The sequence below is a fragment of the Ranitomeya variabilis genome, chromosome 4, assembly GCF_051348905.1.
Source record: "Ranitomeya variabilis isolate aRanVar5 chromosome 4, aRanVar5.hap1, whole genome shotgun sequence".
Classification (NCBI taxonomy): Eukaryota; Metazoa; Chordata; class Amphibia; order Anura; family Dendrobatidae; genus Ranitomeya; species Ranitomeya variabilis.
In genome coordinates this window covers 317,483,327-317,627,505 of record NC_135235.1, presented here as the reverse complement: position 1 = coordinate 317,627,505, position 144,179 = coordinate 317,483,327, and the positions used below count along the sequence as shown (strand labels likewise).

Here is a 144,179-nt window from a genome sequence, read left to right as displayed (position 1 = left end):
GCAGTCCAGGCTGCAGCCGATTCCAGTGTCCTTGTCAACGGAACAGATCGACATCGGTGGAACCACATCAGACGCAGGTATGGAAAGCGTCTCTGCTTCCCCGACCGATCCTGCTCCCGTGACCGCTCCCCAGCCCGACAATAACCGAATTTTCAACGCTGAGCTGGTAGCGCTAACCCCAGGCACCATGGAGAAGCTAGTGCCTCCGTTACCAACAACGATGGGGAAACCGCTAGATGTGAGCTCAGAGGGGGTGATCTTCCAGTGGGACACCCCACGGATCGTGGCCGGATGGGGCCAGGCAGGAGGGCCTCAGCATTGCTGCGCTCACCTGGGAACAGTATAAGCAATGCTTAATTCTACAATGGCAAAACCAAAAAGAGACAAAACCAAATGACCCACCAATAGTACAAAGACCAATGACTGAACACAACAGGAGGAACTCGGTAAGGCAGGGGACTGTACTAGCCTTTCACCCGAAGCTGGGTTGGGGCTCTATACAAGAACCAGGACTGCCGACTGAAATCTTCTTTACCAGCTACAATGTGAAAACCCCGTTCCACAATAGATGTGACAATCAGCTACCATGTAAAGGGGACCAGGTGACCTACACTCGCCACCGGAGTGCGCAGGGGTGGTGCGCTCAAGACGTCCAACGATGCGAGCCGGCAGTAGCGCCACCTGTTGTCCCGACCACGACTAACCCGGATTTGACCAACGCCACTACTGTCGCCAAGGTGTGTATTATCGCCGCTACTGAACTTGCAACCACAGCTGACATTCGAATCCAGACACCGGGTGATCTGACTGGGCCTGGGAGACCAACCAATGATACCGATCCTGCATCCGCCGAAGACAGAGGACCGCAGCCTTACCGGCCGGAGAGTGTCCGTCACCAGCTGATGCAGTGTGACCTCCTGTAAAGATAAACCTCGGAACCACGAGTATGCAAATAGTTAACTGTTAGTTTTCCTGCTTTTCGCTGCTAATACCCGACCTGGGTTATTCTTAAAGGGATCCCTTCGTTTACCCGGGATCCCCATTGCTTTTTATTTTTGCTTTTGTTTTCATTTTTGCTTTTGTTCAACAATGTTACAAAGACTACCGAATCATGGACGGTGAATGGTTCACAAACTGTATTGTAAATAGTTCGCACCTTCTTAAAGGTGCCCCTTACTGGTTTTACAAGAAGGAGAGCTTTGTGAAGAGACTGTTCCTGAGTACAGCATGGAAGCTCTTGCCTTAACTGGACTTGCAGTTAGAGAGAGTCTGCATTACCTCAAAGAGACTTGGTTCCCTCTTAAAGGGAACGTTCACTAGTTGCACTTAAAGTATAATGTTGCCTTAAAAGAAAGTAGATGGTAATAATGTTTTACATAGGAGTAATATGTAGTTAGCTAGATAGTTATAGAGAATGGTTTAATAATGTTACTAGAGAATGAGGACAGGAAAGTAGACCCGTAGGGGTTAGTTAGTGAAGTCCTCCTGAGAGCCATAGAGAGATGGTTAATTGATCCTGTACTAAGAAAAGAGGCAGTAGGCCTGGGCAGATAGACAGGCGGTCCTGCATATGAAAAATCAGAGAGTAAAAAGAAAATGTTGCACTTAGAAGAGAAAAATAAAGAAAAAGTTAATTTATATTTTAGAAGTTTTATAGTAAGCCTTTAGTGGGTTCAGCTTATACGCCCTTAAAGGAAAAGTTAAATTATTGTTCAGAGTTTGCACTTAGTAGCATACCCGGCTGGGTAATAGAAGTTATTTATAGTATGTTATTTAAAATATTTAACCATGTTTTGTTTGTAACGTTCAAGAGTCCTCACCTCCCATAAAGGGAAGCACTGTTAATATTACTTGTTCTTTGCATTTCAAAATTTGTATGTCTTTTGCTGACATGTATTGTTGTTTTCTTTCCAGTCCGGGAGTACTGGATTTAACCGGGGGGGAGTGCAGCGCCCCAGAGTCCTGGTCGTTGCAGTACTGCCGCTCTGCCGCTAAGGGGAGTGATGGTACATCTGATGGCACTTAAGGAGTTCACCTGACCAGGTATCACAGTCACACTTTACACTTCACATTCTGGCCACCAGGGGGAGCAAAGGGTTCTATGTATTAGGCCACTCCTCACAATCTGGTAAAACTGGGGGCTGGATAGGAAGTTAGTCAGAAGCTGACTGGGTTGGATCCAGGCAACATCCTCTGGCAGAGGGTGTTGCAGGGGAAGATTCAGGGGGGTCTCTGTCAGGGGTGGGATCCTGACAGTGGCCTAGCGAACAGAACAGAACGTTACGGAGCCACGCCTGCACCCATTGCGGCGGCATCCAAAGAAAGGAAAAGAAGCGAGGTTTATTGTGGAGAAGTGAGAAACGAGATCGCAGCAAAAAGGGGATAAAGCCAGTAGGAGTCGTGCCGTAAGATCGAGGCAACATCCTACTGAGGCGCGTAGCCGGTGGCCGGAACGCCGAGGAAGTATTAGGCTCCAAGCAATACTTCAAACAGCGGCAGGACAGTTAATTTTAGGTTGGCTGTCTCACCTAAATCACCTAAGCAGACATAGGGGGCAATTGTGGGAGAGGGGCGACGCTAGGGTCCCGGAAGAACTCCAGGCCTACCCGTCATACGGGTGCATCCTATGCATATCATCTGGGGGACGGAGAAGAACATCAGAATAGATACGACTTGTGAGAGAGAAGAACATCAGAAACAGACACAACAGTTGTGAGGACTATCCCGTGGTGCTCAGCAGGGAGGTACTACAACACACAGGCGCTAGAAGGTAGGCACTGATTTCCACCTGCAAAGGGAACTCTGGATGTGCCTTCGGACCGGCCGGTCTCAGCCAGCCCTGTTAGCAGTACTCTGGATTGAGGATCCCAAAGCCTTCAGTAAAGAGGTAAAGAGACTGCAACCCTGTGTCCTCGTTATTCATCGCGACCTGCACCACGCACCATCATCACATCTTTCATTGGACGCCCCTTAGCAGGGTCACGGAATGGGTCTAGCCACCGTGACAACCCCAGAACTGAGACAGAGAGGCCCGGTACCGAGTACCCCGCGGCCCTGAGTCTGGGGGCGCTCCATAAGTGTCACCTGTCTTTCTTGTACTTGGAGAAAAAAAAGGTTCTTCATCTTCTCTATGTGACAGTCTGTGAAAATCGGGCCCATAGACTTAAATTGCAAATTTACATCTAACCCTGGGATCAAAATCAAACATGTTTCTGAGATTTTCAGGATGTTTGAAAAATTACGAATGTGTGAATGGCCCCATAGATTATCACAGGTACAAGTTCTATCCATGGTAACCACAGAAGCAAATATCGGATGTCATCATGCTGACGGAGGTTCTCAAGTGAACCAGTGTTGTAAAGGGTGCAAATCTATAGGAGCTACAGAATTTCCATGGAATTGGAGGACTTGAGGCAATATGAGGCTTGAGGCTTCATGACCATTTTGGGGGACAAAAGGAGAAAAAAATTTGTAGGTTATAGGACACAAATCTGTTTATTGATTTTTTCTTTTCTTTTCTGTTTATTCAGATATGAAAATACATGCACATAAAAGGCGCCCAGTAAATAATGAAACATGTTTACTCGGATTAAACAAAGCAGAAAGATAGACAATGTGAACTAACGAGCAAACCAACATGGTATGCTGAGAAGCATTTTTTGGGAAGGCTTCTAAAACCTTACTTAAAAATATTTGTCGAGCGATTCTAATATACCGTAATTCATAAAGAAAGTGAAAGAATATTCAACACAAGTGTAAGTAGCTGATATAGTCTAAATAGACCTCAGATTTCCATCAGGTTGTGATTTGCATAAGATGTCGAAAGTCCAGCCATACCTGCAATAGGAGGTGGAAATTTTAGGGGAAGCGCAGTTCAAAATGTGAGAATTTATTCTGGCATGCAAATATGTAATACTTTATCTAACACTTGAGATCAAGGGGGTTTATTTACCCAATAAAGTGATATCAAGGTTTTTGATGCCTTTATCATATAAACGAAAAGTTGAAACATGGGAAATGTTCAATGTTTAGGCGAAATATTGAGAAAAATAGATTGAATCATAATGTCTATGCATTATAGACAGATTTGTCTCGTGATCACCAGCAACCTTTCCTATTAAGGAAAAATAATTTGGACAGAGCCACCATATGTCTAGGTCGAAAATTGATTGGAACTTCCAGGTGTCGTTACTCGTTAGTTTATTTTGATGTAGCCACTTTTAGGTTTTATACCATCTGAGGCTACATTCAAACGACCGTATTTTCGCCCTGCGTTCTGTCCATTAAAAAATCGAACAGCACTTGGATCAATGTTATTCAATCTTTTACACAGATCAAATGTACAGATGAAATGTACTAGTCTCTTCCGCATTTCAAATGAGATTCACCTATTCAAGTCTATAGGTGCACAAAAAAAAGGACACCATATAGATCAACCATATGGCATCCAACTGTTATGGATACATTGCTCTTATTAACATATGAAGCTGTATTTGGTAGTGTAAATTGTATTCATTGTCGATGTATAAAAAGGGATGCCAAAGGAGTGACAATACAGAAGAAAAATTGTCATTTTTTTAGATGGAAATTGAATGATTTGTTACAACGCTCATTTGAACGAAGCCTAATGGTGTGTTTGAAGCTCATTTTCAGAAGTTTCATGGGTCTTAAGGTGCTGGGTAAATAGCTGAGAACTGGTGAATGTTAAGATGCCAAGGTCAAGATCCCAAGCTCATAAAAATGTGGGATCTAGCCATAAATTGTTTGAAGGTGTGAGTTTTATATAGTTTCTTTACCCACTATTTTAGGAGTAATGAAAGCTGGCTTGTTTGGCGTCTTCAAACCATGGAGCTTCTTTAAGAGAGTTGCCTTTTTTTTACAGTTAAAGGTTTAAGATGAGAGAATGATGTAAAGTTTATGAATGGAGATATCCCCTAAATATGCAAAGTGTTGGAAGAAGGCTTTTGGATGTAAATCAATGTGTATTGTATGAATCAATACCTAGTAGGGATGAAGAGTGATGAGAGATGGAGAAGAGACTAGGAAAATGAGGGGCAAACTGTTTAGACTGCTAAAGAAGGTGTCCTAGGGGAAGTCCGGCTATGGCTTCCTCGGCAGAGACATATAGCTGATGATTAGCCTGCTTGTAGAAGTCAAGTATTCTAGGAAGGTGAATGGCCTAGTAATACACTGTGTGCACAATTATTAGGCAATTTGTATTTTTGATAATTAATGTTATTAATGAACCACTCCAATGTGGTCAATCAAACCAAAAAGTTAATAACCGTGAAACCTGAATATATAAGAAATACCCAATACACAATACCTGTGCAGCAAAATGCAGGCAATTTGGCTCTCAAAAACAACATAGACCATATATGCAAAAAAAGTGTACTCAATATACTCAAAGTATAATGAAAAGGACACAAGTCCGAATAATTTTAAAAGTTACTGTGGCGACACAGCATTTAATCTGAATTGTCCAGGCGTATTATTTCAGTAGACCCAGGGGCATGATCTAGAGTTCATGTGTGAATGAATGTTGACTCTTAGGGTACTGTCACACAGTGGCACTTTAATCGCTCCGACGGCACGATCCGTGACGTTGCAGCGTCGCTTGATTATCGCTCCAGCGTCGTAGACTGCGGTCACACTTTGCAATGCACGGCGCTGGAGCGATAATTTCATGACGTAGTTGCGATGTAGAAGTCATACGGGACATTGGGAATCATGCGATCATGCCGCCACAGCGGGACACTTGACGACGAAATAAAGTTTCAAACGATCTGCTACGACGTACGATTCTCAGCGGGGTCCCTGATCGCAGTAGCGTGTCAGACACAGCGATATCGTAACTATATCGCTGGAACGTCACGGATCGTGCCGTTGTAGCGACCAAAGTGCCACTGTGTGACAGTACCCTTAGGGTACCATAAAAAGCAAAACAGGCTGACAGCACTCACTGTTTACTGGGGCGCTCGTTCCACATCCAGGGAACCGTCTTGGATATCATCAGACCAAAAAGTATATAGTGAACAGCGCTCCATCCAGGTGTAAAAGTCTTCAAAACAAACTTTATTTAAGCCATGGTAAAATAGCGACGTTTCGACCACAACATGGTCTTTATCAAGCATGGTCTTGATAAAGACCATGTTGTGGTCGAAACATCGCTATTTTACCATGGCTTAATTAAAGTTTGGTTTGAAAACTTTTACACCTGGATGGAGCGCTGTTCACTATATACTTTTTAGTACCCTTAGGGTACCGTCTCACAGTGGCACTTTGGTCGCTACGACGGCACGATCCATGACGCTCCAGCGTCGCTCCATTATCGCTCCAGCGTCGTAGACTGCGGTCACACTTTGCAATGCACGGCGCTGGAGCGATAATTTCATGACGTATTTGCAATGTAGAAGTCGTACGGGACAGTACGATATACAATATATACAGTATACAATATCGTGCACACCTTTGTTACACGATGCGATCATGCCGCCACAGCGGGACACTTGACGACGAAAGAAAGTTTCAAACGATCTGCTACGACGTACGATTCTCAGCGGGGTCCCTGATCGCAGTAGCGTGTCAGACACAGCGAGATCGTAAGTATATCGCTGGAACGTCACGGATCGTGCCGTCTAAGCTAAGCGCAGGGCCGCGCTTAGTAACCCGATGTTTACCGTGGTTACCAGCGTAAACGTAAAAAAACCAAACAGTACATACTCACATTCCGGTGTCTGTCCTCCGGCGTCTCAGCTTCTCTGCAGTGTGAGCGCCGGCCGGAAAGCGAGCACAGCGGTGACGTCTGACGTCACCGCTCTGCTTTCCGGCTATGGCGCTTACACAGTGGAGAGAAGCAGAACGCCGGGGACAGACACCGGAATGTAAGTATGTACTGTTTGTTTTTTTTACGTTTACGCTGGTAACCAGGGTAAACATCGGGTTACTAAGCGCGGCCCTGCGCTTAGTAACCCGATGTTTACCCTGGTTACCCGGGGACTTCGGCATCGCTCCAGCGCCGTGATTGCAAAGTGTGACCGCAGTCTACGACGCTGGAGCGATAATCATACGATCGCTGCGACGTCACGGATCGTGCCGTCGTAGCGATTAAAATGGTACTGTGTGACGGTACCCTTACTGTCATTGAATTAATTTTCAATGGCTGCCATTTGTTGACTGGATGCTGATTAGCTATTGCATCTGTCCTAGTACTGTAGTCCTAGTATTGTTCTACTATCTTTGGAAAACAAAGGCACATTGTTTGAATGTTTGCTAATATGTTGATGACCCATTAGTGCTCTGAAAATATGATGGACAATCGATGCATGTTGTTTCAACACACCAGCAGTGAGGGTTGTCCTCTTTCCGCCTCCCCCCAAGCCAGTGGAGGAATGATTGAATGAGAAGTTGTGACCTATTAAAAGGAGGATCTGCCTGTGTTTAAATAGACTATATTACAGTAGCCATGACATCATGGCTTCAACTGAAGAAATACAGAGCTGCTTCATTGACCATCACTGAATCCTTAAAGATGTTTAGAGAATCCAGGTTGTTACAATCTAGTCACCTGGCCTCATACCTCAATGAATTATCAGCTTCCTAAGCTTGTTGTTACCTCCTCTTTGTGGGGGCCTGCCAAAAGCACTTCAGCAGTGAGGGGTGGCCTCCTTCCACCTTCCCCCAAGCCAGTGGAGGAATGATTGAATGAGAAGTTATGACCTATAAAAAGGAGGATCTGCCTGTGTTTAAATAGACTATATTACAGTAGCCATGGCATCATGGCTCCAACTGAAGAAATACAGAGCTGCTTAATTGACCATCACTAAATCCTTTAAGACGTTTAGAGAATCCAGGTTGGGACAATCTAGTCACCTGGCCTCATACCTCAATGAACTATCAGCTTCCAAGGCTTGTTGTTACCTCCTCTTTGTGGGGGCCTGCCAAAAGCGGGGAGCCACTGGTGGGGGTAGTTGGCTCTGGAAGCAGCTCTAATCCCGGTGAGTCAGTCGAAGGGTGAGACTCTTTAATTTGCACCATTTGGATATTTCCTGGGACTGTTCTATATGCTATTGTGTGTTGGTGGTTCAATACATTATTGCCACACTGTTTTACCCTCAATCTGTGTTATCTGAATAGTGTTCTGCCCACGAGGAGAGAGAGTAGGCGTTCAGTGGTAGGATCCCTGGTCCATGCAATTTTTCTAAAGACAGCTGAGCCAGGAGATGAAAGCACCCACTAACCCTGTGTCTCTACAGTTACTATTATTTACTTGTAGTAAGTATGCCAACAAGATAGTATAAGTACAAGAAAAAATACTTCACAGCTAATTGTATGGATACTTGCCAAATACTTGCAGCATAGAATAATTTTCAGAGCTGGTATCAATGGTGAGTTCTGTGAGACGATTCAATGCAAAATTGTGGAGTGAGCTGCAACAGCTGTAAATACAACCAGCCTTTCATAGAGACATCATGGATAGGGAATGGGTGTGCAATCGCCCATCAATTGCGACATTTAGGGAGTGGGACCCTTTTCTCAAGTAGTAAGTGAAATCTCTTTTTTTGCCCATTTTGCCTTAGGGAAACAAGCTGCCTAATTCTGCACACCTAGATAAAAGGTGTTGTATCCATAGGCCTCTCCCCCTCATTACACATATAAACATCACCTGATCTCTGCTTCATCCAATAAGAATTCAAGTCTGTACAGCGCGGAATAGAGAAATCTGCATAAAAATGATGATGTAGTCAAAACACTCACTGGCCTAATAATTTTGCACACAGTATATCTGGGTAAGTTGGGTAAGTTTGTTCCGTTCACTAGATTTCGTTTATCCAATAATTTGAACTGTATAATATATCTTTATAATAATTACCAGTTTTTATGATCCAGCACAGTAAGTTCCTGGCATAAAACTATAGTTACACGATAGCTTAGCCGCTCACGTTGTTCAGCTGTGTTGAAGGCACAACTCATGAATGAATGCAGAAGCCCCAGTCTCTTGTTCTGTATTTTCAACCCAGCACAAAAGTGAATTGGACATAGATGGATAACATGCATCACTAACTATCATCTGTGAATTTGAAGTAAGATTAAAATTCTAGTGATATAATGGCGATAATAGTTTCTTAAAACCTCAAAAGTGTTAAACATTATGGACCTTAACTGTTTCTTCGGCCAATATGTCTGACGCAGGGGTTGAATCCCCTAATCTGTAACATTTTGAAGACATAAATGATTTAATTAATTTAGTGACACATTTTATCCATTTTTGGTTCAATCATGATGGACAAAAGTATTTTAAAACATATTTGCATAGACAATATATTTTTTTTTTCTCATAGAAGTCATGAAAAGAGATATAACCAAGGTGACAACTCTACTTCCTATCATCATAAGTTTATATAAAGTTGCTGCAGTAAGAGAGAGACTTCACATCTCTTCAAGAGAGAACTCATGGTAATTATAAAATGGAGAATGGAAGGTGGTGGGTCTGCGTATGTGTGAGAGAGGGCTGTAGTCATGGCCGAGGACACTAGTGCTTTAGTGGCCTGGCCTCCCATCACATGAAAATAGTGTCCATTACTATGCATACCTGTGGCTTCACTTTCTGCGCCGTCAGGGTCCTCTCCGCCCTCCTGTAGGCTCCCTATAGACGGTTCCTCATAAATAGAGACACAGTCCATTTCAACTTTCAAATGAACAACTTTACTGTTTTCGTTACGCAGCACATCCATATTCTTCACAGCATTTACAACAGGTTTCACATTGCACATTTCTTTCTCTTTCCCTGCACTTCTCTTTCTGTCACATAGCACGTACTCGGGTTGGACCATCTCACATGGTTCCTCAGCGTCCTCCCTGTTCAGCTCTGCTGCGGTTAGACATTCCCTAGTCTGTTTCACCCCAGACATGAGAGTTTCAGCCTCCGAAGTCAGTTGCCACAATCTCCCCATTTGTACTGTCCATTGCAGTGACACAGCGTCCTCCTGGTCCAATCTCATTGCATCTGAGAGCTCCCTCAGCCATTTCTCCCTGGATCTAAGGGCATCAGCCCTTGCGATAAGTTGCCACATTGTGGAGCCACCTATGTCCCCATCCTGTCACTGCTTCTGTCTTAAGCTTCTTTTCCTGCTGCTGTTGTTGCCTACTACTGTTCAGGCCTGGTGCTGTGGATGGCTGGGCTTCTTCCTTAAACAATGTTGCATGGTCACTGCTTTCATTCCAGGCACTTAAGCGCATGCAGGCGGTTTGGGCACCCTGGCTCCACTAACTACTTTGAGGAAATTCTCCCTCTCTTAGCTGTAGCTGATGCCTCCTATATTTAACTGTTTTCTAACTATATTACATATACTATGACACCCCCAGCTAGTGGCTAATATTATATTTACTAAATATACACAATAGAAAATATGTACATTGCAGCATTAATAGTTAAATACAACGTCACATCCAAGATACCGTAAGACATCTAGGTAAAAAACACGTACATACAATATTCACAATAAGACATGCCGGGACGAGTGTGGAGAATATAGTACTGCCTTTGCATCCCCTTACATCCCCCTTCCTTTTAAGATGGTCGTCCCCAACCATTCACAATTAGATTTATTAATTTTACTGGGTTTTACTCCACACAGGGAGAGATAAAATCTGCTCGACGCGAGCAAAGTTCCTTTCCACGGATCATGGTCTATTGCCTCCTAAGAGGGAACAAAGACTCAGGTCCAGAAACCATAATCATAAATTAGTCCTGTCAAAATTGACAGAACTATTTGGAATTGTACCCTGAGATACTTCCTATTACATAGCCAACTGTTATGACCCCAATGGCGAGGGTCTCAGAGATATCAGCAAGTCTGCGAAGTACAAAAATCCAGCTCATAGGGCAGTGGTAACTGGGTTGACCATATATCTACTCCTAACGCCAACACTAGAAGTAGCCGGGGAACATGCCTACGTTGGTCGCTAGATGTCTCGCGCCAGCCGGAGGACTAACTACCCCTAGAAGAGGAAAACAAAGACCTCTCTTGCCTCCAGAGAATAGACCCCAAAAGTTGGATACAAGCCCCCCACAAATCATAACGGTGAGGTAAGAGGAAATGACAAACACAGAGATGAACTAGGTTTAGCAAAGAGAGGCCCACTCACTAATAGCAGAATGTAGTAAGATAACTTATATGGTCAACAAAAACCCTCACAAAAATCCACACTGGAGATTCAAGAACCCCCGAACCGTCTAACGGCCCGGGGGGAGAACTCCAGCCTCCCTAGAGCTTCCAGCAAGGATAGAATACAGATTATGTACAAGCTGGACAAAAATGCAAAACAAAAACAATAGCAAAAAGCAAGAAAGCAGACTTAGCTTAATCAAGCCGGAACCAGGATCAGTAGACAAGAGCACTACAGATTAGCTCTGATATCAACGTTGCCAGGCATTGAACTGAAGGTCCAGGGAGCTAATATAGCAACACCCCTGACCTAACGACCCAGGTGAGCATACAAGGGATGATAGACATACCCAGAGTAAAAACACTAGTAGCCACTAGAGGGAGCCAAAAGGTAAATTCACAACAGTACCCCCCCCTTAGTGAGGGGTCACCGAACCCTCACCAAGACCACCAGGGCGATCAGGATGAGCGGCGTGAAAGGCGCGAACTAAATCGGCCGCATGCACATCAGAGGCGACCACCCAGGAATTATCCTCCTGACCATAGCCCTTCCACTTGACCAGGTACTGAAGCCTCTGCCTGGAGAGACGAGAATCTAAGATCTTCTCCACCACGTACTCCAACTCGCCCTCAACCAACACCGGAGCAGGAGGCTCAGCAGAAGGAACCACAGGCACAACGTACCGCCGCAACAAGGACCTATGAAATACGTTGTGAATGGCAAACGACACCGGAAGATCCAGGCGAAAGGATACAGGATTAAGGATCTCCAATATCTTGTAAGGACCAATGAATCGAGGCTTAAATTTGGGAGAGGAGACCTTCATAGGAACAAATCGAGAAGACAGCCATACCAAATCCCCAACACGAAGTCGGGGACCCACACCGCGGCGGCGATTGGCAAAACGCTGAGCCTTCTCCTGTGACAACTTCAAGTTGTCCACCACATGATTCCAGATCCGCTGCAAACTATCCACCACAGAATCCACTCCAGGACAGTCAGAAGGCTCCACATGTCCCGAGGAAAAACGAGGATGGAAACCGGAGTTGCAGAAAAATGGCGAAACCAAGGTGGCAGAACTAGCCCGATTATTAAGGGCAAATTCAGCCAACGGCAAGAAGGTCACCCAATCATCCTGATCAGAAGAGACAAAACACCTCAAATACGCCTCCAGAGTCTGATTAGTTCGTTCCGTTTGTCCGTTAGTCTGTGGATGAAAAGCGGACGAAAACGACAAATCAATGCCCATCCTACCACAAAAGGATCGCCAGAACCTGGAAACAAACTGGGATCCTCTGTCCGACACAATATTCTCAGGAATGCCGTGCAAACGAACCACGTTCTGGAAGAACACAGGAACCAGATCAGCAGAGGAAGGCAGCTTAGGCAAAGGAACCAGATGGACCATCTTGGAGAAACGATCACATATCACCCAGATGACAGACATGCCTTTAGACACCGGGAGATCCGAAATGAAATCCATAGAGATGTGCGTCCAAGGTCTCTTCGGGACAGGCAAGGGCAAGAGCAACCCGCTGGCACGAGAACAGCAAGGCTTAGCTCGAGCACAAGTACCGCAGGACTGCACAAATGACCGCACATCTCTTGACAAGGAAGGCCACCAAAAGGACCTGGCCACCAGATCTCTGGTGCCAAAAATTCCCGGGTGCCCTGCCAACACTAAGGAATGAACCTCGGAAATGACTCTGCTGGTCCATTTAGCAGGCACAAACAATCTGTCAGGTGGACAAGAGTCAGGCCTACCAGCCTGAAATCTCTGCAACACACGTCGCAGATCTGGAGAAATCGCTGACAAGATAACTCCTTCCTTAAGAATACCCTCAGGTTCAGCGACTCCAGGAGCATCAGGCACAAAGCTCCTAGACAGAGCATCGGCCTTCACATTCTTAGAACCTGGTAAATACGAGACCACAAAGTCAAAACGGGAGAAAAACAATGACCAGCGGGCCTGTCTAGGATTCAGGCGTTTAGCAGACTCGAGATACATCAAATTTTTGTGATCAGTCAAGACCACCACCCGATGCTTAGCACCCTCGAGCCAATGACGCCACTCCTCAAATGCCCACTTCATGGCCAATAACTCCCGATTGCCCACATCATAATTTCGCTCTGCCGGCGAAAACTTCCTAGAGAAAAAGGCACAAGGTCTCATAGTAGAGCAACCAGGGCCTCTCTGCGACAATATGGCCCCTGCCCCAATCTCCGAAGCATCCACCTCAACCTGAAAGGGAAGTGAGACGTCAGGCTGGCACAAAACAGGTGCCGAAGTAAACCGGCGTTTCAACTCCTGGAAAGCCTCCACGGCAGCAGGAGCCCAGTTAGCTACATCAGAGCCTTTCTTGGTCATATCCGTCAGCGGTTTAACAACGCTAGAGAAATTTGCGATAAAACGACGGTAGAAGTTAGCAAAACCCAGGAACTTCTGAAGACTCTTAACTGACGAGGGTTGAGTCCAATCATGAATAGCTCGGACCTTGACTGGATCCATCTCCACAGCAGAAGGGGAAAAAATGAACCCCAAAAAGGGAACCTTCTGTACACCAAAGAGACACTTTGAGCCTTTTACAAACAAAGAATTTTCACGCAAAATCTCAAAAACCATCCTGACCTGCTCCACATGCGAGTCCCAATCATCAGAAAAAACCAGAATATCATCCAGATAAACAATCAAAAATTTATCCAGATACTTCCGGAAAATGTCATGCATGAAGGACTGAAAAACTGAAGGTGCATTAGAGAGCCCAAATGGCATCACCAAGTACTCAAAATGACCTTCGGGTGTATTGAATGCGGTTTTCCATTCATCGCCCTGCCTAATGCGCACAAGGTTGTACGCACCACGAAGGTCTATCTTGGTGAACCACTTGGCACCTTTAATCCGGGCAAACAAATCTGACAACAACGGCAAAGGATACTGAAATTTGACAGTGATCTTATTTAAAAGCCGATAGTCAATACAAGGCCTCAAAGATCCGTCCTTTTTGGCCACAAAAAAAATCCCGCACCAAGAGGGGAAGAAGAAGGATGGATATGCCCCTTCTCAAGAGACTCCTTGATATATGATCGCATCGCGGTATGTTCAGGTACCGACAGATTAAACAGTCTCCCCTTAGGAAACTTACTGCCAGGGATCAAATCTATTGCACAGTCACATTCCCTATGAGGAGGCAGTGCACTGGACTTAGACTCGCTGAAGACATCCTGATAATCAGACAAATACGCCGGAACTTCCGAAGGCGTAGAAGAAGCAATAGACAAGGGCAGGGAATTTCCATGAATTCCATGGCAGCCCCAACTTGACACTGACATAGCCTTCCAGTCCAAGACTGGATTATGGGTCTGTAACCATGGCAAACCCAAAACAACCAAATCATGCATTTTATGCAGAACAAGAAAACGTATTACCTCCCGATGTTCGGGAGTCATGCACATGGTAACCTGTGTCCAAAACTGCGGTTTATTTTTTGCCAATGGCGTAGAATCAATACCCCTAAGAGGGATAGGATTTTCCAATGGCTCAAGAACAAATCCGCAGCGCTTGGCAAATGACAGATCCATAAGGCTCAGGGCAGCACCTGAGTCCACAAACGCCATGACAGGATACGATGACAGTGAGCAAATCAAAGTTACAGATAGAATAAATTTAGGTTGCAAATTACCAATGACGACCGGACTAACAACCTTAGTAAGACGTTTAGAGCATGCTGAGATAACATGTGTAGAATCACCACAGTAGTAACACAAGCCATTCTGGCGTCTATGAATTTTCCGCTCATTTCTAGTCAGGATTCTATCACATTGCATTAATTCAGGTGCCTGTTCAGACAACACCATGAGGGAATTTGCGGTTTTGCGCTCCCGCAACCGCCGGTCGATTTGAATAGCCAGGGCCATAGAATCATTCAGACCTGTGGGAATGGGAAAACCCACCATCACATTCTTAATGGCTTCAGAAAGACCATTTCTAAAATTTGCAGCCAATGCACACTCGTTCCACTGGGTCAGCACGGACCATTTCTGAAATTTTTGGCAATACACTTCAGCCTCGTCCTGGCCCTGAGACATAGCCAGCAAGGCTTTTTCTGCCTGAATCTCAAGATTGGGTTCCTCATAAAGCAAACCGAGCGCCAGAAAAAACGCATCAATATCAGCCAATGCCGGATCTCCTGGCGCCAGCGAGAAAGCCCAATCCTGAGGGTCGCCCCGTAAAAAAGAAATAACAATTTTCACTTGCTGAGCGGAGTCTCCAGAGGAACAGGGTCTCAGGGACAAAAACAATTTACAATTATTCCTGAAATTTCTAAACTTAAATCAGTCTCCGGAAAACAGTTCAGGAATCGGTATCTTAGGTTCTGAGAAAGGATTTCTGGTAACATAATCTTGTATGCCCTGCACACGAGCAGCAAGCTGGTCCACACTTGTAATCAAGGTCTGGACATTCATGTCTGCAGCAATCACAAGCCACTCAGAGGTAAAGGGGAAAAGAAAAAAAAAATGAGAGAGAGAAAAAAAAACTCAGAACTTTCTTTCTTATAATCCCGCTTCTGCAATGCATTTAACATTTAATACTGGCCTGGCAAACTGTTATGACCCCAATGGCGAGGGTCTCAGAGATATCAGCAAGTCTGCGAAGTACAAAAATCCAGCTCATAGGGCAGTGGTAACTGGGTTGACCATATATCTACTCCTAACGCCAACACTAGAAGTAGCCGGGGAACATGCCTACGTTGGTCGCTAGATGTCTCGCGCCAGCCGGAGGACTAACTACCCCTAGAAGAGGAAAACAAAGACCTCTCTTGCCTCCAGAGAATAGACCCCAAAAGTTGGATACAAGCCCCCCACAAATCATAACGGTGAGGTAAGAGGAAATGACAAACACAGAGATGAACTAGGTTTAGCAAAGAGAGGCCCACTCACTAATAGCAGAATGTAGTAAGATAACTTATATGGTCAACAAAAACCCTCACAAAAATCCACACTGGAGATTCAAGAACCCCCGAACCGTCTAACGGCCCGGGGGGAGAACTCCAGCCTCCCTAGAGCTTCCAGCAAGGATAGAATACAGATTATGTACAAGCTGGACAAAAATGCAAAACAAAAACAATAGCAAAAAGCAAGAAAGCAGACTTAGCTTAATCAAGCCGGAACCAGGATCAGTAGACAAGAGCACTACAGATTAGCTCTGATATCAACGTTGCCAGGCATTGAACTGAAGGTCCAGGGAGCTAATATAGCAACACCCCTGACCTAACGACCCAGGTGAGCATACAAGGGATGATAGACATACCCAGAGTAAAAACACTAGTAGCCACTAGAGGGAGCCAAAAGGTAAATTCACAACAGCCAACCACAAGAGAAATGAAGTATAGCAACTCACAACATCAATAAAAATTATATGTTTATTCAAACACTAAAAAGAACAAAGTATGATCCAACAATATAGTAATATAATTATGCAGAGTTATTCGAATATTAGGACAATGTGCACCAAAAAGTACTCAGTATCGCATCATGGAGGGGAGGAGGAAATGAGTTCTGACAAAAATAATGAGTCCCTGTAGTCACTCATTATAATAACATAAAGTGCCAGTGCTTAATACTAACTAGGGCACTACAAGGACCCAATCCTGCAGAGATATGTCAGGGAGATATCCCACAGTCCAGTGACCCACAATCTCATCCTTACAGCAAGGAATATTACTCTCATAGTAAGGTCTTACCCTTCTCCTTCTCCATTAATGCTGACACATGCCTTATGCGCGTTTCGCCCACGGCTTCCTTGGGGGGCCTAGTTAGTATTAAGCACTGGCACTTTATGTTATTATAATGTTGTGAATTCCGCTCTTGGGCTCCCTCCGGTGGTTGTAAGTAGCACTTTTGTGAATTCTGCTCGTGGGCTCCCTCCTGTGGTTTTGAGTGGTATAGCTGCTTCTTGGATTTAGCATCAGCAGCTGCTTCCACTGATCATCTTTCTGGCTCGGCTATTTTAGTCTGGCCTTATCCCTCAATCAATGCCAGTTGTTGTGTATCCGCTTTTTGGGCTCCCCTGGTGGTTGCTGGTGGTACTGGTGACTTGTTTGCACTTTGCTGCTTCTGTTCACCTGCTTCCATCAGTGTTTGGGAGTTTCCTATTTAGCCTTGCTCTCCAGTCTTTTCCTTGCCGGTCATCATTGTAACCAGAGCCTTCGGTTGCATGTTCCTGCTACTAGTCTGCTCATCAGCTAAGTGGACTTTGTCCTTTTGTTTTGTACCTTTTGTCCAGTTTGCAGTTTTTGTAATTCTCTGTAGCTGGAAGCTCTTGCGGGCTGAAATTGCCACTCCTGTGTCATGAGTTGACACAGGAGTCTTAAAGTAATTTCAGGATGGTTTTTGAAAGGGTTTTCAGTTGACCGTGAAGTCCTCTTTTGTATCCTTCTGCTATCTAGTAAGTGGACCTCTCTTTGCTAAATCTACTTTCATACTGTGTATGTCTTTTCCTCTTAATTCACCGTTATTACATGTGGGGGGCTGCTATCATCTTTTGGGGTATTTCCCTAGAGGTAAGCCAGGTCTGTTTCTTCCTCTACCAGGCGTAGTTAGTCCTCCGGCTGGCGCGTGGCATATAGGAAGCCGTAGGTATGCTCCCTGGCTACTGTTAGTTGTGTGGTAGATTTAGCTCACGGTCAACTCGAGTTTCCATCACCCGAGAGCTCGTTCGTTACTTATATGTTTCTTACGTTCCCTTGCCATTGGGAACCATGACAGTATGACCGGCCTGTGTTAAACTTATTGGCAGAAGAAAGGTGAGAAAAAAGAAGTCTGTAAATTTTTTTTTTTTTTTTCTCCCTTTTTCCTCTATGCTTGCTCCATAGTTGGATCAGTTGTATTTCAGCTTTAATTACAGCCTTTGCCTTTCTCTCCTTATAATCCTTGAATGGCTCTGAGCTCACCTGTTTAAAGATGGATCCTCAGAGTTTGGCTGCAGGTTTAAATAATCTTACTACGAAGGTTCAAAATTTACAAGATTTTGTTATGCATACTCCTATTTCTGAACCTAAAATTCCTACCCCAGAGGTGTTTTCCGGAGATAGATCTCGGTTTTTGAATTTCAAATATAATTGTAAATTATTCCTTTCTCTCAGACCTCACTCCTCAGGAGATCCTGTCCAGCAGGTTAAGATTGTAATCTCTTTGCTGCGAGGTGACCCTCAAAATTGGGCATTTTCATTGGCACCAGGGGATCCTGCGTTGCTCAATGTGGATGCCTTTTTCCTGGCTTTAGGGTTGCTTTATGAGGAACCTAATTTGGAGATTCAAGCTGAAAAAGCTTTGATAGCCCTATCTCAAGGGCAAGATGAAGCGGAGATATACTGCCAAAAATTTCGTAGGTGGTCTGTGCTTACTCAGTGGAATGAGTGCGCCTTAGCGGCAAATTTCAGAGAGGGCCTTTCTGATGCCGTTAAAGATGTTATGGTCGGGTTCCCTGCGCCTACAGGTCTGAATGAGTCCATGACAATGGCAATTCAGATTGATCAGCGTTTGCGGGAGCGCAAACCCGTGCACCATTTGGCGGTATCTTCTGAAGAGACGCCAGAGAAAATGCAATGTGACAGAGTTATGTCCAGAAGCGAGCGGCAGAATTATAGGCGTAAAAATGGGTTATGCTTCTATTGTGGTGATTCTGCTCATGTTATACCGGCATGCTCTAAGCGTACTAGGAAGGTTGACAAGTCCATTTCAATTGGCACTTTACAGTCCAAATTTATTTTGTCTGTAACCTTGATTTGTTCATTATCAGTTATTACCGTGGATGCCTATGTGGACTCTGGCGCCGCTCTGAGTCTTATGGACTGGTCCTTTGCCAGGCGCTGTGGGTTTGATTTAGAGCCTCTGGAAGTCCCTATACCTCTGAAGGGTATTGATTCTACACCTTTGGCTTGTAATAAACCACAGTTCTGGACGCAAGTGACTATGCGTATGACTCCAGACCATCAGGAGGTGATTCGCTTCCTTGTGTTGTACAATTTACATGATGTTTTGGTGCTTGGATTACCATGGTTACAGTCTCATAACCCAGTCCTTGACTGGAAGGCTATGTCTGTGTTAAGCTGGGGATGTCGGGGGGCTCATGGGGACACTCCTATGGTGTCCATTTCGTCATCTATTCCATCTGAGATTCTGGCATTTTTGTCTGATTATCGTGATATTTTTGAAGAGCCTAAGATTGGTTCACTCCCTCCTCACAGGGATTGTGATTGCGCCATAGATCTGATTCCTGGCAGTAAATTTCCAAAGGGTCGTTTTTTTAACCTATCTGTACCTGAACATGCTGCTATGCGCGAGTATATTAAGGAGTCCCTGGAAAAGGGACACATTCGTCCTTCTTCATCTCCTTTAGGAGCTGGTTTTTTCTTTGTCTCTAAAAAGGATGGCTCTCTGAGGCCTTGTATTGATTATCGTCTCCTGAATAAAATTACAGTCAAATATCAGTATCCGTTGCCTTTGCTGACTGATTTGTTTGCTCGCATAAGGGGGGCTAAGTGGTTCTCTAGGATTGATCTTCATGGGGCGTATAATTTGGTGCGAATTAAGAAGGGGGATGAGTGGAAGACCGCATTTGATACGCCTGAGGGCCATTTTGAGTATTTGGTGATGCCTTTCGGCCTTTCTAATGCACCTTCTGTCTTTCAGTCCTTAATGCATGATATTTTCCGTGAATATTTGGATAAATTTGTGATTGTGTACTTGGATGATATTTTGATTTTTTCTGATGACTGGGAGTCTCATGTTCAGCAGGTCAGGAGGGTTCTTCAGGTTTTGCGGGAGAATTCTTTGTGTGTAAAGGGTTCAAAGTGTGTTTTTGGGGTTAAAAAAATTTCATTTTTGGGGTATATTTTTTCCCCTTCTTCTATTGAGATGGACCCTGTCAAGGTTCGGGCTATTTACGACTGGACGCAGCCTACTTCTCTGAAGAGTCTCCAGAAATTCTTGGGCTTTGCTAATTTTTATCGTCGATTTATAGCTGGTTTTTCTGGCGTTGCTAAACCTCTGACGGATTTGACTAAAAAGGGTGCTGATGTTGCCAATTGGTCCCCTGCTGCCGTGGAGGCCTTTCGGGAGCTTAAGCGCCGCTCTTTGTCTGCCCCTGTGTTGCGCCAGCCTGATGTTTCTCTTCCCTTTCAGGTTGAGGTCGATGCTTCCGAGATCGGAGCGGGGGCGGTTTTGTCGCAGAAAAGTTCCGACTGCTCAGTGATGAGACCTTGTGCGTTCTTTTCGCGAAAATTTTCGGCCGCCGAGCAAAACTATGATGTTGGTAATCGGGAGCTTTTGGCCATGAAGTGGGCATTTGAGGAGTGGCGTCATTGGCTTGAGGGTGCCAGACATCAGGTGGTAGTTTTGACTGATCACAAGAATTTAATTTATTTGGAGTCTGCCAGGCGCCTGAATCCTAGACAGGCACGTTGGTCGTTGTTCTTTTCCCGGTTTAATTTTGTGGTCTCGTACTTACCGGGTTCTAGGAATGTGAAAGCAGATGCTCTTTCTAGGAGTTTTGAGCCTGACTCTCCTGGGAATTCTGAACCTGCTGGTGTCCTTAAGGATGGAGTGGTTTTGTCTGCTGTCTCTCCAGATTTGCGATGTGCTTTGCAAGAATTTCAGGCGGATAGACCTGATCGTTGTCCGTCTGGTAGACTGTTTGTTCCTGACGAGTGGACCACTAGAGTCATCTCGGAAGTTCATTCTTCTACTCTGGCAGGTCATCCGGGAATTTTTGGCACCAGAGATTTGGTGGCTAGATCCTTCTGGTGGCCTTCCCTGTCTCGAGATGTGCGTGTTTTTGTGCAGTCTTGCGATGTGTGTGCTCGGGCCAAGCCTTGTTGTTCTAGGGCTAGTGGGTTGTTGTTGCCCTTGCCTATTCCGAAGAGGCCTTGGACGCACATCTCTATGGACTTTATCTCGGATCTCCCTGTTTCTCAGAAGATGTCTGTCATCTGGGTGGTGTGTGACCGTTTTTCTAAAATGGTTCATTTGGTGCCATTGCCTAAGTTGCCTTCCTCATCTGAGTTGGTCCCTCTGTTTTTTCAAAATGTGGTTCGCTTGCATGGTATTCCGGAAAACATCGTTTCTGACAGGGGTACCCAGTTCGTGTCTAGATTTTGGCGGGCAGTCTGTGCCAGGTTGGGCATTGATTTGTCCTTTTCGTCTGCATTCTATCCTCAGACCAATGGCCAGACGGAGCGAACTAATCAAACTTTGGAGACTTATTTGAGGTGTTTTGTGTCTGCGGATCAGGATGATTGGGTTGCCTTTCTGCCGTTGGCGGAGTTTGCTCTTAATAATCGGGCTAGTTCTGCCACTTTGGTTTCTCCTTTCTTTTGCAGTTCAGGGTTTCATCCGCGTTTTTCATCTGGTCAGGTTGAATCTTCGGATTGTCCTGGAGTGGATGCGGTGGTGGATCGGTTGCATCGGATTTGGGGACAAGTGGTGGATAATTTGGAATTGTCCCAGGAGAGGACTCAGCAGTTTGCTAACCGTCGTCGTCGTGTTGGTCCCCACCTTCGCGTTGGGGACTTGGTGTGGTTGTCTTCCCGTTTTGTCCCTATGAGGGTTTCTTCTCCCAAATTTAAGCCTCGGTTCATCGGTCCTTATAGGATTTTGGAGATTCTTAACCCTGTTTCCTTTCGTTTGGACCTCCCGGCATCTTTCGCTATCCATAATGTGTTCCATCGGTCGTTGTTGCGGAGATATGAGGTACCGGTGGTTCCTTCTACTGAACCTCCTGCTCCTGTGCTGGTGGAGGGTGAATTGGAGTACGTCGTAGAGAAGATCTTGGACTCCCGTATTTCCAGACGGAGACTTCAATATCTGGTTAAATGGAAAGGCTATGGTCAGGAAGATAATTCTTGGGTAACTGCCTCTGATGTTCATGCCTCGGATTTGGTTCGTGCCTTTCATAGGGCTCATCCAGATCGCCCTGGTGGTTCTTGTGAGGGTTCGGTGCCCCCTCCTTAAGGGGAGGGTACTGTTGTGTATCCGCTTTTTGGGCTCCCCTGGTGGTTGCTGGTGGTACTGGTGACTTGTTTGCACTTTGCTTCTTCTGTTCACCTGCTTCCATCAGTGTTTGGGAGTTTCCTATTTAGCCTTGCTCTCCAGTCTTTTCCTTGCCGGTCATCATTGTAACCAGAGCCTTCGGTTGCATGTTCCTGCTACTAGTCTGCTGATCAGCTAAGTGGACTTTGTCCTTTTGTTTTGTACCTTTTGTCCAGTTTGCAGTTTTTGTAATTCTCTGTAGCTGGAAGCTCTTGCGGGCTGAAATTGCCACTCCTGTGTCATGAGTTGACACAGGAGTCTTAAAGTAATTTCAGGATGGTTTTTGAAAGGGTTTTCAGTTGACCGTGAAGTCCTCTTTTGTATCCTTCTGCTATCTAGTAAGTGGACCTCTCTTTGCTAAATCTACTTTCATACTGTGTATGTCTTTTCCTCTTAATTCACCGTTATTACATGTGGGGGGCTGCTATCATCTTTTGGGGTATTTCCCTAGAGGTAAGCCAGGTCTGTTTCTTCCTCTACCAGGCGTAGTTAGTCCTCCGGCTGGCGCGTGGCATATAGGAAGCCGTAGGTATGCTCCCTGGCTACTGTTAGTTGTGTGGTAGATTTAGCTCACGGTCAACTCGAGTTTCCATCACCCGAGAGCTCGTTCGTTACTTATATGTTTCTTACGTTCCCTTGCCATTGGGAACCATGACAGCCAGTTGCCAATTGTTCCTGTTTGGAGTCACTGCTCTTTTGGATTTCCCTGACACTCTGTCCAGTTCAGCAAAGATAAGTCCTTGCTTGTCCTTTTGCAGTCCACTTGTTGTGGACTTGATTGTTCAGCACATTCTATGTTTTGCTCATTTGTCCAGCTTATCAGAATGGATCTATTCAGCTAAGCTGAAAGCTCTGGGCAGCAGATTTTGCCCTCCACACCTTTAGTCAGGTGTGGAGATTTTTGCATTTCTCTGCGGTGGACTTTTTCTAGTTTTTATTACAGACCGCACAGTGTTCTTTCCTTTACTATCTATCTAGCTAGAAGTGGCCTCCTTTGCTAAATCTTGTTTCATACTACGTATGTCATTTCCTTCTCCTCTCACAGTCATTATTTGTGGGGGGCTGTCCTATCCTTTGGGGATTTTCGCTGAGGCAAGATAGCTTTCCTATTTCTACCTTTAGGGGTAGCTAGTTCTCCGGCTGTGACGAGGTGTCCAGGGAGTGACAGGAACATCCCACGGCTACTGCTAGTGTTGTGTTAAGATCAGGAACTGCGGTCTGTATAGTTACCACCTGCTCAGAGCTAGTTGCATGTCGCTCCTAAATTACCAGTCCATAACAGTGCACCTGGCCAAAAATGAGTTGAATGCATCTCAAAAGAAGGAAAAGAAAAAGAGTTCGGAGCCATTTTTTTTTTCTTTAGTCTGTTTTGTCTTTTTCCTTCCTCTTAATCTCTGGGTGGATTTGGGCGCGGACATGGATGTTCAGGGTTTGTTTTCTCGTGTGGATCAGCTTGCTGCAAGAGTTCAGAGTATCCAAGATTATGTTGTTCAGACTCCAGCCTTAGAGCCTAGAATTCCTATTCCAGATTTGTTTTACGGGGATAGATCTAAGTTTTTGAACTTTAAAAATAACTGCAAATTGTTTTTTGCTCGGAAACCCCGTTCCTCTGGTGACCCCACTCAGCAAGTTAAAATAGTTATTTCTCTGCTGCGTGGTGACCCTCGGGACTGGGCATTCTCCCTTGAGTCAGGGGATCCGGCATTGCTTAATGTAGATGCATTTTTTCAATCGCTCGGATTATTGTATGATGAACCTAACTCCGTGGATCATGCGGAAAAAACCTTGTTGGCCCTGTGCCAGGGTCAGGAAGCGGCAGAATTTTACTGCCAGAAATTTAGAAAATGGTCTGTGCTCACTAAATGGAATGAGGATGCTCTGGCAGCAATTTTCAGAAAGGGTCTTTCTGAAGCCCTTAAAGATGTTATGGTGGGTTGCCCCACGCCTGTTGGTCTGAGCGAATCTATGTCTCTAGCCATTCAGATTGATCGGCGCCTGCGCGAGCGCAAAGTGGTGCACCATATGGCAGCATCCTCTGAACAGAGTCCTGAGCCTATGCAATGTGATAGGATTCTGACTAGAGCAGAACAGAGGGGATACAGACGTCAGAATGGGCTGTGTTTTTACTGTGGTGATTCAGCTCATACTATCTCTGATTGCCCTAAGCGTATTAAGAGGGTAGCTAGATCTGTTACCATTAGTACTGTACAGCCTAAGTTTCTCCTGTCTGTGACCCTGATTTGCTCATTGTCATCTTTCTCTGTCATGGCATTTGTGGATTCAGGCGCTGCCCTGAACTTAATGGACTTAGAATTCGCCAGGCGCTGTGGTTTTTCTTTGCAGCCTTTGCAGAGCCCTATTCCATTGAGGGGTATTGATGCTACACCGTTGGCCAAGAATAAACCTCAGTATTGGACTCAGCTGACTATGTACATGGCTCCAGCACATCAGGAAGATTGTCGTTTTCTGGTGTTGCATAATTTACATGATGTTGTTGTACTGGGTTTTCCATGGTTACAAGTACACAATCCAGTGTTGGATTGGAAATCGATGTCTGTGACTAGTTGGGGTTGTCAAGGGGTACATAGTGACGTTCCTTTAATGTCAATTTCCTCTTCCCCCTCTTCTGATGTTCCTGAATTTTTGTCAGATTTCCAGGATGTATTCGATGAGCCCAAGTCCAGTTCCCTTCCTCCACATAGGGACTGTGATTGTGCTATTGACTTGATTCCAGGCTCTAAGTTCCCTAAGGGCTGACTTTTCAACCTGTCTGTGCCAGAACATACCGCTATGCGGAGCTATGTTAAGGAGACCTTGGAGAAGGGGCATATTCGTCCGTCTTCATCACCATTGGGAGCGGGATTCTTTTTTGTTGCCAAGAAGGATGGCTCCTTGAGACCCTGTATTGATTATCGCCTTCTTAATAAGATCACGGTCAAATTCCAATACCCTTTACCTTTGCTCTCTGACTTGTTTGCTCGGATTAAGGGGGCTAGTTGGTTTACCAAGATTGACCTTCGAGGGGCATATAATCTTGTTCGTGTTAAACAGGGTGATGAATGGAAAACTGCATTTAATACGCCCGAAGGCCATTTTGAATACCTGGTGATGCCTTTCGGGCTTTCTAATGCTCCTTCTGCATTTCAGTCCTTCATGCATGACATTTTCCGCAATTATCTTGATAAATTCTTGATTGTGTATTTGGATGATATTTTGATTTTTTCCAATGATTGGGAGTCTCATGTGAAGCAGGTCAGGATGGTATTCCAGATCCTTCGTGATAATGCTCTATTTGTGAAGGGGTCTAAGTGCCTATTTGGAGTTCAGAAGGTCTCTTTTTTGGGGTTTATTTTTTCTCCTTCGTCTATAGAAATGGATCCTGTTAAGGTCCAAGCCATTCATGACTGGATTCAACCCACATCTGTGAAGAGCCTTCAGAAATTTTTGGGCTTTGCTAATTTTTATCACCGTTTCATTGCCAACTTCTCTAGTGTGGTTAAGCCCCTGACCGATTTGAAGAAGAAAGGCGCTGATGTGACAAATTGGTCCTCTGAGGCTGTTGAGGCCTTTCAGGAGCTTAAGCGCCGATTTACTTCTGCCCCTGTCTTGCGTCAGCCGGATGTGTCTCTTCCTTTTCAGGTTGAGGTTGACGCTTCTGAGATTGGGGCAGGGGCCGTTTTGCACAGAGGAATTCTGATGGTTCCTTGATGAAACCATGTGCCTTCTTTTCCCGAAAGTTTTCGCCTGCGGAACGCAATTATGATGTCGGCAATCGGGAGTTGTTGGCTATGAAGTGGGCATTTGAGGAGTGGCGACATTGGCTTGAGGGAGCCAAGCACCGCGTTGTGGTCTTGACCGATCATAAGAATTTGATTTACCTCGAGTCGGCCAAGCGGCTGAACCCTAGACAGGCTCGATGGTCCCTGTTTTTCTCCCATTTCGATTTTGTGGTTTCATATCTTCCGGGATCTAAGAATGTTAAAGCGGATGCCCTCTCTAGGAGTTTTTTGCCTGATTCTCCTGGAGTTCTTGAGCCGGTTGGCATTCTTAGGGAAGGGGTGATTCTTTCTGCCATCTCCCCTGATTTACGGCAGGTGCTTCAGGAATTTCAGGCTGATAAACCTGACCGCTGTCCTGTGGGGAAGCTGTTTGTTCCTGATAGATGGACAAGTAAGGTAATTTCTGAGGCCCATTGTTCGGTGTTGGCAGGTCATCCTGGGATTTTTGGTACCAGAGATTTGGTGGCTAGGTCCTTTTGGTGGACTTCCTTGTTGCGGGATGTGCGTTCTTTTGTGCAGTCCTGTGGGACTTGTGCCCGGGCTAAGCCTTGCTGTTCCCGCGCTAGTGGGTTGCTTTTGCCTTTGCCTGTCCCTGAGAGGCCCTGGACGCATATTTCCATGGATTTTATTTCGGATCTTCCTGTGTCCCAGAGGATGTCTGTTATTTGGGTGGTTTGTGACCGGTTCTCTAAAATGGTCCATTTGGTACCTTTGCCTAAATTGCCTTCCTCTTCTGATTTGGTTCCATTGTTTTTTCAGCATGTGGTTCGTTTGCATGGCATTCCGGAAAATATTGTGTCTGACAGAGGTTACCAGTTTGTTTCCAGGTTTTGGCTGGCCTTTTGTGCTAGGTTGGGCATTAATTTGTCTTTTTCTTCGGCGTTCCATCCTCAGACAAATGGCCAAACTGAGCGAACTAATCAAACCTTGGAAACCTATTTGAGATGCTTTGTGTCTGCTGATCAGGATGATTGGGTGGCTTTCTTGCCGTTGGCCGAGTTTGCCCTTAATAATCGGGCCAGTTCGGCTACTTTGGTTTCTCCTTTTTTTGTAATTTTGGTTTCCATCCTCGTTTTTCTTCAGGGCAGGTTGAGCCTTCTGATTGTCCTGGTGTAGATTCTGTGATGGACAGGTTGCAGCAGATTTGGACTCATGTGGTGGACAATTTGACGTTATCTCAGGAAAAGGCTCAGCGTTTTGCTAACCGCCGTCGGTGTGTTGGTCCTCGGCTTCGTGTGGGGGATTTAGTCTGGTTATCTTCTCGTCATGTTCCTATGAAGGTTTCTTCCCCTAAGTTCAAGCCTCGGTTTATTGGTCCTTATAAGATTTCTGAGATTATCAATCCAGTGTCTTTTCGTTTGGCCCTTCCAGCCTCTTTTGCCATCCACAATGTTTTCCATAGATCTTTGTTGCGGAGATATGTGGTACCCGTTGTTCCCTCTGTTGATCCTCCTGCCCCGGTGTTGGTTGAGGGGGAGTTGGAATATGTGGTTGAGAAAATTTTGGATTCTCGTTTTTCGAGGCGGAGGCTTCAGTATCTTGTCAAGTGGAAGGGTTATGGCCAGGAGGATAATTCTTGGGTGGTTGCCTCCGATGTCCATGCTGACGATTTGGTTCGTGCTTTTCACTTGGCTCGTCCTGATCGGCCTGGGGGCTCTGGTGAGGGTTCGGTGACCCCTCCTCAAGGGGGGGTACTGTTGTGAATTCCGCTCTTGGGCTCCCTCCGGTGGTTGTAAGTAGCACTTTTGTGAATTCTGCTCGTGGGCTCCCTCCTGTGGTTTTGAGTGGTATAGCTGCTTCTTGGATTTAGCATCAGCAGCTGCTTCCACTGATCGTCTTTCTGGCTCGGCTATTTTAGTCTGGCCTTATCCCTCAATCAATGCCAGTTGCCAATTGTTTCTGCTTGGAGTCACTGCTCTTTTGGATTTCCCTGACACTCTGTCCAGTTCAGCAAAGATAAGTCCTTGCTTGTCCTTTTGCAGTCCACTTGTTGTGGACTTTATTGTTCAGCACATTCTATGTTTTGCTCATTTGTCCAGCTTATCAGTATGGATCTATTCAGCTAAGCTGGAAGCTCTGGGCTGCAGATTTTGCCCTCCACACCTTTAGTCAGGTGTGGAGATTTTTGCATATCTCTGCGGTGGACTTTTTCTAGTTTTTATTACTGACCGCACAGTGTTCTTTCCTTTACTATCTATCTAGCTAGAAGTGGCCTCCTTTGCTAAATCTTGTTTCATACTACATATGTCATTTCCTTCTCCTCTCACAGTCATTATTTGTGGGGGGCTGTCCTATCCTTTGGGGATTTTCGCTGAGGCAAGATAGCTTTCCTATTTCTACCTTTAGGGGTAGCTAGTTCTCCGGCTGTGACGAGGTGTCCAGGGAGTGACAGGAACATCCCACGGCTACTGCTAGTGTTGTGTTAAGATCAGGAACTGCGGTCTGTATAGTTACCACCTGCTCAGAGCTAGTCGCATGTCGCTCCTAAATTACCAGTCCATAACATATAATGAATGACTACAGGGACTCATTATTTTTGTCAGAACTCATATCCTCCTCCCCTCCATGATGCGATACTGAGTACTTTTTGGTGCACCTTGTCCTAATTTTCGAATAACTCTGCATGATTGTATTACTATATTGTTGGATCATACTTTGTTCTTTTTAGTGTTTGAATAAACATATAATTTTTATTGATGTTGTGAGTTGCTATACTTCATTTCTCTTGTGGTTGCCTCCTAAGAGGGGCCTGGCTCACAGTACTCCAGGTGCCGCCTCGAGTAACACAGATTCCGGTCCAGTATACAAGGACCAAACATATATACAAATATGTGACCTATCCATTAGGTCAACAGTCGTTTGGTTAAGGCATCCAAATTATAAACAGTCCGGACCCGCTTTTTAGGTCCCCAGTCCTTGGGAAGGGGATTCCCCCCTTCCTTTATGTGGGGTACGTCCCTTAAAAACATATGTGGGCTGCACGCTCAACAGCCACACACAGTCCATTTTTGTTTCCCATCCACAGACACGTACTCCATTTCCATCACACAGAGCTCTTTAACCATTTGTGTGCCTCCTGTTCCTCATGCACAGTCTGTTGCCGCGGTTGCACATGGTTTGCTCCACAGTCCACGGGCCCGTTACTCAGCAGAGACAAAGTCCTGCCATATGGCAGAAGGGGAAATAAACAGTACAATGGGGGGAAAATATTGCTCAACCGTGGCCCGTATCGGCCACACTGCACCCGACTTTGGTGCTTCAGGGCTCCTTTGCTCGCAGGGACGCAGAACAGTCCCGTAATTTTTACTTCAACACTTTATAGTGCAATAAGTACAACATCACTTTGTCCAATGTACACTTCAGCTCAGTGACACATCTCCCATGTCACTTTTTCCCACGTTGGACTCCATGCTCGTGCTCCAGTAGACGGCCCTGCAGCCGCAGGTGTTGTGTCCTCCTGTTGCTACAATGACAGGAGAGAGGCAAAACCCAGACGTTTATTAACTGGGAAACAGGGGGCCGATTGCGCCTGCTCCAGGCCCGCATATAACTCCAGATGATGATGTGACAGGCCGAGAGGCAAAGGGCTGCTATGCAGGGGCTCACTACCTGGGATGGGAGGCCAGGTGACAGGCTGGGCATCTGGGGTGAGTGATCGGGGCATGGACCAGCCTACTGGGGTCAAGGACCGAGGTACACTTACGGCTTCCAGCCCCTACAGCTTGGCCGCGCCCATCCCGCGAACATTGGATCCTTCCGCGGACACATCTGCACACTCCTGCTCCTGAGACTGAAGTTCTGGCTCGGCCTTCACTTCTGGCATTGGCTACTCCGAGGTGGTTGCTGTTTCCGGTCCTCCGGCCTCCAGCTCTCGATGACTTGGTTTCGGTTCCTGGCGACAAGGTTCCTGCTCCAGAAGACGTTGAAGCTCTGCAAGAAGAGGTTCCGGCCCCGCTGATGTTCTGTTTCGGGCAGCCGCCGGCAGCGCTCCTCCACAGGTACAGAAAACTGGTCGGTCCGGGCTTCGTCTGTGACTCCTCTCAATCGCCCAGGACGGGTCTTTTCCTTCTCCGTCTGTCACCATCTCCATTCAATGCGGCCTAGGCCGCCGCAGCTACACACAAAATTATCTTCTGGGCCCCACTTGTTGTAGGGTGAGGTCACTTCTGGCAACTCCACCCATTTACTAGCAATCTGTGGCAGAAGGCGAGGTCTTCTTTTCCTCCGGTGCACCCTTCATGGATGGGGCAAAGGGGCATTGCTGGACAGATTTTCGTGCCATCTCTGCGCTGTCATGCCCATGAAGGGTGTCATCATGGTTGTTATTTTCCATATTGGCGCCTTCTGCTGCCATCTTCCTGGCCGCCATCTTAGCCACAATAACACTGTCAGTCAAATATGGGGTTCTAGACAAGTCCAATACATCAGTCACATTTGATTTTTCAGCAAGATCCACGACATCTTCATCCTTACTCTTCCTGGTCACACTTAAGAGATCAGCATCTCCTTTCTGCATGGTGTCTCCGCATTGCAAGGTAGTGGCATCCTGCCAACTACGCCAAGTGTGAGAGAGGGCCAGGGCCATAGTCATGGCTGAGGACACCGGTGCTTTAGTGCCCTGGCCTCCCATCACATGAAAATAGTGTCCATTACTCTGCATACATGTGGCTTCACTTTCTGCCTGTCAGAGTCCTCTCTGCTCTGCTGTAGGCTCCCTATAGACGGTTCTGCATAAATAGAGACACAGTCCATTTCAACTTTCAAATGAACAACTTTACTATTTCCTTTTCACATCCATATTCTTCACAGCATTTACAACAGGTTTCACATTGTACATTTTTTTCTCTTTCCCTGCGCTTCTCTTTCTGTCACACAGCACGTACCCAGGTTGGACCATCTCACATGGTTCCTCAGCGTCCTCCCTGTTCAGTTCTATTATGGTTAGACATTCATTCCCTAGTCTGTTTCACCCCAGACATGAGAGTTTCAGCCTCTGAAGTCAGTTGCCATATGGCGAGCGACCTGCCCACCTGTACTGTCCCTTGCTGGGACACAGCGTCCTCCTGGTCCAAACTCATTGCATCTGAGCGCTCCCTCAGCTATTTCTCCCTGAATCTGAGGGCATCAGCCCTTTCAATAAGTTGCCACATTATGGTGCCACCTATGTCTCCGTCCTGTCACTGCTTCTGTTTTAAGCTTCTTTTCCTGCTGCTGTTCTTGCCTATTACTGTTCAGGCCTGGTGCTGCGGATAGCTGGGCTTCTCCCTTAATCAATGTTGCAAGGTCACTGCTGTCATTCCGGGCACTTAAGCCCATGCAGGTGGTTTGGGCACCCTGGCCTGACTAACTACTTTGAGGAAGTTCTCCTTCTCTTAGCTGCAGCTGACCCCTCCTATATTTAACTGTTTTCTAACTATATTACATATACTATGACACCCCCAGCTAGTGGCTAATATTATATTTACTAAATATACACAATAGAAAATATGTACATTGCAGCATTAATAGTTAAATACAACATCACGTCCAAGATACAGTAAGACATCTAGGTAAATAACACGTACATACAATATTCACAATAAGACATACCGGGACGAGTGTGGGGAATATAGTACCACGTTTGTATCCCCTTTCATATGTCTGCATAAAATATTACTTTAGTTTAAGCCTAAAATCTTGTCTTAATTGGTCATCTGGACAAACCCTTCCACTAAATGCTGTGGCTCTGGCTTTTCTAACGAGTTCTTGACCAGCACCATAGTGCATAACGAAGGTTCCTCTAACTCTGTGAGGAAGTTATTGTTAGGCAGGAGCATCTGCAACTTTTCCTTTGTTTCTTCATTGGCTTGTGGCAGAGCTGGGTAGTATGTGAGGGGAGGTTATAAGCTCATGGCTTCCCTGCCCAACCCATCTAGTATCTTGTCCATTGAACATTGTAAGTGTCCCACCCAGCCCTTAAATATTGTGCTCTTGCTACTTGTTTTTTATAGACATGGGGGCTGATGAATCAAATCTTTTACAACAGAAGACTGAAGTAAAAGTGTTGAAAAGTCACAATGTTTTCATTAAAGGAAGTTGAGCAAAAAAGTGGCCACTATAAGTGTTTTTTTGCCAGTTTGACTCCACTCTGCCGAAATGGGCTAAGCTGGGGTGGGACAGGGGCTTATCCAATCCTGCTCATCAAACTAATAAGAAATGCCGGCACTTTGTACGCTAGAAATGCTGCTCCAGTCTTTAACTGGAGTAGCATTTTTGGTGAGGAATATGTCACATACTAGATGTGCTGAATTCATTAAGTGGTGAGTATCTCATAATGAATTTGATGCCTTTTGTTTTAGTATGATTGGCGTAGCTCAATTGTGCCCTATGCCAGTCTTGATGAATTGACCCCTCTATATTTGTACTCATATGCTTATGTTTTTTTTTTTAAGAGCTTTAAGGAAGCCTTGCCCGGTAGTTAAGGTCGATCTGATTGAACATAAGCGGTTGACTGACACATGCAAAGGGATTGTACAAACATTCTAATTAATGGGTTAAACATACCATTGTATTGCAAGGCTCCTAATTTTTTCAATTTTCTAAATAAAGCTGTGGCTGACCCCCGCTTTCCATAAAGAAATGTGTATCATACTATTAAAGAAGACCTTTCACCAAATTTTTCATCTTGAACGGGACATATGTTGTTTATTTCACCTCTCTGTTGCAGAGATTTTAGTGATCAAAGTATTTGGCCCAAAAATTTATATTTTTTCTTACCAAGGAAATTTCACCGGGAGTGTGTACTTTCCTCTTTCTGACACTAACAATTTGTAATCAGGCAGCAACTACAAACAGCAAACATGAAATATGAGACTAAATGCCACATACCCCTAATAGCATAAACTATATGGACAAAAGTAAAGGGACATACGACTGTCCGACTAGTTAACCACTTTAGTGAACACCATAAAAAAAAGTAAAAAAACAATGCTGTATCATCATACTGCCGAACAAAAAGTGGAATAAAACGCAATAAAAAAGACGGATATAAATAATCATGGTACCGTGGAAAACATCATCTTGTCCCGCAAAAAACAAGCCACCATATAGCTCCATCAGCAGAAAGATAGAAAAGTTATAGCTCTCAGAATAAAGCGATGCTAAAATAATTTTTTCTATAAAATAGTTTTTATTGTGTAAACGCACCAAAACATAACAAAATATATAAATGAGGTATCGTTGTAATCGTACTGACCTGAAGAATAAAACTGCCTTATCAATTTTTCCACACACGGTATGCCGTAACCCACCCCCCAAAAAAATCCTGAATTGCTGTTTTTTGTTCATTCTGCCTTCACAAAAATCAGAATAGAAAGCGATCAAAAAATGTCATGTCCCCGAAAATGATACCAATAAAAAAGTCAACTTGTCCAAGAAAAAGACAAGCCCTCATAGGACTCTGTGAGCCAATATATGGAAAAATTATAGCTTTCAAAATATGGTGATGCAAAAACTATTTTTTGCAATAAAAATTGTCTTTTAGTGTGTGACAGCAGCTAGACATAAGAACCCGAAATAAATCTGGCATCACTGTAATCACACCGACCCGAAGAATAAAGTCGCCTAGTCACTTATACTGCATGAGGAATGGCGTAAAAATAAATCAAAACAATTCTTACCTGCTGTTGATTTTTTCTTTCTTTTCATCCCTAAGACCACAGTAAGGCTTGGTGCACATTTATCCTGCGCTCTGCATTGAGCGTTTACACAGTGGTTTCTGTGTAAATCTCTGAAATATGTAATTCAGACAGAACCCTCAATGGAAGATTTCCTATAATGAGGCAGATGGGATGCCGTCTGACCTGTGATCCGGTGGTGTCTGTCTTTTTAGGATTGCATAAAAGTGCCGTTGTCCACAGTTTTGTTCACTTCTGAAAAGAAGGACACCACTAAACAGAGGCCAGACAGAGTCGAGAGTAACTCTGCTGCCTCATTATAGTGAATTGATACCTACGGGGTTTCTTTTGAATCACGTCACTCAGAGATTTAGATGGAAACCCCAAAGTAAGTGGTCAGTGTAGAGAGTCGGATAAATGTGATCACAAACGTTATTGTAAAATGTTCCCAATAAAAGCTTCAACTCAACCCACAAAAAAGCAAGACCTCACTTAGGTCTGTCATCTATTAATGGAAATATAGGGGGCGTCCACGTTACTGGTAGTACAAAGGCTCTGGAAAAGCAAAATGGCTCTTGCCAAAAGAAATTCAGCAAATTCTCTGCTCCCAAACCCAAAGGCCGCCCTCTGTTCTAAGCCCCGCAGTGTATCTAAAGCACATATAGCGCCCACATGTTTGGCATTTCTAAAGCGATGACAGCCCGCCTAATTTACAGGTGCATGTCTCCAGAAGCACAGGCTGGGCATAATGCACTGGTGACTGCAATGTACTGGTCACTACAGTGTACTAGTCACTACAACGGCAGGTTGCAATTTTCACTGGGCAATATTCATTGCTGCTTGTTTCTGGAAAATACTCATGGAGTCAAAATCTTTACCACACCTGTAGATAAATTCCCAAAGGGGTATAATTTCCAAAATGGGGTCACTTGAGGGCGGATTCTTCTCTTCTAGCAGGGGGCTCTGTTTATGGAGTCCGCAAACTGTTCTAGGAAAATCTGCAATCCAGGAGGCAAATAGCGCTCCATTCCTCCCAAGTTTGTCCTCATGGTTAAGTAGTACTGTACAGACACATATGGGATATTTTTACATTCATTAGGAATTGTGGGACTAATTATGGTGCCATTTTTACCCACTTCTTGTGTGAAAATGTAAAATCTGGGGCTAAAACTAAATTTTGGTGGTAAAAATATAGTTGATTTTCTTCACTGCTCAATGGTATAAAAACAAACCCATGATGTCAATATGATCACTGCACCCCTAGATGAATTCATTGAGAGATGTAGTTTGTAAAATGGAGTCACTTATGGGGGTTTCTGCTGTTTTGACACCTCATGGGCTCTCCCAGTGGGTCATAGAACCTGCAAACCATAAAAGTAAAATTTGGCGCCCCTTGTCTTCTGAGCTTTGCACTGTGCCTGAAAAATATTTCCTGATAACATGTAGGGTATTGGCGCACTCAGTAAAAATGGACATCAGTTTGTTGTAAAAATAAAATTACTATTAGCCCTTAAAAGATTAAAAACTTGGTGCTAAAGCAACATTTTTGTGAGGAAAATGCGATTTTATTTTCAGGACTCAACGTTATAAACTTTGGTGAAGCACCTAGGGGTTTAAGGAGCTCACCACACATCTAAATACATTCATTGAGGGGTCTCTAAATGGGATATGACGTCCGCTAATGATTTTACATTCAAAAAGTCAAATGATGCTGCTTCCTGTTGTGAACTCCGTTTTCAGGCTCCCTCTTGTGGTCACAGATGGTATTGTGTGACTTTGGTTTTTTGGCTCCCCCTGGTGGTTTGGTTTATTATCCTGTGGGTCTGCTGGATCAGCTGCCTCGTTATTCACCAGGGAGGCTCCTATTTAGCTCTGCTTCACTTCCACATGTTGCCGGCTGTCAATGTATTCAGTGCTATTCTGATTACTCCTGATTATCTCGTTTTCTGCCTCTTCAGGATAAGCTAAGTTCTGTTTGAATATTTTTTGCTCATCTGCCTGCAATATGATTTCTGTGTATGATGAGTCTAGTCCAGCTTGCTAATATGTGATTTCTTTTTGCTGGTAAGCTCTGGGGTACGGAGTTGCTTCCCCCGCACCGTTAGTTGGTGCGGGGGCTCGAGCAATCTCTGCGTGGATATTTTGAATAGGGTTTTTTTATTGACCGCACAGTTCCCTTCCTATTTTCTGCTATCTAGTAATAGCGGGCCTCATTTGCTAAATCTGATTTCATCTCTGCGTTTGTGCTTTCCCTTTAACTCACCGTTAATATTTGTGGGGGGCTATTCTATATCTTTGGGGTCATTCCACTGAGGCAAGAGAGGACTTTCTTTCCCTCCAGGAATAGTCAGTTTCTCAGGCCGTGAAGAGACGTCTAGGATTTTTAGGTAACGTTCCACGCCTGCATATAGTTGTTTGCGGATAGGATCAGGTTGCGGTCAATCTAGTTACCACTTCCCCAGAGCTAGTAGTCTGTTCAGTTACTTAGCTAGTCCGACCTGCGATCCTTGCCACTAGGATCATAACAGTACAGCCGGCCCGGTAAAGTGTTAATTGCATGGCAGAAGCAGGAGAAAAGAAGCTTGGAGATATTTTTTTTTTTTTGCTGCCGTGTGTCTAGCTGCTGTGTGTCTGGCTTCTCTCCTCCTCTTAATCTTGGTGTGGCTCTGAGTTCAGCTGCTGATATGGATATCCAGAGTTTAGCCTCCAGTGTAGATCATCTTCCTGCAAGGGTACAAAGTATTCAGGATTTTGTTGTGCACAGTCCTATGTCAGAGCCTAGAATACCTATTCCGGAGTTGTTTTCTGGAGATAGATCTAGGTTCCTGAATTTTAAGAACAATTGCAAGTTGTTTCTTTCTTTGAAACCTCGTTCCTCTGGGGATTCTGTTCAGCAAGTTAAGATTATTATTTCTTTCTTGCGTGACGATCCTCAAGATTGGGCTTTCGCATTGGCTCCAGGGGATCCTACATTGCTCAGTGTGGATGCGTTTTTTCTGGCCCTTGGATTGCTCTATGAGGAACCTAATCTTGAGAACCAGGCTGAAAAAGCGTTGTTGGCCCTCTCTCAGGGGCAAGATGATGCAGAGGTGTACTGCCAGAAATTTCGGAAATGGTCGGTGCTTACTCAATGGAATGAGTGTGCCCTGGCTGCAAATTTCAGAAAAGGTCTTTCTGAAGCCATTAAGAATGTCATGGTGGGGTTCCCTATGCCTGCAGGTCTGAATGAGTCAATGACTCTGGCCATTCAGATTGATCGGCGTTTGCGGGAGCGCAAACCTGCGCACCATTTGGCGGTGTCTTCTGAACAGACACCTGAGTCTATGCAATGTGATAGAATTCTGACCAGAAGTGAACGGCAAAATTATAGACGGCAAAATGGGTTGTGCTTTTACTGTGGTGACTCAGCTCATGTTATCTCAGCATGCTCTAAGCGCACAAAAAAGATTGATAAATCTGTCACCATCGGTACTTTACAGCCTAAGTTTATTTTGTCTGTTACCCTGATTTGTTCCCTGTCATCTTACCCGGTTATGGCTTTTGTGGATTCAGGTGCTGCCCTGAGTCTGATGGATTTGTCATTTGCCAGGCGCTGTGGTTTTGTTTTGGAGCCTTTAAAATTCCCTATTCCACTAAGGGGAATTGATGCTACACCATTGGCTACGAATAAACCTCAGTACTGGACACAAGTGACCATGTGCATGACTCCTGTTCATCAGGAGGTGATTCGCTTTCTTGTATTGCATAATTTGCATGATGTTGTCGTGTTGGGCCTGCCATGGTTGCAGACTCATAATCCAGTCCTGGATTGGAAAGCAATGTCTGTGTCAAGTTGGGGTTGTCAGGGAATTCATGGCGACGCTCCTGTGGTGTCAATTGCTTCATCCACTCCTTCTGAGGTCCCTGCGTTTTTGTCAGATTACCAGGATGTATTTGATGAGCCCAAACTCAGTTCTCTACCTCCTCATAGGGATTGTGATTGTGCTATAAATTTGATTCCTGGTAGTAAGTTTCCTAAGGGACGACTTTTCAACTTGTCAGTGCCGGAGCATGCTGCTATGCGGAGTTATATAAAGGAGTCTTTGGAGAAAGGACTTATTCGCCCCTCCTCCTCCCCTCTTGGTGCGGGGTTCTTTTTTGTGGCTAAGAAGGATGGTTCCTTGAGACCCTGTATTGATTATCGCCTTCTAAACAAAATCACGGTCAAATTTCAGTCTCCTTTGCCATTGTTATCTGAGCTGTTTGCTCGCATTAGGGGGTCTAGTTGGTTCACCAAGATAGATCTTCGTGGTGCGTATAACCTTGTGCGTATTAAGCAGGGTGATGAATGGAAAACTGCATTTAATACGCCCGAAGGCCATTTTGAGTACTTGGTGATGCCTTTTGGACTTTCTAACGCTCCTTCTGTCTTTCAGTCCTTTATGCACGACATCTTCCGCGAATATCTGGATAAATTTATGATTGTGTATCTGGATGATATTCTGGTTTTTTCGGATGATTGGGAGTCCCATGTTAAGCAGGTCAGGATGGTGTTTCAGGTCCTGCGTGCCAATGCTTTATTTGTGAAGGGCTCAAAATGTCTTTTTGGAGTCCAGAAGGTCTCTTTTTTTGGGTTTCATTTTTTCTCCTTCTGCTATTGAGATGGACCCAGTCAAGGTTCAGGCTATTCATGACTGGACTCAGCCTACATCTGTTAAGAGTCTTCAGAAGTTCTTGGGTTTTGCTAATTTTTACCGTCGCTTCATCGCTAATTTTTCTGGTGTTGTTAAGCCATTGACGGATTTGACCAAGAAGGGTTCTGATGTTACTAATTGGTCTCCTGCGGCTGTGGAGGCCTTTCGGGAGCTGAAGCGCCGGTTTTCTTCGGCTCCGGTCTTATGTCAGCCAGACGTCTCCCTTCCTTTCCAGGTCGAGGTTGATGCTTCTGAGATTGGAGCGGGGGCTGTTTTGTCGCAGAGAAGCTCTGATGACTCTGTGATGAAGCCATGTGCTTTCTTTTCAAGAAAGTTTTCGCCTGCCGAGCGGAATTATGATGTTGGTAATCGGGAGTTGTTGGCTATGAAGTGGTTATTTGAGGAGTGGCGACATTGGCTCGAGGGAGCTAAGCATCGTGTGGTGGTCTTGACTGATCACAAGAATTTGATTTATCTCGAGTCGGCCAAGCAGCTGAATCCTAGACAGGCTCGTTGGTCGTTGTTTTTCTCTCGTTTTGATTTCGTGGTCTCATACCTGCCTGGTTCGAAGAATGTGAAGGCTGATGCTCTTTCTAGGAGTTTTGTGCCTGACTCTCCTGGTGATTCAGAGCCAGCTGGTATCCTCAGAGAAGGGGTGATTTTGTCTGCCATCTCCCCAGATTTGCGACGAGTGCTGCAGGAGTTTCAGGCGGATAGACCTGACCGTTGTCCACCGGAGAGACTGTTTGTCCCGGATAGATGGACCAGCAGAGTTATTTCCGAGGTTCATTCTTCGGTGTTGGCAGGCCATCCTGGGATTTTTGGTACCAGAGATTTGGTGGCTAGGTCCTTCTGGTGGCCTTCCTTGTCGCGGGATGTGCGTTCCTTTGTGCAGTCTTGTGGAATTTGTGTTCGGGCTAAGCCTTGCTGTTCTCATGCCAGTGGCTTGTTGTTGCCTTTGCCTGTCCCGAAGAGGCCTTGGACGCACATTTCCATGGATTTTATTTCAGATCTCCCTGTCTCTCAGAGAATGTCGGTCATTTGGGTGGTGTGTGATCGTTTTTCTAAAATGGTCCATTTGGTGCCCTTGCCTAAGTTGCCTTCCTCCTCCGAGTTGGTTCCTCTGTTTTTTCAAAATGTGGTTCATTTGCACGGGATCCCTGAAAATATTGTTTCCGACAGAGGATCCCAGTTTGTGTCTAGATTTTGGCGGACCTTTTGTGCTAAGATGGGCATTAATTTGTCTTTTTCGTCGGCCTTCCATCCTCAGACGAATGGCCAAACCGAGCGCACTAATCAGACTTTGGAAACCTATTTAAGATGTTTTGTTTCTGCTGATCAGGACGACTGGGTGACTTTTTTGCCATTGGCCGAGTTTGCCCTTAATAATCGGGCTAGTTCTGCTACTTTGGTTTCGCCTTTTTTTTGTAATTCAGGGTTTCATCCTCGTTTTTCCTCGGGTCAGGTGGAGCCTTCTGACTGTCCTGGAGTGGATGTTGTGGTGGATAGGTTGCATAAGATTTGGAATCATGTGGTGGACAATTTGAAGCTGTCACAAGAGAAGGCTCAGCACTTTGCCAACCGCCGTCGCTGTGTGGGTCCCCGACTTCGCGTTGGGGATTTGGTGTGGTTGTCTTATCGCTTTGTTCCTATGAAGGTCTCCTCTCCTAAGTTTAAGCCTCGGTTTATCGGTCCTTATAAGATTTTGGAAGTCCTTAACCCTGTGTCATTTCGTTTGGACCTCCCGGCATCGTTTGCTATTCATAATGTGTTCCATCGGTCGTTGTTGCGGAGGTATGTGGTGCCTGTGGTTCCTTCGGTTGAGCCTCCTGCCCCTGTGCTGGTTGAGGGAGAATTGGAATACGTGGTGGAGAAGATCTTGGATTCTCGTATTTCTAGACGGAGGCTTCAGTATTTGGTTAAGTGGAAGGGCTATGGTCAGGAGGATAATTCCTGGGTTGTCGCCTCTGATGTTCATGCGGCCGATTTGGTTCGTGCCTTCCATGTGGCTCACCCTGATCACCCTGGGGGTTTTGATGAGGGTTCGGTGACCCCTCCTCAAGGGGGGGGTACTGTTGTGAACTCCGTTTTCAGGCTCCCTCTTGTGGTCACAGATGGTATTGTGTGACTTTGGTTTTTTGGCTCCCCCTGGTGGTTTGGTTTATTATCCTGCGGGTCTGGCTGGATCAGCTGCCTCGTTATTCACCAGGGAGGCTCCTATTTAGCTCTGCTTCACTTCCACTTGTTGCCGGCTGTCAATGTATTCAGTGCTATTCTGATTACTCCTGATTATCTCGTTTTCTGCCTCTTCAGGATAAGCTAAGTTCTGTTTGAATATTTTTTGCTCATCTGCCTGCAATATGATTTCTGTGTATGATGAGTCTAGTCCAGCTTGCTAATATGTGATTTCTTTTTGCTGGTAAGCTCTGGGGTACGGAGTTGCTTCCCCCGCACCGTTAGTTGGTGCGGGGGCTCGAGCAATCTCTGCGTGGATATTTTGAATAGGGTTTTTTTATTGACCGCACAGTTCCCTTCCTATTTTCTGCTATCTAGTATTAGCGGGCCTCATTAGCTAAATCTGATTTCATCTCTGCGTTTGTGCTTTCCCCTTAACTCACCGTTAATATTTGTGGGGGGCTATTCTATATCTTTGGGGTCATTCCACTGAGGCAAGAGAGGACTTTCTTTCCCTCCAGGAATAGTCAGTTTCTCAGGCCGTGAAGAGACGTCTAGGATTTTTAGGTAACGTTCCACGGCTGCCTATAGTTGTTTGCGGATAGGATCAGGTTGCGGTCAATCTAGTTACCACTTCCCCAGAGCTAGTAGTCTGTTCAGTTACTTAGCTAGTCCGACCTGCGATCCTTGCCACTAGGATCATAACAGCTTCCCTTCTGAACCATGCTGTGCGCCCAAACGGTAGTTCTCTCCCTCATATTGGTTATCAGCATACTCAGAAGAAATTGCACTTCAAATTGTATGGTGCAATTTTTCCTGTTACCCTTATGAAAATACAAACTTTGGGGCTAAAATAACATTTTTGTGGGGAAAATGTGTTCTTATTATTTTCATGGCGCAACGTTATAATCTTCTGTGGAGTACCTGGGGGTTCAAGGTGCTAACCACACATCTAAATATTCTTTAAAGGGTCTAGTTTTCAAAATTGAGTCATTCGTGGGGTTTCCACTGTTTAGGCACATCAGTGGTTCTCCAAATGGGACATGATGTCCCCTAATAATTCCAGGAAATTTTACATTCAATAAGTAAAATGATGCTCCTTCCCTTCCGAGCCCTGCTGTGCATCCAAACAGTAGTTTTCTCTCTGATATTGGGTATCAGTGTACTAAGGAGAATTAGCAAAACATATTGTATGGTGTAATTTCTCCTGTTACCCTTATGAAAATGCAATATTTTGGGCTAAAAACAACATATTTGTGGGAAAAATTTGATTTTTTTTTTAAAACAGCTCAACATTTTAAACTTTTGTGAAGCATGTCAGGGTTCAATATGCTCAATACATATCTAGATCAGTTCCCTGAGGGGGTCTAATTTCCAGAATGGTGTCATTTGTGGGGAGTTTCCACTGTTTAGGCACATCAGTGGCTCTCCAAACGCGACATGGTGTCTGCCAATTATTCCAGCAAATTTTGCATTCAAAAAGTCAAATGGCGCTCCTTCTGTTACGAGTTCTGCCGTGCGCCCAAACAGTGGTTTTCTCCTTCATATGGGGTATAGGCATGCTCAGTAGAAATTACACAACAAATTTTGGGGTCCATTTTTTCCTGTTTCCTGTTGTCAAAATAAACAAATTTGGATCTGAAGTACATTTTTTGTGAAAAAAAGTTAGATGTTCATTTTTTTCCACGTTCCAAAAATTCTTTTGAAGCACCTGAAGGATTAATACATTTCATGAATGTGGTTTTGAGCACCTTGTGGGGTGCAGTTTTTAGAATGGTGTCACTTTTGGGTATCTTCTATCATATAAACCCCTCAAAGTTACTTCAAATGTGATGCGGTCCCTAAAAAAAATGGTTTTGTAAATTTTGTTGGAAAAATGAAAATCGCTAGTCAACTTTTAACCCTAACTTCCTAGCAAAAAAAAATTTGGCTCCAAAATTGTGCTGATGTAAAGTAGACATGTGGGAAATGTTACTTATTAACTATTTTGTGTGACATATCTCTGTGATTTAAGGGCATTAAAATTCAAACTTGGAAAATTGCAACATTTTCAATATTTTCGACAAATTTCCATTTTTTTTTTTACAAATAAACGTAAGCCATACGAAGAAATTTTACCACTATCATGAAGTACAATATGTCACCAGGATCCGTTGAAGAGTTCCAGAGTTATCACCTCTTAAAGGGACAGTGGTCAGAATTGTAAATATTGACCCGTCATTAATGTGCAAAACACCTTCGGGGATAAAGGGGTTAATATCAAATCAGTTCCTCAAATTTCTTCCCTTTTTAATATTTCACTTTGAGTTGTATTATTAAAAAAGTGGATGCAACTTTGCCATGAATTGGAAGACAATGCAAAATTACACAGTGGGGTCTTTACATTCAGCGCTATGAGTTTTAAGTTCTGACTCTAATATTATGATTTTTTATGCTGTTTCCATAGGTTTCAATTACGTCTGTAAACAAGACTTACATGGATGACTTCATCCTGCTAGGATTTTCCATGGGCAAAGCTTCCTGTTCACTTTTACTTGGCCTGACCTACATCTTGGTTCTTCTAGGGAATCTCTCTGTGTTTAGTATTATCCAAGTATCCAGCCAACTCCAAACTCCCATGTACTTTTTCTTGAGATGTCTATCCATCTTAGATGTTTGTTACTCTACGGTAACTCTCCCCGCTATGCTGGTGAATGCTATGACAGGGAACAGAGGAATATCATTTCATAAATGTTTTTTACAGCTCTATTTCTTTGTTTATGCTGGAGGGACGGAGAGTCTTCTTCTCACTGTCATGGCCTATGACCGATATGTGGCCATATGCAACCCTTTACGTTACTCCATTATTATGAATCGGCTGTTCTGCTTTTATGTTGTGGCTGGGTGTTGCCTCATTGGGTGCTTGAACGCTATGTCTCACACCTTGATGACTTTGAAACTAAGGTTTTGTGATAAACGCCACATTAACAATTTCTTCTGTGATGTCCTTCCAATGTTGGAAGCTGCCTGTAGTGATACCAAGACCATTCAAATGTTACTGCATATAGACACTGCCTTGCTAGGTGCCTCAACATTTCTAGTTGTGATGAACTCCTACATCCACATAATTTCCACCATACTGAAAATTCACTCTTCCAAGGGGAGGCAGAAGGTATTTTCTACATGTTCCTCCCACCTCATTGTTGTCACAGTTTTCTACATAACGGGTGTTTTTAGCTACAATGGTCCTAAGTCTGCAGATTCATTTTATGTTGTTCAAGCCTCATCTATTGTGTATAGTGTCCTTCCTCCATTGGTGAATCCCATCATATATTGCTTGAGAAATAATGACGTGAAGAGAGCAATGAAACAAAAAATAACAAAAATATTAGAAAAATCAATTTTTTCTTGAAACAATAAATGGAACACAGCTATTATTGGACAACCTAGGGCGAAACACATTTCTCTTAAGCTACCACCTGGCTAGTATTTTTTATTACTATTTGTTACTATTTTTTCTAATATAATGAATTGTATTTATTTTTGTTGCTATACAAATAAAACAAATGTTTAAATAATGCTGTTTTCGCGATGGCCACTAGAACACACAATAGGCTGTTGGGTGCAGTTGGAGCTTACTTGTCAGCTTTGCTGTGCAGACTGGGACAGATTAAGCAGGTCATCTCATTATCTTTCGCAGATGATTTCATGATAGCTCTATTTTACTGCTGGAGGTCAAGATAGGACAGGATAATAAAGGTCTTTTGGGAAGCTGTAGTCTGTTACTTTCCTTGACTTCCCTGTCCTTTAGCAGTGACTGGCTGACAAGCTGCTGGGTTTGTCCTGTATAGAAAGCCGTGAAAGTGGTTCAGGGACACGAGAACATCTCATCTGTACTTTCTGCCAATGATAACACTTCAAATCTTTTTCACATTTTTTCAGATGGATTTGTCAAATTAAATATTATTTAAAGCATAAATTTATGAAATTTTGTCAGATAAAACAAACACAATTACGGTAATTTAAGTATAAGTCTTGAATATCCCTGCAGATCTCTTTAATCTTATGTCCCCAGACTGCTCCTTGATATTAATATACGGCTCACTAAGTGCTTTGAGTCTTATGAAACACAATTCCCATTAGAGCCTCATCAAGATGCTTCCTAAGGATTCAGATATTATACCATAACCTATTTCTCATATTACAAATTATAAATTGTACTTGATCTGATCACATTTCATATAATTTACAGAATTGTGTCATTGAAAACGAGTAATGATCCGTAAATATCCAGCTACAGCTCTACTTGGGTCATTTCCATCCTCACCAGTCTAATGATTGGAAGTAGGACAGATAACCATCTTTAATACAGGGCCGAGATAAAGGCTCGGGCAACTAGAGCACTATTGTTTTCATTCTTTTCTACCACCAACACTCTGTACCTGAGTTGCTAAATGCTGTTGGTGGCGGTCATTAGTGCTGTGGTCTAGGAATGTTATTTATCACACGGTTTTTACCATATGACAAATGTCTCCTGTAGCAAGAAGCTGCTGATTGAAGAATGTTGGGTGGCAAGGTTATAAGGCAATGAACCTTACGACAGACACTATGTGAGGGTAGAATTTATTAGCATATTCAACAGCGCTTTACAGACATCATCATTGTTCCCATTGGTATTCCCAATCTAAATTCCCTATCAGTATGTCTTTGGAGTGTGGGAGAAAACCCACACAAGCATGAACTTCTTGCAGATGTTGTCCTTGGTGGTGTTTGTGCTCAGGACCCTAGCACTTTAAAGTGAAAGTGCTGCCTAAGATAACTAGTCAGTCTTGCACATGGGAGATTAATGGGGCATATATGGCATATATTATACAGTATACTGTAAAATGACAGGAGGTGGTAAAGAAAAGAGCAGAAGCAGGCAATTAAAGGAATGATTGCTAATTACACAGAAATTATGCTGATCTTCGAGTACCACGGATGTATTTTGGAAAGCTATGTAGTCATTATTATTGGGTATCTTTATCACACTCTTACTAATACATTATAGAGACCAGCAACTTGTGCATTGTCATTGGTGTGCTCTCACTAATGGCCATTTAACTGCACCTTATTTATGTTATTTTCTCAAAATATATATATATGCCTGACAGAGACAGAAGAGGTGAGTAGTGTTTATTTTTTTATATTATAACATTTGCTGTTTTTTTTTTTAGCTGCTTTAAATGTGAATTCAATCGTAACTTACAATACGTGGGAAGAACCATGCAATCCATAAGGTGACAAATTAATATGCATAAATACAATATAAAAAAAAAGGAATTCTGACCCACAGTTTATCCAAACATTTTTATTAGAACATAAAAAAAAGACGTTACAAATCTATGGCTTACAATATTAGAACAGGTATCAGATTATATTTGAAATCGGTTCCAAAGATTAATTAATCGAGAATCCTATTGGATTTTTAAATTGGTGACACTGGTTCCAGAGGGGTTAAATGAAATAATTGAAAACACATGTTAGAATAACAGAGTCAGGTATTCTATTATTCTTATCTTAATTAATTCAAGTTCTTTTATCCAATACCCATTTTTTTATTATTACTTTTTATTTATGGGTTTTATGCAGTCATTGTGTTGAGGTACATTGTATATGTCACCTCCACTTCCTTATTTAAGGATGAAGGGTGTGTCTTCTGTTATAATGAATCTGAAGAAGGAGTCAACCAGATTCTGAAACGTGTTCTTCTAATAAAGACTCGTTTAGTGCACATCCAAGCAGTGACTTCTTGGCAACACCTGGGACTTACTGCTCCTGTTTCTCCTTCAGTCTCTACATATAAATATGAGATTGAAAGAGGTGACTTTGGGTGGGATTTATCTTTAACATATTTGATCGTTGTTCATTTATAAAGACTGTTGGTGGGAACTAATGTATTTTTAAGCATGATGCCCTCACGACTGAGTCCTTCCTGATTTTTCTTCATTTTTAAAGATTTTTGCTGGGAAGTAGTGTTTTTTAAGCATGGTGCATTCACTTAGTAGTGAGTCCCTCTTCCTTGCCAGTGACATAAGTTATTATAGTTGACATCCCTGCACCGTAATATTGTGATATCTAGAAACAATCACCAAGATGTAGACTGTTCACCTTAATGGTCTATCACAGTGTTTCTCAACTCCAGTCCTCAAGACCCAACAACAGGTCACGTTTTCAGGATTTTCTTAGTATTGCACATGTGATAATTTAATCACTTGCTCAAGCATTAATTCCATCGCCTATGCAATACTAAGGAAATCCTGAAAACATGACCTGTTGTGGGGTCTTGAGGACTGGAGTTGAGAAACACTGGTCTATCAGATTAACACTGTGATCTTGTTTCCATAGACTTTTTAATGGCATCTGAAAACAATACATCTATGGATGACTTTATTTTACTGGGGTTCTCCAAGGGACCAATGACCTGTTCATTTTTAATTTCAATGGCTTACATCATGGTTCTTATAGTTAACTTGTCTGTGTTTAGTGTTATCCAGGTAGACAGCCAACTCCAAACTCCAATGTATTTTTTCTTATGTTGCTTGTCCATCGTAGATGTGTGTTACTCTACGGTCACCCTCCCAGCTATGCTCATAAATGCTGTAACCGGAAATAGGAGAATATCCTTTAGTGGATGCTTTATCCAGCTTTATTTCTTTATCTGTGTTGGAGGAACTGAATGTCTTCTTCTGGCCGCAATGGCTTATGACCGATATGTAGCCATATGTAACCCCCTCCACTATATCCTAATTATGAACCAAAGGTCCTGTTCTTACATCGTGGCAGGATGTGGCCTTCTTGGTTTGATAAACTCCATGCTTCACACCTTTAAGACTTTGAACCTAACATTTTGTGGACCTCGTCATATCAACAATTTTCTCTGTGATGTTCTTCCAATGTTGGAAGCTGCTTGTAGTGACATATACAGTAGTCAGATATTCATACGAGTAGACACAGTGGTGATTGGAGTAACCACATTTTTAGTTGTAATGAACTCCTATGTCCACATAATTTCCACCATATTGAAAATCCACTCATCAGAGGGAAGACAGAAGGTCTTCTCCACATGTTCCTCCCACCTCATGGTCATCACAGTTTTTTACATAACAGGTATTTTCAGTTACAATGGCCCAAAGTCTGGAGAATCTTTTACAGCCGTCCGAGTGTCATCTATTGTCAACAGCGTGCTGCCTCCATTGCTGAATCCAGTTATATATTGTTTGAGAAATAAAGAAGTGAAGAGAGCTTTAAAAAAAGCAATTACTAGTATTTAAAAATGGAAAGGAAGAAAGACATAAGTCAAGGCTTAAGACATAAGAAGTTCATATGTTGCATGTGATCCTTATACCCCCCAACCATGAGTAAAGAGACCTCCTTGAGTCATCGTTTTCTGTTTACATTTTTAAACATTTTATTCAGCCATAGGAAGTGGTCAACTTCTAGGTAATTCCTATAGGGGAATCCCCCAGCTGCCACGTGCCATTTATAGTGCCGGTGTCTTCTTTTACTGCAAAAAAAGGCCTTTTCCCCCATCTCCACCAGGTGATGTGACATGGTATGAAAATTTGTATTATATCAATATAACAGAAGCTAATGTTAGAGAAGACATGACATCAGCAGATGGCCACATGATTAGAAGAGATAAAAAGTTTAAAGCTTGCCTCTCTTAGGCTGTCACCCTCACTGGCACAAGCTGCTTTACTCGTTTTGACGCAACGCTAACATGACTTATAGGACACAGCGGAGTTTGTATGGTGGCAGACTCACCCTACTGCAGGGCGAAGACCCTAGCTCAATCTCACTACAGTGCCGGACCCTGATGAGTGTTTTGGTGTACATCTATTCTACCCCCTGATATAGGCTTGTGATGAACCATGCATCTGGGTCCGGCAATAATCCAGGAGGAGAACACAGATGCTGTTTGATATGTAAATGTGTGTTCCTTGCTATTTTTACCACTTTCTTAAGTTATAGATCTTTCTCATGCCCACATAATAGATTTCTTGTTTCACCATGGCCATTGTCTGTTTGTTACTATTTGAAATACATTGTACATCATTTATGGCCAACAAACATTTAGATAACTATTTTTTATTCTACTTTTTGTAAGATTTTTTTTTCATTTTGGTAGTTTAACTACTTTCTGAGTAATTTTCCATTTTTGAACTTTTGCTGTTTCTTTTCCTTTTTTCCAGAGCCGTAACTTTGGTTTGTTTCTGCAGGACAAGTTGTAGTCTTGAATGACAGCATTAATTTTGCCACTCAGTATACTGAAAAACAGTGAAGAATATTCTAATAGCGGGGAAAAGTAGCAAAAAAAGAAATTCTGCAGTTGTTTTTTTGGGCTTTGTTTTTACAACGCTTACTGTGCGGAAAAAACGACCTTACAGTTTGATTCGCTAGGTCAATACAATTACAGTGATATCAAACTTGTATAGTTTTTTTTTGTTTAGGTGGTGAAAAAAAACTCAGAAATTTGTAAAAAAAAAGAGTTTTGCTTGTGTTGACATTTTCTATAATTTGCAATGTTTACATTTTTGAGTCAATAGGGGTGTGTGAGGGTGTATTTCACATTTTGTTTGGTTCTTATTACTGTTTTGCATTGCTGAATTCAATTTTTTTCTTTGTAATTTTATTTATTTTTTTCTTAGCACTTACGTTCTACTATCTCCTCCTGTTGGCTTGGCACTTCTTCTGCTGGGTAATTCCTATTTTTTTTTAATCTTTTTGACTATTCGCATGAATATATAACGATAAATTAAAGCATTTCAATTTTTCATATGTTTTGGCTGTCTATGCCATATTTATTTTTGTAGTAGATGCTAACAGGCAAACTACTCTATTTCATGCAATTACCATGTTTCCAGAAGCAATATGTTTGTGCTTTATTTCTGTTTGAACTCTTTTAGAATAATGACTCTTTTTGCCATAATGACTTCAGTCTCACTTTGTGTGAGCAGGTTGGAAGATGAAGTAACGGGTCGGAGGCAGAGCAAGCGTTAACGTGGGGTTTAATTTAATAGGTATACACCTTGCAGGGAGAAAACAGATAAAACACTATAAAGGATTACAGAGGACGTAACTCAGGGGTAGGGGGTGTGAAGCATAAGGTAGGAAGTTCAAGGATAGCAAAGTTATCAGTCTGACGACTTCAGAATGCGGTTAGTTCAGGATGTGGATGTTGGCACCAAAGCAGTGGCGCATAAGGGGTCCAGTATGGCCCCGAAAAAGATGGCGCCCTCGATCCTGGCGGCGGCGGTGATTCCTCGTGGTTCAGTGTAGCCCTGGAAAAGATGACGTCTTAGCTCTTGGCGACGACGGTGATTCTTTGTGATCCAGTCGGTGATGTGTGTGAGGAAACGATGAGCCGGACAGAGCACAGTCTTTCCCCCTGTCAGCGTACAGGGACAACGAGCAACTCGATTCAGATACAAAGGGAAACTTCTCACAGCAGGTGTCCCAATTCTCCCATCGGTGTGTGCGCAGGCTTATGTCCTGACTGGGCGTCCTGTCACTCATGGTCAGCGATGTCAGCGGGGACCAGGTGCGGTGTTGTTGGCAATCTCTGTTAACAGCTTTTGGCCTCTGCTGGTTTTTACCCGCTCTGGCAGTTGGCCCCCCCGCAGAAGCCCTGACACTGCTCTCCTGTGTGATGTACGTTCCCACGGTAACTAGCTGACTTGCCGTGCGCTGTGGCCCTTTTATCTTAGCCACACCCTCTACTTCTAGGTGCAGAGGTTGGTCCAGGGCTTTAAGTTTTCCCCCGTGAAACCTGGGTGACAGCCCTGACAGTTTCGGATCCGTCACGGAGTAGGTAGGCCTGGTCCGGCAGTTCTGACTCATAAAGTGGCATGTAAAAGTTTGGGCACCCTTGGTCAAAATTACTGTTATTGTGAACAGTTAAACAAGTTAGACATGAAATAATCTCTAAAAGGGCTAAAGTTGAAGATGGCACATTTCCCTTTGTATTTTAGGCAAAAAAAAAATATTGTCATTTTTTATACTTTAAAAATTACAAAAAGGAAAATGGGCCAATGCAAAAGTTTGGGTACTGCACCCTCTTTTGCAAGTATCACAGCTTGTAAACACTTTTTGTAGCTAGACAAGTCTTTTAGTTCTTGTTTGAGGGATTTTCATTCATTTTTCTTGGAAAATTCTTCAACTTCTGTGGTATTCCTGGGCCATATTGCATGCACTGCTATTTTGATGTCTATCCACAGATTTTCCATGATGTGCAGATCAGGGGACTGTGAGGGGCATTGTAAAACCTTCAGCTTGCGCCTTTTGAGGTAATCTATTGTGGATTTTGATATGTGTTTATGAGCATAAACCAATTGTAGAAACCATCCTCTTTTGAACTTCAGCCATTTTGCAGATTGTGCTTTGTTTGCGTCAAGAATTTGTTGAAACTTCAATCATTGAATTCATTCTTTGCTCTACCTGTGAAATATTCCCCGTACCATTGGCTGCAACACAAAACAAATGCATGATTGATCGATCCACCTCAATGCTTAGTCTAGGTTCACATTGCACTAGGGAGATCCGTATAACGGATCCGTTACTTAGCGGCACTAAACAATGCAACGGATCAGTTAATACGCCCATAGACTTACATTATCGTAACGCATCCTAACACATGTCAACATTGGCATGCATTAGCGATGATGCGTTACTTTGTGACACACCCTCGAACACGGTGTACCGCATTTTCGGGTACGTTAGGTCTAACGCACAGCAAACGGATGCGTTAACTGTGCATAGACCTCTATTGCTAACGCATGCCAAAGCAATGGTATCATGCGTTAGTGCATGCATTAGCGTAATTGTAGTAAAAAAGTGATTTTGGGCATCAGCGCTAGTGCATCCGTTTAATGGATCTGTTAAACGGATGACACTAACGCAATGTGAACCTAGCCTAAATGGTTGGCGAGATGTTCTTTTCCTGAAATTCTGTGCCCTTTTTTTCTCCACACAAACTTGATCATTGTGGCCAAAGAGTTCTATTTTAACCTCCTCGGTCCACAGGACTTGTTTCCAAAATGCATCAGGCTTGTTTAGTTTTCCTTTTGGGTAAAAAGACAGAAAAAAGAGAGAAGCCAGCTCACCAGACAGCCATAGACAGGTGCACGGAACCTCCACGCCGATCCACGTGGTAATTTGCAATAGTAGAAAACGAAAGTTGATTCCAGCTCCAAGATGTTTATATAAAATTCAATCCTTTATTGGAAAATTATTAAAACACAGGCTGCAATGCTCTCCATAACAACGGGAAACGAGCTACGCGTTTCGATCTATTACAGATCTTTGTCAGAGCTACACAGAAACAAACATGCTGACAATATAAAACTACCACCAACCAATAGGCATAGGATACAAAATCATGTGACTTAAGGTCCTCCTGATGCAAAATTAAATCATTAAAAACAACATTAATGTGAATAATATATCAATTATAAATATATATGTACATACAAAAAAAGGGGAAAAACATGAAAAATATATAAAGCTCATGAAAATGATGTTAATAATGATACATTAACTCATTGCGTTTATTAAGACCGGCCGGAAACCGGGTATTCAAGTAATAAATCCAGAAGGCTTCACGTGTGAGAAGACAGCGTTTAAGATTCCCACCTCGCTGAGGTTTGTTAACACGTTCAATGCCGTATGCCAAGAAGGATTTGGTGCTGCATGCATGTTGAGAAATAAAATGTTTAGATGCAGCTGAAACAGATCGGGACGAATTGCCCGCATTTTCAATGTCATATAAATGTTCATTAATCCGTATCTTAAGCTTACGTACAGTACATCCAACATAAGACAATTGGCAAATAGTGCAATCAATTTTATATACCACAAAGGCAGTGTTGCAGTTAATATATTGCTTAATTATGAAATTTTTCGTTTTATCTGAATTCATAAATGTCTTATTGGTTCCCGTATGAGCACACATTTTACATCTATTGCTACCGCATTTATAAGACCCATTATAATTCAACCATGTTTTATTTGTGCCTTTTTCTGGACAAAACATACTGGGAGAAATTCTATTGCCTATAGTAACAGCCCGTCTAGATACTATATTGATCCCTGTGTCCAGAATTTTGGCCAGACTTGGGTCCTCATAAAGAATAGGCAGAAATTTATTAATAAGATTTTTTATATAGCTAAATTGAGGACTATGTTGAAAACAAATAAAGGGTTTTTTATTGCTAGTTTTTTTTATCAATTTTGAAACAGGCTCATTTGTAGCAGTAAATGGAATTAATTCGTCACGATCCTTATGTTCAACAATTTTACGTGCCCTATTTAACATCCAATGTGGATAACTACGGCATTTCAATTTATTAGATACTAAATCAATCTCATTCTTTAATACTATATTATTGCTACAGTTTCTTTTAACCCTGATGAATTCACCGACTGGTATGGACTGAATGGTATGCATAGGGTGTTCACTGTGCGCATGTAAAATGGAGTTACCACTAAATGACTTGTGATAGGTTTTCGTTTCAATCAGTTGATTGGCAAATCCAACCAAATTGAGATCCAAAAAATTAATTTCTTTTTGATTAAATTTATGAGTAAACCGTAAATTACAATCATTTGAGTTCAGATAATTAATGAAATCTGGTATGGCAGATACATCGGCAGACCAAATAATGAGTAGATCGTCGATGTATCTGCCATACCAATGTATGCAGGACAAAAATGGATTGGAAACAGAAAAAATAAAATTATACTCCCAATATGCCATGACAATGTTGGCTAAAGAAGGTGAAAATTTCGCACCCATGGCCACACCTGTTTTCTGTAAATAATAACGAGAATCAAATGTGAAAAAATTGTGAGTCATAAGAAAAAAAGTGACCTGTAAAATATATTGTTTAAGGTCCAACGAATAATTACTAAATTTATCCAAATGAAACTGAAGTGCCTGCATAGCTAAGTGGTGTGGAATGCATGAATAGAGTGAAACTACATCGCAGCAGAGCCACGTGAATGTTGCTGACCATTTTTTATTGGAAAAAATTCCGAGAATTTCCCTTGAGTCCTTAATGTAACCAGGAATTAAACTCACAAGAGGCTGCAACAGGGAATCCACCCATTCACAAAGATGCTCATTGGCTGAGCCAATACCAGAAACTATTGGTCTTAATGGAGGGACAACATCATTTTTGTGTACTTTTGGTAAGCCATGGATGATAGGACATACAGGATCTTGTACAATTAAATAATCTGATTGCTTTTTGGTTAAAACTCCTAAGCTAACACCCTCTTCAATTATTTTAATTGCCTCTTTTTTGAAATCCATGGATGGATTTCCTTTTAATTCAATATAAGTAGATGAATCAGACAATAATTCCATGATTTTGAGATGGTAATCAGCTACATTAAGGACCACCACCAAACCCCCCTTATCTGACATTTTGACTATTATGTCCTTCATGTCCTGTAACTGATGTAAAGCCTGCCATTGCTTACGTGAGAAGTTGTTACTTAGTTCAAACCTATTGCGGGTTAAATCTATATCTAAATTCCGTAATTCTCGCTCCATCACTTCCTGAAATCTATCCATACATTCAGATCTAGATTGGATGGGATAGAAATCAGGATTTTTTGTTGTAAAATTATGTGATTGATCAATTGTCATTATGTCAGCTTGATTCTCATTATGTAAAGATTGTAGAACAACTAAAGAAACCTGGTCCGAAAAATCCATTCCATGAAATTCATTCGTATGAATAGAAATGTCCTGCTGTGGTTCACTATCAGCTGGATTATCCACATTATTCAAAAAGTGTTTTTTAACTGTTAAGTTTCGAATAAATTTATTGATGTCCAAAAGAGTGGAAAATAAATCAAATTTTTGACTAGGGGCAAAATTTAAGCCCAAAGATAAAATTGCCAGTTGATCTTCAGTTAGAACTTTAGATGATAGATTTAAGACGTTGTCGTTTCTATTCACTTGTAGAGGCGCCTCCTGTTGCGTGTTATAACACCCTGATTTTCTGCGATGTTTTCTGCCCCCCCGCCTTTGGCGTTTTTTGAATGTCGAAAAAACTTTTTTCTTCCAGCGGCTTCTACATCATTGACAGACACATCCGATATGCTGCGGTTACCATCCGAAGAATCAGGATCAGAGGAGGTAAAATTAACGTGCGTTTTTACTGCCATCTGTTTTTGGTGAGACTGATTACGCTTCAAAATAGATTTAGGCGTTCTATTTATGTTCTCCCATTGCCCCCATTCGTAAACTTTATTAGTAGCATAGTCATTCATATCTCTGGTAAATTTTCTCTTTTTTCTTTCCATGATGTTATCCTCTAATGCAGAGATGTTTTCATGCATTTTCTTTATCAATGAATCAAACTGAGACAGACTCTTATATTGTACCAGTGATGAATTTACATCCTCCATTTGTTTCTGTATTTCATTCAATTTAATTTCTTCATATTTGACAATAAGTCTCATTAAATTCAAGGAGCAATTACTTAAAATGTTATTCCACTCCTCCTGAAACTCAGGCGAAAACATAGTCGTGGGTATCTTTTTAATGCGTAATCCACGAGGAACCATGTCCTTAGCTAAATAATTATTCATTGTGGTCTGATCCCACCAGACTTTAGTTTCCTGTGATAAAAGTTTCTCCAGACTGATCACATTGTCCTGCAAATCAGGTGCTGTTATGGGATCTACCCCATCTTGGGAAAACACATGTGCCGCCTTCTGGGATCTATCACGAGATAGGATGGTAGCCATAATAAAATAATTGATTCAAATGTTTGTATAAACAATCCCGTTAGTATCCTCAAATGAGAAAATAACTTTGTATTGGAGTATGGGAGCAATATTCGGAGCACGGCAATCGGTATTTTGGGTAAAAAGACAGAAAAAAGAGAGAAGCCAGCTCACCAGACAGCCATAGACAGGTGCACGGAACCTCCACGCCGATCCACGTGGTAATTTGCAATAGTAGAAAACGAAAGTTGATTCCAGCTCCAAGATGTTTATATAAAATTCAATCCTTTATTGGAAAATTATTAAAACACAGGCTGCAATGCTCTCCATAACAACGGGAAACGAGCTACGCGTTTCGATCTATTACAGATCTTTGTCAGAGCTACACAGAAACAAACATGCTGACAATATAAAACTACCACCAACCAATAGGCATAGGATACAAAATCATGTGACTTAAGGTCCTCCTGATGCAAAATTAAATCATTAAAAACAACATTAATGTGAATAATATATCAATTATAAATATATATGTACATACAAAAAAAGGGGAAAAACATGAAAAATATATAAAGCTCATGAAAATGATGTTAATAATGATACATTAACTCATTGCGTTTATTAAGACCGGCCGGAAACCGGGTATTCAAGTAATAAATCCAGAAGGCTTCACGTGTGAGAAGACAGCGTTTAAGATTCCCACCTCGCTGAGGTTTGTTAACACGTTCAATGCCGTATGCCAAGAAGGATTTGGTGCTGCATGCATGTTGAGAAATAAAATGTTTAGATGCAGCTGAAACAGATCGGGACGAATTGCCCGCATTTTCAATGTCATATAAATGTTCATTAATCCGTATCTTAAGCTTACGTACAGTACATCCAACATAAGACAATTGGCAAATAGTGCAATCAATTTTATATACCACAAAGGCAGTGTTGCAGTTAATATATTGCTTAATTATGAAATTTTTCGTTTTATCTGAATTCATAAATGTCTTATTGGTTCCCGTATGAGCACACATTTTACATCTATTGCTACCGCATTTATAAGACCCATTATAATTCAACCATGTTTTATTTGTGCCTTTTTCTGGACAAAACATACTGGGAGAAATTCTATTGCCTATAGTAACAGCCCGTCTAGATACTATATTGATCCCTGTGTCCAGAATTTTGGCCAGACTTGGGTCCTCATAAAGAATAGGCAGAAATTTATTAATAAGATTTTTTATATAGCTAAATTGAGGACTATGTTGAAAACAAATAAAGGGTTTTTTATTGCTAGTTTTTTTTATCAATTTTGAAACAGGCTCATTTGTAGCAGTAAATGGAATTAATTCGTCACGATCCTTATGTTCAACAATTTTACGTGCCCTATTTAACATCCAATGTGGATAACTACGGCATTTCAATTTATTAGATACTAAATCAATCTCATTCTTTAATACTATATTATTGCTACAGTTTCTTTTAACCCTGATGAATTCACCGACTGGTATGGACTGAATGGTATGCATAGGGTGTTCACTGTGCGCATGTAAAATGGAGTTACCACTAAATGACTTGTGATAGGTTTTCGTTTCAATCAGTTGATTGGCAAATCCAACCAAATTGAGATCCAAAAAATTAATTTCTTTTTGATTAAATTTATGAGTAAACCGTAAATTACAATCATTTGAGTTCAGATAATTAATGAAATCTGGTATGGCAGATACATCGGCAGACCAAATAATGAGTAGATCGTCGATGTATCTGCCATACCAATGTATGCAGGACAAAAATGGATTGGAAACAGAAAAAATAAAATTATACTCCCAATATGCCATGACAATGTTGGCTAAACATGCATTGTCATGGCATATTGGGAGTATAATTTTATTTTTTCTGTTTCCAATCCATTTTTGTCCTGCATACATTGGTATGGCAGATACATCGACGATCTACTCATTATTTGGTCTGCCGATGTATCTGCCATACCAGATTTCATTAATTATCTGAACTCAAATGATTGTAATTTACGGTTTACTCATAAATTTAATCAAAAAGAAATTAATTTTTTGGATCTCAATTTGGTTGGATTTGCCAATCAACTGATTGAAACGAAAACCTATCACAAGTCATTTAGTGGTAACTCCATTTTACATGCGCACAGTGAACACCCTATGCATACCATTCAGTCCATACCAGTCGGTGAATTCATCAGGGTTAAAAGAAACTGTAGCAATAATATAGTATTAAAGAATGAGATTGATTTAGTATCTAATAAATTGAAATGCCGTAGTTATCCACATTGGATGTTAAATAGGGCACGTAAAATTGTTGAACATAAGGATCGTGACGAATTAATTCCATTTACTGCTACAAATGAGCCTGTTTCAAAATTGATAAAAAAAACTAGCAATAAAAAACCCTTTATTTGTTTTCAACATAGTCCTCAATTTAGCTATATAAAAAATCTTATTAATAAATTTCTGCCTATTCTTTATGAGGACCCAAGTCTGGCCAAAATTCTGGACACAGGGATCAATATAGTATCTAGACGGGCTGTTACTATAGGCAATAGAATTTCTCCCAGTATGTTTTGTCCAGAAAAAGGCACAAATAAAACATGGTTGAATTATAATGGGTCTTATAAATGCGGTAGCAATAGATGTAAAATGTGTGCTCATACGGGAACCAATAAGACATTTATGAATTCAGATAAAACGAAAAATTTCATAATTAAGCAATATATTAACTGCAACACTGCCTTTGTGGTATATAAAATTGATTGCACTATTTGCCAATTGTCTTATGTTGGATGTACTGTACGTAAGCTTAAGATACGGATTAATGAACATTTATATGACATTGAAAATGCGGGCAATTCGTCCCGATCTGTTTCAGCTGCATCTAAACATTTTATTTCTCAACATGCATGCAGCACCAAATCCTTCTTGGCATACGGCATTGAACGTGTTAACAAACCTCAGCGAGGTGGGAATCTTAAACGCTGTCTTCTCACACGTGAAGCCTTCTGGATTTATTACTTGAATACCCGGTTTCCGGCCGGTCTTAATAAACGCAATGAGTTAATGTATCATTATTAACATCATTTTCATGAGCTTTATATATTTTTCATGTTTTTCCCCTTTTTTTGTATGTACATATATATTTATAATTGATATATTATTCACATTAATGTTGTTTTTAATGATTTAATTTTGCATCAGGAGGACCTTAAGTCACATGATTTTGTATCCTATGCCTATTGGTTGGTGGTAGTTTTATATTGTCAGCATGTTTGTTTCTGTGTAGCTCTGACAAAGATCTGTAATAGATCGAAACGCGTAGCTCGTTTCCCGTTGTTATGGAGAGCATTGCAGCCTGTGTTTTAATAATTTTCCAATAAAGGATTGAATTTTATATAAACATCTTGGAGCTGGAATCAACTTTCGTTTTCTACTATTGCAAATTACCACGTGGATCGGCGTGGAGGTTCCGTGCACCTGTCTATGGCTGTCTGGTGAGCTGGCTTCTCTCTTTTTTCTGTCTTTTTACCCAAAATACCGATTGCCGTGCTCCGAATATTGCTCCCATACTCCAATACAAAGTTATTTTCTCATTTGAGGATACTAACGGGATTGTTTATACAAACATTTGAATCAATTATTTTATTATGGCTACCATCCTATCTCGTGATAGATCCCAGAAGGCGGCACATGTGTTTTCCCAAGATGGGGTAGATCCCATAACAGCACCTGATTTGCAGGACAATGTGATCAGTCTGGAGAAACTTTTATCACAGGAAACTAAAGTCTGGTGGGATCAGACCACAATGAATAATTATTTAGCTAAGGACATGGTTCCTCGTGGATTACGCATTAAAAAGATACCCACGACTATGTTTTCGCCTGAGTTTCAGGAGGAGTGGAATAACATTTTAAGTAATTGCTCCTTGAATTTAATGAGACTTATTGTCAAATATGAAGAAATTAAATTGAATGAAATACAGAAACAAATGGAGGATGTAAATTCATCACTGGTACAATATAAGAGTCTGTCTCAGTTTGATTCATTGATAAAGAAAATGCATGAAAACATCTCTGCATTAGAGGATAACATCATGGAAAGAAAAAAGAGAAAATTTACCAGAGATATGAATGACTATGCTACTAATAAAGTTTACGAATGGGGGCAATGGGAGAACATAAATAGAACGCCTAAATCTATTTTGAAGCGTAATCAGTCTCACCAAAAACAGATGGCAGTAAAAACGCACGTTAATTTTACCTCCTCTGATCCTGATTCTTCGGATGGTAACCGCAGCATATCGGATGTGTCTGTCAATGATGTAGAAGCCGCTGGAAGAAAAAAGTTTTTTCGACATTCAAAAAACGCCAAAGGCGGGGGGGCAGAAAACATCGCAGAAAATCAGGGTGTTATAACACGCAACAGGAGGCGCCTCTACAAGTGAATAGACACGACAACGTCTTAAATCTATCATCTAAAGTTCTAACTGAAGATCAACTGGCAATTTTATCTTTGGGCTTAAATTTTGCCCCTAGTCAAAAATTTGATTTATTTTCCACTCTTTTGGACATCAATAAATTTATTCGAAACTTAACAGTTAAAAAACACTTTTTGAATAATGTGGATAATCCAGCTGATAGTGAACCACAGCAGGACATTTCTATTCATACGAATGAATTTCATGGAATGGATTTTTCGGACCAGGTTTCTTTAGTTGTTCTACAATCTTTACATAATGAGAATCAAGCTGACATAATGACAATTGATCAATCACATAATTTTACAACAAAAAATCCTGATTTCTATCCCATCCAATCTAGATCTGAATGTATGGATAGATTTCAGGAAGTGATGGAGCGAGAATTACGGAATTTAGATATAGATTTAACCCGCAATAGGTTTGAACTAAGTAACAACTTCTCACGTAAGCAATGGCAGGCTTTACATCAGTTACAGGACATGAAGGACATAATAGTCAAAATGTCAGATAAGGGGGGTTTGGTGGTGGTCCTTAATGTAGCTGATTACCATCTCAAAATCATGGAATTATTGTCTGATTCATCTACTTATATTGAATTAAAAGGAAATCCATCCATGGATTTCAAAAAAGAGGCAATTAAAATAATTGAAGAGGGTGTTAGCTTAGGAGTTTTAACCAAAAAGCAATCAGATTATTTAATTGTACAAGATCCTGTATGTCCTATCATCCATGGCTTACCAAAAGTACACAAAAATGATGTTGTCCCTCCATTAAGACCAATAGTTTCTGGTATTGGCTCAGCCAATGAGCATCTTTGTGAATGGGTGGATTCCCTGTTGCAGCCTCTTGTGAGTTTAATTCCTGGTTACATTAAGGACTCAAGGGAAATTCTCGGAATTTTTTCCAATAAAAAATGGTCAGCAACATTCACGTGGCTCTGCTGCGATGTAGTTTCACTCTATTCATGCATTCCACACCACTTAGCTATGCAGGCACTTCAGTTTCATTTGGATAAATTTAGTAATTATTCGTTGGACCTTAAACAATATATTTTACAGGTCACTTTTTTTCTTATGACTCACAATTTTTTCACATTTGATTCTCGTTATTATTTACAGAAAACAGGTGTGGCCATGGGTGCGAAATTTTCACCTTCTTTAGCCAACATTGTCATGGCATATTGGGAGTATAATTTTATTTTTTCTGTTTCCAATCCATTTTTGTCCTGCATACATTGGTATGGCAGATACATCGACGATCTACTCATTATTTGGTCTGCCGATGTATCTGCCATACCAGATTTCATTAATTATCTGAACTCAAATGATTGTAATTTACGGTTTACTCATAAATTTAATCAAAAAGAAATTAATTTTTTGGATCTCAATTTGGTTGGATTTGCCAATCAACTGATTGAAACGAAAACCTATCACAAGTCATTTAGTGGTAACTCCATTTTACATGCGCACAGTGAACACCCTATGCATACCATTCAGTCCATACCAGTCGGTGAATTCATCAGGGTTAAAAGAAACTGTAGCAATAATATAGTATTAAAGAATGAGATTGATTTAGTATCTAATAAATTGAAATGCCGTAGTTATCCACATTGGATGTTAAATAGGGCACGTAAAATTGTTGAACATAAGGATCGTGACGAATTAATTCCATTTACTGCTACAAATGAGCCTGTTTCAAAATTGATAAAAAAAACTAGCAATAAAAAACCCTTTATTTGTTTTCAACATAGTCCTCAATTTAGCTATATAAAAAATCTTATTAATAAATTTCTGCCTATTCTTTATGAGGACCCAAGTCTGGCCAAAATTCTGGACACAGGGATCAATATAGTATCTAGACGGGCTGTTACTATAGGCAATAGAATTTCTCCCAGTATGTTTTGTCCAGAAAAAGGCACAAATAAAACATGGTTGAATTATAATGGGTCTTATAAATGCGGTAGCAATAGATGTAAAATGTGTGCTCATACGGGAACCAATAAGACATTTATGAATTCAGATAAAACGAAAAATTTCATAATTAAGCAATATATTAACTGCAACACTGCCTTTGTGGTATATAAAATTGATTGCACTATTTGCCAATTGTCTTATGTTGGATGTACTGTACGTAAGCTTAAGATACGGATTAATGAACATTTATATGACATTGAAAATGCGGGCAATTCGTCCCGATCTGTTTCAGCTGCATCTAAACATTTTATTTCTCAACATGCATGCAGCACCAAATCCTTCTTGGCATACGGCATTGAACGTGTTAACAAACCTCAGCGAGGTGGGAATCTTAAACGCTGTCTTCTCACACGTGAAGCCTTCTGGATTTATTACTTGAATACCCGGTTTCCGGCCGGTCTTAATAAACGCAATGAGTTAATGTATCATTATTAACATCATTTTCATGAGCTTTATATATTTTTCATGTTTTTCCCCTTTTTTTGTATGTACATATATATTTATAATTGATATATTATTCACATTAATGTTGTTTTTAATGATTTAATTTTGCATCAGGAGGACCTTAAGTCACATGATTTTGTATCCTATGCCTATTGGTTGGTGGTAGTTTTATATTGTCAGCATGTTTGTTTCTGTGTAGCTCTGACAAAGATCTGTAATAGATCGAAACGCGTAGCTCGTTTCCCGTTGTTATGGAGAGCATTGCAGCCTGTGTTTTAATAATTTTCCAATAAAGGATTGAATTTTATATAAACATCTTGGAGCTGGAATCAACTTTCGTTTTCTAGTTTTCCTTTTGCATACTTATGATGCTGAATTTTATGGTGAGGATGTAGGAGTGGTTTTCTTTTGATGACTCTTCCATGAATGCCATATTTGTGCAGGTGTCTCTGAATGATAGAACAATATACCACAACTCCAGAGTCTTCGAAATCTTTCTGAAGGTCTTTTGCAGTCAAGCGAGGGTTCTGATTTGCCTCTCTAGCAATCCTATCAGCAGCTCTCACTAGAATTTTGCATGGTCTTCCAGACCTTATCTTGACCTCTACTATTAACTACTGGTTAACTGACATTACTTAATTACTTTCGAACTAAGGAAGGGGCAACTTGAAAACGGTTTGCTATCTTCCTGTAGCCTTCTCCTGCTTTGTGGACCTCCACTATTTTCATCTTCAGAGTGCTAGGCAGCTGTTTAGAAGAACCCATGTCTGCTAAACTGTTCACAATAACAGTACATTTGGCCAGGGGTGCTCAAAGTTTTACATGCCACTGTATACTTAGATATGAACACTTTTTTCTCGTAACTAAAATTTCTGGATTTTTAGCTAAAAAGTATTGTTGTAAAAAGGTTTCATGAAAATGTTTCCACTGTTTTTTATTAAGCTTCTCTCTGTTGATTAATGATCATGCGAAAGGTCAGCTCTCCTTTGGTGTGCCCTTACATTGCATTTAGCTACAAGCTGGGTGGCCCCATCAGGGCATACATCCAAATCCCCCACAAAACGAGGGGTTATAATGGTGCTGGAAGAGCGAATGTGTGCTCTACCATGCATTGTTTTTGAGCTTGTACACCTACTGGTGACAGACACCCAGACATAGTCTATTAGAGGTGAATGTCCACCTCCAGCAGGCATACACACCTGAAATTGATGCACAGCAGAATGCCCGTTTGCTCTGACAGCAACATTATAGTCCATGGCTCTGTCAGCGCATATTCCTGAATACCGTTTTGTGGGAGGTTTGAATGTATGCCCCGATGGGGCCCCTGAGCATGCAACTAAGCGCAAGGTGAAAGCATCCTTAGATGTATTATGTGGTCATAAATCAGTTGAGAGAAACTCAGTAAAATACAAGATAAATGATTTACAAACTGACCATAAGTATGAGATTACTGGAGCATTTTTATTAATCGCATTCTGCTGTCAGCAACGAGCAGGAAAATAAACAGCCTTAAAAGCTAAATGGTGGAAAACTTCTTTATGACACCCATTTGAAATCTTATTTTAGCCAAAAATACCGTATTTTTCGTACTATAAGACACACTTTTTCCCCTAAAAAAATTGAGGGGAAAATGGGGGTGCGTCTTATAGTCGGAATGTACTTACAGTTGTCATGGTGGCAGCAGGAGTCGGGCGATTCTTTCGGTGGTCCGATGCTGCAGGGCAATGATCTCGCTCCCATCTCAGCCTGGGGCGGCTGGTGCGACAGGTTCGGTGGTGCTCAGTAGTGCACGGTGGTGCGGGGGCTCTGACGACTTTTTGTGAAAGCCCGGAGGCCCTGCACTTCTATGGCCTTGATGCTGTGGCCTCCGGGAAAATGGCTGCCCGAGGCAGCGTATGTGCAGATTGACATCTTGACTCTAAGATCTCATCTCCTGAGATCTTGTCTCCTGAGATTTCATTGCCAAGATCTCATTCTGCGCCTGGGGTATCAATCTAGCTTCTGGGAAAATGGCCATCGGAGGCGGCGCATGAGCAGATTGAGATCTCGGCTCCGAGATCTCATTGCCGAGATGTCAATCTGTGTATGCACCACCTCTGGCTGCCAATTTCCTGGAGGCCACAGCATCGAGGTAATAGAAGTGCGGGGACTTCGGGTTTTCACAAAATGTCACCATAGCCCCCGCACCACCACACACCAGTGAGCACCGCCGAACCTGCAGCACTGGGATGGGATTTCCCGGAGACCACCGCGTCGCAGCAATGGATGTGCGGGGCTCTGGGTTTTCCCAAAATGTTGCCGTAGCCTCCCGCACTGACGGGCACCGCCAAACCTGCGCACCAGTCTGGGTCCTATTACCGGACCACCAAACCCCCCCTGTAACCCTGCTCCATCAGTGCTGCCGATCCCCCAGGTAAGCTGAATTCAGGACTGTAATACAGACCCCCATTTGATGCATTATTTTTTTCCCCATTTTCCTTCTGAAAATCTTGGGTGCATCTTATGGTCCAGTGCGTCTTATGCTCCGAAACATATGGCACATGAAATTAAGTCAGAAAAAAAATTGCACCAAAGGTGTTTAATAGTGATGAGCGAGCGTGCTCTGATAAGTTGTTATCCGATCACGCTCGAATTCTAATAGAGTATCTTTGGCTGGCTCAAAAACTAGGTTGGTTGTTGCCGTGGATAAATATCTCATGGCTGTTCGTTAGGCAATCTTTGCATGTGTTGTGGCTGTTCAACAGCTGCGAGACGTGCAGCCACGGCGACTCCAACCTAGTTTTCAAGAGCGCCGAAGATACTCTATTAGCATTCGAATGAACATGCTCAAATAACACCATATCCCAGCACACTCGTTCATCACTAGTGTTTAACTGTTCATCATAACTTTTAACTTTGGGTGAATTTCATTACCAGGCATGGGTGCACATCTGAACAGCTTTGCCCACAAACTTTGAAGGGTAAAAGACAATTGTAGGAATACTGCAATCTCTTGCTGATCAGTAGAGGTAGGATGAGCTCCAATCACATCCCTTCTGCCAGTCTGTTTGACAATCTGCCCAAAAGTGCATTACGCAGCAGGGTGCAGCACTGAGCACACGAAAAATTTACTTTGTTACATTGGTTACCATTTTGAATATACTTACATTCCTTTTTGTATGCTTTGAACTAATTACGCACATAGAAAAAATTGTTGGTACCCTCCTGTTAAAGTAAGAAAAGCCACAAAGGTCATTGAAATATTTATTGCTTTTGAATTGTGGTTCAAAGGAAAATACCGAAAATGGCCTAGACAAAAATGATGGTGCCCCTAGAAAAGATTGAAAATAATAATAGTTTGACCATAAAGACATTGTAAACTAATGTGTGTTATGTACTAGGCATCACAGGGGTCTACAAATTTGTAATAATAAGTCAGTCTACCTATTTAGGGTATGTGCACACGTCAGGATTTCTTGCAGAAATTTTCCTGACAAAAACCGGACATTTCTGCCACAAATCCGCATGTGTTTTTTTTTTGCGTTTTGACGCGTTTTTGACGCATTTTTTTGGCGGTTTTTCCCAATGCATAGAATAGCGGGAAAAACGCAGAAAATCCGCAAAATTAATGAACATGCTGCTTTTTTTACCGCGTTGCGTTTTTTTCATGGAAAAAAAACGCATCATGTGCACAAAACATGCAGAATGCATTCTAAATGATAGGATGCATAATGTATGCATTTTTAATGAGTTTTTATAGCATTTTTATCGTGAAAAACCGTGAAAAAAGCGTGAAAACACCTGAACGTGTGCACATAGCCTTAAGGTACCTTCACACGAAACGATATCGCTAGTGATCCGTGACGTTGCAGCGTCCTGGCTAGCGATATCGTTTCGTTTGACAGGCAGCAGCGATCAGGATCCTGCTGTGATGTCGCTGATCGCTGAATAAAGTCCAGAACTTTATTTGGTCGTCCGATCGCCGTGTATCGTTGTGTTTGAAAGCAAAAGCAACGATACCAGCGATATTTTACACTGGTAACCAGGGTAAACATCGGGTTGCTAAGCGCAGGGCCGCGCTTAGTAACCCGATGTTTACCCTGGTTACCAGCGTAAAAGTAAAAAAACAAACAGTACATGCTCACCTGCACGTCCCCCAGCGTCTGCTTCCTGACACTTACTGAGCACCGGCCCTAAAGTGAAAGTGAAAGCACAGCGGTGACGTCACCGCTCTGCTGTTAGGGCCGGAGCTCAGTCAGTGTCAGGAAGCAGACGCTGGGGGATGTGCAGGTGAGCATGTACTGTTTGTTTTTTTACTTTTACGCTGGTAACCAGGGTAAACATCGGGTTACTAAGCGCGGCCCTGCGCTTAGTAACCCGATGTTTACCCTGGTTACCCGGGGACCTCGGCATGGTTGGTCGCTGGAGAGCGGTCTGTGTGACAGCTCCCCAGCGATCAAACAGCGACGCTGCAGCGATCAGCATCGTTGTCGCTATCGCTGCAGCGTCGCTTCGTGTGAAGGTACCTTTAGAGGATGAAAAATAGTCACTGTGCTGTTTGGTATCACAGTGTGTACCTAAATGAACAAGGACAAAAGACGCTAAGGACTAGGAGTGTGTTGTCTCAGGAGATTAGAAAGAAAACAATAGACAAACATGTTAAAAGGGGCAATCTATTAACAGCTGGATGTTCCTGTTAGTGCAGTTGCACATATAGTTCAGAAGTTTAAGGTCTATTTGACTGCAGCAAGCCTCACTGGATGTGGCTGCAAGAGAAAAATTGATGACAAATTTAAGAGATGGATTATTCAAAGGCTAACTAAAGAGCTCAGATCAATTTCCAAAGAGATTAGAGGTGAACATTAGTGTTGAGCATTCCGATACCGCAAGTATCGGGTATCGGCCGATATTTGCGGTATCAGAATTCCGATACCGAGTTCCGATACTTACCGCATATCGGATACCAGAATCGGAAGTTCCCAGAATTCAAACTGCACGAATTCAGCCAATCAGGAATGATTACAAGTGTGGGCACATCCTGTTCAGCATGGTGGGCATGTAACTACTGGCAAGGCTGTGATTGGCTGCTGAAATGATGTCATGATGCACTATAAAAAATGCTGCCGCCCTTTCTGGCTCACTCTGCTGTGAATTCAGTTAGGCATAGGACGCTGTGTTCTGAGTGAGGGCCATTTGAGATAGCGAGTTGCTTCATTGTGCTTTTCCCAGGATAATTTAGCAACCGCTGTGTGTTCACCTTGCTTTTGCCTTGCAGCGCTGTTTTCACAGCGATCTGCAAGGTCTCTGCGTGTGTGTGTGAGTGCAGCCCACTCTGTAGTCTGTGTGCAGCCACAGCCGGTTGTATTCAGCTCAGGGTGGTTCACTGACTCATACTGTTCTATCCATTGTCCTTTTTTGCAAATAGTGCAGGCTGCTGCACATTTTTTCAAATAATTCCTATTAGTGGGTTTCCACCCGTATCCAGCTAAATTGTGGAAAAACACTACATAGGATAACCTAGAGGAGTTTTATTGGGCCTTGCAGCGCCGTTTACGGCTGTCTGCACGGTCTCCATGTGAGTGCAGCTCGCCCTGTAGTCTGTGTGCAGCCACAGCCGGTTGTATCCAGCTCAGGGTGCGTCACTGCCTCATACCGTAAAATACATTGTCCTTTTTTGCAAATAGTGCAGGCTGCTGCACATTTTTTCAAATAATTCCTATTAGTGGGTTTCCACCTGAATCCAGCTAAATTGTGGAAAAACACTACATAGGATAACCTAGAGGAGTTTTTTTGGTCCCTGCAGCGCTGTTTACGGCTGTCTGCACGGTCTCCGTGTGAGTGCAGATCGCACTGTAGTCAGTTCTGCCAAAAAAAAAATAATACCGTACACCAAACACACCACTTTACAGTTGTATAGGCCACATTAGCTCATATTAAAGTCTAGTCCACACTTTAGAAAATTAGTGTTTCTTATACCTGTTAGGAGCTGTTCAGGAATAAGCACACTAAGCCCTTAGTACTTTTCTGCTTATCTTTATCAGTCAACCAAGATGAAGAAGGCAGGGAGTAAGGCACGTGGGCGTGGGCGCGGAGCAGGGAGAGGACGTGGGGATTCTGTGCCTGCTGCGGGCACCAGTGACTCATCATCACCCAGTTTCAGGAGGGAACAGTCCTTCATGCGCAGCTTTGTCGGAGAGCGCCGTACACCGCTGCTGCGTGAAGACCAAATTGGAGCCGTTGTCGGATGGATGGCAGCTAATGCATCGACTTCAATTAGTGCCACATTCTCTCAGGCACAGAGCACTGGAGAGCACCCATCTGTCTCTTCACCACCTGCCAAATTGCCCAGGCAGTCAGAGAGCCCAGGACAGGAGCCGTCTCTACTTCTGTTCTCTGAATCTCTTGGCTTGGAAACAGGGGGCCAGCCAAGCAGCATTGGAGAAATGGAAGAAGAGGCAGTGTGCAGTGATGCGCAACAGCTTCGTCTCTCTGACTCTGAAGAGGCGGGTGGGCCAGTGCCTCCGGTCACCACACCGCAGTACGCATCTGATGACGACACTCAGGTGCCACTTTCTGGTGCGTGCTGTGCTGAGACTACCCAGGAGGAGCAGTTGGTGGCAGAGGGTAGTGTAGATGATGAGGTCCTTGACCCATCGTGGTGTGAGAGACAGGAAGGTGGTGGGAGCAGCTCTGAGGAAGAGATTCCCCGAACGGGCCAAAGAGGGAGAGGGAGGGGGAAGACTGGGGAGCCTGTAGCCTCCACTTCGGCACCCGTTAGGAGCATGTCTCTTCCAAAAGCCAAAAAGGGCGCTCCAAAGACTTGCAGTGCCTGGTCCTTTTTTGACACAGTTGCAGATGACATTTGCTTTGTCAAATGCAAGGTGTGTCATCATAAAATCAAAAGAGGGAGAAATGTCGGCAACCTCAATACCTCAAACATGTGGAAACATGTGCGGACCAGGCACGCGGTGGAGTTACAAAAACACACTGAAGACCTAGGCCAACCATCAGCGGCAGCTACCACCTCTTGAGCTCGTGTTGCCTCTTCCTCCAGCTCACACACAGCTGGTTCGGCTTCCTCCCAGGATCGCCATGGAAGAACCTCTGGCACTGTTGTCCAGAGACCCACTGTAATTCCACCCGCAGCACCACGTTCCCAGTCATCCTCACACTCCCAGCCCAGTCTACAGCCATCGGTAGTACAGGCATGGGAGAAAAGGTGGCCTTTCTCGGCAAACCACCCACGAGCACAGGCTCTGACTGCAGGCATTGCCAAACTTCTGTCACTGGAAATGCTGTCATTCAGGCTGGTGGAGACTGACAGCTTCCGTGACTTGATGTCATTGGCAGTCCCACAGTACAATGTGCCCAGCCGCTTTTATTTCAGCAGGCAAGCCGTCCCTGCCCTGCACAAGCATGTGGAGGGACACATAAAATACGCGCTACTGAATGCCGTCAGTAGCAAGGTCCACCTCACCACCGATGCGTGGACCAGTCACCATGGACAGGGGCGATACCTTTCCCTCACAACCCATTGGGTTAATGTTGTTGAGCCGGGTACAGATCGTGCGAGTGGCGCAGGACGTGTCCTGCCCACTCCAAGGATTGCAGGAATCCAGTCTGTACGCATTGACTCCTCCTCATACACAAGTTCCTCTGAATCATCGCTGCAGGAGCCGTCACAGTCCACCTCCACATGGACCCGTGAACGTTTACCTGTTACGACCGACATGAGCACAGCCGTGGCCAAACATCAATAGGCTGTCTTGAAATTAATTTCTTTGGGGAATCGAAGCCACACAGCGCAGGAGCTCTGGAATGCCATCAAGCAGGAGAGCGATGTGTGGTTTGTGGCAGCGAATCTCCAGCCAGGCATGATAGTGTGTGACAATGGCCAAAATCTGGTGGCAGCTCTGGGCCTCGGCAACCTCATTCACATCCCATGTCTGGCACATGTGCTCAACTTGGTCGTGCAGAGTTTTTTGAGGGACTATCCGGATCTTGATGCACTGCTACACAAGGTCCGCCTAGAGTGTGCTCACTTGCGGTGTTCCAGCACGGCAAGATCGCGCATTGCAGCTCTGCAGCGCCGATTACGCCTTCCGGAACATCACATCATATGTGACCTACCTACCAGGTAGAATTCCACGTTACATATGTTGGAGCGATGGTGTGAGCAGCAGCAAGCAGTAATGGAGTACCAGCTGCATCAGGCGCAAAGAAGTCGCACTCCGCGCCGTTCAGACTTCACAACCACAGAGTGGGCCACTATGAAGGACGTCTGCCAGGTTTTGCGTCCCTTCGATTATTCCACGTGGATGGCGAGTGCAGATGATGCACTAGTCAGCATGACTGTCCCCCTTATCTGCCTGCTTCAACAAACACTGCAAGCGCTAAGGGATGATGTTGTGGAAGAGGTGGAGGATGAGGAGTCACCATTTCCATCAGCATCTGGACAGTCAGCGCCACGTGGTTCCTCACAAACGCGTAGGCAGGGGACACTTTGTGAGGAGGATGAGGAGGAGTCAATGGAGGAGGAAGACATCCGTCCAGAGGAGGGAGTTACACAATTGTCCAGTAGTCAGTGTGTACAGCGAGGGTGGGGTGATGAAGAGCGGGCAGAGATCACACCTCAAGCAGGGGACAGCGTTTCTTGGACAGTTGGCAGTCTGCAGCACATGGTTGATTACATGCTGCAGTGCCTGAGAAACGACCGCCGCATCGCCCACATTCTCAACATGGCTGATTATTGGGTGTACACCCTCCTCGATCCTCGCTACTGGACAACGTACAAAGCCTCATCACACCGTTAAACCGGGAGCGTAAAATGCGGGAGTACCAAGACACACTGGTGAATTCCATCATCTTCTCCAGTCCAACTGATAGAAGTGCTGCTAGTGCTTTACAAAGCAGCTCAGTGCATCCAGGCAGTGGAGGAGGCTCTGCACAAAGAGGGAGCAGAAGCAGTGCCTCTGCCCAAGGCAAGACCAGTATGGCCCAACTGTGGCACAGTTTTGTGTGCCCGCCACAAATGTCTACACCATCACAGGCGGCTCCAGTCAGCAGGAGGCAACGGTTCCGTCAGATGGTGACAGACTACATGTCTTGCCCTCTTACTGTACTCCCAGACGGCTCTTCCCCTTTCAAGTTTTGGGTCTCTAAGCTGGATACATGGCCAGAGCTAAGCCAGTATGCATTGGAGGTGCTGACTTGCCCTAGTGTATTATCGGAACGCGTCTTTAGTGCTGCAGGTGGTGTACTAACAGACCGTCGCATGCGACTATCCTCCGATAACATTGACCGGCTTACTTTTCTGAAAATGAACGAGGCCTGGATCTCGCAGGAATTTGCCACTCCTCTTCCTGATTAAATAATTGGGTGACTGTCTACAGTATCCAGGTCTCCTGTTGTGTTCATTTTTCTACCACCTGAACTGTAATTCCTGGGCTCCAACACCGCCAGTTGAGGCTCAGAAGTGCAGGCTGCACAGTGAAAACATACGACCCAGTGTTATTGGGTTTCAGTAACGTCAGCTGATCCCCAGCTGTGTAGCCGGCAATGTGTCCTGCGACCGCCACGCTGACACAACAACTGAAATTGAAGGGAACCTGTCCCCTCCCCCCAGGCGTTTGTTACTGAAAGAGCCACCTTGTGCAGCAGTAATGCTGCACAAGGAAAAGGTAGCTATTTTAGTTTAGCTCCTTGCACACGCAGAACTTAACACTTATAAAATGTGTCCACTGATACCGTAAAACCGTCCCGGAGGCGGGACTTTCCTTCGTAATGTGACGTAGCACAGCCGTCATTCCTACCCCCTTGGTGCCGTGCGCCGCCTCCTCAGCGTTGTTTGATTCTGTCCCGGAGCCTGCGCTGTTATGTTATCCCTTGGCCGGGCACACTTAGCGCTACCCGTCTTCTGACATCATTTGTTGTCAGGCTGACTGCGCCTGTGCGGCCGCGCTGGCCAAGATCACGCCTCGCAGTGTCTTCTGATTTAATCACACTGCGGGCCTTGGATCCATGGCCATGCGCAGTGCATATCTTCACCTCAGGCTCTCACTCATCTCCCTCTGCCTTCTTCAGACTTTGCGCCGTCAGCTGATCCCTAGTAGCATGCCACGGCCGGGACGCCGCACAGTCTGAAGAAGCCGGAGGGAGGGGAGTGAGAGGCTAGGATATGCACTGCGCATGCCCATGGATCCCAGGCCCGCGGTGGGATTACATTAGACGACTCTGCGAGGCGGGATCTCGGGCAGCGCGGCCGCACAGGCGCAGCCAGCCTGACACCAAATGATGTCAGAAGACGGGCAGCGCTAAGTGCGCCTGGCCAAGGGATAACATAACTGCGCAGACTCTGGGACAGAATCAAACAACGCTGAGGAGGCGGCGCATGGCACCAAGGGGGGAAGGAATGACGGCTGTGCTGCGTCCCATTACAAAGGAAAGTCCCACCTCCGGGACGGTCTCACGGTATCAGGGGAGACATTTTATAAGTGTTTAGTTCTGTGTTTGCAAGGAGCATAATTAAAAGAACCACCTTTTCCTTTTGCATCCTTAGTGCTGCACAAGATGGCTCTTTCAGCTACAAACGCCTTGGGGGGAAGGTTAAAGGTTCCCTTTCGACTTGCTCCAATCAGGCTTCGGCCTACACTGTGTTCCTCTGCTCCTCCTGCTGTCCCTGGGCTCTAACACCGCCAGTTGGTGCCTGGAAGTGCTGTCCGCACAGTCAACAGTCGCTCCTCTGTTATTGGGGTTCAGTAACGTCAGCTGCTCCCCAGCTGTGTGTGCGACAATACCTCAAATCTGCTCCTCCTGCTGTCCCTGGGCTCTAACACGCCAGTTGGTGCCTGGAAGTGCTGTCCGCACAGTCTACAGTCGCTCCTCTGTTATTGGGGTTCAGTAACGTCAGCTGTTCCCCAGCTGTGTGTGCGGCAATACCTCCAATCTGCTCCTCCTGCTGTCCCTGGGCTCTAACACCGCCAGTTGGTGCCTGGAAGTGCTGTCCGCACAGTTAACACTTGCTGCCGTGTTATTGGGGTTCAGTAACGTCAGCTGTTCCCCAGCTGTGTGTGTGGCAATACCTCCAATCTGCTCCTCCTGCTGACCCTGGGCTCTAACACCGCCAGTTGGTGCCTGGAAGTGCTGTCCGCACAGTCAACAGTCGCTCCTCTGTTATTGGGGTTTAGTAACGTCAGCTGCTCCCCAGCTGTGTGGGCGGCAATACCTCAAATCTGCTCCTCCTGCTGACCCTGGGCTCTAACACCGCCAGTTGGTGCCTGGAAGTGCTGTCCGCACAGTCAACAGTCGCTCCTCTGTTATTGGGGTTCAGTAACGTCAGCTGCTCCCCAGCTGTGTGTGCGGCAATACCTCCAATCTGCTCCTCCTGCTGTCCCTGGGCTCTAACACGCCAGTTGGTGCCTGGAAGTGCTGTCCGCACAGTCAACAGTCGCTCCTCTGTTATTGGGGTTCAGTAACGTCAACTGCTCCCCTGCTGTGTGTGCGGCAATACCTCTAATCTGCTCCTCCTGCTGACCCTGGGCTCTAACACTGCCAGTTGGTGCCTGGAAGTGCTGTCCGCACAGTCAACAGTCGCTCCTCTGTTATTGGGGTTCAGTAACGTCAGCTGTTCCCCAGCTGTGTGTGCGGCAATACCTCCAATCTGCTCCTCCTGCTGTTCCTGGGCTCTAACACCGCCAGTTGGTGCCTGGAAGTGCTGTCCGCACAGTCTACAGTCGCTCCTCTGTTATTGGGGTTCAGTAACATCAGCTGCTCCCCAGCTGTGTGTGCAGCAATACCTCAAATCTGCTCCTCCTGCTGTCCCTGAGCTCTAACACTGCCAGTTGGTGCCTGGAAGTGCTGTCTGCACAGTCAACAGTCGCTCCTCTGTTATTGGGGTTCAGTAACGTCAGCTGCTCCCCTGCTGTGTGTGCGGCAATACCTCCAATCTGCTCCTCCTGCTGTCCCTGGGCTCTAACACCGCCAGTTGGTGCCTGGAAGTGCTGTCCACACAGTTAACACTTGCTGCCGTGTTATTGGGGTTCAGTAACATCAGCTGTTCCCCAGCTGTGTGTGCGGCAATACCTCCAATCTGCTCCTCCTGCTGACCCTGGGCTCTAACACCACCAGTTGGTGCCTGGAAGTGCTGTCTGCACAGTCAACAGTCGCTCCTCTGTTATTGGGGTTCAGTAACGTCAGCTGCTCCCCTGCTGTGTATCCGGCAATGTGTCATGCGACCGCCATGCTGGCACACTAGCAGACATTTACATGCCTCCAGTGCAGGCTTCGGCCTACACTCTGCTCCTCCTGCTATCCCTGGGCTCCAACACTGCTGGTTGCTGCCGGGAAGTGCTGTTTGCACAGAGCCAAACACCTCGCCATGTGTTAGTGGGGTTCAGTAACGCCCGCTGCTCCTCTGCTGTGAATCCGGCAACGTGTCATGCGCCCGCCACGCTGGCACAACTATAATTTAAGGGAACCTGCCCCCCCCCCAGGCGTTTGTTACTGAAAGAGCCACCTGCTGCACAAGGAAAAGGTGCCTATTTTCGTAGTGCTCCTTGCACACGCTGAACCTAACACTTATGAAATGTGTCTCCTCACACCGTTAAACCTTCCCGGAGGTGGGACTTTCCTTTGTAATGTGACGCAGCACAGCCGTCATTCCTACCCCCTTGGCACCGTGTGCCGCCTCCTCAGCGTTGTTTGATTCTGTCCCGGAGCCTGCACTGTTATGTTATCCCTTGGCCAGGCACACTTAGAGCTGCCCGTCTTCTGACGGCATTTGGTGTCAGGCTGGCTGCGCTCCGTCTCGCAGTGTCTTCTGATTTAATCACACTGCGGGCCTGTGATCCATGGCCATGCGCAGTGCATATCTTCACCTCAGGCTCTCACTCATCTCCCTCCGCCTTCTTCAGACTGTGCACCGTCAGCTGATCCCTAATAGCATGCCACGGCCGGGACGCCGCACAGTCTGAAGAAGCCGGAGGGAGGTGAGTGAGAGGCGAGGATATGCACTGCGCATGCCCATGGATCCCAGGCTCGCAGTGGGATTACATTAGACGACACTGCGAGGCGGGATCTCGGGCAGCGCGGCTGCACAGGCGCAGCCAGCCTGACACCAAATGATGTCAGAAGATGGGCAGCGCTAAGTGCGCCTGGCCAAGGGATAACATAACAGCGCAGGCTCCGGGACAGAATCAAACAACGCTGAGGAGGCGGCACACGGCACCAAGGGGGTAGGAATGACGGCTGTGCTGCATCACATTACGAAGGAAAGTCCCACCTTCGGGACGGTTTTACGGTGTGAGGGAACACATTTCATAAGTGTCTAGTTCAGCGTTTGCAAGGAGCATAATTAAAAGAGCCACCTTTTCCTTTTCAGCATTAGTGCTGTACAAGATGGCTCTTTCAGCAACAAACGCCTGGGGGGGGTAAAGGTTCCCTTTCAACTTGCTCCAGTGCAGGCTTCGGCCTACACTCTGCTCCTCCTGCTGACCCTGGGCTCTAACACCGCCAGTTGGTGCCCGGAAGTGCTGGCTGCACAGAGAAAAACACCCGCCAATGTGTCAGTGGGGTTCAGCAACACCAGCTGTTCCCCCGCTGTGTAGCCGGCAACGTGTCCTGCAAACGCCATGCAGACACAAAGGTGCCGCCAGTGCAGGCTTCGGCCTACACTCTGCTTCTCTGCTCCTCCTGCTGACCATGGGCTCTAACACCGCCAGTTGGTGCCTGGAAGTGCTGGCTGCACAGAGAAAAACACCAGCCAATGTGTCAGTGGGGTTCAGCAATGCCAGCTGTTCCCCTGCTGTGTAGCCGGCATCGTGTCCTGCAAATGCCACGCAGACACAACAACTGAAATTGAAGGAAACCTGTCCCCCCCCAGGCGTTTGTATGTATAACAGCCACCTTGTACAGCAGTAATGCTGCATTTGTACAAGGTGGCTCATTCAGTTATTGTCCTTGCACACGTCGAACTCAAAACGTGTAAAATGTGTCCCCTGAGACCATTAAACTGTCCCTGAGGTGTGACTTTCCTTTGTAATGACACGCAGCAACCCCCTTGGTAGCGCTGCCCGTCTTCTGACATCATTGGTTGGCTGGCTGCGCCTCTGCGGCCGCCCTGCCTGACACAACGCCCCTCGGTGTCTTATTTATTTTGACTGTGAGGGTGTGATTGATGGGCATGAGCAGTGCATATCTTCGCCTATCAGTGTCACTCATCTCCTTCTGCCTTCTTCAGACTGTGCGGCTTCATGGCCGTGGCATGCGATAAGGGATCAGCTGACGCCGCACAGTCTGAAGCATGTGTAAGGACACGAGTGAGAGGCGAACATATTTACTGCGCAAGGCCATGAATCCCAGCCCCGCAGTGTGATTTAATGAAAAGACACTGCGGGGCTGGGATTCATGGGCATCGTGAACCGCACCTGCCAACATGAAATGATGTCTGAAGACGGGCAGCGCTAACAGCGCAGGGCCAAGGGATAACACAACAGCGCAGACTCCTGTACAGCAAATTGCGACGCTCAGGAGGCTGCGCCAAGCACAAAGGTGGTTTTTTTGACAGCTGTGCTGCGTCTCATTAAGAAGGGAATTCACGCCTCCAAGACAGTTTTGACTGTATAAGGGGCTAAATTTTATACGTGTTTCATTCAGCGTGTGCAAGGAACAAAATTAACCCCTTCACCCCGAAGCCTGTTTTCACCTAAGTGACAGGGCCAATTTTTAGAATTCTGACCACTGTCACTTTATGAGGTCATAACTCTAAAACGCTTCAACGGATCCTGGTGATTCTGCCACTGTTTTCTCGTGACATATTGTACTTCATGATAGTGGTAAAACTTCTTCGATATGACTTGCATTTATTTGTGAAAAAAACAAAAATTTGTCGAAAATTATGAAAATTTTGCAATTTTCAAACTTTTAGTTTTTATGCCCTTAAATTAGAGAGTTATATCTCATAATATAGTTAATAACCAACATGTCCCACATGTCTGCTTTACATCAGCACAATTTTGGAAACATAATTTTTTTTTGTTAGGGAGTTATAAGGGTTAAAAGTTGACCAGCGATTTCTCATTTTTACAACAAAAGTTGCAAAACCATTTTTTTTACGGACCACCTCACACTTGAAGTGACTTTGAAGGGTCTATATGACAGAAAATGCCCAAAATTGACACCTTTCTAAAAACTGCACCCCTCAAGGTACTCAAAACCACATTCAAAAAGTTTATTAACCCTTCAGGTGCTTCACAGGAATTTTTGGAATGTTTAAAAAAAATTGAACATTTAACTTTTTTTTCACAAAATTTTTACTTCAGATCCAATTTGTTTTATTTTAACAAGGGTAACAGGAGAAATTGGACCAAAAAAGTCGTTGTACAATTTGTCCTGAGTACGCCGATACCCCACATGTTGGGGTAAACCATTGATTGGGCACATGGCAGAGCTCGGAAGGGAAGGAGCGCCATTTGACTTTTCAATGCAAAATTGGCTGGAATTGAGATCGGAACCCATGTCGTGTTTGGAGAGCCCCTGACGTGCCTAAACAGTGGAAACCCCCACAAGTGACACCATTTTGGAAAGAAGACCCCCTAAGGAACTTATCTAGATGTGTGGTGAGCACTTTTAACCCCCAATTGTTTCACTAAAGTTTAGAATGTAGCGCTGTGAAAATTAAAAAATCATTTTTTCTAAACACAAAATGATGTTTTAGCCCGCAATTTTTTTTCCCAAGGGTAACAGGAGAAATTGGACCACAAAAGTTATTGTCCAATTTGTCCTGAGTACGCTGATACCCCATATGTTGGGGGGAACCACTGTTTGGGCGCACGGCAGAGCTCGGAAGGGAAGGAGCACCGTTTGAAATGCAGACTTAGATGGATTGGTCTGCAGGTGTCATGTTGCATTTGCAGAGCCCCTGATGTACCTAAACAGTAGAAACCCCCCACAAGTGACCCCATATTGGAAACTAGACCCCCCACGGAACTTATCTAGATGTGTTGTGAGAACTTTGAACCAACAAGTGTTTCACTACAGTTTATCACGCAGAGCCGTGAAAATAAAAAATATTTTTTTTTCCACGAAACTGATATTTTAGCCCCCACGTTTTTATTTTCCCAAGGGTAACAGGACAAATTGGACCACAAAAGTTGTTGTCCAACTTGTCCTGAGAACGCTGATACCCCATATGTTGGGGGGAACCACTGTTTGGGCGCACAGGAGAACTCGGAAGGGAAGGAGCACTGTTTTAGTTTTTCAAAGCAGAATTGGCTGGAATTGAGATCGGACGCCATGTCGCGTTTGGAGAGCCCCTGATGTGCCTAAACAGTGAAAACTCCCCAATTCTAACTGAAACCTTAACCCCAACCCTAACCCCAGCCCTAACCCTAGCCCTAACCCCAACCCTAACCCTAGCCCTAACCCTAGTCCTAACCCTAGCGCTACTTTCACATTAGCGTTTTTTTGCATACGTCGCAATGCGTCGTTTTGGCGAAAAAACGCATCCTGCAAAGTCATCTGCAGGATGCGTTTTTTCCCCATAGACTAACATTAGCGACGCATTGCGACGTATTGACACACGTCGCAACCGTCGTGCGACGGTTGCGTCGTGTTGTGGCGGACCGCCGGCAGCAAAAAACGTTACATGTAACTTTTTTTGTGCTGACGGTCCACCATTTCCGACCACGCATGCACGGCTGGAACTCCGCCCCCACCTCCCCGCACCTCACAATGGGGCAGCGGATGCGTGGAAAAACAGCATCCGCTGCCCCCGTTGTGCGGCGCTTGCACAGTATGCGTCGGTACGTCGGGCCGACGCTAGTGTGAAAGTAGCCTAACGGGAAAATGGAAATAAATATATATTTTTTTAAATTTTATTATTTTTCCCTAACTAAGGGGGTGATGAAGGGGGATTTGATTTATTTTTATAGCGGGTTTGTTTGGCGGATTTTTATGATTGGCAGCCATCACACACTAAAAGATGCTTTTTATTGCAAAAAATAGTTTTTGCATCACCACATTTTGAGAGCTATAATTTATCCATATTTTGGCCCACAGAGTCATGTGAGATCTTGTTTTTTGCAAGACGAGTTGACATTTTTATTGGTACCATTTTCGGGCACATGACATTTTTTGATCGCTTTTTATTCTGATTTTTGGGAGGCGGAATGAACAAAAACCAGCAATTCCTGAAATTCTTTTAGGGGGGGGCGTTTATACCATTCCACGTGTGGTAAAATTGATAAAGCAGTTTTATTCTTCAGGTCAGTACGATTACAGCGATACCTCATTTATGTAATTTTTTTATGTTTTGGCGCTTTTACACAATAAAAACTATTTTATATAAAAAAATAATTGTTTTTGCATCGCTTTATTCTGAGAGCTATAACTTTTTTATTTTTCTGCTGATGATGCTGTATGGCGGCTTTTTTTTTGCGGGACAAGATGACATTTTCAGCGGTACCATGGTTATTTATATCCGTCTTTTTGATCGCGTGTTATTCCACTTTTTGTTTGGCAGTATGAGAATAAAGCGTTGTTTTTTGCCTCGTTTTTTTTTTTTTTTTACGGTCTTCACTGAAGGGGTTAACTAGTGATATAGTTTTATAGGTGGGGTCATTACGGACGTGGCGATACTAAATATGTGTACTTTTATTGTGTAATTTTTTTTTATTTAGATAAAGAAATGTATTTATGGGAATATTTATTTTTTTTTTTCTTTATTTAGGATTTTTTTTTTATTTTTTTTTTACACATGTGGACATTTTTTTTAAAACTTTTTTACTTTGTCCCAGGGGGAAACATCACAGATCGGTGATCTGACAGTGTGCACAGCACTCTGTCAGATCACCGATCTGACAGGCAAGGGCAGAGGCTTGCCGGCGCCTGCTATTAGGAACTCTCAGCAGGCGCCGGCAAGCTAGGTCATCTCATGACCCGGAAGGAGTCCCGCGGCCATCTTGGATCCGGGGACTCCTTCCAGGTCACCGGAGCAGCGCGATCTCATCGCGTTGCTCCGGTGGGAGAGCGCAGGGAGCCCCCATCCCTGCGCGATCCCCCTCTATGCCGCTGTCACTATTGACAGCGGCATCAGAGGGGTTAAATGCCCGCGATCGGCGATAGCGCCGATCGTGGGCATTGTTGCGGGGTGTCAGCTGTCATATACAGATGACACCCGCACCCGATCACCGCGGCGCTCAGCGCGAGACCGCGGTGATCGATGCGCCGTACTAGTACTGCTGCTGGCACAAATGCAGTGCCGGCAGCGCAGTACTAGTACGGCGCATGTCACGAAGGGGTTGAAAGAGCAACCTTTGACTTGTGCAGCATAAGGGTATGTGTCCACGTTCAGGCTTGCTTCAGGCTTTGGTCAGGATTTTATGCAAGTAAAATCCTGACCAAAACTGCACCTGAGGTCACTGGCAGGTCACCTGCGGTGTGCCTGCGTGTTTTGCTCATTGTAGCAACATGCTGCGTTTTGAAAAAACGCACCGCATGTGCGTTTTCGCGGCAAAACCGCATGCGTTTTTTAACGCATAGTGGAGTCGGAATTTCATGAAATCCCCTCCACAATGCTGTAACATCTGGACGCTGCGTTTTTGACGCTGCGGAAAAACGCAGCGTCAAAAACGCAGCGTTTCCTGAACGTGGACACATACCCTTACTGCTGCACAAGGTGGCTCTTCTAGTGTGTAACACCTGAGGGTGGGTTAAAGGTTACCTTTAAAATTGGTTCAATTAGGCTTCGGCCTACACTCTGCTCCTCCTGCTGACCCTGGGCTCTAACACCGCCAGTTGGTGCCCGGAAGTGCTGGCTGCACAGAGAAAAACACCCGCCAATGTGTCAGTGGGGTTCAGCAACGCCAGCTGTTCCCCCGCTGTGTAGCCGGCAACATGTCCTGCAAACGCCACGCAGACACAAAGCTGCCGCCAGTGCAGGCTTCGGCTTACACTCTGCTCCTCTGCTCTTCCTGCTGACCCTGGGCTCTAACACCACCAGTTGGTGCCCGGAAGTGCTGGCTGCACAGAGAAAAACACCCGCCAATGTGTCAGTGGGGTTCAGCAACGCCAGCTGTTCCCCCGCTGTGTAGCCGGCAACATGTCCTGCAAACGCCACGCAGACACAAAGCTGCCGCCAGTGCAGGCTTCGGCCTACACTCTGCTCCTCTGCTCCTCCTGCTGACCCTGGGCTCTAACACCACCAGTTGGTGCCCGGAAGTGCTGGCTGCACAGAGAAAAACACCCGCCAATGTGTCAGTGGGGTTCAGCAACACCAGCTGTTCCCCCGCTGTGTAGCCGGCAACGTGTCCTGCAAACGCCACGCAGACACAACAGACCTAAAACTGCCTCCAGTGCAGGCTTCGGCCTACACTCTGCTCCCTCTCCTCCTGCTGTCCCAGGGTTCTAACTCCGCCAGTTGGTGCCCGGCAGTGCTGGCTGCACAGAGAAAAACACCCGCCAATGTGTCAGTGGGGTTCAGCAACGCCAGCTGTTCCCCTGCTGTGTAGCCGGCAACGTGTCCTGCAAACGCCACGCAGACACAACAACTGAAATTGAAGGGAACCTGTCCCCCCCAGGCGTTTGTATGTATAGCAGCCACCTTGTACAGCAGTAATGCTGCATTTGTACAAGGTGGCTCATTCAGTTATTCTCCTTGCACACGTCGAACTCAACACGTCTAAAATGTGTCCCCTGAGACCATTAAACCGTCCCTGAGGTGTGACTTTCCTTTGTAATGACACGCAGCAACCCCCTTGGTAGCGCTGCCCGTCTTCTGACATCATTGGTTGGCTGGCTGCGCCTCTGCGGCCGCCCTGCCCGACACAACGCCCCGCCCGACACAACGCCCCTCGGTGTCTTATTTATTTTGACTGCGAGGGTGTGATTGATGGGCATGAGCAGTGCATATGTTCGCCTGTCACTCATCTCCTTCCGCCTTCTTCAGACTGTGCGGCTTCATGGCCGTGGCATGAGATAAGGGATCAGCTGACGCCGCAGAGTCTGAAGCAGGTGTAAGGACATGAGTGAGAGGCGAACATATTTACTGCGCAAGGCCATGAATCCCAGCCCCGCAGTGTGAATTAATGAAAAGACACTGCGGGGCTGGGATTCCTGGGCATCGCGAAACGCACATGAAATGATGTCAGAAGACGGGCAGCGCTAACAGCGCAGGGCCAAGGGATAACACAACAGCGCAGACTCCTGTACAGCAAAATGCGACGCTCAGGAGGCCGTGCCCAGCACCAAGGTGTTTTTTTTGACAGCTGTGCTGCGTCTCATTAAGAAGGGAACTCACGCCTCCAAGACAGTTTTGACTGTATAAGGGGCTAAATTTTATACGTGTTTCATTCAGTGTGTGCAAGGAACAAACTTAAAAGAGCAACCTTTGACTTGTGCAGCATTACTGCTGCACAAGGTGGCTCTTCTAGTTTGTAACACCTGAGGGGGGGTTAAAGGTTACCTTTAAAATTGGTTCAATTAGGCTTCAGCCTACACTCTGCTCCTCCTGCAGACCCTGGGCTCTAACACCGCCAGTTGGTGCCCGGAAGTGCTGGCGGCACAGAGAAAAACACTCGCCAATGTGTCAGTGGGGTTCAGCAACGCCAGCTGTTCCCCCGCTGTGTAGCCGGCAACGTGTCCTGCAAATGCCACGCAGACACAAAGCTGCCGCCAGTGCAGGCTTCGGCCTACACTCTGCTCCCTCTGCTCCTCCTGCTGACCCTGGGCTCTAACACCGCCAGTTGGTGCCTGGAAGTGCTAGCTGCACAGAGAAAAACACCCGCCAATGTGTCAGTGGGGTTCAGTAACGCCAGCTGTTCCCCGCTGTGTAGCCGGCAACGTGTCCTGCAAGCGCCATGCAGACACAAAGCTGCCGCCAGTGCAGGCTTCGGCCTACACTCTGCTCCTCTGCTCCTCCTGCTGACCCTGGGCTCTAACACCACCAGTTGGTGCCCGGAAGTGCTGGCTGCACAGAGAAAAACACCTGCCAATGTGTCAGAGGGGTTCAGCAACGCCAGCTGTTCCCCTGCTGTGTAGCCGGCAACGTGTCCTGCAAATGCCACGCAGACACAAAGCTGCCGCCAGTGCAGGCTTTGGCCTACACTCTGCTCCCCCTGCTGACCCTTTGCTCCAACACCGCTAGTTGGGGCTCTAGGAAAACAATCTTGAATAGGTCCCCATCCTGGTTCCAATACCTTCAGCTGGCTCCGGGTAGAGCCTTTGGCTTAGGTGCCTCCTTCTGGGTATCCGAGTTCCACCAACGTCAGGTGGTCCTTGGTAGTGCTTTCAGGCACTGGTACCTCCTGCTTGGTAACCAGGTTCCAGTAACGTCAGCTGGTCCTCGGTAGTTCCATTGGCTCTTGGACATTCGGCTACCCATCCGGGTTCCAGTACCGTCAGCTGGTTCTCAGCAGTGTCTTTTGCTCTTGTACCTTCTGCTCCCCATCCTGGTTCCAGTACTGTCAGCTGGTTCCGGGCAGAGCCTTTGGCTTAGGTGCCTCCTTCTAGGTATCCGAGTTCCACCAACGTCAGGTGGTCCTTGGTAGTGCTTTCAGGCACGGGTACCTCCTGCTTAGTAACCGGGTTCCAGTAACGTCAGCTGGTCCTCGGTAGTTCCATTGGCTCTTGGACCTTTGGCTACCCATCCGGGTTCCAGTACCGTCAGCTGGTTCTTGGCAGTGTCTTTTGCTCTTGTACCTTCTGCTCCCCATCCTGGTTCCAGTACCGCCAGCTGGTTCCTGGCAGAGCCTATGGCTTAGGTGCCTCCTTCTGGGTATCTGAGTTCCACCAACGTCAGGTGGTCCTTGGTTGTGCTTTCTGGCACGGGTACCTCCTGCTTAGTAACCAGGTTCCAGTAACGTCTGCTGGTCCTCGGTAGTTCCATTGGCTCTTGGACCTTCGGGTAGCCATCCGAGTTCCAGTTCCATCAGCTGGTTCTCGCCATTTTCTCAGCCTTCTTGTACCTTCTGCTACATTTCCAAGTTCAAGACCCTAAAGACGACGACCAGGAAGACCACCCCTAAGATGACGAAGACACCAGAGACGACAACCACTGAGATGACGACGACCCTGGAGACGATGACCCTGAAGACTACCCCGATGATGACGACGATGACGACCCTGGAGACGACGACCCTGGAGATGACGACATGGATGACCGAGAAACAGATGAACAAGAGGCTGCAGAACAAAGAGCAGAAGAACATTAAGCATAACACTAAATATCAGAGCAAAAGATATTATCTAAATTATAAGCAGAAGAAGACTAAGCAGTGTATGGGGGTGAGTCCGTTCCTCCTCGTGGTGCCCCTGGATAAAGCCTGATGCTGCAGGCCAAACTGAACGCGGACAAATGTAACTCTTTTGTGACAGGCAGAACGGAAGGTGTAATCTTCAAACTTTTATAGATAACAACTACAGGAATGCCTGTCACAAATAAGAATATGATGAAGAAGTAGAATATGAAGAAGAATAATAGTTGAATAAAAAGAATATGAAGAATGTAACAAAAAAAAATAATAGGTAGAAGATGAAGAAGATGAATAAGGTGAAGAAGAAGTTGATGTCAAAGATGCTGATGATGATGAAGAAGAAAGTGTGGGAGAAGTAAAAAAAAAGGTGAAGGGCGTGGAAGTAGTGAAAGATCAACATCTGACAAAATAAAAAAATTCTTAACATAGTCAATATCTTTGTAACTCCGAACATCTTAAAAAATAAAATAAAATTCCTGCTATTCTATTTGATTGGGGTAAACCTCTATGCCTTTAATGTCTCCGCCACCTCCCCCAATACATCCTACATTATTCTTAGTTGTTTTCCTTCATGTAGAATGAACCTACAAGGAAAGAAAGGGTTTATTTTAATTCCGATATTTTCGTCCCATTGACTTGCATTGGTATCGGGTATCGGTATCGGCGAGATCCGATATTTTGCCGGTATCGGCCGATACTTTCCGATACCGTTACTTTCCGATATCGGAAGGTATCACTCAACACTAGTGAACATCAAAGGACAAGTTAAGGTACCGTCACACTCAGCAACTTTGCAAAGAGAACGACAACAATCCGTGACGTTGCAGCGTCCTGGATAGCGATCTCGTTGTGTTTGACACGCAGGAGCGATCTGGATCCCGCTGTGCCATTGCTGGTCGGAGCTAGAAGTCCAGAACTTTATTTCGTCGCCAGGTCGGCATGTATCGTCATGTTTGACATCAAAAGCAACAACGCTAACAATGGATGTAAATAGAGCTAACAACCAGCGAGAACGAGAAGTGAGTCGCCGTTACGTCACTGGATCGCTTCTGCATCGTTCTGGAGTTGCTGTGTTTGACGTCTCTACAGCGACCTAAACAGCGACGCTCCAGCGATCTAGTTCAGGTCGGCTCATTGTCTATATCGCCGCAGCGTCGCTGTGTGTGACGGTACCTTTACGTCAGTGTCAGTCATATTGCACCGTCCGTCACTGTTTGTTCAAAGTAGACTTCATGGAAGTTGACCAAGGAAGAATTCACTATTAGAAGCAAATCATAAAAACAAGAGTGGAATTTGCTAAAAATGCATATTAACAAGCCACAAAGCTTCAGGGAAAATGTCCTGCCAAATCCTCCGACTCATGACAGATGCATACATTGAAGTCCCTTACCAATCAGTGCATATATTAACAATGGAGCTCCATAAATCAGTTTTATTAACTAATCGCAAGTACTCACACTACCGAAATGAACCCGAAACACGCCACCATTAGCTGTTTCCCCACCAGCTGACAATCACCAGCCTGCTTCTGCTCACCAGACCAGTGACCTGGGAGTATGATCACGTGACCAAGTCACATGACCATACCCACAGGTCCTCGCACAGCGTGCACGCTCACCAGGCTGACAGCTGAATGCAAAGAAGTGATGGCGTGTGGCCATATCCATGGCAAAAGGAATACACTCGAAGTGGAGAAAAATGAACTGTTTAGTATCTGAACTAGTCGAATGATTAGCATTGTTATTCATATGAACAAATCTTAAAATCATAATCCCTCACTATAGAAATCAATCAAATCATTAAACTCTTAGCATCTAATTAGACCAGGGACAAGACTACAAATACAAAATATATATCACATGGCACCAAGGGAGGGAACAGAGGGTATGGGAAATAATCCAACTACCATACAAAAAACATGTATATAATATCAATGATCTTGCAGATTCTAGATCCCCATATATTCAGGTCGCTCCCCGCTGCCAATTCCTATACCTGAAAAGAAGAGAAAAGAAAAAACAAAATTAAAAATAAAACATTAAAAAACAATCCACCAATCAGATGCCACTGTCTAACAGCAGGGGGGTCAAGTCACACAAATTTGTAAATTATAATCAATATTAAATCCCCTGGGTTGCAACGTGCCCAGCGTAGAAATCCATCTCATCTCCTTCCTCGTCAAAATCTTCAATCTGTCCCCTCCCTTCCTCTGTAAAGGAACACTATCTATGACCTTAAACCTAAGTTGGTTAACCAAATGTCTATACTCACAAAAGTGTTTAGGTACCGGTAAATCAAGTAATTTACTCCTAATGGTGCTTTTATGTTTGCTGATGCGTGCTTTGACCTCTATGGAGGTCTCACATACATACATCAACACACAAGGGCACACTGTTAGGGCTAGCGGAATGCACAAAGTAATAGGGTGATAGATACGAGGTGCGTTCGCAGTCTGGGGTCCACGTGCAGCGATACCTGCTGCAAGTAATGGTGGAAGGACACTGAGCTCACACGTGGGTTAAACTTCACCCTGTGTGAAATGAAAGCAAGCTCTGTTGCCTCACAGGGTCGCGCTGTACACAGGGACTAAAACCCTAACTAAAAGTTGTGCTTGCTCTGGAACTCTTCTGTGCTAACCGCACACATGAAGGAACCAGATGCTAAGCCAAGGCTAAATACCCCCACTGACGCTAGCTGCCTGCCTGAGTGTGCAGCCCCAAGGCTAAACAGACTCACACCACTTATATACAGTGTGGCAGAGTATCCACTGGCAACTGCCAAACACAAATTATACTAGCGCACGGCCGTGCGGCCATGCAAACCTTTTATAGCTGTAGCAGTTAAGGACCTTCCTAGTGGACCAATAGGAGCTGCTACAGGACATGAGCATGTGACCCCCGACCTCTAATGAGAGGTCTACACCTGGGTATGCTTAGGAGGGGAAAAGCAGGACTTAGTCCCAGGAGCGCCTGCTTGCCGCAGAACAGCACTAGTTATAATGGCTGAACCTGGAAGGGCAGCAGTAATCTAACGTGCAGTATCTGTCCTGGCCAGGCGCTGGGACCGATGTCTCCGCTGAGCAGGCTCCACTGCAGCTGGAGAATTAGAGACCGCAGCGGATATGGCTTGAGATTCCCCCTTTGCAGCGGCAGGAACTCGACGCCTAATATTACCCCCCTCCTATGGCCCCCCTCTCCTTGGGTCTCGCTACGATCAAAGGCTGCAATGAGCAGCGGAGCCCGAATGTGCTCCACAGGCTCCCAGGTTCTATCCTCTGGGCCGTGGTCCTTCCAGTCCACCAGATAGTATTTTTTGCAACGTACCACCTTGCACCCCAAGATATAATTCACCTCGTACTCATCCGTGGACAAACCCGATGTCCCGGCAGATGACTCAGAAAACCGGGACATGTAGACGGGCTTTAAGAGAGATACATGAAAAGTGTCAGTGATACCTAGGCGCGGAGGAATAGCCAAACTGTAGACCACAGGGTTGACCTGTTCCAGAACCTTGAAAGGGCCTATGTAGTGAGGCGCAAACTTAGTGGACTCAACTCGCAGCCTGATGTTACGGGCAGAGACCCACACTAAGTTGCCAGGAGCAAAGGTCGGAGCGGGGCGCAAGTGTGCATCAGCAGAAACCCTCATTCTCTCCTTGGAGGCCCGGATGGCATCCTGTGTGAGGTCCCAAATGTCATGTGCCTCCACCACCCAGTCTGCCACCCTAGAATCGGTGAATGACATGTGCATGGGCACAGGGACAGATGAATGCTAGCCGTAATTAAGGAGAAATGGAGTCTGCCCGGTAGAGTCGGCTATGGCGTTGTTCAAAGCAAATTCTGCCCAAGGTAACAAAGATTCCCAGTCATCCTGCCTGGCAGAGACAAAATGTTGCAAGGATATGATCAGAGTCTGGTTGTCCCTCTCTACCAACCCATTCGTCTCAGGATGGTATGCAGAAGAGAGATTCAGCTCAATGCTGAGTAAACGACAGAGCTCTCTCCAGAACCGAGACGCAAACTGAGGACCCCGGTGTTATGATCCTAGTGGTAGAGGATCTCAGGAGTTGTAGCTAAGTCCGCAACCACAAAAACCAGCTCATAGGGAGGTGGTAACTTGGCTGACCGCATACCTGATCCTAGCACAAACAACTAGAAGCAGCCGGGGAACGTGCCTACGTTGGTTCTAGATGTCTTGCACCAGCCGGAGAACTAACTAACCCTTTCAGAGAAAATAAGACCTCACTTGCCTCAAGAGAAAGGACCCCAAAGTTAATATACAAGCCCCCAACAAATAATAACGGTGAGGTAAGAAGAAAAGACAAACGTAAGTATGAACTAGATTTAGCAAAGAGAGGCCCACTAATTAATAGCAGAAAATAGGAAGCGGACTTATGCGGTCAGCAAAAACCCTACAAAAATATCCACGCTGAATATCCAAGAACCCCCGCACCGACTAACGGTGTGGGGGGGAGAATATCAGCCCCCTTAGAGCTTCCAGCAAAAACAGGACTCACATTTTGTACAAGCTGGAAAAAAATAAGAACAAATGCAATAAACCAAAATAAGAAAGCGGACTTAGCTTTTCTTGCAAAAATCAGAGGACCAGGAGTCAGGAGAAAACAGACATAGACTGATTACATCGATTCCAGGCACTAGACTGAGCTTCCAGGAAGTCTAAATAGGAACACCCAAGGCCTAACGAACCAGGTGGGTACCAACCTGGAGAAAGACAATCAAAGTGTCATACCGCTAGTGATCACGAGAGGGAGCCAAGAAATACAGTTCACAACAGTACCCCCCCTTTAAGGAGGGGTCACCGAACCCTCACCACGACCACCAGGGCGATCAGGATGAGCAGCGTGAAAGGCACGAACCAAATCGGCCGCATGAACATCAGAGGCGACCACCCAGGAATTATCCTCCTGACCATAGCCCTTCCATTTGACCAGATACTGAAGCCTCCGTCTAGAGAGATGAGAATCCAAGATCTTCTCCACCACGTACTCCAACTCGCCCTCAACCAAGACCGGAGCAGGAGGGACAACAGCAGGAACCAGAGGCACAACGTACCGCCACAACAAAGACCTATGGAACACATTGTGAATGGCAAACGACACCGGAAGATCCAAACGAAAAGACACCAGATTAAGGACTTCCAAAATTTTATAAGGACCAATAAAGCGAGGCTTAAACTTAGGAGAGGAAACCTTCAGAGGGACATACCGAGAAGACAACCAAACCAAATCCCCAACACGAAGTCGGAGACCCACACCGCGGCGGCGGTTGGCAAAACGCTGAGCCTTCTCCTGTGACAACTTCAAGTTGTCCACCACATGATTCCAAATCCGCTGCAACCTATCCACCACGGAATCCACCCCAGGACAGTCAGAAGACTCAACATGCCCCGAGGAAAAACGAGGATGAAAACCAGAGTTGCAGAAAAATGGCGAAACCAAAGTAGCGGAACTAGCCCGATTATTGAGGGCAAACTCAGCCAATGGCAAGAAGGTCACCCAATCATCCTGATCTGCAGAAACAAAACATCTCAAATAAGACTCCAGTGTCTGATTAGTTCGCTCCGTTTGGCCATTAGTCTGAGGATGAAAGGCAGATGAAAACGACAAATCAATGCCCATCTTAGCACAAAAAGATCGCCAGAATCTGGACACAAACTGGGATCCTCTGTCAGACACGATATTCTCAGGAATGCCATGCAAACGAACCACGTTCTGAAAGAACAAAGGAACCAGATCGGAAGAGGAAGGCAACTTAGACAAGGGCATCAAATGGACCATCTTGGAAAAGCGATCACATACCACCCAGATGACAGACATTCCTTGAGACACCGGAAGATCTGAAATGAAATCCAAGGAAATGTGTGTCCAGGGCCTCTTTGGGACGGGCAAGGGCATAAGCAACCCGCTGGCATGAGAACAGCAAGGCTTAGCCTGAGCACAAATCCCACAGGACTGCACAAACGAATGCACATCCCGCGACAAGGAAGGCCACCAAAAGGACCTAGCTACCAAATCTCTGGTACCAAAAATCCCAGGATGCCCTGCCAACACTGAGGAATGAACCTCGGAGATAACTCTGCTGGTCCATTTATCAGGAACAAACAGTCTATCAGGTGGGCAAGGATCAGGTCTACCAGCCTGAAATCTCTGCAACACACGTCGCAAATCAGGAGAAATGGCCGACAAGATTACTCCCTCTTTAAGAATACCAGCTGGCTCTGAGACTCCCGGAGAGTCAGGCACAAAACTCCTAGAAAGAGCATCAGCCTTCACATTCTTCGAACCAGGCAGGTATGAGACCACAAAGTCAAAACAGGAGAAGAACAACGACCAACGAGCCTGTCTAGGATTCAGGCGCTTAGCAGACTCGAGATACATCAAATTTTTGTGATCAGTCAAGACCACCACACGATGCTTAGCTCCCTCGAGCCAATGACGCCACTCCTCAAATGCCCACTTCATGGCCAACAACTCCCGATTACCAACATCATAGTTCCGCTCCGCAGGCGAAAATTTCCTAGAAAAAAAAGCACAAGGTCTCATCAGAGAGCAACCAGAACCTCTCTGCGACAAAACAGCCCCTGCACCGATCTCAGAAGCGTCCACTTCAACCTGAAAGGGAAGTGAGACATCAGGCTGGCACAAAACAGGCGCCGAAGTAAACCGGCGCTTCAGCTCCCGGAAAGCCTCGACGGCTGCCGGAGCCCAATTAGCAACATCAGAACCTTTCTTGGTCATATCCGTCAAAGGTTTAACAACGCTAGAGAAATTAGCAATAAAACGACGGTAGAAATTCGCAAAACCCAAGAACTTCTGTAGACTCTTAACAGACGTGGGTTGAGTCCAATCATGAATAGCTCGGACCTTGACTGGGTCCATCTCTACTGTAGAAGGGGAGAAAATGAAACCCAGAAAGGAAACCTTCTGCACTCCAAAGAGACACTTTGAGCCCTTCACAAACAAAGCATTATCACGCAAAACCTGAAACACAATCCTGACCTGTTTTACATGAGAATCCCAATCATCAGAAAAAAACAGAATATCATCCAGATAAACAATCATAAATTTATCTAGATACTTCCGGAAGATGTCATGCATATAGGACTGAAACACTGAAGGAGCATTAGAGAGCCCAAAAGGCATCACCAAGTACTCAAAATGACCTTCGGGTGTATTAAACGCAGTTTTCCATTCATCTCCCTGCTTAATGCGCACAAGGTTGTACGCACCCCGAAGATCTATCTTGGTGAACCACTTGGCACCCTTAATCCGGGCAAACAAGTCCGACAATAGTGGCAAAGGATACTGAAATTTGATCGTGATTTTATTCAGAAGCCGATAGTCTATACAAGGTCTCAAAGACCCGTCTTTCTTGGCTACAAAAAAGAAACCCGCACCAAGAGGGGAAGAGGATGGACGAATATGTCCCTTCTCCAAAGACTCCTTTATATAAGAACGCATTGCGGCATGCTCAGGTACAGATAGATTAAATAATCGTCCCTTAGGAAATTTACTACCAGGAATCAAATCTATTGCGCAGTCACAGTCCCTATGAGGAGGAAGGGCACTGGACCTGGACTCACTGAACACATCCTGATAGTCCAACAAATACTCCGGAACCTCAGAAGGAGTAGAAGAAGCAATAGACACCAACAGGGAATCACAATGAATTCCCTGACAACCCCAACTTGACACAGACATTGCCTTCCAATCCAAAACTGGATTATGGGTCTGTAACCATGGCAGACCTAAAACGACCAAATCATGCATTTTATGCAGAACAAGAAAACGAATCACCTCCCGATGTTCAGGAGTCATGCACATGGTCACTTGTGTCCAATACTGCGGTTTATTCTCTGCCAATGGGGTAGCATCAATTCCTCTAAGAGGAATAGGATTTTCTAAAGGCTCCAGAACAAAACCACAGCACTTGGCAAACGACAAGTCCATAAGGCTCAGGGCAGCACCTGAATCCACAAATGCCATAACAGGGTAGGAAGACAATGAGCAAATTAAAGTCACAGACAAAATAAACTTAGGTTGCAAATTACCAATGGCGACAGGACTAACAACCTTTGCTAGGCGTTTAGAGCATGCTGAGATAACATGTGTAGAATCACCACAGTAAAAACACAACCCATTCTGACGTCTATGATTTTGTCGTTTGGTTCTAGTCTGAATTCTATCACATTGCATTGAGTCAGGTGTCCCTTCAGACAACACCGCCAGAGGATTAGCAGATTTGCGCTCCCGCAAACGCCGATCAATCTGAATAGCAAGAGCCATAGAATCATTCAGACTTGTAGGAATGGGAAAGCCCACCATCACATTCTGAATAGCTTCAGAAAGGCCATTTCTGAAATTTGCGGCCAGAGCACACTCATTCCATTGGGTAAGCACGGACCATTTCCAAAATTTTTGGCAATATACCTCAGCTTCATCCTGGCCCTGAGAAATAGCCAGCAACGCTTTTTCTGCCTGAATTTCAAGATTGGGCTCCTCATAAAGCAATCCGAGCGCCAGAAAAAACGCATCAATATTTGTCAATGCCGGATCTCCTGGCGCCAATGAGAAGGCCCAATCCTGAGGGTCGCCACGCAAGAAGGAGATAACAATTTTTACTTGCTGAGCTGAGTCTCCAGACGAACGAGGTCTCAAAGAAAGAAACAATTTACAATTATTCCTAAAATTCCTAAATTTAAATCGATCTCCAGAGAACAGCTCAGGAATAGGTATCTTAGGCTCTGACATAGGACTACTTGTAACAAAATCCTGAATGCCCTGCACACGTGCAGCAAACTGATTCACACTAGTAATCAGAGTCTGAACATTCATGTCTGCAACAGAGCTTCAAGCCACTCAGAGATAAAGGGGAAGAAGAAAAAAAAAAAAAAACAACTCAGAACTTCTTTTCTTTTAATCCCGCTTCTGCAATGCATTAAATATTCACTTTTTGGCCTGGAATACTGTTATGATCCTAGTGGTAGAGGATCTCAGGAGTTGTAGCTAAGTCCGCAACCACAAAAACCAGCTCATAGGGAGGTGGTAACTTGGCTGACCGCATACCTGATCCTAGCACAAACAACTAGAATCAGCCGGGGAACGTGCCTACGTTGGTTCTAGACGTCTCGCACCAGCCGGAGAACTAACTAACCCTTTCAGAGAAAATAAGACCTCACTTGCCTCAAGAGAAAGGACCCCAAAGTTAATATACAAGCCCCCAACAAATAATAACGGTGAGGTAAGAAGAAAAGACAAACGTAAGTATGAACTAGATTTAGCAAAGAGAGGCCCACTAATTAATAGCAGAAAATAGGAAGCGGACTTATGCGGTCAGCAAAAACCCTACAAAAATATCCACGCTGAATATCCAAGAACCCCCGCACCGACTAATGGTGTGGGGGGGAGAATATCAGCCCCCTTAGAGCTTCCAGCAAAAACAGGACTCACATTTTGTACAAGCTGGAAAAAAATAAGAACAAATGCAATAAACCAAAATAAGAAAGCAGACTTAGCTTTTCTTGCAAAAATCAGAGGACCAGGAGTCAGGAGAAAACAGACATAGACTGATTACATCGATTCCAGGCACTAGACTGAGCTTCCAGGAAGTCTAAATAGGAACACCCAAGGCCTAACGAACCAGGTGGGTACCAACCTGGAGAAAGACAATCAAAGTGTCATACCCCTAGTGATCACAAGAGGGAGCCAAGAAATACAGTTCACAACACCCGGTCACTGACAATTTTGTCAGGCATGCCATGTAGATGGAAAACATTTCTAATGAACAACGCCGCTAAGGCCCGTGCAGAAGGTAACCGTGGAAGCGGAACCAAGTGCACCATTTTAGAAAAATGGTCGGTGACTACCCAGATAACTGTGCAGCTGCGAGACTTGGGTAAGCCTACCATGAAGTCCATCCTGACCATCTCCCAGGGCCTGTCTGCCACCGGCAGGTGGTAAAGTAGCCGAGCAGGCCGTTGCCGAGGAGACCAATTCTTAGCACAGGAGACACACGCCCGAATATAGTCCCCTACGTCACGGGCCATAAGCGGCCACCAGTATGTCCTCGCCAAAAGCTCAGATGTCCTCTTGGTCCCAAAATGTCTACCCACCCTGGACGAGTGAGCCCAAGAGAGAACCTCCAGTTGCAAATTAGATGGAACGAAAGTCTTGCCTGGGACACAGACTCCAGCGAAACTGGAGCCACAGTTCTAAGGCTCTCTGAAGGGATAAGAAGCCAAGGCTCCTCCTCCTCCTCCTCTGATGACACTAAGGAGCGGGAGAGAGCATCGGCACGAGTGTTCTTCTCCCCGGAGAGAAAATGGAGGGTAAAGTGGAATGGGAGAAGAACAAGGACCATCTGGCCTGACAAGAGTTTAGCTGCTGGGTGGTTTGCAAATACACCAAATTTTTGTGGTCAGTGAAAACTTGGAAGGGAAAATGAGCCCCCGCCAGGATTCGTCACCACTCCGAAAAGGCCAACTTCATGGCTAGCAACTCCCTATCCCCGATGGAATAATTCCTCTTCGCCAGTGTGAAGGTCTTGGAGAAGAAGAAACAAGGATGCTTCCGACCTTGAACATCCTTCCGGAAGAGGACTGCTCCAGCACCGACGGAAGAGGCATCCACCTCCATGATAAATGGTTTATCAATATTGGGGCGATGTAAAATGGGAGTGCCAGAGAAGTGCGACTTGATAGAGAGGAAGGCCTTGGAGACCTCCTCCGACCACAAATTGGGATTAGCTCCCTTTTTGGTGAGGGCAACCAGAGGAGCTACCAAAGTTGAGAAGTGGGGAATGAACTGGCGATAATAGTTGATGAAACCCATAAAGCGCTGTACCGCTTTGAGAGAATGGGGTTCCCTCCAGTCCATCACAGCCTGTAGCTTGGCGGGATCCATAGCCAATCCTTGGGCCGAGATGATATAGCCCAGGAAAGGCAAAGACTCCCGCTCAAACACACACTTCTCCAACTTGGCATAGAGGGAATTTGCCCATAGGAGGATGAAGACTTTGCAAACATCTCTCCGATAAGAGTCTATATCTGGAAAGTAGATGAGAATATCATCCAGGTAAACTACAATCGAGGTGGAGAGCATATCCCAGAAGATATTGTTCACAAAGTCTTGGAAAATGGCTGGGGCATTACAGAGCCTGAAGGGCATCACCAGGTATTCATAGTGCCCATCCCTGGTGTTAAAAACCGTCTTCCATTCGTCCCCCTCACGGATGTGAATCAGGTTTTAAGCACCCCGCAGATTTAGTTTAGTAAACACCCTTGCTCCCTGAAGCCTATCAAAAAACTCAAATATCAGGGGCAATGGGTACTTGTTCTTAACGGTGATGGCGTTAAGACCCCTGTAATCTATGCATGGACGTAATTCTCCATTCTTCTGCACGAAGAAGAACCCAGCCCCTGCAGGTGACACTAACTTCCTAATGAATCCTCTTGCCAGATTCTCCTGGATGTACTGAGACATTGCCTATGTCTCCGGGAGAGACAATGGGTAGACTCGACCCCGGGGAGGCTCAGCACCAGGCAAGAGGTCAATAGGACAGTCATAGGGGCGGTGAGGCGGAAGGGTCTCCGTAGCCCTTTTGGAGAACATGTCCGTATAAGGCCAATATTGCTTGGGGAAAGACGAATGTTCTGCGGGTACCTCAGTAGTAGCAACCTGAATGCATTCACTCTGACATCTACCCCCACAAGATTCACTCCATCCCAAAATTCTGCCTGTGGACCACTCAATATGAGAGGAGTGGTACCGTAGCCAAGGTATCCCTAACAGCATCTCATCAATTCCCTCAGGAATGACGAGCAGAGATATAATCTTTGATGAGATGGCAACATAGATAGAGTAAATGGGATGGTCTGGTGTGTTATCTGTGAGGGCAGTGTCGACCCATTCACCACTCGTATGGCCACTGGTTTGGTGAGCATCACCAGGGGTATTGCGTGTCGTTGGACGAAGGCAGATGACATAAAATTGCCCTCCGCCCCGGAATCCACGCAAAGCTCTACCGAATGAGCGGATGAGCCTATGTTAATTGTCCCCTTAAAAGACAGTTTGGAGGCAAACATCACCGTGTCTAGTGTACCTCCACCTACTACCACTAGATGCTGACGTTTCTCCGACTGCTGGGGACATCTGGTGGCAAGATGTCCTGACTGCCGGCAGACATGACAGACCTTGAGTGCACAAATGGTCTGGGACTTAGATCCTGCTCGTGACACCTCCATGTCCTCATGTGACTCGGGCGCCTGGACCAGAGATTCCAAAGGTTTGGCGAAGGTGGGAGCCAGCCGAAACCTCTGCCTACACTGGGCTCGCTCTAACCTCCGCTCATTAAAGCGGAGGTCAATGCGAGTGGATACAGCTATTAGCTCCTCCAGTGTGGCGGAATCTCCATAGTGGCCAAAGCATCCTTCAGATGGTCAGCCAGCCCCTCCAAAATACAGGGATGAGGGCTTTATCTGACCACTCCAGCTCAGATGCTAACGTCCGGAAGTGGACGGCAAAATGGCTGACCATGGACGAGCCCTCAGTCAATGCCAACAGTTTGAGTGCCGTATCATGGGTGACTCGAGGTCCCAAAAAGACCTGTTTCAGAGTGCTCAAGAACAGCGGAGCACTCTGCACCACATGATCACCACGCTCCCACAGTGGCGTAGCCCACTCCAACGCCCTGTCCGACAGAAGAGATATAACGAATCCCACCTTTGCCCGCTCTGTGGGAAAATGTGCAGCCAGGAGCTTGAGGTGTATCACGCACTAGCTCACAAAACCCCTACAAGATGCACTATCACCAGAGTATTTATCTGGCAGTGGGAGGCGAGATAAGGTCGGAACAGGGGTGCAGGGGACAAATTTGCTGCAGCCACGCTTGCAGCCTGAACAGCTATGGCGGAAGCATCCACAGCTGAGGTTGTGCGCTCGAGAGCCGCCAACCTGCCCTCCAGCTGCTGGATGTACTGCAGCAGTTGCTGTACGTCCGCCATTACTAGCCAGACCCTGGTGCTAGTATACTGTTAGGGCTAGCGGAATGCACCAAGTAATAGGGTGATAGATACGAGGTGCGCTCGCAGCCCGGGGTCCACTGTGCAGAGATACCTGCTGCAAGTAATGGCGGATGCACACTGAGCTCCCACGTGGGTTAAACTTCACCCCATGTGAAATGAAAGAGAGCGCTGTTGCCTCACAGAGACGCGCTGTACACAGGGACTAAAACCCTAACTAAAAGTTGTGCTTGCTCTGGAACTCTTCTGTGCTAACCGCACACATGAAGGAACCAGATGCTAAGCCAAGGCTAATTGCTCACAATGACGCTAGCTGCCTGCCTGACGCTAGCTGCCTGCCTGAGTGTACAGCCCCAAGGCTAAACAGACTCACACCACTTATATACAGTGTGGCAGAGTATCCACTGGCAACTGTCAAACACAAATTTTTCTAGCACATGGCCGTGCGGCGATGCAAACCTTTTATAGCTGTAGCAGTTAAGGACCTTCCTAGTGGACCAATAGGAGCTGCTATAGGACCTGAGCGTGTGACCCCCGACCTCCAATGAGAGGTCTTCCCCTGGGCATGCTCAGGAGGGGAAAACCAGGACTTAGTCCCAGGAGCGCCTGCTCGCCGCCGAACAGCACTAGTTATAATGGCTGAACCTAGAAGGGCAGCAGTAATCAAACGTGCAGTATCTGTCCTGGCCAGGCGCTGGGACCGACGTCTCCGCTGAGCAGGCTCCACTGTAGCTGGAGAAGAATGTGAGACCGCAGCGGACATGGCTCGAGATTCCCCCTGTGCAGCAGCAAGAACTCGACGCCTAGCACACACAAGCTTATAAACAACAAAGCTTGAAGTGCAGGTATATCTCTCCTTTATTGGGAACTTCTTCCCAGTATGTGGGTGATGAAAACAATCACCTTTTAACATATTCTCACAACATGCACAACCCAGACAGGGAAAATTCCCCTGTCTGGAAGGGCATACTGTCCTTTGTATAGATTTGTGTAAACAGGTCCCCACTTCACAAGTTTGTCCCTAAAATTGTTCCCTCATCTATATGATAGAATAGGTTGAGAAGCAGATTCAGATACCTGTGGTAAGCCCTCATGAAGTAATTTCCCATTTTTCCTTAATAATCTTCCAATTTTTCCACTTGCCGGGCCATAGATGGAAACAAAAGGTACAAGTTTAGAGACAGAATTGTCCCTTTTTAAACATATCTCCTCCCATGTCAGACCCACCACTTTATCCTTATAACTTATCAGCTCACACTTCGGATAACCCCTTTTACAATATTTATTGCACATGACCTCAAGTCTCAGATCAAGTCTCTCATCATCGGAAACGATCCTTCGTACCCATATCATCTGACTCCAAGGTAGAGAATCCACCATCTTCTTTGTGTGATTACTTCTATAAAGGAGCAGACTATTTCTGTCAGTCTCCTTAATGAATAAACCAGTACCCAAGATATCACCTTTCTTATATACCATGGTGTCTAAAAATTGTACCTGTTCAATAGAGTAGGTTAAAGTAAACTTCAACTCAGAAAATACACTATTCGACTTTGTCTGGAAAATAAGAAGATCATCATGTCCACCTTCTCATACAAAAATATCATCAATATAATGCCACCAGGCTCGGATATGGAGCCAGAAGGTGGATCTGTACACGTACTATTCCTCAAATACCGCCATATCGATGTTAGCATACGTGGAAGCCACATTGGACTCCACGGTGGTACCCCACAACTGCAGGACTTGGAACGTGCATCTTGGGACTGATGTGCTGTTGGCTGATTTTTCTTTATCTGGATCTCCCGTACTCAGTCGGGCTCAGTACGGGTTGACTCAGGAGTGACCACTTCATGATTCCGGACTGCACCATTCAGGAAAAGGAGTCTCACTTTCCAGGACTCTAGCTTTAGCCGTGACTTCAAGGAAGCCATGATCATGATTCAAACATAGTGGTTCCTTTAAGATCTGCCTCAGGGATGAGTCTCCTAGACCAGCAACTAGCTGATTCTGCAGCACATCGTCCAATGGGCCTAGTCATCGGGGCTCATCTTGGGTCTTCTTAGTGATATGGGCTGTCACTTCCTGCAAAGCATTAACATAGTGAGCTATGGTCTCACTTTCTCTTTGGACCTGCTGAAACAACTGCATGTGGATGCACCCTAAGTCTGCAGTGGGCTAATTGAGTAAGAAGGGGTCAGGGGATACATGTGCAGCATGCTTCTCAGCCTCTCTACTCAGTCCCACAGCGAAACGCTGCTGCCCGTGAACTTGGGAATATTGCTGAGCATGGCATCCAAGGGTATTTACCCACTGCTAGACTAAAGGCCCCGTCTCACATAGCGAGATCGCTAGCGAGATCGCTGCTGAGTCACAAGTTTTGTGACGCAACAGCGACCTCCATAGCGATCTCGCTATGTGTGACACGTACCAGCGATCAGGCCCCTGCTGCGAGATCGCTGGTCGTGTCGGAATGGCCTGGACCTTTTTTTGGTCGTTGAGGTCCCGCTGACATCGCTGAATCGGTGTGTGTGACACCGATCCAGCGATGTCTTCACTGGTAACCAGGATAAACATCGGGTTACTAAGCGCAGGGCCGCGCTTAGTAACCCGATGTTTACCCTGGTTACCAGCGTAAATGTAAAAAAAAACAAACAGTACATACTCGCCTTCTGATGTCCGTCAGGTCCCTTGCCGTCTGCTTCCTGCTCTCACCGACTCCCGGCCGTACAGTGAGAAGTGAGAGCACAGCAGTGACGTCACCGCTGCGCTCTGCTCTCAGTGTACGGCCGGATCTCAGTCAGAGCAGGAAGCAGACGGCAAGGGACCTGGACACCGAAAGGCGAGTATGTACTGTTTGTTTTTTTTGGTAACCAGGGTAAACATCGGGTTACTAAGCGCGGCCCTGCGCTTAGTAACCCGATGTTTACCCTGGTTACCCGGGTGCTGCAGGGGGACTTCGGCATCGTTGAAGACAGTTTCAACGATGCCGAAGTCGTTCCCCTGATCGTTGGTCGCTGGGGAGAGCGGTCTGTGTGACAGCTCCCCAGCGACCACACAGCGACTTACCAACGATCACGGCCAGGTCATATCGCTGGTCGTGATCGTTGGTAAATCGCTTAGTGAGACGGGGCCTTAAGTCACTGACTGGTCTGCCCTCTCTATGGCTGAATGTTGCATCCTGCTGACTACGCCAAATGTAATACAGGTGTCTGGATGCAACGCACAGAGGCATGAGGCGGAAACAGTCAAGGGATAATTGTAGTGCTATTTACATACAGTGACTTCAAATAACTGAACAATTAGTGTTATTAACTAGGCAGATTAACATTCAAACAAAGATAACAATAAACTTGGAAAAGCTAAGGAAGTCTTTCTAGGTATAGCATTAATGTTCTGTTCAAGACAGTGGTACACCCAGTCGTAGGACTCACCACGTAAGTTCTTGCTCTCTGCAAATCTAGCCTTAGCGGGGGGTCACAGGGTTTCCCCCTCGGCTGCAAGTCTCTTCCTGATGTAATCCATCAAATCCCATTGAGCCTCCCGCACATCAAACAGCCCCCTCCCAACCTGATACCATAATCCCAGGGTTCCCCGATGCTGTAGATGATAGCTGGGAATGATGGCCTTGCTCACATGGTCTGTCTCTCTGCACTGGCAGGCGGGTCTCGCCCGTTGCTGCCTCCTCATGGATCTCACCTTGACCATCAATAGTCTCAGATAAATCCACCAAACATCTTCTCTAATGACAACCAACAACAACCTCCAGCCATGCAGCATAAGCCAACTCTGACAATGAGTGTTAGCCAGGGCCTAGATTATTTAGAAGATGGGAGTGGCTAACAGTGAACAGCTGAGCCTTAAAGCAGGAAAGCCTCCAGGAGCTCTCAACTGAGGAGATTAACCCCTGCACTGCTAAAAGAAACCTGCGCCAATTAATATGAAGGTGGAGTGCTTCTAATAAGTGCAGGAGGAGGAGAAATCAGGCGCTGCAGTCTTCTGGCTCCTAACTGTTGCAGTAAACCCATGACATTATGTTGGAGGGAAAGAGAGTCTTCTTCTCAGTGTCATGACATATGACTGTGGCCATATGTAACCCTTTACATTACTCCATTATTATGAATAAGCTGTTTTGCTCTTATGTTGTGGTTTTGCTCTTATGTTGTGGCTGGATGTTGCCTCATTGGGTGCTTGAACGCCATATCTCACACCTTGCTTTTAAACTGAGGTTTTGTGATAAACGGCACATTAACAATTTCTTCTGTGATGCCCTTCCAATGTTGGAAGTTTCTTGTAGTGATATCAAGACCATTCATATGTTACTGCATGTAGACACTGCCTTGCCAGGTGCCTCAAAATTTCCAGTTGTGATGAACTCCCACATCCACATGATTTCAAACATACTGAAAATTCATTATTCCAGGGTGAGGCAGAGAGTCTTTTCCACATGTTCCTCTCACCTCATTGTTGTCACAGTTTTCTAGATAACTGGTGTTTTTACCTACAATGGTCCTAAGTCTGCAGATTCATTTTTTTGTTGTTCAAGCCTCATCCATAGTATATTGTGTCCTTCCTCCATTGGTGAATACCATCATATATTGCTTGAGAAAAAATGATGTAGAGAGAGTCTTGAAACAAAAAATAACAAAAAATAAAAAAGGCAATTTGGAACAATAAACTGAACACTGCAATTATTGGACATCCTGGGGCAAAACATTTTACATTTCTTCAAAACTACCATCTAATTGGTATATTTTTTTACTATTTGTTACCATTCTTTCTTATACAACTAATTTAACTTTTTTTTGTTGCTATACAAATGAAACAAATATTTAAAGGGCCACTGTCACCCCCCCCAGCCGTTATAAACTAAAAGAGCCACCTTGTGCAGCAGTAATGCTGCAGTCTAACAAGGTGGCTCTTTTAGTTTTTGATTCATTTATTACCTCAATAAAGCGTTTTAAAAATTGGCCACAAATACCAGATATTGTACCGGGAGGCGGTCCGAATCGTCCTCTATCAATCTCCCAACTGCCGTCACTCTTCTCTTCAGGGGCGATGGTCGCCGCCCCCTTCGCGCTGTTGCTTCTTAGATCTGGCGCCTGCGCTGTGCGTGCCTGCCTGGGGCAGGCGCAGTCTTCATTGTCAGTCACAGCTCAGACTGCCTGTGCGGGCAGTGCGGCCACCCTGTTCCTGAATCCCCGCCCCGCACTGTGTTATTCATTATGCACAGTGCGGGGCTGGGGTTCCTGGGCATGCGCAGGAACGCTTGTCAGACGCTCCCCCGGTCCCCCGCCTTCCAGCGTTGTTCTTTGTGGCTGTTCAAAACGTCGGCAATGAAACCTGTATATTCCGGCAATGCTGGAAGGCGGGGGACCGGGGGAGCATCTGACAAGCGCAGTGCGCATGCCCAGGAACCTCAGCCCCGCACTGTGCATAATGAATAACACAGTGCGGGCCCCAGGCAGGCACGCACAGCGCAGGCGCCGGATTTAAGAAGCAACAGCGCGAAGGGGGCGGCGACCATCGCCCCTGAAGAGAAGAGTGACGGCAGTTGGGAGATTGATAGAGGACGATTCGGACCGCCTCCCGGTACAATATCTGGTATTTGTGGCCAATTTTTAAAACGCTTTATTGAGGTAATAAATGAATCAAAAACTAAAAGAGCCACCTTGTTAGACTGCAGCATTACTGCTGCACAAGGTGGCTCTTTTAGTTTATAACGGCTGGGGGGGGTGACAGTGGCCCTTTAAATAATGCTGTTTTATCGATGGCCACTAGAGCATTCTCAATAGGCTGTTTGGTGCAGTTGCAGCTCACTTGTCAGCTTTGCTATGTAGACTGGGACAGATTAAGCAGGGCAATCTCATTACCTTTAGCAGGGGATGATTTCATGATAGCTCTGTTTTACTGCTTGAGGTCAAGATAAGATAGGATGATAAAGGTAGTGGTCTTTTTAGAAGCTGTACTCTATTACTTTCTTTGATTTCCCTGTCCTTTAGTAGTGACTGGCTGACAAGCTGCTGTGTTTGCACTGTATAGAAAGCCCACTGCGAATGGCAGGAGGGAGGAAAATGTAATCCTATCATGAATACATCAGAGCTGTCTGTGTTATTTCATCACCCCGTACATAGAGCTGGATATTCTGATGACAATCCTTCCAGAATATTAACGGCATTGTGCATTTATGTGTAGCATACAGTATATGGCAACTGTTTTTTTTTAAATCTACTCAATGTCTAGAAGACAAAGATATGGAAGTGGTTCAGGGACAAATCTTTTTTAAATTTTTCATGTGGATTTGTCAAATGAAATATTGTTTAAAACAGAGATTTATGAAATTCTTTTAAACAAAAAAAAATGCAATTAATTTAAAAATTCCCAAATCTCTAAAGTCTTGAATATCCCTGCAGATCTCCTCAATCTTATGTCCCCAAACTGCTCTGTGATATTAATATACGGCTCACTAAGTGCTATGAGTCTTATGAAACTCAATGCCCATTAGAGCCTCATCGAGATGCTTCCTAAGGATTAATACACTATACCATAACCTATTTCTCATATTAGAAATTCTAAACTGTACTTGATCTGCTCACATTTCAAATAAATTACAGAATTGTGCCTTTGTCTGAAAAACCAGCAAGGATCCATATATATCCAGCTACAGCTCTACTTGGGTCATTTCCATCCTCACCAGTCTAATGATTGGAAGTAGGACAGATAACCATCTTTATACAGGACCGATATAATTGCTTGGGAAACTAGAGCACTATTGTTTTCATTTTTTTCTACCACCAACACTCTGCATCTGAGTTGCTAAATACTGTAGGTGCCATGTCATTAGTGCTGTGGTCTAGGAATGTAATTTATCACACAGATTTTTACCATATGACAAACGTCTCCTGTAGCAAGAAGCTTCTGATTGAAGAGTGTTGGGCGGCAATGAACCCCCAAGACAGATTCCTTAAGACAGATTCTATGTGTGGGTAGAATTTATTTAAGTTCCCAATCAGTATGTCTTTGGAGTGTGGAGGAAACGTACACAAATGTGACCTTCTTGCAGATGTTGTCCTTGGGATTTGAACCCGAAGACAAAAAGACCACTGCGTTATAAAGCCACAGTACAGCCCAAGACAACCAATCAGTCATGCAGATAGGAGATTAATAGGGTATGTGTGGTATATATCATATATTGTAAGATGAGATGAGTTGCAAAAGAAAAACAGAGCAGAAAGCAATTAAAAGAAGGATCGCTCATTCCATACAAACGATGCTGAACCTCAAGTACTAGGGATGTATATTGAAAAACGGTGTATAATAGTAATAATGAAACTCGGTACTGTGTAGGATGCATGGCAATAGATGTTAAATTTATTTACAATTGAACCAGTCCAGAGAAACAGCTAACTACGTTTCAGTCCAATACGGACCTTCATCAGATTATTGCTGTGGTGACATAGTAAGATATGTGAGTTGTGTAACTCACGGTATACTGGATGAGATTCAACAGACTGTGTCAACAGGTAATGTATAGGAAGTCAGCGCTGGGGTATTGTGGCTGTCTCAGTATCTTTCACACAAAGGAAATAATCGTGTACAACAAAACATGTGTAATTGCAGAAATTTTCTGGGAGAAATACTACACTTTCCGGAACAATTTAAAGGGTGCCAACACTTTGGGCCATGACTGTATATATGATATTAAAAGAGGTAACTTTGGGACTAATTCAACTAATTGATTTTTCTTCTTTTTAAAGAATTTTCCTGGGAAGTAGTGTATTTTTAAGCATGGTGCATTCGCTTTACTAGTGAGTCCCTCTTCCTAGCCAGTGACATTTATTTAGTTATTTAGTTATTATAGTTGACATTCCACCTCCGTAATATTGTGATATCTAGAATCAATCACCAAGATGTAGAATGTTCACCTTAATGGTCTATCAGATTAATGCTGTGATCTTTTCTTCCTTAGGCTTTTTAATGGCATCAGAAAACAATACATCTATGGATGACTTTATTCTACTGGGGTTCTCCAAGGGACCAATGATCTGTTCATTTTTAATTTCTATGGCTTACATCATGATTCTTGTTGGTAACTTGTCTGTGTTTGGTATCATCCAGGTAGACTGCCAACTCCAAACACCAATGTATTTTTTCTTATGCTGCTTGTCCATTCTAGATGTGTGTTACTCTACGGTCACCCTCCCAGCTATGCTGGTAAATGCTGTAACAGGGAACAGGAGGATATCCTTTACCGGATGCTTTATCCAGCTTTATTTCTTTATCTGTGTTGGAGGAACAGAAGGTCTTCTTCTGGCCACCATGGCCTACGACAGATATATAGCCATATGTAACCCCCTCCAGTATGTACTAATTATGAACAAAAGGTTCTGCTTTTACATTGTGGCAGGATGTTGCCTTCTTGGTTTGATAAACTCCATGCTTCACACCTTTATGACTTTGAACCTAACATTTTGTGGACCTCGTCATATTTACAACTTTCTCTGTGATGTTCTTCCAATGTTGGAAGCTGCTTGCAGTGACATATACACTAGTCAGATATTCATACGAGTAGACACAGTGGTGCTTGGAGTAACCACATTTTTAATTGTGATGAACTCCTATGTCCGTGTCATTTCCACTATATTGAAAATCCACTCATCAGAGGGAAGACAGAAGGTCTTCTCCACATGTTCCTCCCACCTCATTGTCGTCACAGTTTTTTACATAACAGGTATTTTCAGCTACAACGGCCCAAAGTCTGGAGAATCTTTTACAGCCATCCGAGCTTCATCTATTATCAACAACGTGCTGCCTCCATTGGTAAACCCAGTTATATACTGCTTGAGAAACAAAGAAGTGAAGAGAGCTTTAAAAAAAGCAATTACTAGTATTTCAAAATGGAAAGGAAGACTTAAGTCATAAGAAGTTCATATGCTGCATGTGATCCTAACACCCCCCCAACCACGAGTAAAGAGACGTCCTTGAATCATCATTTTGTGTATTAAACATGCTATTCAGCCATAGCAAGAGGTCAACTCCTAGGCAATTCCTTTAGGATGATCCACCAGCTGCCATATGTCATTTATAATGCGGTGTTTTCTTTTGATGCAAAAGGGCCTTTTGTCCCCTCTCCACCAGGAGGTATGCCATGGCAAGACATATAGCTGTATAAAGGTAACATGAGAACAGGCATGGCATCAATACATAGCAGTATGATTAGAAGAGCTATAAAATTAAAAGCACGCCTCTCCTAGGCTGCCATCTCTTGCTGGCACAAGCTGCTTCTTTCTTTCTGCAGCAATACTAAGGCTAAGATCACATTAGCGTTCGGGGCTTCTGCGGAGGGCTGCATACGTCCTCCATTAAGTCCCGCCTACTTCCGTATACTTCTGCATGCGTCCTGTGTCACCAGAAACGCGTAGATAGTGTTTTTAATTATATTGTGCTGTTGTTTTATCCTTTATCTTTTGATATGAAGTGAATAAAGTACCAAGACTTTGCTTTTTCACCACCTCGTTGAGCTGGATTTTTTTCTATTTCATGCGTCCTGTGTACCTATCTTTAACATTGGGTATGCAGGACATGCTGATGTATGCGAATGTATGCAGATGCGTTGTTTTGACGTGTGGCACCCCAGGAGTTCAGGTACCACAGTGGTGTTGCCTTCCTCTCGGGGAGGGTAATGCCATGCCTGGAGACAGGAAGGATCCCTTTGGCAGGTAATCTTACATGAAACAATTTCTGACTCCAGGCCAAAAGGTGAGCTCTAAACCCGGTTTAAGGGGAACTTCCCTATATACATCCTGGTCTGGAGGAGGAGTCAGTTAGTCTGGTGCAGACAAGCACACAGTTGATAGTTGGTAGCAGACAGTGAAGGAGCACAGAAGGACTTAGGAGCTAGAGGAGGCCTGCAACTGGGCTTTTCTAAGCAGAGCGCAGAAACCGGGCACCGGGAGCCCGAGGTCACGAGGAACTACAGGTCCCATGGCAGAAGCGGAGGGCAGGAAACTAAAAGGGACTTGCCCACATAATGCCTGAGGTACAGCAGCAATCAGAGCCCGGAGTCACTGTGGACAGAGACCCCAGAGAGACTGCTCAAGTTGCCTACTGTGCAGGTACTGTCCCTGGACAGGGGACAAAGAGGACCTTGTTAGACAACTACAGGCAGCAAGGGACCACAGACCGGTGCATAGTGGAAGGCTCCCAAACTGACCTGTCAAAGGGATTTCCACTTGTCTTCAGGCTGCCTGGGCTCCATCTACACTTGTTGCCGGTACCCTGGACTGAGGCTGCTTAACACCAGTAAACCAGGTAAAGACTGCAATCCTGTGTCCTCCATTTATTTGCCAACATTCACCATCCCTGCCAAACAGACCAGGAGCCCTGGGGACTCCGCTTCACCTGTGGGAAGCGACACCATCTTTGCTGCAGCACCATTCCCTTTGAATTGGGCGCCCAGGACCATGGATCGGGTCGCTGCCACCGTGACCACCCCTTTAATTGCGACCGGACCAGGTACCGAGTATACCCACTGCCCTGACGGGTGACTCAGACACGCCCGCCGACTGCACGGGAATGCAACAAGTTGCGTTTTTGTGCGAACGGCGGGCGCGTCAAAACGACGCATCCGCATACATCTGATACATCCACATGTCCTGCGTACCCAATGTTAAAGATAGGTATGCAGGACGCATGCAGAAGTATGCAGAAGTAGGTGGGGCTTAACGGAGGACACACGCAGCCCTCTGCAAAGCCCCCGAACGCTAATGTGAACCCGGACTAACATGACTGATAGGACAAAGTGGAATGCTGGACATTGCAGATATCAGCACTTTGGAACTGCAGCAATGCTTCTCTATGTTTTAGTTGCAGAGATATCTCTTTTCGCCACATGTATTATGTAAGTAAACATGGGATAGAAAGCTGAGAAATATAAAAAATATAAATTAATTTATTTATCTGTGTCTTGCAGCTTTAGAGGCGCTTGACCCTGGTGAGTGTCTTTTCTACCCCCTGATGAAGGTTTGAGATGAAACCCACATATGAGTCCTTCACTAATCCAGGAGGAAACTTATACTGCTTGGTATAAAGTTGTATATTCCTTGCTATATTTACCACTTTTCTAACTTATAGATCTCTCTCTGCCCACGTATACTTTTTTACCCACGTAAAGGTTTCAGCATGGCCATTGTGTCTTTGAAATTACTTGATACAGTGGGAAAAAAAGTATTTAGTCAGCCACGAATTGTGCAAGTTCTTACACTTAAAAAGATGAGAGAGGCCTGTAATTAACATCATAGGTAGACCACAACTTTGAGAGTCAAAATGAGAAAACAAATCCAGAAAATCACCCTGTCTGATTTGGCAAGATTTTTTTTTGCAAATTATGGTGAAAAATAAGTATTTGGTCACCTAAAAACATGCAAGATTTCTGGCTCTCACAGACCTGTAACTTCCACTTTAAGAGGCTCCTCTGTCCTCCACTCATTACTTGTAGTAATGCCACCTGTTTGAACTTGTTATCAGTATAAAAGACACCTGTCCACAACCTCAAATGGTCACACTCCAAACTCCACTATAGTAACATAGTAACATAGTAACATAGTTAGTAAGGCCGAAAAAAGACATTTGTCCATCCAGTTCAGCCTATATTCCTATATTCCATCATAATAAATCCCCAGATCTACGTCCTTCTATAGAACCTAATAATTGTATGATACAATATTGTTCTGCTCCAGGAAGACATCCAGGCCTCTCTTGAACCCCTCGACTGAGTTCGCCATCACCACCTCCTCAGGCAAGCAATTCCAGATTCTCACTGCCCTAACAGTAAAGAATCCTCTTCTATGTTGGTGGAAAAACCTTCTCTCCTCCAGACGCAAAGAATGCCCCCTTGTGCCCGTCACCTTCCTTGGTATAAACAGATCCTCAGCGAGATATTTGTATTGTCCCCTTATATACTTATACATGGTTATTAGATCGCCCCTCAGTCGTCTTTTTTCTAGACTAAATAATCCTAATTTCGCTAATCTATCTGGGTATTGTAGTTCTCCCATCCCCTTTATTAACTTTGTTGCCCTCCTTTGTACTCTCTCTAGTTCCATTATATCCTTCCTGAGCACCGGTGCCCAAAACTGGACACAGTACTCCATGTGCGGTCTAACTAGGGATTTGTACAGAGGCAGTATAATGCTCTCATCATGTGTATCCAGACCTCTTTTAATGCACCCCATGATCCTGTTTGCCTTGGCAGCTGCTGCCTGGCACTGGCTGCTCCAGGTAAGTTTATCATTAACTAGGATCCCCAAGTCCTTCTCCCTGTCAGATTTACCCAGTGGTTTCCCGTTCAGTGTGTAATGGTGATATTGATTCCTTCTTCCCATGTGTATAACCTTACATTTATCATTGTTAAACCTCATCTGCCACCTTTCAGCCCAAGTTTCCAACATATCCAGATCCATCTGTAGCAGAATACTATCTTCTCTGTATTAACTGCTTTACATAGTTTTGTATCATCTGCAAATATCAATATTTTACTGTGCAAACCTTCTACCAGATCATTAATGAATATGTTGAAGAGAACAGGTCCCAATACCGACCCCTGCGGTACCCCACTGGTCACAGTGACCCAGTTAGAGACTATACCATTTATAACCACCCTCTGCTTTCTATCACTAAGCCAGTTACTAACCCATTTACACACATTTTCCCCCAGACCAAGCATTCTCATTTTGTGTACCAACCTGAAGTGAAGACCAAAGAGCTGTCGAAGTACATCAGAAACAAAATTGTAGCCATGCACCAGGCTGGGAAGACTGAATCTGCAATAGGCAAGCAGCTTGGTGTGATGAAATCAACTGTGGGAGCAATAATAAGAAAATGTAAGACATACAAGACCACTGATAATCTCCATCGATCTGGGGCTCCACGCAAGATTTCACCCCGTGGGGTCAAAATGATCACAAGAACAGTGAGCAAAAATCCCAGAACCACATGGGGGGACCTAGTGAATAACCTGCATAAAGCTGGGACCACTGTAACAAAAGCTACCATCAGTAACACACTACGTCACCAGGGACTCAGATCATGCAGTGCCAGATGTATTCCCCTGCTTAAACCAGTACATGTCCGGGCCCATCTGAAGTTTGCTAGAGAGCATTTGGATTATCCAGAAGAGTATTGGGATAATGTCATATGGTCTGATGAAACCAAAGTGGAACTGTTTGGTAAAAAAAAAAATTGTCGTGTTTGGAGGAGACGGAATGCTGAGTTGCATCCAAAGAACACCATACCTACTGTGAAGCATGGGGGTGGAAACATCATACTTTGGGGTTGTTTCTCTGCAAAAGGACCAGGTTGACTGATCCGTGTACATGAAAGAATGAATGGGACCATGTATCATGAGATTTTGAGTGCAAATCTCCTTTCATCAGCAAGGACATTGAAGATGAAACATGGATGGGTCTTTCAGCATGATAAAGGTCTCAAGCACACTGCCATGGCAATGAAGGAGTGGCTTTGTAAGAAGCATATGAAGGTCCTGGAGTGGACTAGCCAGTCTCCAGATCTCAACCCCATAGAAAACCTTTAGATGGAGTTGAAAGTCTGTGTTGCCCAGCGACAGGCCAAATACATCACTGCTCTAGAAGAGATCTGCATGGAGGAATTGAACAACATACCACCAACAGTGTGTGCCAACCTTGTGAAGAGTTACACAAAAATGTTTGCCCTCTGTCATTGCCAACAAAGGATGTATAACAAAATATTGAGATGAAGTTTTGTTAATGACCAAATACTTATTTTTCACCATAATTTGCAAAAAAAAGCCTTGCCAAATCAGACAAGGTGATTTTCTAGATTTGTTTTCTCACTTTGATTCTCATAGTTGTGGTCTACCTATGATGTCAATTACTGACCTCTCTCATCTTTTTAAGTAGGAGAACATGCACAATTGGTGGCTGACTAAATACTTTTTTCCCCACTGTATCTATAAAAAATGAAAAGGATCAGCTGACCTGAATATGAAGCGTCAATGCAAGAACACTTGAAGTGCGTCAAGTAATTCAAGTAGAAAGGAAAGGTTTTTCTGCATCAGAGCCTTCAATAAAAACACTCTTCATTGTAGAAAAAGATTAAGTGCGCGCATGCAATGACTAAAGACAACTGTCTAAAACCAATTTGCTAGCCACAACTGGCTATAGAATTGCAACTTTTTAATATGTTTTTGCAATAAAGAGAGTTTTTATTGAAGACTCTGATACTTGATAACTATTGTACATTATTTATGGCTGTCTAACTTATAGAAAACATTTTTTCTACTTCTTGTGGTATTTTTGAGTGGTTTAACCCCTTTTCAACTGGTCAATTTTCCATTTTTGCACTGTTGCTTTTTCTTTCTCTTATTCCCAGAGCCATAACTTTTTGCATTTTTCTATCAAGATAGCTACAGTGGAAGTTTTCCTACCTCCAAAGAATGGGGAGGTCTGTAATTTTTATCGCAGGTACACTTCAACTGTGAGATACAGAATTTAAAAAAAAATACCAGAAAATAACATTCCCCCATTTAACCCATGATGAAGCAGTGTATGTGAAGAGCGAAACACGCCTAGAGGACTCAGGGTGTCTTCTGTTGGGCTGACTGCCTCTCTTGATGTCTTCGTTGCCATTGGTATGTTTGGGTTTGACTTTTATCTTTAGCGCTGTTTTGGAAGTAATGTGCTGTGACCTTTCTATCATGTCCCATTGTGGGATCATTACTAGGTTCATTCCTAGGCTTCATTATCATAAGTGCATTCTTTGTAGGTGGGAAAACTTGCAAAATTGGCAGTGAATCAAATACTTATTTTCCTCACTGTATATGAGAACTTGTTTTTTTTTTGCAGGACAAGTTATAGCTTTGAATGACAGCATTCATTTTACCATTCAATATACTGAAAATGCTGAAAAAAATTCTAAGAGCGGGAAAAATGAGTAATAAAAGAAATTCTGCAATTGTTTTTTGGGCTTTATTTTTACAACTTTTACGGTGTAGTAAAAATGACATGGCAATATGATTTTCCAGGTCAGTAGAATTACAGTGATACCAAACTTGTATAGCTGCTTTCTTAAGGAGGTCAAAAACATTTTAGAAGTTTGAAAAAAAAAATATTTGCTTATGTTGATTTTTTACGATAATTACAATGTTTACATTTTGTGTCAATAGAGGTGTGTGAGGGTGTATTTTACATTTTGATTGGTTCATATTGCATTTTCTTTGCGTGGTTGACGCAACCACAATTTTGGAGTTTCTATTTTTTCCTCGTTAGTACGTTACAGCGTTTACAGATCCAGTTAATTAATTTCATATTTTGATATATTAGACTTTTACAAACACAGATTTCCCACGTATGTTTATATTTATTTGTTAAATTTCTTTAATTTTTACTTTCTAATATACTTTTTGTTTTTACTTACGTTCTATTATCCTTGCTGGCCTGGCTTGGCACATACTATGCTGATCAATTACTATTTTTTATCTGTTTGTCTATTTGCATTTATAGCTATCAATAAATAAATAATGTTAGACTTTTCATATATTTTGGCTGTCTATGCCGTATTTATTTTTGTCGTAGATGCGGATGCGACCAGACAAAATACTCTTTTTCTTATGGAGGAATTGTCATGTTTATAGAAGCAATATGATTGTGCTTCATTGATGTTTGAACTCTTCTGGAAAAATTACTCTTTTTGCTATAATGACTCCAGTCTCACTTTACATTACATTTACATTTGACCACTACATTGTTTAGCCAATATCTCTTTAATTCATACAACTATACCTGGTACTGCAGTTCTGACTCGTATATTTAGGCATAGACACATTTTTTATTGCTTAATTGTTTGGATTCTGGGATAGAAATTATTTTTGCCCAAGGGTTTTATTAAAAATGTTAATTTTTTTTAGGAACGTAGCTGTAGAAGAAATCAGCGCACATAGGGTCTTATCCGATGGACAAAATAAGCGATCTATTGAAATTGCACTAACCTGATAGATCTAATGTAATGACATATAGATCTCTTTGAGAATAGCAGCTGCAGCAGATCCACGGGTCCTTGGGCAACCGTATCAGTTGTGAAGAGGTAAAAGGTTTGTGGATGTAATCCATGCTGCTGATTAAAATGCAGGACCAAAGTTATGTGGTTGTGTTCTTGAGGAAGAAGTCACTTGAACTTCGAAACGCGTTGAAATAAAAAACACTTTCCTTCATTTGGATATCTTTGGTCCTGCATTTTAATCGGCAGCGTGGATTACATCCACAAACCTTCTACCTCTTCACAATGTTTTTTTTAGTGAGCTTCCCTCAGTTAATTTGTGATCAAGTCAAAGATCAGCTCTCCTTTAGATGTGGTTTGTGGTCATAAATAGAGATGAGCGAAAGTGTTCGGAAAACGTTCGCCAATGTCAAATTCTTCACGAACGTAGCACATTCAGCTTTGTGTTCACTTTCACGAGCATTTTTACTCAAAGTTGACAAAAGTCTGTCAACAGTTTGATAAGCCATCACGTTTCCACTAATGCTTTTATTACTTTGGCTATGATAGTGCTGCTGTATGATTAGTGGGGTGGACTGGGGGACGTGTTTGATGAGGGGAGGAAGTGTGGAGATATTAAAGGAGAGTCTGAAGAGATTACAGGAGAGGCGCACGCTTTTTTTCCCCTTTAACTTTGTGTGTTGATTCCGGCAACCAATCAGGGCGCAAAAAACATCCACAAAATCTAGGTACAAGGACTTCTGTGATTGGTGGCCGAAGTCACAAGGTAATGGCCATATAAAAAGCGGACATCTTATTTTGCTCGTGCCATTTGCTCACTGTCAAGGTGCAGAAAGTACACTACTTTGATAATGCTGTGCTGAAAGTGAACTTACCATGTGTGAAATTGATCTTTCAGCATTGAAGTAGATTGTGCAAAAACTGTGTTGCAGTCTCTGAAGCCCCATTAGCTACTCCAAATAGTTTGTGCTAAAACTGTGCTTCAGTGGCAAATCATAAGGCCAGATTTCCACTTAAAAATTGCTAGGCCTAATATAGTGTTGCAGCCACAAGGCCCAATTACCTACTCCAGATTGTTTGTGGTAAAACAGTGTTTCAGTGGCAAATCAGAAGGCCACATTTGAAAATATAAATTTATTTTGCTAATACTGTTCTCCTGAAACAATGCCACTTTTTGGCAGAATAATATGTTATGCTGGTAATATTTTAGCCTTGGCAGGAGTCGACATTTCAAAACATAAATTCTTTGTGGTAATACTGTGGTCCAGAAGTAAGGCCACATTTCTCCAGAAAAATATTTTGTGCTGGTAATATTTTTTGTCATGCATGAGTCCACATTTCAAAAAATAAACATTGTTAGTGTTAATAGTATGTTCCTGAAACAATGCCACACTTAAGTATATAAATATTTGGTGCTAGTTGTTTTTCTCCAGCCAGGAGTCCACATTTCTGAATATACCGGTAGATCGTTTTGACTAATAGCGTGCTACAGAAAGCAGGCTTCATTTCAGTATAGAAATCCTTTGTGCTAATTGCGTGCTCCATTCACATGTCAGCATGGGACAGGGCCTGGGGCAGATTTTGGAGACGCATTTGTAGCTTAAACAGGTGGATGAGTAACAGGTGTAGGACTTGTGTTCTGAGAGCCCTGCCAAATTCAGGCAAGATACATGAAAGAGATCCAACTTGGAGTCCAAACATTTTCAAAAATTAGGGGCAGGCAACTGGAAAAGTGGCATCAATTTATTTTACTCATTTACGTAGCATCAATAATTCCACAGCGTTTACAGACATGATCAATTTCCCCAGAGTAGAAATAGTATAATGGGGCTGTGATACCTCTTCCACGTCAGGCAGCCCACCAGATTGAGACCCAACTTGGAGTCTCCACATTTCATAAAATTGTTTGTAACATCAACAGCAGTGGCAACAACAGACACAGAAGCCATAACTAAGGTGTCATACTAAGGACCAGGGGCAATCGGGTAGAAGAAAGGTGATTCACGCAAATCCCAAGGATACCAATAAGGTGCAATCCAACTTAAAACTAAAATCACAAATTTATTAAAAATATTTTAAAATATGGTTTTCATACACAATAATTAAAATCAACAATTCCTCACAGATGTCAGAGCACAGTGGTGTCAAGACCAATAAATATCTAACAGGGATCATCTAAGAATCAACTCCTATATTATTCTAGGATAGATATCTACGTATGCAATGGGTAATATGGGGCACACTGTGAAATATAAATCATGCCGATGTATTTAGTGAACATTACATATTTAAGAATAATAAATATCAAATTACACATGCATAATTCTAAATAGATCACAGAAAGTGGCCTCAAACTAATCCCATATATAGAAAAAACTATAGAGAACAAATGCAAGGCATAGTTGCACTCGATAAAAAGTAACTAGATAAATATAATTTTAAAAATGTATTTAAAAACTGTAAGACACAGGACAATCAAAGTTGGATGGCATAACATCGTATAAGTAAGACGATACATAAAATGAATACCGGGCACTAGATACTACATACATGTGCAATAATACACAGTAAGTACTAATTAGCGGGTATAAAATCTTGTGGGTTTTTTCATAGCTCTGTTTTTGCACTTTAAGTATATGTATTTTTAAGAATAAAAATAATAAAAGTATTTTTAAATTTCATGATTAAGGGTGGGCAGTCACCTGAAACGTGTCGCTTTCGCATACCATTTAACTTACATCGCTGATTCTGCTTTATCCTCTACCGAGTACTTTCATTGACTAAAGAAAGAAGTTTGTTCACAAGTTGGATTTTCTCCTGTATTGTGATGTTTTTGGAGTGGCACATGACAAAGCACTCATCTGGAAAAGCAAGGATTTTGTTGGGGCCTCAAGTTAGCCAATATACAATGTTGAAAGTATTAAAGGGAACTGTCAGCAGGATTGTATGCACACTGTCAGATCTGCGTTGTTACACTGATTAAAATGATACCTGGGTTGATGAAATCTGTCTTGTGGTTGTTGTTTAAAGGGAATCTGTCACCTCAAATTGGCAGGCTATGTAAATGCCCTGTGTCCGGTCAGATGGGCGGTGTTTTGTCTTCTTTCCTCCACCCCATCCTTCCCCGCTGTCTGCAATATTTTTTGGGAATTTGAGTAGGTGTCCTCCATAGTTTGTGTGTGCGCAATGCAATCTTGCCTTGTGCACGCGCAGTATGCTTTGCCCAACTGCGGGCAAAGCCGAAAAGCATTACTGTGCATGCGCAGACACACTATGTCCCGGAAGTATTTTGCTGTGTTTTTCCGGGACATAGTGCGCCGGCACATTCACAGTAATGCTTTTCACTTTGCCCGCTGTTGGGCAAAGCATACTGCTGGAATGCCGAGGAAGTATTGGGCTCCACGCATTACTTCAAAGAGCGGCAGGGCAGTTGACTTTAGGTTGGCTGTCTCACCTAAATCACCTAAGCAGACAACGGAGGCAATTGTGGGAGAGGGGCTTCTCTAGGGTCCCAGAATAACTCCAGGCCTACCCCATCATACGAGTGCGTCCTAGCCATATCATCTGGGGGACAGAGAGAGAAAGAACATCAGAAACAGTTACAACAGTTGTGAGGACTATCCCATGGTGCTCAGCAGGGAGGTACTACAACACCCAGGCGCTAGAAGGTAGGCACTGATTTCCACCTGCAAAGGCAACTCTGGATGTGCCTTCGGACCGGCCGGGCTCAGCCAGCCCGGTTAGCAGTGCTCTGGATTGCGGATGCCGAAGCCTTCAGTAAAGAGGTAAAGAGACTACAACCCTGTGTCCTCGTTATTCATCGCACCTCGCACCACGCACCAGCATCACACCTTTTATTGGACGCCCCTTAGCAGGGTCACAGACCGGGTCTAGCCACCGTGACAACCCCAGGACCGAGACAGAGAGGCCCGGTACCGAGTACCCCGCGGCCCTGCGTCTGGGGGCACTTTAACTTGGCGTCATGAACAGGATCTACTTAAGCCTTAAGAATCAGGTCATGTGTGCCTTGGAACTGTGACTGAATTGTGCTTGAACCGTGATTTATTGCAAAGACTGTGTATCGCTATTGCCACCAAAAGTTCCCGCCAAAACCACCATTGCAGCGCTAAGGGGAGCACAGAAGAAGAAGGGTGTGGATTTGTGGGCGTGAACAAGCTGAAGAGCGCGAAGAGCAATGGCCGCCCAATCTAAATATTTCTGTACTTTGAGGACATGTCCGTCAGCAGCCGAGATCCGCCTCCTAATACTCAATGGGGGGCCGCGACAACGAAAGCGAAACCGCCCACAAAGGAGAGAGCGGGAAAAACACCAGGAAGTGAGCCATGTGGAGAATGCCATGGCTAACAGCTCAGAACCAGAGTGTGGGGTGTTGTGAATTCTGCTTTTGGGCTCCCTCCGGTGGTTGTAGGTGGTAATGCAGTTGCCCCTGAGTTGCAGTCCTGGTCAGGTGTATCTGCTGATTGCAGTTCTGACTGGGGTATTTAGGCGTGCAGGATTCATTAGTCCTTGCCAGTTGTCAATTGTTGTTGGGAGGTGTAGGACCTCGGCCTGGTTCCTCCTGCCTTTCTGCCAAATCAGCAAAGATAAGTGTCTGTTTTTTTTTTCCTGTGGCACACATGTTGTGTGCTTCACAGTTCAGTGCTATTCTTTGTGTTTTCTTGTCCAGCTTAGATTGTGTCAGTATTTTCTCAGTCTTGCTGGATTCTCTGGAGTGGCAGATATAGATTCCATGTCTTTAGTTAGATTGCGGAACTTTTTGTATTATCTGCTGTGGATATTCTTGGAAGGGTTTTAATACTGACCGCCTAGTAATCTGTCCTATCCTTTCCTATTTAGCTAGAGTGGCCTCTTTTGCTAAATCCTGTTTTCTACCTGCGTGTGTCTATTCTTCTCCTACTCACAGTCATTATTCGTGGGGGGCTGCCTATCCTTTGGGGGTCTGCTCTGAGGCAAGGTAGCATTCCTATTTCCATCTATAGGGGTATTTAGTCCTCCGGCTGTGTCGAGGTGTCTAGGGTATGTTAGGCACACCCCACGGCTACTTCTAGTTGCGGTGTTAGTTCAGGATTTGCGGTCAGTACAGGTTCCACCCACTCCAGAGAAAGTTTCATGCGGCTCCAAGGTCACCAGATCATAACAGTGGGGTGGAAGCGACGGACTCCCCCAGCTACCCGGAAGAGCAGAACGGTCAAATCTCCACAGTCGGCACTGACTTCCTGCAGATCGAGATGGAGGAATTAATCGGGCAGCTCCTTCAACTGCGGATGGAGACCAAGGCCGCACCCCAGGAGACGCCAGCGGAGCATTCCCCGAAATCGGTTCCTGTACCGCTGCTCGAGCTGCTGCCAATGTCTCCACCGATGTCACCGCCAGCGGAGCCAGCCGCGAGGGAGGACACCGCACCGGCCGGTAAGCCCGCTGACCCTGCCCTGCTAGCGGAGGACCTGCTGATAGGCCCAGTCGCAGCGCCACCTCCCCCTGGGAACTATCGACTCCAGCACCTCATTCCCTGGGACCAGGCCACGGGCATGGAGCACCTCTTAAAGGCCCCGATCTTGCCAATCACCTTGCCAGGCAAGGTCTATGCAGAGCGCACAGTGTGCCGCTGGGTGAACCCAGGGTCCAACTTCATGGGGTTCCCCGGGGTGAAGATGCAGGAAGGGGAGTTGGTGGAGGCCCTTAGCTGGGAGGAATACCAGGCCCAGCTGCACCAATGATGGGAGAAGGAGGAGAAGGAGTACCAGGCCCAGCGGGAGGCCCATCACCAGAAGGACCTAGCAGTGAAGGATCGGGCCCGCAAGGACCGCACCACCCACCAGGCCCCATGCAGGCAAGGCATCATTACTGCCTTTAGGCTCCGTGGAGGCTGGGGATTCATTTAGGAGCCGGGCCTGTACGCTGAAGTTTTTGTGAATCGGAGGGATGTAGAGTCCCACCTTAAAGAGGGCCACCCGGATCGGGATCTCTAACCGGGGGATGAAGTCACCTACACCCGGCACTTTGGGGAAACGGGGTGGTTCGCCCTGAACATCCACAAGAGGCGAAGCCCCGTGACACCCCCGACCAAGGTGCCGGAGAAACTGTCCCCCGTGGTGAAGGCACCCCCTTGTGCTCAGGCTACAGTTACCACCAAGACCACCCCGACATGCACCATCGTCAAGACCACGACCTGCACTATTGCCACCACCGCCACTGTGGTGGCTGGGGAACTGACTGCGGTGATGGCTAGTGCCCAGGCCATCCCAAGATCTAAAACTGTGGGTACCCAGACCCCTGTCTGGAGTGAGGAAGCTCCTGGAGCAACATCTGGTAGCTGCAGGTATTCGGGTGGAAGGCCTCGCCCATTGCTACCTGCGGAGCTGCCGCCGCCAGAACTAGAGTAAACCTCAGAACCGGAACCAATGTATATAGTTCATTTAACTGTTTGTTTCCTGCTGTTGTTGCTGCTAGAACCCGACCAGGGTTGTCCTTAAAGGGATCCCTTCGTTTACCCGGGATCCCTATTGTTTTTTGCTTTTTGTTTTTGCTTTTGTTCATCCTTGTTTACAAAGACTGCCGAATCATGGACGGTGAATGGTTCACAAACTGTGTTACAAATAGTTCGCGCCTTCTTAAATGTGCCCCCTACTGGTTTTACAAAAAGGAGAACTTTTTGAAGAGACTGTTCTTGAATACAGCGCAGAAGTTCTTGCCTTAAACGGACTTGCAGATAGAGAGTCTGCACTACTTCCAAAGAGACTTAGTCCCCTCTTAAAGGGAATGTTCACGTGTTGCACTTAAGTATACTGTTGCCTTAAGAAAAGTTGGATTATAATAATGTTTACATAGAAGTAGTATGTAGTCAGTTAGATAGCAATAGGAATTGTTTAATGATGTTACTAGAGATTGAGGACAGGAAAGAGTTGAAAGCCGAATTTCAATAAAGTGGACCCGTAGGGGCTAGGCTGGTTTCACACTTGCGTTTTGATCTGCAGCGTTTTTACCGAAAAAAACGCATGCGTTTTTTTTTATACTTAACATTAAAAACGCATGCGTTTTTTAGCATGCGTTTTGACGCGTTTTCGGCAACGCATGCGTTTTTGGACGCGTGCGTTTAGTTGCAGAAATGCAACATGTAGTAATTTCTAGCGGCGTGTTTTTGCTGCAAAAAAAGGCATGCGTTTATTCGCGGCAAAAAAATGTATTGCTGTCTATGTAAACGCATGCGTTTTTAAGCACATGCGTTTGCATGCGTTTCTATTGAAAAACACAAGAAAACACAAAAGAAGCAAGAAAACCCTAACCCTAACCCTAACCCTAACCCTAACCCTAGGGATCCTAACCCTAACCCTAACCCTTAGGGTTAGGGTTAGGATCCTAACCCTTAGGGTTAGGGTTAGGGTTAGGATCCCTAGGGTAACGGTTAGGGTTAGGGTTAGGATCCCTAGTTACCCTAGGAATCCTAACCCTAACCCTAACCCTAGGGATCCTAACCCTAACCCTAACCCTAACCCTAGGGATCCTAACCCTAACCCTAACCCTCAGGGTTTAGGGTTAGGATCCTAACCCTTAGGGTTAGGGTTAGGGTTAGGATCCCTAGGGTTATGGTTAGGGTTAGGGGTAGGGTTAGGGTTTGGGTTAGGATCCCAAGGGTTATGGTTAGGGTTAGGGGTTGGGTTAGGGTTAGGGTTAGGATCCCAAGGGTTATGGTTAGGGTTAGGGTTAGAGGTAGGGTTAGGGTTAGGGTTAGTGGTAGGGTTAGGGGTAGGGTTAGGGTTTGGATCCCTAGGGTTATGGTTAGGGTTTGGATCCCTTTATCACCTTGATGGTGGGGGGTGGCTTATCAGTGACCTGGTGACCAGGACATTCTTCTAATAAAAAGCTACCCCTAACCCTAACCCTAGGAATCCTAACCCTAACCCTAACCCTAGCTAATTCTATTAATAGTGGGTTTTCTAGTTGATTTTGATGATTGGCAGCTGTCACACACTTCTCAGCATGCGTTTCAAAAACGCAAACACAGGAAAAAACGCATGTAAACGCGTCAAAAAATTTTTTTTCTGCATGCAAAAACGCATGCGTCTAAAAAACGCATGCGTCTAAAAAACGCAGCGTTTGCATGCGTTTACATGCGTTTTTTCACCACATGCGTTTTTTTAAAACGCTGCAGATCAAAACGCAAGTGTGAAACCAGCCTTAGTGAGTCCTCCTGGAAACCATAGAGAGATGGTTGATTGATCTTATACTGTGAATAAAAAATGAGCTAATAGAAGGAAAGAGGCAGTAGGCCCGGACGAGTAGCCAGGCGGTCCTGCATGTTCAAAGTCAGAGAATAAAGACAAAGTTAATTTATATTTTAGAGTTTTATAGTAAGCCTTTAGTGGGTTCAGCTTATACGCCCTTAAAGGAAAAGTTAAATTATTGTTCAAAATTTGCACTTAGTAGATAGAATACCCGGTTGGGTAATGATGGTTATTTATAGTCGAGTTAGTCATAAGTGTTATTTAAAATCTTAAGCACTATGTAAATATGTTTTTGTTTGTAACGTTCAAGTGTCCTCACCTCCCATAAAGGGAAGCCCTGTTAAATTTACTTGTTTATTGCATTTCAAACATTTGTATGTCTTTTGCTAACATGTATTGTTGTTCTTCTTTCCCAGTCCGGGAGTACTGGATTTAAGTGGGGGGGAGTGCAGCGCCCCAGAGTCCTGGTCGTTGCAGTACTGTCGCTCCGCCACTAAGGGGAGTGATGGTACGTCTGATGGCACTTAAGGAGTTCACCTGACCAGGTATCACAGTCACACATTACACTTCACACTCTGGCCACCAGGGGGAGCAAAGGGTTCTATGATTAGGCCACTCCTCACAATCTGGTAAAACTGGGGGCTGGATAGGAAGTTAGAGAGAAGCTGACTGGGTTTTGTGTTGTGAATTCCGTTCTTGAACTCCCTCCTGTGGTCATGAATGATGCTTCAGCGAGTTCTGTCCGTGGACTCCCTCTGGTGGCTGTGAGTGGAACTGCTGGTTTTGAGGTTGCTTCCTCAGCTGCTCTCGTTTGCGGCTGGGTTGGCTTCTCTATTTAACTCCACTCAGATCGTTACTCCATGCCAGCTGTCAATGTATTAGCACTGGTTCAGATCTCTCTCGGATCTTTCTGATGACCTGTCTACTCCAGCAGAAGCTAAGTCCCTGCTAGTTCATTTGTTGTTCATTGTGTACTGAATATATTTCTTAGTACTTGCTAAGTTCTAGTCCAGCTAGCTAACATGATATTGCCTTGCTAGCTGGAAGCTCTGGGTTGCAGAGTGGCACCTCCGCACCGTGAGTCGGTGCGGGGGTCTTTTTGCACACTCTGCGTGGCTTTTTTTAGTTTTTTGTGCTGACCACATAGATCCCTTTCCTATCCTCAGTCTATCTAGTAAGTCTGGCCTCCTTTGCTGAAACCTGTTTCATCCCTGTGTTTGTGACTTTCCTCTTAACTCACAGTTAATATATGTGGGGGGCTGCCTTTACCTTTGGGGAATTTTCTCTGAGGCAAGGTAAGGCTTATTTTTCTATCTTTAGGGGTAGTTAGCTCTTAGGCTGTGAAGAGGCGTCTAGGGAGAGTTAGGTATGCTCCACAGCTATTTCTAGTGTGTGTGTTATAGGATTAGGATTTGCGGTCAGCAGAGTTCCCACTTCCCAGAGCTCGTCCTGTCTTCTAGTTTAACCATCAGGTCATTCCAGGTGCACCTAACCACCAGGCCCATAACAGTACAGCTGTCCCACAAAGTGTTAATGCATCTCAATAGAGAGATAAGAGAAGTTCTGAGACCATTTTTTTTTCTCTGCAGTGTATTTTGTCTTTCTTTTCCCCTTAACCTCTGGGTGGTTCAGGACTCAGGTGTAGATATGGACATTCAAGGTCTGTCCTCTTGTGTTGATCACCTCTCTGCGAGGGTACAAAGCATTCAAGATTATGTAGTTCAGAATCCTATGTTAGAGCCTAGAATTCCACATCCTGATTTGTTTTTTGGAGATAGATCAAAATTTCTGAATTTCAAAAATAATTGTAAACTGTTTCTTGCTTTGAAACCCCGCTCCTCTGGTGACCCCATTCAGCAAGTAAAAATCATTATTTCTTTGTTACGTGGCGACCCACAAGACTGGGCATTCTCCCTTGCGCCAGGAGATCCTGCATTGCTTAATGTAGATGCGTTTTTTCTGGCGCTTGGATTGCTTTATGACGAACCTAACTCTGTGGATCAGGCAGAGAAAATCTTGCTAGCTTTGTGTCAAGGTCAGGATGAAGCGGAGGTATATTGCCAGAAGTTTAGAAAGTGGTCTGTGCTTACTCAATGGAATGAGTGTGCCCTTGCAGCAATTTTCAGAAAAGGTCTTTCTGAAGCCCTTAAGGATGTTATGGTGGGGTTTCCCACGCCTGCTGGTCTGAATGAATCAATGTCCTTGGCCATTCAGATCGATCGGCGCTTGCGTGAACGCAAGGTTGTGCGCCATTTGGCGGTGTCCTCTGAGCAGAGGCCTGAGCCTATGCAATGTGATAGGACTTTGACCAGAGCTGAACGGCAAGAACACAGACGTCAGAATGGGTTGTGTTTTTACTGTGGTGACCCCACTCATGCTATCTCTGATTGTCCTAAGCGCACTAAGCGGTTCGCTAGGTCCATCACCATTGGTACGGTACAGCCTAAATTTCTTTTGTCCGTTACTCTGATTTGCTCTTTGTCGTCCTACTCTGTAATGGCATTTGTGGACTCAGGCGCTGCCCTGAATTTGATGGACTTGGAGTTTGCCAGGCGCTGTGGTTTTTTCTTGGAGCCCTTGCAGTATCCTATTCCATTAAGGGGAATTGATGCTACGCCTTTGGCCAAGAATAAGCCTCAGTACTGGACTCAATTGACCATGTGCATGGCTCCTGCACATCAGGAAGATGTTCGCTTTTTGGTGTTGCATAATTTGCATGATGTGGTCGTGTTGGGTTTGCCATGGCTACAGGTCCATAATCCAGTATTGGATTGAAAATCAATGTCTGTGTCCAGTTGGGGTTGTCAAGGGGTACATGGTGACGTTCCATTGTTGTCAATTTCCCCTTCTACTCCTTCTGAAGTCCCTGAGTTTTTGTCGGATTACCGAGATGTATTCAATGAGCCCAAATCCAGTGCCCTACCTCCTCATAGGGATTGTGATTGTGCTATTAATTTGATTCCTGGTAGTAAATTTCCTAAGGGACGACTTTTCAATTTATCTGTGCCGAAACACGCCGCTATGCGGAGTTATATAAAGGAGTCCTTGGAGAAAGGGCATATTCGCCCGTCGTCGTCACCGTTGGGAGCAGGGTTCTTTTTTGTGGCCAAGAAGGATGGTTCTCTGAGACCTTGTATAGATTACCGCCTTCTCAATAAAATCACGGTCAAATTTCAGTACCCTTTGCCTCTACTGTCTGATTTGTTTGCTCGGATTAAGGGGGCTAACTGGTTCACCAAGATAGATCTTCGAGGGGCGTATAATCTTGTGCGTATTAAACAGGGCGATGAATGGAAAACAGCATTTAATACGCCCGAGGGCCATTTTGAGTACCTGGTGATGCCATTCGGGCTTTCTAATGCTCCATCTGTGTTTCAGTCCTTTATGCATGACATCTTCCGAAAGTATTTGGATAGATTCATTATTGTTTATTTGGATGATATTTTGGTCTTTTCGGATGATTGGGAGTCTCATGTGAAGCAGGTCAGAATGGTGTTCCAGGTTCTTCGTGCTAATTCTTTGTTTGTGAAGGGGTCTAAATGTCTCTTCGGAGTTCAGAAGGTTTCCTTTTTGGGTTTCATTTTTTCCCCTTCTACTATCGAGATGGATCCTGTTAAAGTTCAGGCCATTTATGATTGGACTCAGCCTACATCTGTGAAGAGCCTTCAGAAATTCTTGGGCTTTGCTAATTTTTACCGTCGCTTCATCGCTAATTTTTCTAGTGTTGTTAAACCGTTGACTGATTTGACCAAGAAAGGTGCTGATGTGGTGAATTGGTCCTCTGCGGCCGTTGAGGCTTTTCGGGAGTTGAAACGTCGTTTCTCTTCGGCCCCTGTGTTGTGTCAGCCAGATGTTTCGCTCCCTTTTCAGGTCGAGGTTGATGCTTCTGAGATTGGAGCAGGGGCTGTTTTGTCTCAAAGATCTTCTGATGGCTCTGTGATGAAGCCATGTGCTTTCTTTTCTAAAAAGTTTTCGCCTGCTGAGCGTAATTATGATGTTGGCAATCGGGAGTTGTTGGCTATGAAGTGGGCGTTCGAGGAGTGGCGACATTGGCTTGAGGGAGCCAAGCATCGCGTAGTGGTCTTAACGGATCACAAAAATCTGACTTATCTCGAGTCTGCTAAGCGGTTGAATCCTAGACAGGCTCGATGGTCGCTGTTTTTCTCCCGTTTCAATTTTGTGGTTTCATACCTTCCGGGTTCTAAGAATGTGAAGGTCGATGCCCTTTCAAGGAGTTTTGTGCCTGATTCCCCGGGAGTTCCTGAGCCAGCTGGTATTCTCCAAGAGGGGGTAATTCTGTCTGCCATCTCACCTGATTTGCGGCGGGCACTGCAGGAGTTTCAGGCTTAGACCTGACCGTTGTCCAGCAGAAAAACTGTTTGTCCCTGATAGATGGACTAGTAGAGTTATCTCTGAGGTTCATTGTTCGGTGTTGGCTGGTCATCCTGGGATTTTTGGTACCAGAGATTTGGTGGCTAGGTCCTTTTGGTGGCCTTCCTTGTCACGGGATGTGCGTTCTTTTGTGCAGTCTTGTGGGACTTGTGCTCGGGCCAAGCCCTGCTGTTCTCGTGCCAGTGGGTTACTTTTGCCCTTGCCAGTCCCGAAAAGGCCTTGGACGCATGTTTCCATGGATTTTATTTCAGATCTCCCTGTCTCTCAAAGGATGTCGGTCATCTGGGTGGTTTGTGATCGCTTCTCTAAGATGGTCCATTTGGTACCCTTGCCTAAATTACCTTCCTCCTCTGATTTGGTTCCGTTATTTTTCCAGCATGTGGTTCGTTTGCATGGCATTCCGGAGAACATCGTGTCGGACAGAGGTTCCCAGTTTGTTTCAAGGTTTTGGCGGTCCTTTTGTGCTAAGATGGGTATTGATTTGTCTTTCTCTTCGGCTTTCCATCCTCAGACAAATGGCCAAACCGAACGAACTAATCAGACTTTGGAGACCTATCTGAGATGCGTTGTTTCTGCTGATCAGGATGATTGGGTGACCTTCTTGCCATTGGCTGAGTTCGCCCTTAATAATCGGGCCAGTTCGGCTACCTTGGTTTCACCTTTTTTTTGTAATTCTGGTTTTCATCCTCGTTTTTCTTCAGGGCAGGTTGAGCCTTCGGACTGTCCTGGTGTGGATTCTGTGGTGGACAGGTTGCAGCAAATTTGGACTCATGTAGTGGACAATTTGACATTGTCCCAGGAGAAGGCTCAACGTTTCGCCAACCGCCGTCGCTGTGTTGGTCCCCGACTTCGTGTTGGGGATTTGGTTTGGTTGTCGTCTCGTCATGTCCCTATGAAGGTTTCTTCTCCTAAGTTTAAGCCTCGTTTCATTGGTCCTTATAAGATTTCTGAAATTCTCAATCCTGTGTCGTTTCGTTTGGCCCTTCCAGCTTCTTTTGCCATCCATAATGTGTTCCATAGGTCGTTGTTGCGGAGATATGTGGCACCTATGGTTCCCTCCGTTGACCCTCCTGCTCCGGTGTTGGTCGAGGGGGAGTTGGAGTATGTGGTGGAGAAGATTTTGGATTCTCGTATTTCGAGACGGAAACTTCAGTACCTGGTCAAATGGAAGGGCTATGGTCAGGAGGATAATTCCTGGGTTTTTGCCTCCGATGTCCATGCGGCCGAGTTGGTTCGTGCCTTTCATTTGGCTCGTCCTGATCGGCCTGGGGGCTCTGGTGAGGGTTTGGTGACCCCTCCTCAAGGGGGGGTACTGTTGTGAATTCCGTTCTTGAACTCCCTCCTGTGGTCATGAATGATACTTCGGCGAGTTCTGTCCGTGGACTCCCTCTGGTGGCTGTGAGTGGAACTGCTGGTTCTGAGGTTGCTTCCTCAGCTGCTCTCGTTTGCGGCTGGGTTGGCTTCTCTATTTAACTCCACTCAGATCGTTACTCCATGCCAGCTGTCAATGTATTAGCACTGGTTCAGATCTCTCTCGGATCTTTCTGATGACCTGTCTACTCCAGCAGAAGCTAAGTCCCTGCTAGTTCATTTGTTGTTCATTGTGTACTGAATATATTTCTTAGTACTTGCTAAGTTCTAGTCCAGCTTGCTAACATGATATTGCCTTGCTAGCTGGAAGCTCTGGGTTGCAGAGTGGCACCTCCGCACCGTGAGTCGGTGCGGGGGTCTTTTTGCACACTCTGTGTGGCTTTTTTTAGTTTTTTGTGCTGACCACATAGATCCCTTTCCTATCCTCAGTCTATCTAGTAAGTCTGGCCTCCTTTGCTGAAACCTGTTTCATCCCTGTGTTTGTGACTTTCCTCTTAACTCACAGTTAATATATGTGGGGGGCTGCCTTTACCTTTGGGGAATTTTCTCTGAGGCAAGGTAAGGCTTATTTTTCTATCTTTGAGGGTAGTTAGCTCTTAGGCTGTGAAGAGGCGTCTAGGGAGAGTTAGGTACGCTCCACAGCTATTTCTAGTGTGTGTGTTATAGGATTAGGATTTGCGGTCAGCAGAGTTCCCACTTCCCAGAGCTCGTCCTGTCTTCTAGTTTAACCATCAGGTCATTCCAGGTGCACCTAACCACCAGGCCCATAACAGTTTTGCCCAGGCAACACCTAGTGAGAGAAGAGGTTGCTTGGGAAGATTCAGGGGGGTCCCTGTCAGGGGTGGGATCCTGACAGAGGCCTAGCGAAAAGGACAGATCATTACAGAACCGCGCCTGCACTTCATTGCGGCGGTATCTTAAGAAAGGATAAGAAGCGAGGTTTATTGTGGAGAAGTGAGAAACGAGATCACAGCACAAAGGAGAATAGAACCAGTAGGAGTCGTGCCCCGAGATCGGCAACATCCTACTGAGGCGCGTAGCCGGTGGCCGGAACGCCGAGGAAGTATTGGGCTCCACGCATTACTTCAAACAGCGGCAGGGCAGTTGACTTTAGGTTGGCTGTCTCACCTAAATCACCTAAGCAGACAATGGAGGCAATTGTGGGAGAGGGGCTTCTCTAGGGTCCCAGAATAACTCCAGGCCTACCCCGTCATACGGGTGCATCCTAGCCATATCATCTGGGGGACGGAGAGAGAAAGAACATCAGAAACAGTTACAATAGTTGTGAGGACTATCCCATGGTGCTCAGCAGGGAGGTACTACAACACCCAGGCGCTAGAAGGTAGGCACTGATTTCCACCTGCAAAGGCAACTCTGGATGTGCCTTCGGACCGGCCGGGCTCAGCCAGCCCGGTTAGCAGTGCTCTGGATTGCGGATCCCGAAGCCTTCAGTAAAGAGGTAAAGAGACTGCAACCCTGTGTCCTCGTTATTCATCGCACCTCGCACCACGCACCAGCATCACACCTTTCATTGGACGCCCCTTAGCAGGGTCACGGACCGGGTCTAGCCACCGTGACAACCCCAGGACCGAGACAGAGAGGCCCGGTACCGAGTACCCCGCGGCCCTGCATCTGGGGGCGCTCCATAAACTTATTGTAAATCTGTTTAAGGGGAGTCACTGTACTTTAATTTACCCATTCCAGTTATAAACTTATGCAACATCCCCCTTATCCCTCATTTTCTTGCTCTGCGTCTCATAACGGCATTTCTTTTTTTTAACATATGATGCTTTTAATAGAATTGAATAAAAATTAATTAATTTATCTTCAGTAATTCTCTCTTCTTGCCCTCCCATATCATTTTGCACATGAGATTTTGTTGTTATATCATGAATGAAGTGCCTTTCCCTACATAGGACATTATGTTAATTTAATCATCTTAAAAGACACTAGAAAAAAATACCCAGCCTCACCTCCCCTTCCTCCTCTCTCCCATGTACAAGTTCTATAGCAAAGCACACTACAGTAGAAATGGGGTCCTGCACAAAGTGCCTGAATCTAGTGCTCTTCCCTGTGAGGTCGCTCAACCCTGCAACAAAGAGTATGTGTGCAGTTGTGTACCTGAAGTGGTAATGGCATTCTCTGGTGTCGTATCTGGGAGTCACAATTTCAGCTACACTGCAGTGCCACAGTCATCTTGGGATTCATTAAAGGAAGTGTCTGGTTTAAAATGACAAGTCTGCACTCACTCCATGTGACTGCAGACTTGTGAATCCTCCCAGCGCACACTGCTCACTGTGAGGATTCTCTGCTGCCAGCGCCATGAACGGCGGTCACGTGACCGCAAGTATGCCATATGCAAACTCATGGCCAGAACCTAACTAACCATTTCAGGCTTCGTGCAATATACTAATATTGAATATGTCAAAAACAGTCTAGTCACGTTCTGGCCAGGAGTTTGCATAATGCATGCTTGTTGTCACGTGACCACCATTCACGGCACTGACACTGGATAATCCTCACAGCACTAAGTGCATGCACTGGGAGGACTCACAAGTCTGCAGTCACACTCATTTTAGACCAGACCACATCTTGAAAAATGTCCTCAATTGTAGACATTGTTTTTATATATATCAAGGTTGGCCACCGACTTTGTCCAAGTTATAATTTTGGCCCCCTGTGTATTTGAGTTTGACATCCTTGGTTTAAGGGATTAGGTGCCTAGATTTTTGCATCCATTTTGGCCTGCTTTACTACTGGGATATTGCTATATAGCTTTATTTTGCGATATAGCTTTGACAGTTGTTCTTTCCGGAGAATGCTAGAACATCACTCTGATGTCAAAGTGAAGCTGGTCAGAGTACCCTTAGAGACAACTTGAGTGAAGAGTCCATATTCACATTGTTCCCCCCACGTGCCATAAGTTCTAAAGGATTCAGCCTCCCAACATCTCGGTCTATTTGTATTGTGGACTATCTATCATGTCAGAATAATCAGTTAATGGATGTGACAATCTAGGTTCAGGAGAACTGACCAAAAGTGCTTGGCTAGCAAGGACTTATAAAAGGAACAAAAAAGGGAAAATGTTGGATGTGGTCACCATTTTGTATGTACTTTTACTCAATTTTGCATGCATTCAGCTAATGATATTGTATATTTTACTTTTTCTTGGTGTAATGCCCAGACTCTATCATCTGAAAAACTGGTGACATTCAAGGTTACATTTACTGCTGCACAAATTAATTGACTCTGGAAGCATATTTGTGTGGGAATTGCCACTTAAAATTTTTCCTTGTACCTGCGCTATATGAAATTAGCTACAGAGTAACTTCTTTATATATGCATGAGTTACTAAATAGAGTTTTGCGAACCCCCTTATACTTACACCTGACTCCTGTGTGTGAATGATGTCCACTCCGCTTGCAACCGTTTCCTATGTACACCAAAGAAACAGCTGTAATACAAAAAAGAGTACCCTAATACCGTATAGTGTAGAAACAATATGAAAATATAATGAAGATTTTTTTTAGATGAATAGCTCCCCAAAGCATTTAGCTTAATAAAAAAAAAAAAAACGAATAAGCCCATGAGTTTTGTAGCTCACCTGGGAGTCTGGTTCCTTTTCTGCAAGTCCTTGGTGAGTTTCTATTATCTCCTTTTTATATAACAAGGTTCATTACTCTCTGGTACTTCGAAACTAACAACAAAATGCATCAGTCTAGATACTAGACGTCATCTGTAAGAGGAAAATAATCACAAATATGGAAAATTTTATCTGCACAGTTGTATCTAGATGATCCATTACTAAATATTTGTTGCATACACAGTAAGTATTTTTTAACCTTGGATATAAATCAGTTTCCCCATAAAAGAGATATCTGGGAATTGCCTGTGGATTTAGATCACTCTATAATGTACTCTAAGTGGTAGTCAGAGAACACAGACTATATCCAATGTAATAATCTCTCATATGCTTGGAGCATATCATGAGATCCTTAGATTAGGCTTCCCTTTAAAAAAAAATCAACCCAGGTTTTAAGAACCAAATTAGTTTGAAAGCAATCAGAAGGTCTTTCAAAGCTGCTTCTAGTGCAAATTTTGGTCCAATTTTACCAAGATATGGTAAAGGAAAACATGTAAGGTCACTACATTCCCCAATTCTGAAGCTGGTGTATCTTTGATATTTTTTTTCCTTAGAGTTCTGTACTTTTGGTTCCCTTTAATCAATTAGACATGTAAATGGAACAATCTATGTTTATTGGGACATTTTTCAGTACCAGAAATCATATCCTATAAAATTGGTCATCTTATGCAGTGGTTCCAATATACTTTTGTAGGGATCTGGATGGATCTGATATTTTGTAGAAGTTCTGAAGATCATAAAAAAAATCTTGTCATTAGATATGAAGAGATGAAGAGAGAGAATAAGAGGGAGGGAGGAATAGGGAAGGAAGAGGGAGGGATCTATCTATAAAAATAAATGAAATCACACTTTCCCCTGTCCCAGAAATCCACTGCCTCGGAGTAACCCTTGATTCTGCCCTGTCCTTCCAACCACACATCCAAGCTCTCACCACCTCCTGTCGCCTCCAGTTCAAAAATATTTCCAGAATCCGTCCTTTCCTCAACCCTCACCCTGCCAAAATGCTTGTGCATGCCCTAATCATCTCCCACCTCGACTACTGCAACATCCTGCTCTGTGGCCTACCCTCTAACACTCTCTCATCCCTCCAGTCCATCCTTAACTCTGCTGCCCGACTAATTAATCTCTCTCCTCGCTACACTCCTTCTTCCCCTCTTTGCATATCCCTTCACTGGCTCCCATTCCCTCACCATATCCAGTTTAAACTACTAACACTGACCTACAAAGCCATCCATAACCTTTCTCCTCCATATATTTCCGAACTAATCTCTCAATATCTTCCCTCACGTAATCTCTGGTCCTCCCAAGACCTCCTTCTCTTCTCCATGCTTACTCGCTCCTCCCTCAATCACCTCCAAGACTTCTCCCAAATATCCCCCATCCTCTGGAATTCTGTGCCCCATCACATCTGGTTGTCCACCACATTTGGATCCTTCAAACGGAACCTGAAAACCCACCTCTTCAAAGAAGCTTACAACCTGTAATGACTACACGGCCACCTCAACACTATCGGAGCTACTGCAACCCCGACCTACTGTCTCCTTCCCCATAATCCTGTAGAATGTAAGCCCGCAAGGGCAGGGTCTTCTTCCCTATGTATCAGTCTGTCATTGTTAGTTTGTATTTTGATGTAACCCCTTCTCATGTACAGCACCATGGAATCAATGGTGCTATATAAATAATAATAATAATAATAATAATAAAGGAAGCGGATATTCCTGAGCTGAGCGTAGTAGTTCTAAAGGTGTTAGATAATTTCTATAGAATTAATAGAATTTCCCCTACATTCATTTTTTCCACATTTTTTAGTTGAATAGATCACAGTTGTGTAGCTAATAACAAACGTTTAATTTTGTTTTATATTCCTATCGATTGTCACTCGTCTATCCTCAAGGCCTAGGAAGGTCTAAGAATAATAGTGGTTGATTATAATAAGACCAAAGAGAAGCCAATTTTAGTTATAATTATGCTCTAGCATGAAAAGTATACTTACATAGTACCACCTCTTCTTGCTCCTGTTATACTCTTCGATTCTGGCGCCACTGCATACCGCATCTTTATAATATGGACAGGGTCCATATATTGTCTGAGGAGATGCATTAAAGTAAAGAGGACTGCAGAAATGAAGAGAGGTCATTTGTTATAGGATCTAGAATATTTCCAGGAGGTCTAGGGTCTATATTTATTTAGAGGGGTATACCTGGGGAAAGTATTCAGAAAAATCAATCAGTGTTTATAATTATTTAGGGATGTTGGTAGCGGTCCAATGTTTCTTTAAGGGGTTTGGTTAGCCCCTTCACCCCGAAGCCTATTTTCACCTTTCTGACCAGGCCAAATTTTACAATTCTGACCACTGTAAATTTTTATGGAACACTTCAACAAATCCCAGTGATTCTGATTTTTTTTTTAGTTACACATTGTACTTTATGGTAGTGATAAATTTAGGTAAAATTTTTTTGCAATTATTTGTGAAAATATTGGAATTTTACAATTTTGCAATATTCAAACTTTCAATTTTTATATCCTTAAATCGGTTAGTCATTTCCCATACATAAGTCTTCTTTACATTTGCATCATTTTTGAAATATAATTTTTTTGTAAGCAAGTTTGAAAGGTTAAATGTTTATCAGCAATCACTAATTTTTCAAACAAAATTCACAAAACTTTTTTTTAGGGATCACGTTTGAAGTTACTCTGAGGGACATATATGAACAAAATACCCAAAAGGGACACCATTTCAAAAACTGCACCCCTCAAAGTTCTCAAAACCAAATTCAAGAAGTTTATTAACCATTAAGGTGCTTCAAAGGAATGAAAGCAATGAGAGAAAAAATGAACATTTTAATTTTTCCCATAAAAAATATTCATTTAGCCCCAAATTTTGCATTTTTACAAAGGTAACAGGAGAAAATGGACACCTACACCTACAACTATACCCCATATTTGAGGGAAAACTTCTGTTTGTGTGCACAGCAGGGCTTGGAAGGGAAGGAGTGACATTTGACTTTTGGAGCGCAAAAATGGCTGGAATATAAAGCAGACACCATGTCGAGTTTGCATGCCCCTATTGTACAGTGTGAAAATGGATCCAGCTCACACTCCAGGGTGTTGATAAAAATATTTCACTTGGTTTTATTTGGAAAAATTCTTTTTAAAATGGTACAACATCAATTAAGGACGTCTCAGACAACATTGCAAATATAAAATAGGGGCTGATGTATAATACATCACCCCCTATTTTATATTTGCAATGTTGTCTGAGACGTCCTAATTGATGTTGTACCATTTTAAAAAGAATTTTTCCAAATAAAGTGTCTCCGTAAAGTGTGGTGACAGTTTTTCAGGTGACATCAAGCCCACGGCTTAGTAATGGAGAGGCGTCTATAAGACACCTATCCATTACTAATCCTATAGTTATAATGTTAAATAAACACACGGCCAGAATAAAGTCCTTTATTTGAAAAAATTACAGACTCCTTTAATGTTCTAAATTAAACCATACTTATTGTAACACCTAATTCCCTGACGCTCTCGATCTCCTGTAATAAATATAAAATAATAAACCAACAATATACCACGCCTGTCCATCGTTGTGTAAAATGCTGTAATCTTTAACATTGCAACTATAGGATTAGTAATGGATAGGTGTCTTATAGATGCCTCTCCATTACTAAGCCGTGGGCTTGATGTCACCTGAAAGGTGACATCCACTCCACAAATATTACCCCACTTGTCACCGCTACAGGGTAAGTGGGAAGAGCCACGCAAAGCACCAGAAAAGGCGCATCCAATAGATGCGCCTTTTCCGGCCAGCTGCGGGCTGCTTTTTTAGGCTGGGGGGTTTTAGGTGTCAAGTTCCCGCCGCTGCACAGGGGGAATCTCAAACCATGTCCACTGCGGTCTCCCATTCTCCTCCAGCCACAGTGGAGCCTGCTCAGCGGAGACGTCGGTCTCAGCGTCTGGCTCAGGCAGATAGCGTGCACTTGATTACTACTGAACTTCCAGGCTCAGCCATTGTAACTAGCACTTTTCTTCGGCGGGTAGATGCTCCTGGGACTAAGTCCTGCTTTTCCTCTACTGAGCATGCCCAAGGGTCGACCTTCCATTGGAGGTCTGGGGTCACAAACTCAGGTCCTGTAGCGGCTCCTATTTAGAAACCTTTCGTAAAGTTCGAGCCCAGCTGAGCTTCTTCTACAGCATCTTCTCTACTCAGGTTACGCCAGGGTGTTTGGAGGATCTGTAAGCCATAGAGAACAATGAAGGTACAGATATGTTTTAAAAGGTATAAGTTTATTAACCCCTTCCCAACCTGTGACACAGCGTATGTGTCATGAAAGTCGGTGCCAATCCGACCTGTGACGCATATCCTGTGTCACAGAATGATCACGTCCCTGCAGATCGGGTGAAAGGGTTAACTCCAATTTCACCCGACCTACAGGGACAGGGGGAGTGGTACTTCAGCCCAGGGGGGTGGCTTCGCCCCCCCCCGTGGCTACGATCACTCTGATTGGCTTTTGAAAGTGAAACAGCCAATCAGAGCAATTTGTAATATTTCACCTATGAAAAGTGGTGAAATATTACAATCCAGCCATGGTTGATGCTGCAATATCATCGGCCATGGCTGGAAACCCTGATGTGCCCCCCGCCACTGATCTCTTCCCCAGTCCTCCGTTCTGTCCCGTACTCCCCTCCGTCCTCCTGTCCGCTCCCCCGTCCTCCTGTCCACTCCCCCGTGCTCCGATCCACCCCCCTATGCTCCGATCCACCCCCCCGTGCTCCGATCCACCCCCCCGTGCTCCGATCCCACCTCCTCATACTTACCGAGCCTCATGGTGTCCGTCCGTCTTCTCCATGGGCGCCGCCATCTTTCAAAATGGCGGGCGCATGCGCAGTGCGCCCGCCGAATCTGCCGGCTGGCAGATTCGTTCCAGGTACATTCGGTTTTATCAAAAAATAATTTCAGCTTATGATCCTAATTTTTAAAAAACCTCGAAAATAGGTGCATTGAAAGCTCTCTGGGTGGAAGAATATTCAATTAAAAATGACAATGACATGATTTCCTGTTTTGAAAACATTCATTTTACAAACACAACACAAAAAATTGGACCTAATTATAAAATCTTAGTTGCTAGAAGCAAAATATTAGGCGTCCGAAAAAAAGGACATTGGTAGATAATGGGTTTTAAGTCGAGTCAAGAAGTCTGTTGTATCTTTAATAAATTATGGCAAGGTTTCTACACAACGTTGCAGATAGAAGTCAATGAATCTACAAACTCCCTCATTGAGGCCACCAATACCCGATACAATGGGGCGACCTGGTATGTTATTCATTTCTTTATGTATTTTTGGTGTCAGATAGAATGTTGGAACCACTGGGGATTGGTTGTTAACCCCTTTCTGACCTCGGACGGGATAGTACGTCCGAGTACAGAACCCCCGATTTGATGTGGGCTCCGGCGGTGAGCCCGCATCAAAGCCGGGACATATCAGCTGTTTTGAACAGCTGACATGTGCCCGCAATAGCGGCGGGTGAAATCGCGATTCACCCGCCGCTATTAACTAGTTAAATGCCGCTGTCAAACGCCGGAAATGAGCGCATCGCCGACCCCCGTCACATGATCGGGGGTCAGCGATGCTTCTACATAGTAACCATAGAGGTCCTTGAGACCTCTATGGTTACTGATGCCGGCCTCCTGTGAGCGCCACCCTGTGGTCAGCGCTCATAGCAAGCCTGCATTTCAGCTACATGGCAGCGATCTGATGATCGCTGCTATGTAGCAGAGCCAATCGAGTGGTGCCAGCTTCTAGCCTCCCATGGAGGCTATTGAAGCATGGCAAAAGTTAAAAAAAAGAAAAAAAAGAGAAAAAAATAAAAAAAATATAAAAGTTTAAATCACCCCCCTTATATCCATTCAAAATAAAACAATAAAAAAAAATCAAACCTACACATATTTGGTATCGCCACATTCAGAATCACCCGATCTTTCAATAAAAAAAGAATTAACCTGATCGCTAAACAGCAAAGCGAGAAAAAAATTTGAAACGCCAGAATTACGTTTTTTTTTGTCGCCGTGACATTGCATTAAAATGCAATAACGGGCGATCAAAATAATGTACAGTATCTGCCCAAAAGTGGTATCAATAAAAATGCCAGCTTGGCACACAAAAAATAAGCCCTCACCTGATCCCAGATCACGAAAAATTGAGACGCTACGGGTATCGGAAAATGGCGCAATTTTTTTTTTTTTTTTAGAAAAGTTTGGAAATGTTTTTCACCACTTAGATAAAAGAGAACCTAGACATGATAGGTGTCTATGAACTCCTAATGACATGGAGAATCATAATATCAGGTCAGTTTTAGCATTTAGTGAACCTAGCAAAAAAGCCAAACAAAAAGCAAGTGTGGGATTGCACTTTTTTTGCAATTTCACCGCACTCGGAATTTTTTTCCTGTTTTCTAGTACACGACATGGTAAAACCAATGATGTTGTTCAAAAGTAGAACTCATCCCGCAAAAAATAAGCCCTCATATGGCCATATTGATGGAAAAATAAAAAAGTTATGGCTCTGGGAAGGAGGGGAGCGAAAAACGAACACGGAAAAACGGAAAATCCAAAGGTCATGAAGGGGTTAAGTCCTTCCAACATTCTATTCGTAATCAGCCCCTGATCACGAGCCTTTTGTAGCATGAAATCCAATTGGACTTTATATGCCACAAGTGGGTTGACATCCAATTTTTATAACAGTGTTTTACATTAAGCTGTCGCAAGGCCTCTTTTTCATACATATACAGATGCGCCTTTTCAGGGGTGGCTGGGGGCAGATGTTTTTAGCCATGGTACCTCCCTAGGCTATTAATATCTGCCCTCAGTCACTGGCTTTCCCACTCTGGCGGAGAAAATTGCGCGGGAGCCCACACCAGTTTCTTCCGTGATTTAACCCTTTATTTTAACACCTAGAGCTGCCAAATTTTGCACACAGACACTTCTAACATTAGTAGTGAGCAGTGTTGAGCATTCCGATACCGCAAGTATCGGGTATCGGCCGATATTTGCGGTATCGGAATTCCGATACCGAGTTCCGATATTTTTGCGATATCGGGAATCGGTATCGGGATGCATGTGTAAAATAAAGAATAAAAATAAAAAATATTGATATACTCACCCCTCTGGCGGCCCCTGCTCTTAGCGGTGCCTCCGTTCCTAAGAATGAGCGCGTGAAGGACCTTCGATGACGTCGCGGCTTGTGATTGGTCACGTGAGCGGTCACATGAGCAGTCACGCGACCAATCACAAGCCGCAACGTCATCGAAGGTCCTTCACGCGCTCATTCTTAGGAACGGAGGCTGCCGGTTGCAGCGGTTACAACCAGGGCGCGTCTGAGGGTGAGTATATCCCTATTTTTTATTTTTATTCTTTATTTTACACATGAATATGGATCCCAGGGCCTGAAGGAGAGTTTCCTCTCCTTCAGACCCTGGGAACCATCCAGGATCACTTCCGATATTTGTGTCCCATTGACTTGTATTGGTATCGGGTATCGGTATCGGCGATATCCGATATTTTTCGGATATCGGCCGATACTATCCGATACCGATACTTTCAAATATCGGAAGGTATCGCTCAACACTAGTAGTGAGGAATATCTAAAAAAAATAAGGGATATGAAATGGTTTACTGTATATAAACCATGTCTCATATCCTGTCGGGTTTGATAAGGAGATAGCAAAAGCCGGCAATTGAATTACCGGCTTTTCTGCTATCTAGCTCTGTATGAAATATAAATATAAATAAATATATATATGTGTTTCACTGACATATGTATATATATATAGACTGTATATACAGTATGTTTTCACGAATATTTGAGCCCATGGATCCATTCCATGTCGCAAGCCGGCGAGAAAATCTCGCTGTACGGATGTTTACATGTGGAAAATACGCAGCCACACCCTGCCTACAGATGGCATATTGATCACTGTTCAGGGAACATTTCTGCGTATTTGGTCTGTTAAAAATGGACCTTATGTTGGGGGTCGAGTTCCCGCTTCTGCACAGGGGGAATCTTGGTCCATCTCCGCTGCAGTCTCCCATTCTTCTCCTGCCACTGTGGAGTCTGCTTAGTGGAGACCTCGGTCCCAGCGTCTCGCTCAGTCTGAATCTGTCTGTGCAAAGGGTTACTGCTGCTTTTCCAGCTACTGCCATTGTAGCCAGTACTGGGCAGCGGCGAGCAGACGTTTTTGGGACTAAGTCCTACTTTTCCCCTTCTGAGCATGCCCAGGGTAAGATCTCTCATTGGAGATCAAGGGTCACATGCTCAGATACTGCAGCAAATCCCATTGGTCCTCTAGGAAGGTCCTGAAGGTGCTCAACCTCGGTGGCAGCCTCCCATTGGTCCTTCTGGGAAGGTCCTGTACTTGCCGCAGCTATAAAAGGTTCGCATGACCGCACAGCCATGCACTAGTGTACATTTGAAAACGTGTGTGTGTTGATGATTGCAAGTCGTTCTTTAAACATCCCCTCCCTTGTGTATGACTGCTCGCAAAAGGTGGATGTCTGCTGTCTAGCGCCCGACTAAGCTATCAATGTTAAAACATACGATACAGCGTCTATTGCTGTGACCGCCAGTGTGGCGCCGTGTGCTAATAGAGCGCTTCTCTAACCCAAGTCTGGGTGGTTGGTGGCGTCTGCCAGTGTGGCACTGCTCGCACTCTTGTGCTTTCATTTACTATTATTTGTTATAGTCTGACACCCAGTAGTGGTGTCGAGCGCAAGTGGTCTAGACGAACTCTATTCCCGAGTCTTGGGATTGAGTTCTGTGACTCCTTGCTTGCGCTCTTTGTGCGGTACCGCGACCCTGTGATGTAACAGAGTTCGCTTCCACCGCCATATAGTGCCACCATTTGCCAGCAGCAGGTTCTTTCCTGCACAGTGGACCCCGGGCTGCGAACGCACCAAATATCATCTCACTATTTACTCGGTGCGTTCCACCAGTCCTAACAGAACACTAGCGCCAGGGTGTGGCTAGTAAATGGCGGACGATCAGCATCTACAGCGGTACATCCAGCAGCTGGAGGGTAGGTTGGCGGCTGTAGAATGCACAAGCTCAGCTGTGGATGTTACCACAGTCGCTGTTCAGGCTGCAAGTGTAGCTGCAGCCAGTTTGTCCTCTGCCACCCCTGCTCCAACTTTATCCCGTCTCCCACTTCCAGACAAGTTTGCTGGTGACAGAAAGCTATGTCGGGGATTCGTGCGTCAGTGGTCCATATATCTAGAGCTTCTGGCTGCACGTTTTCCTACAGAACGGGCGAAAGTGGGCTTTATCTTATCCCTTTTGTCGGGCAGGGCGTTGGAGTGGGCAACGCCGCTGTGGGAGCGTGATGATCGCGTGGTGCAGAGTGCTCCCCTCTTCCTGGACTCTCTGAAACAAGTCTTTTTAGGACCTTGTGTCACCCACGATACAGCACTCCAACTGTTGGCAATAACACAGGGTTCGTCCATAGTCAGCTAGTTCGCCGTCCAATTACGGACTCTTGTCTCAGAGCTGGAGAGGCCGGATAAAGTCCTTATTCCGGTGCTCTGGAAAGGACTGGCAGACCATGTGAAGGATGCCTTGGCCACCAGGGAGATTCCCGCCACACTGGTGGAGCTTATTACAATATCTACCTGCATCGACCTCCGTTTTAACGAGCAGAGGTTCCGGCTGGCTCCCACCTTCACCAGACCTCTAGAATCTTCCGTTCAGGCATCCGACTCCCATGAGGCCATGGAGGTTTCTCGAGCGGTACCTAAGTCCCGGGCCGCTCGAGTACCTGTGGTTTGTAATGTTTGTCAATAGTTAGGACATTATGTTCCGCCAGTCCTAACACCTTATTTTTATACATTGTGTGTGACTCCAGCCTAAGGCTGAGATCACACAGCCGTCGATTCTCTCATGCATCAGAGAATCAGGGCCAATTAAGCAAATGACACTTGGCTCAAACTGTCAGAGTCTGATTCTAGCATCAGAGCTCTGTGCTTCAATTTTCTTGCATGATAGAATCACAGCACAGGTGCGGAGGAGATGAACAAAGTAATTTCACCATCTCCTCCATTGCTGGCATCCACAGTAATCAGACTGCACTCAGACAACATCCACAGACTTGTATGGGTGAGTGCGGTTCGATTCACGGATGCACTCGCATCATTCTGCAATGTTTTCCTCAGGGCAATTTGGCATGAGAAAAAAATGCAGATTTGCACCACCACATAGTATAACATTGGTTCGAGTTCAATCCAATTTATAAGTGGATTGTGTCACGGATCCCTTCTCTGTGGTGTCACTAATTCGTCACGTGCCCGCTCTCAGCACATGACTGGGGTTGTGCCTGCAAGGGTTAATCTATCTCCCCACTCTCAGTCCAGCATTCAACCTCTGTCCTATGCTGTAATGGGAGCATAAATCACACATCGACCCAGGGCACACACCCGCTCATACACGCTGCCACAACTCATTGAACACACGAGCAATGAGTCCCAGAAATATTAATACTAATAATGTCTACCACTCATAAGGCTCGCACACCTTAGGCTATGGATTCTTTCAGAACATTCAAGGTTCAACTTGTTTAAGTTTTATACTTTAATACAAAAAGGTTCAGTGCTTACAGTACGAAAAGGTATAAAAATATGATAATAAAAAGACATACAACTTATGCAAAACAATATAAAAATAAACAGGAGAAAACATACAGAAATCATCTAACTGGTAGTTTGCTTTCTGCTCCCTTAGGGGGGGTGAATGGAGTTGGTGGAACATATCAGCGTCTCAGGCTGCCCTCACATGTGAACACGTTTCTCTTCATACAGGTCCATTTTATAGCTTTGGTCTGGAGGTCAGGTTTCTAGACCAGCCCCTCAGGTTAATATCATAATTGCTTGTTTTTTGATTGGACCATGGCCGCGCCCCCAATGAATATTTTATTTTCTCTTGAGATACTTTGTGTAAAAGTTCTCACAGAGATACTATCAGGCCGTAATTAACATCTCTCTTCCAAGACCTAGGAGGTGTCAAATGTTGCCTTTCTTCTTGGCTTCCAGCAGGACCCCCTGGTGAGATTGAAGACAGAAGTCTACTTGTCTCAGGAAAATACATATGAACACCTGGGTGAGACCTGCAGCTTTTCAGGACAGATGTTACATTATTGCCAGTGACACAATAAATCTATACATAGTCCACTGCACACGCACACATACACACATACTGTATATATATATATATATATATATATATATATATATATATATATATATATATATATATAAACACAGTACAGACCAAAAGTTTGGACACACCTCATTTAAAGATTTTTCTGTATTTTCATTACTATGAAAATTGTAAATTCACACTGAAGGCATCAAAACTATGAATTAACACATGTGGAGTTATATACTTAACAAAAAAGTGTGAAACAACTGAAAATATGTCTTATATTCTAGGTTCTTCAAAGTAACCACCTTTTGCTTTGATTACTGCTTTGCACACTCTTGGCATTCTCTTAATGAGCTTCAAGAGGTAGTCACCGGAAATGGTCTTTCAACAATCTTGAAGGAGTTCCCAGAGATGCTTAGCACTTGTTGGCCCTTTTGCCTTCACTCTGCGGTCCAGCTCACTCCAAACTATCTCAATTGGGTTCAGGTCTGGTGACTGTGGAGGCGAGGTGATCTGGCGTAGCACCCCATCACTCTCCTTCTTTTTCAAATAGCCCTTACACAGCCTGGAGGTGTGTTTGAGGTCATTGTCCTGTTGAAAAATAAATGATGGTCCAACTAAACGCAAACCGGATGAAATACCATGCCGCTGCGCAAGATGCTGTGGTAGTCATGCTGGTTCAGTATGCCTTCAATTTTGAATAAATCCCCAACAGTGTCAACAGCAAAGCACCCCCACACCATCACACCTCCTCTGTTGTGAACTCTATTTCTGGGCTCCCTCTTGTGGTCACAAGTGGTACTGTGTGAGTGCTGTCTTTCTGCAGGTTTGTGACTGGCATCAGCTGTCTCGTTATCTGTGGGCTGGTTTTCTATTTAAGCTCACTTGGAATCTCAGTCTATGCCTGCTGTCGTTGTATTCAGTGCTATTCTGTTTGCTCCTGTCTACATCCGTTACCAGTCTCTTCAAGAGAAGCTAAGTTCTGTTTGCTTATTCTTGCTCATCTGTGTTCAATATGTTCCTAGAATATTATGAGTTTTGTCCAGCTTGCTAATATGTGATTTCTCTGCTTGCTGGTAGCTCTAGGGTGCTGAGTTGCTCCCCCCACATCGTTAGTTGGTGTGGGGGTTCTCGCATTCTCTGCGTGGATATTTTTGTATAGGGTTTTCTATTGACCGCACAGATCCCTTGCTATTTTCTGCTATCTAGTGTTAGCGGGCCTCATTTGCTTAACCTGTTTCATCTCTGCGTTTGTCTTTTCCTCTTAACTCACCGTTATTATTTGTGGGGGGCTGTTCTATTTCTTTGGGGTTATTTCTCTGAGGCAAGTGAGGTCTTACTTTATCTCTAGGGGTAGTCAGTTTCTCAGGCCATGAAGAGATGTCTAGGATTTCAGGAAACGTTCCACGGCTACCTTTAGTGTTTTTGATTAGGATCAGCTTTGCGGTCAGTCCAGTTACCACATCCCCAGAGCTCGTCCTATTGTCTCTGACTTAGCTGGTTAGATTTTTGATCCTAAGCCACTGGGATCATAACAGTACAGCAGGCCTGAAAAGTGTTTAATGCATCGCAGAAGTGGGATAAGAGAAGTCCTGAGTACAATTTTTTTTTCTTTTCCTCTCCCTTTGCTGCAGTCTGTCCAGCTTCTCTCATCCCCTTAATCTCTGGGTGGCTTTGAGTTCAGCTGCAGACATGGATATTCAGAGTCTGACTTCTAGTGTGGATCATCTTGCTGCAAGGGTGCAAAGCATTCAGGATTTTGTTGTTCACAGTCCTATGTCTGAGCCAAAAGTACCTATTCCTGAGTTGTTTTCTGGAGATAGATCTGGGTTTCTGA

At 44.5% G+C, this 144,179-nt stretch overlaps 3 protein-coding genes across 3 annotated transcripts; all 3 read left to right on the top strand.

Annotated features, from left to right (window-relative positions):
* Window positions 1-32,028: 32,028 nt before the first annotated feature.
* LOC143767863 (olfactory receptor OR9H1-like) lies at window positions 32,029-43,930 on the top strand. Its single transcript, XM_077256386.1, has 2 exons — window positions 32,029-32,070; window positions 42,986-43,930. The coding sequence occupies exons 1-2, from the start codon at window positions 32,029-32,031 to the stop codon at window positions 43,928-43,930; spliced, it is 987 nt and encodes a 328-aa protein (XP_077112501.1).
* A 2,983-nt stretch (window positions 43,931-46,913) lies between these two features.
* On the top strand, window positions 46,914-47,831 carry LOC143767862 (olfactory receptor 5A2-like). The gene has a single exon (XM_077256385.1). The coding sequence runs from the start codon at window positions 46,914-46,916 to the stop codon at window positions 47,829-47,831; it is 918 nt and encodes a 305-aa protein (XP_077112500.1).
* A 2,424-nt stretch (window positions 47,832-50,255) lies between these two features.
* On the top strand, window positions 50,256-106,393 carry LOC143767860 (olfactory receptor 5J3-like). The gene is made up of 2 exons (XM_077256384.1): window positions 50,256-50,371; window positions 105,441-106,393. The coding sequence occupies exon 2, from the start codon at window positions 105,449-105,451 to the stop codon at window positions 106,391-106,393; it is 945 nt and encodes a 314-aa protein (XP_077112499.1). The 5' UTR covers window positions 50,256-50,371; window positions 105,441-105,448.
* The last annotated feature ends 37,786 nt before the right edge of the window (window positions 106,394-144,179 follow it).

Excerpts from the sequence above, each read along its gene's own strand:
- LOC143767863 (XM_077256386.1), top strand. The coding sequence starts at position 32,029 with ATGGGGGCTGATGAATCAAATCTTTTACAACAGAAGACTGAA. Across the intron at positions 32,071-42,985 it reads TTTTACAACAGAAGACTGAA|GTTTCAATTACGTCTGTAAA; the intron begins GTAAAAGTGTTG and ends CTGTTTCCATAG.
- LOC143767862 (XM_077256385.1), top strand. The coding sequence starts at position 46,914 with ATGGCATCTGAAAACAATACATCTATGGATGACTTTATTTTACTGGGG.
- LOC143767860 (XM_077256384.1), top strand. The coding sequence starts at position 105,449 with ATGGCATCAGAAAACAATACATCTATGGATGACTTTATTCTACTGGGG.